At 39.4% G+C, this 144179-nt stretch overlaps 1 long non-coding RNA gene across 1 annotated transcript; it reads right to left on the bottom strand.

Moving 5' to 3' along the window:
• Positions 1 to 73405: 73405 nt before the first annotated feature.
• On the bottom strand, positions 73406 to 125858 carry LOC129204985 (uncharacterized). The gene is made up of 3 exons (XR_008576551.1): positions 125466 to 125858; positions 79212 to 79257; positions 73406 to 75223 (listed from the first exon to the last, which is right to left on the bottom strand). It is a non-coding gene; the product is annotated as an uncharacterized LOC129204985 (long non-coding RNA).
• Positions 125859 to 144179: the final 18321 nt, after the last annotated feature.

Genomic DNA, 144179 nt, shown 5'->3' with positions numbered 1-144179 from the left:
TTAAAACAACATTCATGTGTTCATAAGCAAATCATATATCCTGAAGTTCAGCATATTTGAACTATTTCTTACCAGGGCAATGTATATTATAAGGTAACGTAAATACATACTGTCATGTTTTCCTATAAAAAGTAGTATGTGCATGTGATCTACCTACCTTCACTATCGATTTTCCTTTGAGCATTGTTTCATCGCATGGTTTTACATAAAAAAGTTGTGAAGTTCATTGTTTTGGCATGAGAGTATTATCATTTAACGTACCCTGGTTTTTGTTTTCTAGCCTTCGGGGGCAATAACTTGGCTGTTTAGAGTAAGTCTATGTTGCATTTGATATTGCTTTAGCATAAAGCACATTCTTCATTATTCTTTAAAATGGGTTTCCAAAGTTCCAAGATGAGAATGTACAAACTGAGTAAAAGTGAAAAAAGAAAGTGTACATTTATCACCTTATACTGTTAGCTATATAAACAAAAACTACTGGCATTTGGCAGTTGCCAGCTCCTCAGATTCCTAGTCAAAGGAGAGAATTATAAATTGATAATTTTTTTAAGTAGCTAAGCAAGTTTCACCCCATCCATCACAGATTCTTACTTTATTCAGCAAATATTCAGCTGATTTTCACATTCTGGTTTATCCCGTTTCCTCAAGTATATCTGTGGAGCTTTTCCATCTCACTTCAGAAAAGCTCTCTTGGCAAGCAGAAGCCTTGTACTCTTGACTTAGCTTAATTACATCAAATCACAAGAAAAATATTGGAAATTTTCTATATTTATAGTCTAGATTTTTAATCCTTTGAGCACTTACCAGTATCTTTGTTTTAACTAGTTGATGAACAGCTCTTATAAGCATAGCTTTTTTCCTTTCTTTATTGATGCTTACAATAGCATTTGGACTTTCTGTTTGATTTTGTGGTTTCTCTCTAACATGACAGAAAAAAAAAGACAGCAAAAGCATGCATGTTTCTAATATTAAAAACAAAGTGTTATTAGGCAACATTCAAAATCAACTCAAGGATAGTAAAGATTGAAAATACAAGGAAAGAATCCTGGAATGCATGTAAAAACAGAGCAGATGTTTGTTTTGTTAGCTGTTGGTAGCCATACTGTCAATACATTACCTGTATTAAGAGTCATTAAAATTACAAGATGCTGTTGTCTAGTCTGGGTTAGCACCTTCATGAGCTCCATGCCTTAAAAGAGTCAATTTTTAGTCTATGTCCACCAGTGTGGATAGAAGGTTAATAGTTATATTCACCATTAGAAGGAAAAAAAAAAAAAAATCTGGCCACTATAGGTATCATTCACTATTTCTGAAAATAACCTATGGGAAACTTTGAGGCAATCAAAGAGTATCCCTGAATATTGTTATTGCACTAGAAAAAGGTTTGGGAGCTAATGAAAAAGAAGAAACCACTGGAAATGTAATGAAGACCACCTATTCATAAAAATGTGAAGACACTGTAAATTTTTTCTGTCTGTTATAATGTTTTCAGGATCAGCACACAAACTCACAACTCCTATGTCTGTCAAAGGATGGCCCAAGCTTTATTACTTCGCCCAAAATACATAGCACGGAAGTTTTACTATACAACTTCTTAATGTAATATTTCCCTGTCCAATTTACCTCCTCTACAAGAAGTACACTAAAATTTTTAGGCAGCTTTAAAGAAAATATATAAGCTTCTTAGGAAGAATGTATTGATTTTAATGAAACTTGCCTCAGTTAAGACCTCACTGGCACTGATGGGAACTGTAATATATTTCTTCATATTATCAAGCTTATTCAGAATAATAAAGAATAGCTGACAGGATATATGCATGTATATAGAAATTGTAGGTGAGATCAGATCTTGGATTAAACTTTTTTTTCAGGCAGCTAGATTCCACCTAGTCTTCAAATGATGTTTGACATTTGGATTTACACTGGTCTTTGATCCAAGGTTTGCATTTTGCTTTACTTTACCTTAAAACTCTATTATGAAAATGTAAATAGAGAAGCAGGCTACTAATTGCTAAAACAGCCAAGAAGCAAATTTGCAGAAGCACTGCAAAGACAGAAATACAAGGATCTAATGGAGCCTGTTACACTGACTTTTTCAGGAGTTTTTTAAAAACCCTTTTTACCTGCTCCTTTTGTCCTTCTCCTGTTGAATCTCCCTTATCTGTTGAGAATTCTCCTAGATGGACATTATAGTCACCCTCTCTTTTTTTTTTTTTTTTTTTTTTTCCCCCAAATGTAGTCATATAAAACAAAACCTTTTCTGGTTGTTTAGATTTAGGGTATAATGGTGATACATTCTTTTACTTTGCAAGAGCACCAGAATTCTAACAGAACAGCAAGCACAACAATCTTTAACTACATAAATTTTTATTTCACTAATGATTGTGAAACTACTGTATGAGAATGGCAACACTACAGAAAATGTAATCCCAGGTACTTCTGAACTTTGTTTGTAAAGGCCTTTGAATGAAATCATAAAAACAATAAATGTAATACATATTTTAAATATTAAATAAATGCTTGCAACTGCTTAAGCTCTGTATACTCTACTAATCTGTCTGTTTTAGTGGAAAGGAATGAAAAACAGGGATCAACCAAACCGTGCCTTCTTCAATAGACTTTACTCCTTATAAGCAAAGCTGCAGAGAAAAGGTACTGCCAGATCTTATTATCTCATCACAAGTTTTATATTTTTTCGTTTAAGTTCCAGACTCAGCAGTGCAACATTTAAATCCAATGACTAAACTCAGCTATCATTAAAAGAAAATACACTAAAATTTGAAAGTGGCGGCAAAGTGAGTAGTAAAGGGTTATTAAGAAAGACATAAGTAAAAAAATCTGTGAGTAGTTCAGTATTTTAATTTGGTGTCACCCAGAAATTGTTTAATATGCATATGACATCTAGGTGTCTCTCTGTATGTATTTCTGTCCAACCATCTGTCTGCCCCTCCCTTTCTAATAATTTTGGAACCCTTTAGCCAGTTTTACCTAGATGAAAAAAAAAAATTGAAGTCTCAATAGATAATCCCATAAGTGTCAGGAAAATCAGTTTGGTTTAGAAGAAAGTTCCTGATGCATGCAGAAAAAGGGAAACAAAACTCCACATTTATACACTGAATTTTTGCAGCTTCCTGTTGGCCAAACAGCATGTGCTTGCTGACCTGACAGATCGGCATGCACACAGCTCCAAACTAGGCGTAATGTTTACCCTGGGGCCATTACAGGAAAAGTGGGATTATTGAAATGTGTGGGACTGTAGAGAAGGGAATAAATCTTTAGGAAATCAGACATCATTGATTTCACTGTTCAGAAAAAATTTGCCTTAAATCTCATCATTTCAAGTGATGACAGATGGATATGGCAGTTTAATTGCTTTGTTTTCAGGTCACTGCATATTATACATTCTGCTAAAGAGTCTGGGAGAAGAATGACCATGTGCTGCTTTCTGGCTGCTGTCCTCTGGATCAGCATAACTTCTCATGAGGGAGGGGAAATTCCTCCTTTTTTAACAGAAAAATGAATATCTGCAGCCAGAGGTCTCCAACTACAAGGGGAGACCAATGGAGAGTCATGCATAGAGCAACCAAGGGGTCAAGAGGCACCATAGGACTCCTAGAGAAGGCTTTCCTGGAGACCCCAGAGGGTCTGTGTATGGTTTCTGCAACTTAGGAAACCACTGAAGGTTGCTGGACCAAAAGGAAAGCCAAAAGAAAAGGTCCTGTCCTGCCAGGATGCAAATGAGAAGAAGAAAATTTGTTTTCAAGACTAATTTTTAACCGATCTCACCCAGCAATCCTGAGTTTTCTTTCTGGAAAGAATTGTCATGTTCCAGCTTACTATTTTTGGATTTTATTGAAATATACCTCTAGAGACTGGAAGCCTTCAGTGTCTTTTGGCGTGCTTAGTTTTAGAGAACTGCTCAGTTTTAATGATGGAGCAATTCCAACTCAAGGCACTGGCTTGACTGGGGATCCCATCACATAAGGCTCTTTCATGTCTTGAGGTCATGACTCACCATTTTTAAAGTATAAGGCTGGCAAGGCTGTGGCTGTATGTCAGCTTTCATACCATGGCACATACACCCAAGACCTCAAAGTCAAATCCTCTGTGTGTTGCAACAGCCAGAGCCATGTGGGCATCTAGCAATCCTAACAATCGCTTCCGTAGAGACAGGTTACAAAAAAAATATTGCTTGTAAACGTTTTGGTGTTTGGGTGTATTTCAGTACTCCGCACAGTTTATCCACACAGATTTTAGAAGCAGACGCAATCTCCTTCTGCTCACACTCCATATAAATGTGTCTAGCATCGTCTGAAAGGTATGGGGTTATATTAACACTGGTTTAAACTTAACCTAAAACTTCCTGTCTCTCAAAGGCAGGGATTTTTACTTGGGATAGAGATTTTCAGGGCACAGTACTAGGATGACCACAGAAATGTATTTTCCAATGTGCTCAAGTATGAGAAGTGTGAACTTCTTGTGAAAGACAATGTATGCTGATAATAAAAGGTTACAATGAAATCCTTAAGTTAAGAAAAAACCTGTGAAAAAGCTGTAAAAAGTATTAGGCTGATCTAAAAAATGGTGCTGCCAAAATTATTTCAGTTCCATATTTTTGGGAGTTATAGTTCATCTATCCTATATCCCTTTTCTTTTCTGAAGCTTCTAAGATGCAGCAGTTTCATTACACCAGGAGGAGAGACTGTGATGCATCTTGAGAGATGTACTTCACAGGGAAATTGTACCTACAGGAAAGCCCAGAGAATCACATCTCCCAGAAGGAATCGAGAAGTGGCATTTCAAAATTGAACTTGGTTGTTGCCTTATATATTTCAGACGTCGATCTTTTGTTGTACGTATGGCACTTTTCTTGAAGAAGAATTTGGACAGACTGTGGAAAGTCCAGGGAACAGACTTCAGAAATGATCAATGATCAGCAACCTAGAAAATACAAAAAGACACTGAATTAACTGACGTTGCTTAATGTAATGAAGGAAAACAATCTCTAATCATGTAAGACAGTGGAGACAAAGGTAATGGTGTGTCCCACCCAATGGACAGGACAGAAAACAATCAGCATTACATTATGAAATGTAAAGGTGAGGCAGGGTGAGCTGGCAGGGGGAAGAGACTGAGCAAGGGGAAACCATCGCCCAGGCAGAGCCTGAGAAGGGAGATGATCCGCAGCCAGGCTGCAGGAGTGCTGCAAGGAGACACCTGTCCTAGGGACGCACAGAAGAGTTTGCTGCAATTTAGGAGGCTGGTAACAGTTGCTGGACTGATAACAAACCTGCAAGAACTCAGTGAGGAGCATAAGACCAGGGAGGGAGTTGTTGTTTGTTTTTTTTTTTTTTAAGTTCCCCTCTAATTTCTGCCCTTTCTCATTATGACTTTTCCTTATTTAGAAAATTTCTATGTTCATAATTTGAGGGGGGGGGTTAATTATATTCATGGAAATATCATCTGCTAAGGGCGTTCTGTCCTGAAGTTTTTGACACCTAGTTATCCTAAGAGGTTTTCACACTGTATTTCATAAGTTTCAAACACAAAAAGCACTATTTTAGAATGTTTTGAAGCAGACTTTCCATAGCATTAAAATTTTGATGTTGCAAATCCTAAACTCTCATACGTCTCTTCCCAGCCCTTCTGTAGTATCCCTCACACTTTCCTTCCTCTATAAATGGTAAATTATTCAAAATTTAAGTTAACACTTTTACTCAGAAGAAGACATGGTTTGCATGTCAAACAGAATAATTGATCAGAAACCAAATTTAAAATTACCATTTATAGATCTGCTACAGCTCATTGGTTTGATAAAGGTTATAAGAACTGATCTGGGATCTTTAATTTTATTTTTTTCTGTGTAATAGTTGTCCTGATTATTCTGCTAAATGCTTACTTGTAATACTTTTGATAAGATTTGCTCTGAACTAATGGAGCTATCAGTTTCATGCATAAAATTTGTGATTTTCAAATATGGAAAAGCCATTAAAAATAGAGCTTTATAAAATTAATTATATCAAATGTTAGCTATGTGTATGGCTGTCATAGTTTAACCTCAGCTGGCAAATAAGCACTGCACAGCTGCTTGCTCACTCCCCCTCGGTGGGATGGGGGAGAGAATCGTAAGAGTAAAAGTGAGAAAACTCATGGGTTGAGATAAAGGCAGTTTAGTAGGTAAAGCAAAAGCAAGACAAAGAATTCATTCCCCACTTCCCATGGGCAGGCAGATCTTCAGCCATCTCCAGGAAAGCAGGGCTCCATCACACCTAACGGTTACTTGGGCAGACAAACGCCATCACTCCGAACGTCCTCCCCTCCCTTCTTCTTCCCCCAGCTTTAAATGCTGGGCATGACGTCATATGTTATGGAATATCCCTTTGGTCAGTTGGGGTCAGCTGTCCCGGCTGTGTCCCCTCCCAACTCCTTGTGCACCTCCAGCCTCCTCGCTGGTGGGGTGGGGTGAGAAGCAGCAAAGGCCTTGGCTCTGTGTAAGCACTGCTCAGCAGTAACGAAAACATCCCTGTGTTATCAACACTGTTTTCAGCACAGATCCAAAACACAGCCCCATACCAGCTACTATGAAGAAAATTAACTCTATCCCAGCCAAAACCAGCACAATGGAATATACTTGTGTCCCTTTATTTTTTATTTACTCTTTATGCTGTGTAATTTACTAATTAGGAATTATCACCTCTAATACACTTTACTTGAAAAATTTCAAAGAATTTTGCCATTTTTCAAAGCATAGTCAAACAGTGAAACAGTATAAACAAGCATGGGATTGTGCTCAGACCTGGTTCCTGCCCTATTTAGACAGCAGATGGATTTGGCCATGTGGCCCCAGTGTTGGGCCCTTCCAGCACCCTGTGCTGACTTGAGATGGTTCGTGTGAGACATGGACCTCTTTAGCCTAAGAAAAAAGATGGCAAAACACGTAGCTCCTGCCAGGGCCACAGGGCAAGGAGAAGGTGGAAGTCTGTAGTAGGTTAGTGAAGCCCGAGGTTAGCCCCAGGGCTTGGTAAAGATCTGTAGCAAATCATTCTTCTCCAAGTGCAAGACCAAAGGAGAAATTGTGATCACAAGTCCAGTTCTACCCAGGGTTTCTCTCTAAGGCAGCTGCCTCTTCACCAGAGGGTTTTTAGCATAATTTCAGTGCAACATTCAGATACAACTCACTGTGACTAAAGACTGAGGCACCAGGCCCAGCCAAAAGGATTTTTAAATAACATTCCTCCAAACTGCAATGTCTGTTCATTCTTCTAAAGAACACTTAAGACTTCGTACTTTTAAACAAATGGATTGTCCAGGGCAATTCTGCAAAAGTAATTCAGGCTGAGCTGAAAATATGTACCACAGACATGGCACAAGTGATCCAACCTGAGAGACTGAGCTACAAATTTTCCTCCCTGACAATGTGAAGTCTCTCTCTTTTTTTCTTTCTTTTTTTTTTTTTTTTCACTGTCTGGCCCAATTAGTTTGGACTTTTTTTTGGAAGCTGGCAGTACTGTACTTCTTTGCATTTCATAACCACTCTTGTGTTCAAACCACAAATGTAAATTTGCCAGGGGCTGGTTCCTTGGGGGCGTCAGGACAGAATGGGTTTTGTGGTACCCTTTTGTTGCTCTGACCTGTGTTCCTCTGATATTTCCTTGCTTTTAAGATTGGAACTTCTTTTTTAAAAGTTTACCTCCCTTTAATTTTTGTGAAGATTTCTGCTTGAAGCATTTTTAAAGAACTTAATATGGACATTTAATTATTTCTTGTTTTCATAGCACCACAACATTGGTTCCAGAGAAAAAAAAGTTTCACAAAACGGACTAATTTTCTTTGAAAATTTAATGTGTTTAGTATGTACAGAACTCAAATACCTCAAGAGCTACAAGTGCCTTTTCACAGCTTTGTTACTTAGAAATAATTGTTAATGTTACCAATTGATTTTGGGATAGAATAAGACAGAAAGTGTCTGTTTTTCTGTGTTCTGTATCACATTACAGATAATGTACTGTTAACGCTGAAGTCTTTTTTTCCTATTCTCAAATCTCATTTCTTAGTTTCTTCTCAAAATATTTAAATTGAATTGTGTTTCCTCACAGTGTACTTGCTCCCAGAGTCACATAACTCCATCTCAGGGATATTATATCACAGAAATCTGGCTATTATTAAAAAGTATTTGGTTTCCAGTTCTATTTGTAAATGTCTTCTAAAATTATATGTTGAATCATAGAGCCATCTTGTTATTTATTTTTATACAGGAGGTGCATGCTAAACATGTTTTGGTATCAATTTTAATAATTCTCTTTTTCCTGACTTTTCATTCCTGTTTAATTTTTAAGAATAAAAAACAGACTCAGCAATATTATCCACAGTTTATTTGAAGAAAAACTGGCTTAGCCCCTATTTTTTTTTATTTTTTTTAACAAAGTTATTGTTTTGCCAACTTGTCAATTTGTCAGCAATCCACAAAATAGCAGTGTCCTAAATCTACTATCAGATCATCTGGGCAAACACTACCTTCTTTGTGTGTGATAAATTAAATGCAATGACATACCTGACAGTCTCCATTTAGCATTCAGTTTCTACAAAAAAAACCTCATTTTCTCTGGAGCTGTTAGGTGCAAAGAAGAAAACACATAATCACATTAAATGAAGTCGTCGGCAGCAGTGGAATCCAATATAAAACAGAACAAAAAGAACAAAAATTATAGAAGAAGTCCTCAACACCATCTAGCTTGCTTCCTTTTGCGAGAGAGAAATCTGTTTATGTTTTCTCCTAATTTTAAACCAATTTTTAATATTAATATTAAACTAAGTAAATAACACAGGATTGTATCATTTTAAATATGATTTTAATACATGCAACTAAAAGAATGAAGATTCTTTCACGCTGGTGATTTTACTCAGAACACAATAGTTATACGTATTTTAATCTATTTCATTTTGCTTTTAAAATTGTTAACATCATGAAAATTTCCAGTCTGATACAACAGGCTGTACAAACTCTGGGGAAGACCCTACAGGCACTAATAGGTGCTACTACTGTTGTTTTGACAGTTCTGCACCTGTGACATGTAGTTCCACACAGAGCCACCAGAAGAACTGAGACACATACATTTGGTGGGAGGGGGCACTGAAAAATATTTAGTATCATCTGTAACAAATATTTCAACATTTATTTATTTTTAATGACAAAACCCTTTTTTCCCAAGCTAAACATCCCTGAAGATATCTACTTCTATTTTTAAAAGCATGCCCACACAAGTGGCACATTTCATTGTGTAACAAAAAAACCTCTAAAAAGCATATTCAAAGGAAATTTCAGTAAGGAAGGAAAAAATTACAACAGTTAATAATTAAACACATCATAAATCTGTGCATCAGGGATATTACACTTAAACTTTTAAGGCCAAAAATTAGTCTGTACCATTGAAGTATATATGTTGTCCATGCTTCAGCACAATTTACTCCAGGAGGAAGAAAAGTAACATGAGAGAGCAGAAAATCTGTCACGAGTGGAGAGGAGGTCAGAACAGTATACAAGTCTGTGTCTTCAGCTTCTGAGCAGTAACTGGTTTCAGACCCCGTTATTCAGTTCATCATTACAATGACGCTTGATAACAAACCTCTAGAGATCCTGCCGAGTCAAAGTCCCCATTGTGCCTGGCACAGTACAAACGTAAATGTACCCTCAGCAGATTCTGAGGTAACAGAGGGTGTAAAGGAGACCTAGGACAGTGTGGAAAACTGCCAAAAATTCAGGTTGTTGGCTAAACCAGCTAATCAAGTGCCCTTGACACCCAGAACAACTGGTTTGTTGTTTCAGTGTGTCCCTCTGCAAATGACTTTATGAACTTCAGTGCAATTGATGATGTACTAAGAAATCATCAGCCCCAGTAAATTCTGCAGCAACAGAATTTGTTTCCTGTTCCTCTAGTTTTTTATCTCGGGCTTTGAAGGCCTAAATGGTTATTTTTGTAGGCCAAATACCTCTTTACAGATAGAACTCAAATAAAGCAACAGAGAAGCCCTATTTTTCAAGTGCTTTACCATTATCCACATACAAGGCTGTACAATTCCTGCAGGGGGTCATCTCTGCTCTAGCATCGTCCTCTAACAGGCTTGCAGGAGGGTTCAGGAGCTCCTTCTAATCACCAACAGAGGAGGCTTACTCCTCCCCTCTGTCCTGGTGATCAGCAGTGATTGTAAAGTGGTAACTCTTGCTCCATCCAAGTACCACTTTGTGACTGTGGATTTTACCATCTTCAAGGAGCTGCTGTAAGATTTCTCTTTGGTTTCCACAGTCCTTCCTAAAATAGTCCATGTTTGATTCATCGTCTGTGTGCTACAGATGAGTTATTGTCTAGCCACCACATGAAAAGGCACAAATAGGCTTAGTGAAAGCATTTTCCAGCATTGTTGTTATGATCCTGATTGTCATGCAAGTATCCTGGCAAGTGTATAAATAAGTGCCTGAGAGTCCATAGAACTCTAAAGCAGGATTTATGTGGCTGCTTTTCAAGAAAATATGCTTCTGTGGAAGGTAGTCTTATGATATGGAAGTAGCAATGGGTTAAACCCAGACCTTAACTACCATCTCTTAATAATGAAATAAATAGATTTTTCTGAATTCAGGGATGGAATGTAGTTATATTTAGCCAGACCCCTAACATCAATGAGAAGCAACAGGAGCTGAGCATGCTGGTAAAGTACAGCTTTTGAAAGCTATATTTATACACTTCTTTTGCTACCTTTAAAAATCCCATCATTTTTCCACAAAGCTCTCATTTGTAAAGATGCATACAAACTAACCTGGTAAAATCTGGCTTTTTCACCTACTGAGTCCACAGCTTATCTTGCTCAAGAGTACCATGTCTTTTGTCTTTTCTGGTGCCTCCCTCTGCCCGCACCTCTCTACATTACCTTTCTAGTATGAGTCTGAACAGGACTAGCTTTAGCTAGTCCAATTTAGCTATTGGACACAATGTTAATTATCATCATTAGCATCATCATCGTCATCATCATCACCACAGTTGGGGACACCTGTGCCTCACTGTTATAACACACTCTTTGCTTCCTAAAATATGTAACACAAAGCAACAAGATTAATACTGCTACTGAAGACAGTAGGTTGGGTTTTTTTTCTTCTTTATGTAGCTATATTTGTTCAAGCCAGTTACTTACAAGACATTCCAAGTCTGTTCAGGTGTTTATGTCTAAACCTTACAGATGCTGATGCTGATGTATCAGCGAGTAGACACAGTCTGACTTTGCTTGGGTAACACTGCCCCGTGCTGGTTTGTAGGGAAAAGTCCCTGATGACTCTGTCTTTTACTAAAATCTACAAAAGGGCAGATGCTCTGTAATTTTAACATGTACATTTCTTTCACTTTGTTTCCTTAGGGTGCTGACTGTCTTTTCTTCAACCATTTTCCCCAAATATCACACAAAATACCCCACTTTTCTGTCTCTGAAAACAAAACACAGAGGGGAAAATGTGACTTTCTAAAATGCACCGGAAGAGAAAGCTCATTAATACATACTGACAACAGACAGCGCCCAGGACGTCATCTCACAGAGCTCATGAGAAAAAGGATTTCCACAGACATTAATGGGAGCTCTGTTATGTGGTCAGGCTGGAAAACTATAAAAGAGACCATAAGACCATTGAGATTCCCACTCCCAGGAGTTCAGCACTATGTATATTGCTCTTGTTAATAACCACGGATTTAGAAAGGTCCTCGTTGGTGGCTGACATAGCTCCTGGTACACAGAATAAACCAGGTCCACGTCATTGCCTTCATCAGCCCCTGTTGCCCTTGTTTTACAGCCCAGTATCTGAGCATCTCTGGGATATAAATCAGATGTAGCACACGAACACTTGGTAGTTTTAATACTAGCCCTGTGTACATGGACTGGAGGAAACTTCTCACTTCCTTTCTTACAGGATATTCTATGTTTCAGTGCTTCTCAATTCAAATCTCAGACAATTAAGAATTTATTTTGTTTACAGGGATCAAGTGATTCCTGAGATCAGGTGTGGCTCTTTTGCAGAGATGTGATGTCGGCCTTAAATAGAAATGTTATTCTAGGTAATTCCTATGAGTTTCCCATCCTCTCCCAGGATGGCCACTGGCTGATTCCTAACTGGCCTGAAAACCTGTACTCTAAAAGGGGTTTTCCAAAAGCAGACAGGACAGTTATGCTTTGATATGCTGCAACTCCTGCTTATGGACATTCTGATCTGACCATGGATACTTGCTGTGGTCTAAATTTGTATTTTTTGGATTTATTTTTTTTCTTTCCATGGTTTTGTTTTCCTGTTCCTGGGACTGAACTTCTGTGAGCTGAATTGTGACTGAGAATTCTTGCTGCAGTCTCTGCACACTCATGGACACAGTCAATGTATCTAAACATGACACAGTTAATGTATCTAAATGTTTACAGTCATAAAATGAAGCAGTCATTTATGGTTTTTTCCCTCTAAGGATTGAATAGAAATGTAGTGGCAACCTACAATTATCATTTTGAAATAGGCTATTTAAGGGGCTGCAGGCAAGTTAAAAATTTCACATGTTCATGGCAGGTGTATAATTGGCTTATAAGTACTGCAGACCACAAGAGCTTCACCCTGTAATCCCAGGAGCATCACACTGTATGGGACAAGTGCTAGCTAGACAAGTGCTAGCAAGTAGTAGCATAATTACCACCAAAGACACTGATTTATCACAGATTATCCACTGAAATCTGCAAATTAAGTGATCGTATGTTGGGATAAAAAATTAAGTCTGGGACTCATTGACACAGAGGTGAGACAAGGAAGTAAACAGAAGGAAATATTAAAACCTGGAGGGCAATCCACAGAGAGAGGAAGAGAGGCTGAGGGGCGACCTCATTGCTCTCTACAGCTTCCTGAGGAGGGGAAGGGGAGAGGGAGGTGCTGAGCTCTTCTCCCTGGGATCCAGTGATAAGATGCATGGGAATGGTTCAAAGCTGTGCCAGGGGAGGTTCAGACTTGATATTACAAAGCATTTTTTTACTGAGAGGGTTTTCAAACACTGGACCAGGCTTCCTAGAGAGGTGGTCAATGCCCTAAGCCTGTCAGTGTTTAAGAGACATTTGGACAATGTCCTTAATAACATGCTTTAACTTTTGGTCAGCCCTGAAGTGGTCAGGCAGTTGGACTAGATGATCGTTGTAGGTCCCTTCCATCTGAAATATTTCAGTTAAGTTCTATTCATTCTATTCTACTCTACTCTACTCTACTCTACTTTGCTCTGCTCTGCTCTAATAGTCTTTAACACCAGAGATTCAAAGACACAGTCAGTGACAGAAGAAAACTAAGACGTTCTCGTAACAGATCTGGAACAAGAGAGATATGTGGAAGGAATGACCATCATTTCAGAGTAGCCTGACACCTCTATTAAGAATATGGGTGAAATAAAGCCTTTATAGACAGAGAAATGCTTCTCCCACACTGGAAGCATGAAATGGTGAATTGTGTGTCTGCCTGTCTGTCTGTGTTGCACAGCTCAGCTCAGAAAGATCTTACAAGTGTAGAAAAAAGAATGTAAGAGTTTCCATGCTGGTTTGTCAGTGGGCCATCTAGTTTCATGACTGCTCTCTAGCAGTGGACATGAGCAGATGACGGAAAGGAGTCTAGGAAATAGAGTTAATCTTCATTGACCTTGAGACACTTTCCCAACTTCTTCCCCATGTTAACATTTATAAACATCTATAGGAAAACGTCCTACGTTGGGACAGCTACTTTATTGAGAATAAATTTTGTATTCCTATACCATATAAATAAATATAGATATAAGCAATGAAATACATACTGTTCTGTAAAAGTAATTGTTTCTGGTAATATCTGTCCCTCACAACCTAAATTTGGTGAAATTAGCACTGGGTTTGGAGTGGAAGGAAGGCGAAAACATGCAACTATGAAGCAACTAGCTGTCAGCTAATACAATTCCCATGCTCTGCCTGAACAAAACAAAACAAAACAAAACAAAAATAACAAAAAAAAGCTGAGTCAGTAGGGCAGAAATTAGAAAGAAACACCTAATCAAGCTGGAAACGCTTAGCCACCCAAACACTTGTGGCTGGCCATGAAGTGGAAACAGATGAACCATTGCTGAACATTCCTTATTTTGCCAGCACGCCACTGCAAAACAATGAAATACAGGATTGTAAGGATCAAAGGCAGAGTTGAAGGAAATCAAACCTATATGACAAGAAAGTACATGTTGGTTCAGATATACCACCCTTAATTTTAGATAGCCTTCACCCCATAATTTTATCCCGCAGTTTTCTCAGCCTCTGGGATTTTCAGTAGATGTCTCCGATTCAAATATTAACTCAATATGGCTCCCATTCAGAGCAGAAATATGGCATAGTCAGCTCTCAAGATGATGTGGTCACAGCATGATCCTAGACCACTAACTGCTTCTGAATGTTTAACTGTTAAACACCTCTAATTTGGTAAGATTAAACACACGTGAACACATCGCCTTTAAGAAATGCTCTTAAAGATGACCAGGCATCCTACTAATATTTTTATTAAAATCTCTCTAATTTTCTGCCATTATTTTGGATTGGGTTGGGGAGTTTTGGTTTGTGGGGTTTTTTGTTTGGGGTTTTTTTTTTGGGGGGGGGGGGGATTTTTGCCCTGTCAGCTTCAAATTTTAAGGGCATAATATTGTGAAGTACTATATAGCTATAGGCCAGAAAGAGGATTTCATTTCAGATCCTCTCCTGGGACCCATGTCTTCATGGACCTTCAGCTCATAAGGCAATATATGAAAGCAGTACTGTGACTGCAAAATGGGCTCTTTGTAGGCCTTCATTTGTGGCCCTGTCAGCAAAGGGTCAGGGTATGAAAAGATCTAGTTGCAATATTTGTTTGGAAAGAAGGTTCTTTTCCCCAACCTAAACACTTTTTGTAAAGGCTTTCTCCTCTAATGAAGTGCAGATGTCTACCCCTCCCATCAGGACTGAATGCTTTTGCTTACCACAGTAAATATATCTCCCTTCTTTTTTCTAGGGAAGAATAATAATCTTTTCTTCCCTTCTTGTGACAAGTGTACCAGAAGCCCCACAAGAATCAAGAAATGCTGGGTTTAGTGTATTAGAAATGATTATGTGGATAATGACTACTAATGATTACAACATAAGAAAAAATTTCTTGGGATTCTTGATTTAATTCACCCAAAACAGTAAAAGCCTCAAATATGCATCTTCCACGTACATTTTTTTCTTCACTGACATTTTATGGGCAGTTTTTACCTTGAGATTTCCCTTCCTTCATTTGCAGATACTCCCATACGCTAGAGGCAAATCCAGCAAATACTTTGATAAAATCTAATGAATAAGAGAAAACTGAAGTGCATTACTTTTTCCTATGCCATATATCTACTCTCCCAGTAAATATAAAAATTTACAATGCTGTTATTAAAAAAGTGATACATTCATATTTCATTATAAACCTTGAAAATTATTTTTTTCTTCCATACTATTATTCTGTAAATATGACCTCATCTTTTTTGGATTGACAATGATAACTGCTTTCTGAGACAATTTTTTCAACCAAATCTGTACCCACTTTATGGTCACTATAACTGCATCATATTTCCTTAGGTTAAGAGAATGTCATGCAGAAAAGCATGAAAAACCTTATTAAAGCTTAATAAGCAGAATATATCACATTGTGCAGGTACCTTGCCATTATCCATTTAGTCACTTATCCTGTCAAAGGAGAAAATTAGATTTAGTCATAAAAGAAAATTAGATTTATTTGATATGACCTGTCCTTGATAAAACTATACCAGCTAGTTTTTGCCTTGTCTTCTGGCTGTTTACATTCTGATTGCTTTATCTTTATCTTTTTTGTAGATGGCTTCATAATTTCTTGAGTCATGGTTTCTGAGGCCAAATTAGATTAGCCAACGTGTACTTCCTTAGTGCTCCTTTTTTTGCAAAGTTAGGACTATGTTTGACCTTCTCTTGTACAGTATCCACTTTTTCCATCATCACTGATTCTTTATGGAAACTAATAGCCGTAAGGAAACTGGTAGTCGGGGCAGAAGGCAGTGAGGAGGGGAGTAGAGAGGGAGAAGTTTATCCATTTCTGAAGGAGAATGGGGCAGTCATACTGAATGGTTTGGGACATTTTGGAAGCTGTGCCAATTTAAAAACTGCAGACAAGTGCAATGTGTCAGGAGATTGAATGTAGAGCCCATCTACTTATGGAGGAGAGAGCTGGACAGGAGTTATACCTGTGAAAGGTGAAGAAGGAACTGCAGTGAATGAGGAGCTCAACATAAGCCCTTGGTTAGACATATCAGCAGAAGTTATTTAAGGTGGGTTAGATAAATATGGGAACAGTCAGTATGGAGAAAGTTTATTTTATCTTCTTGCATAGCAGCACAGACAAGTATCTCAATGGTTTGTCCATCTATTTAAAAGGAGGCTGAAAACTGAAGAGGCTATAGGGAACTCCCAGTTAATCATTTCAAGGGCTGACTTAGTGACAGAGACATAAATATTTTAATATATTTATAGATTCACCAAAAAGACTTGTAGTCAGCTTGATTACAATTTAGACATCTGTTGTTGGAAAGGAAATATGTCATATTAAAGAATTCTTTGTTTCAGAGAGAAAGCAATAGCAAGGACCAACTGCTGGAAGATAGTCACAGGCAAAAGAATCTCAGCTTGGGGAATTTTTACTTATTCTTTTGCCAGTTAACACAAACTTCTAATCACTGATTTGTGTATTGAGAAAAAAGGAAATACAAACAGCTAAACAAACACAAGGTAAACACCTTTCCACCGCATTCACAGGCCAGTTTGTCAAACACCTGTCCTTCCCATGCCTATTTTCAGTTCCCCTCATTTTTCTGTGGTTGCACTCAGTCCCAATCCCTTTGGTGGAGCAACAAGCAACACAGTAAGCATGGATCATGTGCGCAAAGGTTTCCTTCTGCTGCTCCATGTTTCTTATTGGGTTTCTTCCACTTCTCCATGCATCCCAGTGTCCCTGCCACAGCATGGGTTCCTCCACAGGCCACACTCCCTCAGGGGTGTCCATGCCCCCGTGTAGGTTAGCCACAGTTCCTCAGGGGTGTTCCCCTTTGGCACAGAGCACCTTCTCCAACAAGCACACCTCTGGCTATGTGTCTCCTTGGCAGCTTCTCTCTCAATGCATCTCCAAAGCATGTCCTCCACGTATCCTCCCAAGAACACCTCCTCGCATGTTTCCAAACATATTTTCTTCATATATTTCCCACCTTGGGGTCTGCTGCTCTTTCTTAAATGTGTCTGAGCCCTGGTTCAGTACACTCCCCAACCTGTTTGCAGTCTTGGGGCATGATGGGGCACCTGCATGAGTTTCAGAGCTGGCTGTGACTGGATGAGGACAGCTCACACCACTTCTCACACAAGGCACCCTGTAGCCCACTGCCACAGAAAGCCTGCCATTTGTACCCAACACAAGCCAAAAACTTCCAATTAAAAATTATATTCACATTCTTAGCAGAAAGGATGACTAATCATGAGAACATCTGAAAGATAGGACTGATGGGTTTTCTACCTCTTGAAAACTTAAAATGAAAACAGAATACTTTTTTAAATATATGCTTTATCCAAGCTGGTATTACTACCTTCAGTACATAGGATAGCACATGAAATAAGTAGGTAGAAGAGTATAGAAGTGAGATGTTATAATCAGATAGTCTGTTCTGTCTTTAAAATCTCTTATGTCTATAAAGATGAGACTATGAAGAGGAAGCTTCAGGAAGCAATATGTGCAGTCAAGAGCATACACACTGTGCACCTCAATTCATGTAAGTGGCAACGGGATATCTGTTAAATAAAGGCAAGTAAAACATATTTTGTAGGCAATAAATGTGAGACAGTAAGGCTGATTTATAGGGTACTACTGCTGATGTAACTATGCTTAATAACATTCTTTCATTAGATCATAATAGAATAATTAAGGTTGGAAGCGATCCCCGGAGGTTGAACCTCCTTTTCAAAGCAGGGATGGTTTCACAGATAAATCAGGCTGAGCAGGGAAATTTCCAGTCAAGATCTGAAAGTCTTCATAGATGGAAACACCACAGCTTCTCTGGGCAGCCGGGTCCAGTCAAAGCAAGTCAAATTTCTCATACATTATGTACTCCAGACTCCTAACCATTTTTAAGAGTCCCTTTCAAACTGGGAAGCCTCAAAATGAAAACAGTACTTCAGATGCATCCTTACAAGTGCTAAATAGAGGAAAAAATTCACTTCTCTCCAATCCCTGGCAATGCTAATTTTTTAGGCATTCTTAATTTGTTTAGATTTTTTTTTCACTTATACCATATGCTTAGGGTACATAGGATTCCAAATCTAGATTTTATATTTTATTTTGAACTACTTAAAAAATCTACTCAAATAAATAATGCAATGTAAAGATAAAAACAAATCTTCCCTTTCAATAACAAGTTGTCATACTTAAAAGAACAAGAGTTCAGCTCAGTTCAGCTTTTTTGTAACTAAGTAGTGTGCCTAAGTGAAATATAATTGCTGTCAGCTGAAGGAATTGGTTAGTTACCCATTAGTTTAAAGAAAACAATTCCAAGCTTCATAATTTCATATTAAATTAAATTAAAAGAACCAGAGTCATCAGCTGTTCCTCAGCAGTGGGAAAACACATGCAATTTCTGCGCCATGTTCATAAACAAAATAACTTCTTTGTATAGGAGCTTAGTTTGTGTGCATAGATGTATACGAAAATAAGATCCATCCATCCTTTGTTATCGTATCAACACCTGCGTGGTTAGCATCAAAGACAAGTGGACTCAGTAGACCCACTCACCACGTGTATTAACAGAGTCAACACCAACGCTAAAAGGCTGTCATTCTGGGCATTGGGGATATTAGATGGGATGAAGCATTTTGCCAGTGCCTTTTAAAGCTATTTACTGGTACCAGAGCACAATGAAACCTCCAGATCGCTTGATCTACAAGGCCATGTTCCCCATGGGGACAAGCATTCTGCCCACCCCCTCTGAAAACAATGGGAATGTATTCTATAGTATTTTTTAGGAAATTTTTACCTGCTTCAGTGTCTTCAGGGACTTCTGCTGGGGTGAGACTGTATAAACAACTGCACTAATTGAAGCATTTCTGCCTGCCACTGTCATCTGCCTCCACGTGGTCCTCCTCACCCACCACCACTACTTTGTGCAGGTACAATTGTTTGTGGAGCTGCACAACAAAAAGATTTAAGTTACAAATGATCTGGCAGTAAAACTGGGAAAAAGTGGTCAGGAGGACAAGGAGTGGACAGCAACTGCTAAGAGACCACAGAATCAGACTTTAAATTCATCCCAACAGCAGCCCAGAGAGAGTGCAATGCTGGGTTTCCATAGATGTCTAGATAGTACGGAATGGCCCAACACGAAGTGAATGGGGAATTTCCCCAGAGAAGGAAGAAACTGAGAAAGAAAATGGAAACATCACAACTGGAGTTTGCTGTGATCAATTGCTACCCAAAGAGATAACACTAAGAGAAAGTCTCTTTTAGAAGAGCAGAAGCGAGTGTGAAAGCAGAGTTGTGACAGAGATCCAGCAATTATTTTGCATCTCTTCACTCAGTAAATCCATTAACTCCTCCTCAGCACCTTACCTTATTTCAGCCTTAGTCCCATTTACATCCCCTTCCTATCCACTCCCTCCCATTTCCATTTTCTCTCTCTCACTCTTTCCATACTGTGTCTCCTTGACTCCACTTCGTTTTATATCCCAAGCACCACCTGATTGCCCTGCCATTCCCACAGCACCTCTTCAAATATTTTTTCCATCTTGCTTCATGGTTCTTGGTGCCCATTTTCTTTCTGAACCAGTCTCAGTGTTCACATCCCTCTGGCCTGTGTCTCTCCCTGCAGCCTTGTTGAATTACATTTTTCCAGTATCTCTCTTCAGGTCTTCCTCATTTTGCCTAAACTGTCTAAGCTTCTTCCAGCCACCAAACCCAGTGTGTTTCCCAGTTTCACCCCCCAATCTCTGTTCCTGTCTCTTCTGGATCACAGTCTCAGCCTCTTTGACAAAGTTAGTTCAAATCTCCAACAGCTCCCGGATGTGCACCTTCTTTTTTTCTTTTCTTTTTCTTTATTATTCAAGCCAAGGCAATTTCAATCCTTTTCAGTTTAGGTTTTCAAGGACAACAGCAAAAAAAAAATATTGAGGGGTCTAATAAAGGGAGTAAGGGATAAGTATTTGGCAGCACTAACAGCATTGCCTGTAGCAGAAACAGACCTGCTAACACAGATGTCAAAAGTAACACTTCCACTGAATTTCAGAGAAATAGGTCTGCAGCTATGTGGCAGGCAAACATGCACATATATCTGCAATAATCATGTTTCAAACAAAAAATGTTACATATAAACCAAAATATGTCATTCTCCTGAAAATTCCATTCTCCTTGTAACTAAGGGATATTTTTTTCTAAAAGGAAATAGTCATCAAAGAAGAATGTATCACTCTTTTATGTATTTGTAAAGTCATCTGTTATCTTGTTCTTGGCAACAGAGAAATACAAATGATAGAAATTTGGCAAATAATAGGAAATTGGAGCAGGTTCCAATAAATAAAAAAAAAAAAAAGAAGTAGTTGAAGATGACTGACATTGGATCTTCATCTCACTATCTGGAAAAAATCTTGTTTTGCTGTAGGATCTGCATCTGAGAAAAAGCAATATGATCTTATTTTTAATGATATAACTAAACACTTCCTATAGTCATTGTTTCCTATGGAAAAAAGATCTTTCACTTACCTCAGACAAGTTCAATTATACGTTATGTCCTACGATGAATAAATATCCCACCACTCTATATTTTACTTGGAAACAAGAGCATATGTCAGTACGCACAGCTGGGATTTTCTCCTATGAATTTGCTTTCTTGCAAGTAAACACATTTTTTCTGCAGGCAATATAAGCAAAAGGGCTAAAATTTCCATGGGTTCTTTTGCAGAACACGGCTGGCCAGGGGAGATTAGGGATAGCTGTTCTGCAACAGGGAAGTGTTTGGGGAGTTAAGAAACAAACTGCTCAAAGGCTATTATTTTCCAGGTAGAAAGCTGTTTGAGCTGAACTATGACCACACACTAGAGAAATTTAGTTTATAATCAGCTTCCCAGTGCGTTGCTCTATTGCACTACTGGGACTGGTTACTGCAGAACAGTCATACAGAAAAAAGTATGTGAGTGACACTGCACCCAGCTTCTTTCTTTTTCCAGCTTACACACTACTTAAGCTCAGCAATTTCTGGTTAAGATCTGCCCAGCATGACATTTTTCCATGTGCCTGGGAGACATTATGACTGTTGATGAAGAATTGTTTCCTTTTTTCGCCAAGCAACTTAGGCTTTGAGGAGCCCAAATTAGTCTTGGTAGAGTGAAAAATAATCCTCTTTGAAGTAATCATGTTTGACAACCTCGCGTCCTAGCAGCAAGCTGGTCCTTTCAAAAAGGATAGGGCAACAATTTAATATAAAGAACGTAAGTGGATCTCAGTAATGGCAAAAACATCTAACCTTTACCTGGAAAACATATGAAAGGTTCTGCAACTCTTAGAATTCATCCCACACTGCTTTGTAATAATTGAAACCAAACGGAGAGAAGCTCTCTTCTAACGGCTATTAGGCGTTTCCTAAGTCTGGATTTTAATATATTCTGAATTTCAATATTTAGTCTTTAAAATGTTTATTTCCTTTAGCAGTGATAAGCAGACAATCCCAGTGAGATTGGCACAGTATTTACAAAACATTGAAGGCCTGTTCTTTAATAGTTCAATTAGCATCTAACAGGCATTTGAGCAGTAAACTGGTCAGCTAATAAAATCTAAAGCATACTCTTTTTATTTATACTGGTTTCAACCAGTAGCAAGTTTCAACCAGTAGCAACTTTCAACAGCTGAAGAGAAGGCCTACAACCTTGCACCACCCTAACTGCTAATAATACTGACTGTACTGCTCCCCATGTGAAGGTTTCCTTCAATGTTGTCACAGCTCTACTTCTTCACCAACAAAACTAAGAATGCTTAAGAATGCCTTGCTGGGTTTTGAGAATGACTTTAAACCAGGACCAAGACAAGTAGATGACAAACCTAGATACATCTCACCTGGCCAAGGGAGGGCAGGTGGATTATTACAGATTGCAAACTGGATAATGACTCACAATGCCAAGCTGTCTTGGAGAAAAATAATCATCATTATCTGGATCTGAAAAGAATGAATGGAGCCTGCAGGACATGTGAAGGGTGACTCTGTTATACCCAACATCTGCAGTGCCCTGGCTGGAGTTCTCTGCAGAGAACAGGAAACCAAGTCTGTGAGCACCACACCACAGTCAAGCAATGACAATGCAGAAGACAGCAGCAGGAATACATAGAGTTACAGTAAATATGACTTATTCAGAAAGATTAAAACATCATATGATCAGTCTTAAGAGACTGAGAGAACTGAGAGGGCCTTTGAAATGAAAAGTTTCTGCCAAAGAAGGGGCATTACCTCTCCTCATGTCAGTCATGGGCACAACAAGGATCTAACGTGCTTAACATTCAAAAGAGATGTTTCAGGTTAGACATTAGGAAAAATTTTCTAGTGTAAGGGAAATTACTAAATGGCAGTTTATCCAATTCTGAAACAACAAAAAGGTAACTTGGCCACATTGCCAGGAGAAATGCAGAGAAAAACAAATGAGAAACCAGACCTGTTAAACACATTTGCTTTCCCCAATTCAGAGAGCAAAAATGATGGCATCCCATTTTTTTAGTTACAATCTACATTTAAAATTGATCACAAAGACTTAATACGAGCTGCAGGTATCATTTTTCCAACTTGGGGAGCTTTCAAGGGGGCTGCCTCAAGACTTCCTGAATTGGGCCTTAGAGTTACATAGCACAAGCCCCAGAATTAACAAGAAGTGAGGTCTGCTGGTGCGACGTAACTTTTATTAGCATGTAGCAACTGCTCAGAAGCAATACAGAGCTAAGTAATTTCTAAATCAAGTGACTTTTTTATATAATTTCAGTGAAGACATCTGATATTTGTCATCAATGATTTTACCTCTTTCTGATGTTGATTGAAAAAAGATTGATTTCATCTTTCAGTATAGCTTAAAGTTTGGTGAGCAGAAAATTACATTTAGCAATTCAGCTGCATGGATGATTGAGAAAATGTTGTCTGCATCACCTTTTTCTGGATCTTTGGAGGAAAAGCTGCAGGACAGCCAGCACAGTATTCTTTGAGGGCTTTCCTAAACAAGTAACTTAAGTTTGCTAGGAAATATTATTGTAAATTACTATAAATGTGAAACATTAAACACATTACATTAAATTAAACACTATTCAACATTTTACCTGTTCACATTTTAATTTGCAAAAAAGTGTAGATGGAGATTCCATTAACACTGTTTTCAATCAGTGCTCAGTGATTCAATCAGTGTAATTTTTAGCACAGTCTGTGATGAGTCATTTAATTATGCTCTCAATTTATTGATCTAGAAAATGAATATGATGTTAATCTCCTTATAAGACTAAATTAGTTAACTCAGTTTCTTTTTTAAAATTGTGTGAAATAACAGATAAAATCAAGAGTACATAGAGTTCTTTATTCCATGTAGAAATATAATTTCAGTGTGGTTTGCTTCCTCCCTCCTCCATAACAGATTTAATATGTAAGGAATATGACACTGGAATAAGTCAATTTTCTGTATGCTTAACAGTCAGGTTTATCTATACCCATAAAGTTTGCCTTTGCATTCACATTTCTAAGGTCAGCATCCTAAACACTGTCAGCATCTTTTTTAAAACAATGTGAACTACAGTTTCACCCAACATGTCTCCCTGTAGGGTCTGGTATTATGTCATCTGTCACAGTATAAGGATATAGTTTTGTGACTGATGCAAGACCCTAAAACATTTTAATTTCGCAAGTATCTTCCAGAAGGAAAAGAGTTCAGTGCAATACTGTTTCTCTTTCAAAATATATATTATATTCTACCAGCATTAAATACTCTAATAATAAATGTACTTCCATGTTGCATGTGAAAATACACTATACTGTGTCAGTAAATGAGCCAGGAGATCTACATGTAGAGAAGAAAAATGTAAGAAGATAAATCCTTTTCTTTCTTTTGAAAAAGGGGAAAACTGTTATTATAGTCTCAATTCACATACTAAGATTCAGAAAACTCAGAAATATTCTCCTTCAATTTCATTTGATCCCTGATATAAGGGTCTGATTCTGTGCAATAGCAGACATATTCAAAAAAAGCAGGCTGCAGTTGTTATACCTAGTTCTAGCTCTCAGGAATTGTTCTGCCTCAAATATAAAAAGTGCAAAATTTTTCCCTAGTTATAAGAGTGCTGATAGTGCTTGTCTAATAATGGCCATGTGCTGAAACATCTTTATGCTGCATCAACTCTGTACCATATTTGACCCATATATTGTGTGGTTAGATCTGACTGATGCAAACACAGCAATGGCTTTGTCTGAGACAAGTACCTGAAACATCAGCATCCAATGCAGCTGTAGGGTTTATTATTCCTCATTTGGGGGTCTCTTGAAATTATTACCTGCCTATACAACCTGTGGATGAAATCCTGATCACAACCAAAGTCCTAATAACCTGAGCAACCCTAGGATTTCGTGATTAGTATTAACCCATCCTCTGCAGCTGCCTACATAGGTATTTTGGCAACACTTAGAGAACATAGTCCAGTAAATTAACTTCCAGCAGGAAAGAGTTCTGTTTCATTTTGCCTAATTGCCTATGCCTAGTTTTTACTATGCTTTGTCCAAGTATTATCTTTTGTCACTGGTAGGATGAAATTTGGTCTATTCCCAAAAACTTATTTCTTAATATTGCATTTCTTATTAAATATAAATTTTGCTTATTAATCGTGTTATATGAAGTTAAATCCTGGAAAATTCTATAATCTGACATAATTCAGCACAGCTCAACTTGACATTTAAAGAAATACCACTTTTAAAAAAAAAAAACAAACCCAAACTGTGAGCGGATGTGGCAATTATCCAGGAAAATAGTATAAATTACCTTGGCTAGAAGCTAACAGTAGTTATTCTATATGCTTGAGCCAGCTAATTCTCTATTTTTCTAATAAACTCATTCATAAGATGTGAAAATATTATAGCCAGTGTTCATTTTTTCACTTTTTTATATTTTCACATTTTAATACAATCTTCATATAACAATTAAGCATCCTTTATGCCCCACTAAATGGGGCATATCCTCAGTCAAACAACCAAGATTTGTTGTAAACTTAATACCTTTTGCCTATTGACCAAGTTATACCATACTGACATTTACGGATGAAAAGCAATCATGAAGTTATTTGGTCTGTCTCTGGCTTCCCTTTCCACATGATAAGACAAATCACCAATTGGTTTATTTCAACATAGCTCCTCTGAAGATAGTTCACAGCAGCTGAACACTGAGCCCAGTGACCTGTGTTTGATTCACAAATACAGGATGCACAGAAACTGGGACAAATGCTCTGAAAAAGTTAATGAGTATGTCACAGGCAATGTGTAGCAATTCAGTTTTTCAATCTCCACGGAGTTATGTTGGAATGAAGGCAATAATCTGGAAGACTGGAAACTGCATGAGCAAGCCAAAATGTAAATCTGAAATTTAGCTAATCATAGAATGAATGATGTTATACGCCTCTCTCTAGGGAAGACAACAAAATGTAGCAACTCCTTTTTTAATGAGGGTTGACCCACAAACCAGTTTCTCACAGCATATAAGAAATGCACAGAAAATTTATCTTTTCTCGGTCTGAGCTTGTTCTGGGAGCGTTTCTTTCTCTAGATTTTAAATTGCTTCCAAATATTAACAATTCATGCAAACTCTGAGGATGAAAGTCAATCTAATTTACTAGGTTGCCGTCACTGAGTGTCTCCTGTATAGCTGATATTTCAAGGTATTTGATGAACACTGACAGACCAGCCATAACCCAACTCTAAATCCACTATTTATTCCTAAGAATTATGCACTCAGAAACTCTGAGCGTACATAATACTAAAAGACTGGTGCTCCCAGATTATCTATCCTGTACAGGCTGAAGTAGGACTGATGGAGCGAGCAAGGGACGAAGAGACAGTCGGGAGGGAGATGCACCAAGGGGATGGAGATCTGTGGGCTGGGTTGTTGGCCTGGCAAATGGGGTTAGGTGCAGGATGAGTTAGGATAGCCTTTGCCTGGCAAAGGCTCATTGGTAGAAGAAGGTAAGTATAATGTAACAAGCAAGTCCACCAGTCCAGAAGCTCTAACACAATTGCTGAATAACTGCAGGAGCCACAGATGCTTTAGGATACCTGAGTCAACATAGAAGATGACCAGACATCCCATAAAATAGAGAATGGGGCTGAATTATGGTATCTGAGTTCAGCCTATCTGCCTGTCTGTCCAGTGATGGATTTCTTAACAGTTGCTTCGAAATACTTGTTCTAAGGAATGTGCTAGAAAACTGTCTTCATAATTTTGATTTCTAAAGTGCTCTTCAAAAGGCAGGGCTCTGAATAAAGCTACACAGTAAATAGTAACACCCTAAAATAGGAAACACCACTTACTGGATTTTTAGGTTGTTCTCTGGCTCAGAATTCCTGGTGGTTTTACAATTCAAGTTGTTTCCCATGAGCAGCTTTCTACATACATTTCTTGAAGTGTTGCCAGATATAAAAGATGAAAATAGTTTGATTCTCCATTGTGATGAGTCAGAAAGAATGGAAAGATAAATCAATGCTCGAGAGAAACACGCTGCTGCCTTCTGTGATGCAAGTTATTGGGAATATCTGTGAAACCTTGAGCTTCTCAAGAGTCTGGGAACAGTGTTACTGGACTGCAGGAAAACTGAAAAGAGAATTTCCCTCAGCAAATCTCCTCACATGCTACCGCACAAGGATACTACTAGCTGCAGCTTTCATTTTGAAAGCACGGTTACTGGAAAAGAAAAATTAAGGAGTAAGAAGTCGTCCAGTTAGTATTGTGGTAGGGACACAATGAGTTACCTGGGTTCCCAGCAGGACGGTCATTGCAAGTGCTATCAGGGCAGACAACAAGATAAAGCATATGAGCACAAAAGTTCACAAACACTAAAAAGGATAAGGACAAATCTCTCACTACAGCTTATCTCCCTTAGAAGTAACCACCTTATAAGACTTTAAGAAAAATCCTACATGAATCATTCCACATGGCATCAGAGTAAAGGAAAACTGGCAGCGTTCATCTACTACTGGTCATAAGGAGCTGGCAAAAGTGGTATTAGAGACCCTGGCAGAAAACAAATCTCGAGGGCAAAGGCATCAAGAGGACAAAAGCATACAAAGCAAAAGAGTAGCACATTTGCCTGCTTACTTCTAATATTATATTACTAATGAAAGATACTAGTTTCCATTTTCAGAAAAAGAATTCTTAGGTTTGTATTCTGAGAAGGATTGTATCTGTACAATTTCCATAAAGGTAGGTAGTTATCACAATGCATGTCACAGTAATGCAGACCAGTCTGTCTACTGGTACATGATGGCATTTTTTTCAACGAAGATGAAATTAATGATACAAAATCATGGCATTGCAAGAATTTGAATTAAGATCCAGACATAAATTGGTATGTGGCCTTGTATCTCATCACTGGGTGGTGCGGGGCAGGGCTGCCATCTGTAGGGACATAGAAAAGATGGAGAAATGAGCCAACGTGATGAAATTCAAGAAGGACACATTCTTGAAGAGGAAGGAATTCCTCTTCAAGGAAGAGCCCCTTGCAGCAGTACAGGCTGGCAGTGCCTTCCCAGGGTGCAGTTCTGTGGGAAAAGCCCTCGGGCTCTGGCAGACAGTGAGCTGAGTATGAGCCAGCAGTGGCCTGGGCAGCAAGAAGCCATCCTAGTCTGTATCGTACAGGATCACAGGCTGTTGATCAAGAAAAGGGATCTTCACCCTTTACTCCTACTTATCACATCTAGGATATTGCAGTCTGTTTTCCGCTCCCCAGTGCAGGAAAAACATTGATAAACAGGAGTGAGTTCCATGGAGGCCATCAACATGGTCATGGCTGGTGTATTTGTCCTTTGAAAAGAGGTTGAGGGAACTGGACTTGTTCAGCCTGGAGAACAGATGGTTTTGGTGGCATCTGCCAGCATATCCCAGGGTCTCCGGGGAGGGTATCAGGAGGCTTTCTTGCCTTGTTCAGGAGATGGTTGCTGAACACTGATGTTAGACTGTATGTGAAAGGGGGAAAAATGTCAGTGAGCTGTGATTCCTGCTTGAGAGAGAGGATATGGAGGTCCAGATCCCCTTTTTCTCCAGCATTTTCACAAGCATTTTATGATTCAGTCAAAATACTTCTAGAGCTGCTTCAATTGTGGCACTGTGTGCAGAGACTTAAATAGATAAATATCTATTTAATTCCTCTATTCACTCAACAGAGGAATTTCTGGATGCCTACATTTTTCTTTACTGGATCAGACCATAAAACCATCTGGTCAACACCCTACATAATTATGACCGTCTGTAAGTGCTCAGAATGAGGCATTAAAGAACTAGCATAGGCATGGGATAATTGATCTCCTGTATTAAACCCTGTTCTAATCTCCAAGACTCAGACCTGATTTTACTTCAGCCATTTATTCATGTATAAGAACACAATGTGAGATAAGAATGTGCCATATTCTTTTGAACTCACTGGTGTAACAGATTAAATGGCAAACCTCATTTTAGGTGTTAAACTGAGTACTTAAACTTTCACATCTTATTGAACTCCAAGAAGAAATGAAAATATTACAGTACAACTCTTCTTAAAAGAGAGGTTTCCAGGATTCCAAAAGTAAGGAATTCCTAAGTAGATTATAGCTTTGATACTGTCATTTGTAATTAAATTCACTGAAATAATTTAATAGAGAAGCCTTGATATTAAGTAAAATTTCACTTTAATAACAGTAAAGAATATTGCATCAAAAACTGACCTGTCTTTGATATAGTTATGTTCAGATATGTTAATATCTGAAAGAAAAAAAGATTAAAAAAAGTTATTTGAAAGCTTTGAAATCACCCTAACTGCGCTTTATAATGAAAAACAACATTGCAAAGTGGCTTTACAATCCCAAGTCACAACCAGCAAGGGGTATCTTACAGTGTTCTCTTCACTGTAAGAGTGTAGACATGAAGAGTTAGGGGGCAGTCACAAACGGTTCAGAAAACACATCCTGTGCTTCAATCCAAAATTATTTTTAGTTCACTTCTCTTCATGTACCTACACTATGATTGCTTTGAGTTTGTATTCTGATTTAACTATGAGAACACTAATATGGGGGCACCAATGTGTAAGCATAGTCATTTGCTTCAGTATCGTTATCTTAGCAGGGCTCTAATTCAACAAGAGAAATGTGTTTATATAAAAACAAGAGGGATAGCCCCATCATCTACAGGAGTACTTCTCCGGAGCATGGAAGTAGACTTTAGGCTTCGAAATGTTCTTTTTTCTCTGAAGTCCCCTCAATTTTCTTACTGAAATCTTTGAAGTTCAAATAAGGTCTTGTGCTTAAGGCACTAGAGTGAGAGCCAGAAGATCTGGGCAGTCTGACCTACATTTAATCTTTGACAAATAACCCTATTACCACACTCCTTATCTCTAAGCTCAGGATAATCTTTGCTTCGCTATACTTCAATTATCTTCTTTTGAAGATGAATTCAGAGAATCGGAGTGAATAAAATATATTCACTGGTAATTTTCTAATATTCTCATCTGCAGAAGTGAGGTCATTCAGTCAGGAAACTGAGAATCATACCATGTCATCAGCTGTGTTAAAATGTGTGCTCACTCTTTAAAAAAAAAAAAAAGGGGGGGGGGGAATTATTTAACTTTTTGTTTCTGAGAGAACAAGCTATTAGCTCATGAGCTCAAGATATCTTCCACATTCATGAAAGGTAGGAACATTTTGTGAGTAGAAGCTGAGTTTTTCCATGTAGTGATGTCTGTCAGCAGTAGAGACTCGCATACAAAGAACAAATATTTCGAGACTTGTGATAAAACAGTCACGACTTGAAATATGACTTATGAATCAACTACTTGCATCCAAATATTTGTTAGGGGCTATTTGCTTATAACCTAGAACCTTAAAAGTGGCCATAAGAACTATAAGATAACTAATAAATTAATTTCTATATGCATTGGGAAGATATTTTTCTTAGCAAACTTGTAATGCTCCAATCCTTTTGACAAGGAAAAATAAGAGAACTCAGGAATAATATTCAAATTTTGAAAGAGCAATGTTAAATCAAAAATACCATTAGCCAGCCAATAAGAGTAGAAGTGTGCAGAATTTAGAAAGCTTTAAATGTCCACATGAAATATAATGGAGAAATGAAGAATCAATTTTGTATTTATTTTAAAGAATAACTATTTGGATTGAAACAAATCAAATCTACTCCCTGAAAACCTGCTTCTCTACACATATAATTATATATGAATATATGAATTTATATTCACACTAGTCTTGGCTTACATAACACATAATACTGATGGCCTCTACTTTGGCACTAATTGTCCTTTTCCACATCTGAATGGAAACAACATTTCTGATTGAAAATATGCAATCTGATCTCTAACCAGAACATCTCCTTACACAGATGCAAATAAAGGTTTTGCTACTGGAACATCATATAATTTCCGTACTGCTCAAGTCTCCATAATCTGTCATTAGAAAAGGTTGCAGTTTTCTTCCATTTGCTTTAGTTCTTGAACCTTTTTTCCTAATAAGACATTTCTTGGACATCTGAACACACCCCAATAGCTGAGGCCCTGTCCCAAAGCTCTTTATTACTCAGAAAGAATATTTCCATTGACTGTACTGGATTTTGAATCAACGCCTGCATTCTCTGTTCAATCAAAGGCTGACGTGTGCCACATGTAATAATCAAGTTGTAGTCCTAGTCCCTTTATGAGTAATCTTTCTACCAATTTGTTATTTTCTTTAGTACTTCTTTTACTGCTTTTTCTTGAGCAGATTTTTTTTAATTATTTAGCTTGTTATTTCTATCCCCTTCAGGTCCCTCAAGCTGGATTTTGTTCAAATTGTTTGTTTTTCTTAGTTTTCTTCAAATTAGTTTTTGATTTGTAGTGCTAAATTCATCTATTACTCTATTGCCCCACTTCTCTCCCTTGGTCTATTCCTTTTTTTCTTGTGTGGTATAATAATTACAGTTCCTATTATCTTGGTATCATCAATATATTTAATGCTATGAAATTTTTTCCAGCTATGAAGTAATTTAGAAAAATTTTTAATAAAGCTCATCCCAACTCCACCCACTTATCACTTAATTCCAGGCTTTTTTTTTTTTTTTTTCATTTACTACTAACATTTACTTCCCTCTGTACTACCAGTTTCTACCTGTGCTATGATTCAGAGAAATAGTCTAAGATACGGATTTGTCAGTTTGGCTACCAATCTGAGTCAAAAGACTATCTAACAGATAGATTAATTCAACTGTCAACCAGCTTTTATTAAATTTCTCCTTGACCCTCTGAAAGACCTCTTCCATGCTAGCACGGATCAGCAGTTTAAGTTATTATTAACTATAGAGGTTTTTACCGTGACTTACCTTGACTAATTTCTCATCACCTTATGACTTCAGAAAATGCTGTCCAAGCTTCCACTTAGCATATAAGCACAAGGACGGTCCTGAAATATACTCAATGCAATAATGATTTTGAGAAAAGATGACTGTTGCCTGAAGACTTGGTTTAATCTTTGGTCATATCAATCTATGACCATGCCAGACATACCAAGCAATGAACCAGGACCAGGGTCTGTCCAGATGGTCCAAAAGGAGCTGGGGCCAGAGGCAGGGTTGAAGACAAGCTGCAGGGTACATTGTGGGGGGAGGAGGTCCATCCAGGAGGCCAGTTACCTACAGAGATGGAAATGGAGATGGAAGCTGGCATTGCTGTGACGTCACTGTGACAGGGACTGACAGCTCTGGGCTGGGATGAAAGAGGGTCCTGGGCCACGGACATGGGTGGACAGTGGCCCCAGTGGAGGTGTTCTGGTGCCCTCAGGGCCCTGACAGACTGTTTCTCTGGCTTCGTTCTACATTTTTGCCATCGATACATGTGGTTGCAAGCAACAAACACTCTAGGTTCCCTATTTTCTATAAGTCCTTAAGAGGGACTCCTTGAATAGATTTCTGAACTATAAATTGAATAAATGATTATTCCTTATTTGAAAGGTCAATAATGAAATTGCTTCAGATTTTGGTGTGACAGCATCTGGCATTTAGTGTAGCTCCCCAAGGCAAGGCGCTTCTATTGGAACATAAATTAAGTTGTTGATGCATTATCTTATTTCCTGTAGCAAAGATTTTGCTCCTGGCTCTGGAAGCAGACAATCCCTCACAGTCAGCTCTTAACTCCTTGCAGAATCTTGGCAGTGGATCGCAGGAACTTTGCTGTGGGTTTCTCTCGTACAGAGCATTTCTAGGACATAAGTAAATGCTTTATGAGGATTTAAGGACTAGGGAGCTGGCTGGATTAACAGAGAGGGTCAAAGAAAGGCACATCCCAATTCTACAGCCTAAAGATGGAGCGAAACTTCAACAGACCAGAGTTGGTAGAATTAGGTTCCTTCTGTCCACATGATGGTGAATGTTGCTTATTTCTGACTTGAACTGTGTAGTTCACCAGGACACAAATTAATAACACAACATTTGTATTAGTCAGTGATAATTCCGGGATGGTGCTTATAAAAGCATTAGTGTTACTTTGGCAAGAATATCATCTTGCTCACCAGAACTTTTTGAAGTAGCAATGTTGGGTTTTCCACTATTCCAAAGAATATTCTCCTTGCTTTTAGAATATTAAGCCTCCAAAAACATCCTTGTGTCTACTCAGGTGAAAGGGACGTATATTTGCAAGTTGCTACACTCAAGATGAATCAGAGTTCATATAGAGCTTGTGTCAGTGTCAAAAAAAAACAAAAAAACAAACAAAAAAACCCCCACATAATTTGGTTTCATTTCCTGACTAGATAAGGCATATTTTGTACAAAGAGTACTGACCAAATATTTTCTGTAATACAGTGGATCCAGGAGCTGTGTAGATATCTTTTCAGGAGATATTAGTGCTCCGTATCATTCTTAAGCGAGTCACCATGTCACTTACAAGATTAGTGAAATGTTCCCTTCTCATCGTCTCACAAAGGTTTATTTAAAACCATGCCCCCAAATCATTATCAGATTTCTGATTTTCTACTGAACGTATTATTCAAGGGGTTTTCTGCTTCAGGCAAATTAGGCAATTCTTACTTTAAATTCACCACATAGCAACAAAATAACTTTCTTCTAACTGGCACCTATTCTACTTACAAGGAAAAACCTTCCAAATCCTTTTATTGTAAAGGAGGTGTCAAACATAAAACTTACTTCATTACAGTATCTTTAACATCCTGTTTAATATTACTCTTTTAAAAGTGAATTAGTTGTTTGGATTTACTCTGCACTTTAGGCTGAGTATTACACTTTTATATTAAGCCACTGTGTAGGTCTTGTCCAATTCAAAGCACTTAGAAAACCAGCATCCCATGAAGACAGACAAGAGAAGTATGAGCAACAACAGAGAGGCAAAAAAAAGCTCAAGAGGATTTGTTCAATGTCACTAGGAAGTCATGTCAAGCCTGAAAAACAAAACTTCTGTGTTCCGAATCTAAACAAGAATATAGTTCCCTCCTTTTTTTCTTTTCCTATCCCTCCCTCTTCCATCCTCTTCTATTGAAAAACAACAATTAAGGCATGCTTAGGCACATCTTTTGTTACTTCTGGTTTGACTTTTTTCAGATTTTGAGCTTACTCAGAGGCCTCTGTCACCTGTTTGGAGCATGAGGGAGAGTGTTGTGGTTCAATATTTGACTTTTGGAAGAATGAAATTCAGGCACTAAGAAGCAACAGAAACTGGATACAAAATCAGTAGCAATCAGAGGACAAATACCAGCAGCACGCCACTTGCAGTCTGGTAAGCTGTAGTTCATCTGTATTTGAACTTTCTTCATACATTATTTGTCCTCTGTTTGACAAAGAAAAATAAAATGTAGTCTAGACTTTCAGATTCCACTAGTGAGAACAAGAGCTGTCAAATTGACTAAGGTAACAAGAGGGAAAATTTAATGTGTGGTACCACTAAAATTTCCCCTACTCAGTGTTTGGCTTTTTAACAATATGATTATTAGCATTTCAGTATCTCTGTAGAAGCTATAAAACTGTAATACTTTCCTAATATGGAAAATAAAATTGTGCATCTGGTTTCTTTAATTCTCATCTTTGTTTATCTTTGATTAACTTAGGAACCACTGACTCATACTCCCTTTGTCATGGCTGTCCTCTTGCTTTTTTTTCATGTCATTGCTATGACTAAGATAGGATTCCTGAAATGCTAGTTTGTTGACCTTGAGGTTTGCTTTTGAATTTATTTTTATACTGTGATTTGAATAATGTGTGTGATGGTTTAATATATGATGCCATCAGTTAAAAAAAAAATCATCATTCTTCAAAATGCGTATGGGATCTTGCAAGAGAACTTAAAGTTTCATACTGTCCTTGCTTAGACACCGTATAAAAAATGGGGGAAACGGGATTAAGAAGGGGAACTTCAGGCAGACTGTACTATTTTCAGATGTTTCCAAGAAATATGGGTGAATGTGGTCATACTGATCACAGGCACAAAAGCTGTGCAGCTAGGCTTGTGGAACATTCTAACAAGAGACATCATGCTGCTGACATCATTACATGACTTTTGTTAAATCATTGCTACTTGTGATTCAGCCCTCCACAGTATCAAAGTAAAAGTGTTTGCATAACTACATTAAAACCTACACCTCAATTTCAAGTAACAGTTCAGTGAATTGCTAGTTAACGTGTGAGCTAGAAATGTTACTCACCACAAGTGGCAGTGCACAGAGACTTTGATATGTATTAATTTACATGTCATTGTGGTTGTGGTTTTGCATGTTCTACATATACTGCACCAGAATTCTTTTTTTTTTTTTATATTTCCCATTGTATAACCCATCCTGAATCAATTATGGAATAATATATAAAGACAATTCAAAATAATTTCTGACCAATCATATGGACTTGCACTCTGTTTTACTATTGTTTAAATGTCCTCCAAGGAGATGATATAATGTTGTGACCATCTAACTTTAAGTATCAGTAGAAGCGGAACAGAACAAACCACTAAAGGAATGATAGTAGCCCTGAAATGTCTCCTGGGAGTCTGGTTCTCAAGACTGAGATCTGAATGTAGATTGTAGGATCATAACAGCATCATTGTCCCTGTGTGAGCAGTTACCATAAACGAGCCTGATATCTAGTGAACTATATTTGCAAAGGAACATTTCAATGCTTAATTGCCCAGTGATTAGGAACTACAGAAAAGTGAAAGAAATTTTAAAAGAAGACAAAAGAATTCTGGAAAAACAGATTAACAGATATTCATGTTAGAGCTTGAGTTTGCTCTAATTAATGACAAAAATACTAAAATGTTCCAGAGTAGAAGATTTCTCAGATTATTTTAAAGATTGTCAGATTATTTTCTCAGATTAATTTGAAGTCCTCATTAAAGGATTCTGAGATTAGAGGACTTCTAGATTTTAAAATCATATGCTCTTCTTGGAATGCAGATGCAATGCACCTGCTCTTTATCATCTCAAGTTCTTCCAGAGAGCATCAGTTTTATCTTTTATTTTACTTTAGGCCCACAGGTCAGTGACTAATTTTGACTGTTTTCTTCGAGACACCACCCCACCCACACAGTAAATCCACTGTCAGAATTCCTTTCTCACATTAAAAGAAAAGTGAAACAGAAAGGTACTATATTAGCTGGCAAAAAGTTTAAGAAGGCAACTGGTAAAGTGACTTAGCTAAATCCAGCTGCAGGACTCCCCAAATGCTCCTGAGCCATGAGCTCTTTCTTCAACAGTGGATGCTTTGAAGGCAAAAGAGTCACTTTGAGGAAAAGTAAGGAGTGAACATTTTGAAGCTAACTAGGGATCTGGGGTGCAAAACTCTGACATAAATTATTAAAATACGTCAGATCAAAACTCTTGCATGCCTGCTTATTTGTGGTGCCCTGGTTTAGACACACAGAGCATCCTTACATGTTGATGTGAGAAGTTTACTATTTTTTCAAAGGGCTGATGTTTTATACTTTCTTATATTTCAGGTTGCAGCTGCTATCTGAACTGAGCTGGAACGTGAGGCAGTTATTCCCTGTGAGGACAAACCACTAGAAAAGGATGAAGGGCACATTATTCAATAGACCTCACAGTGATTTACTAAACAACAAAGGAATGCTGAGGCTTAGGGATCTTGCAGCCATTGCAGTGTTTTGGAGAAAATTCACCCTTGTAGCTAGAAACATGAGCTCAGTATAATTATGTCTTCCAGTGAATCTGTCTACTTAATGCTGTACCTTTGCACGTGCTTAACATAGGCTTTATTTTCCATTCTGTAATGCATTTCTTTCCACTGTAAATGCCAAAGATCGCCCAGTCCTTATTAGCACACCATCCAAAGGTTGACTTTCCCTGAAAATTGTGCAATTTACGTACGTAACTTTGTTCCCACTAAATAGTAATTAAATTTTGACATTGCTAAACATTTCTGAAAGTTCAATACAGTTTACATCTAATAAGACACAGCCAGGAGACAGTTAGATTAAATTAGGTTTTTGTTTGGATATGTACAAAAATTCTTCTGGCATTTATGTATTGTCTCATCCTTTCCATCACTGTCACATATTGAAGAGGTAAGAAGGGAATCACGCCCAGTGTGGATGGGGAATCTGGCCTACCACCTCACACAGGGCAGGACTGCCTCAGCAGCAAGGCACTCAGTCCCTGGCATGCCAGCTCTAGGGGAAGGTTCCTCCCACAACACCAGAAACCACAGATTCCCGTAGCCTTGAAGTCCTCTCCTCCGAGTATGTCTCACCAGCATCGTTAGTGCTTTTTGTAACCCAACCTTTTATGGTAATATCCCTGATTACATTTCCAGGGACGCCAGTGCCATGGTAGCCTAGCAGGAGATGATGGTGACTGGTATCTCTTCAGGGCTCCGTGCACAACAAATCTGTACCTGTACATACACAGATCTATACACCCATGAGCACTAAATGTTTGCATATGCCTCTTTAATAATAATTAGTCAACACATGTAATCATAATTTATCACAATTAATCATAATAATAGAAACACAGGATCAGAGAAGCGTTGAGGTTGGAATGGGCCTTTGGAGATCATCCGGTCCAACTCCTGCTGAAGGCAGGGACAAAGACAGCAGGTTGCTCAGAACATTGTCCAGTCAGGAATAATCATCATAACCAGGTAATATTTTTTTAAAAAACTCACCACAAATCCCAGGTTTCTAGGATCATGGGATATACTGTTCTCACAAAGGAAACAGATTTATTTGGGGCCCACACTTGTGAACAAATTGTTTCATTGTAAATGTTTTGAAAACATTGAGTCGCACGTACCTTCTTCACTCAGTAGTCAAGATTATCATTGCCTAGATGTTGAGTAGATGAAACGATGAGCTACTTTAATCCTATTACAGCATGTGGTGCACGCAGAACAGAGCTGGTAAACAGTGCCAGCAACAGCAAATCTGTTCATACTCGGGTCCACTGTCATCTGAACAAGTATACATTTAGTTTAAAAGTATCAATTTCACTGAGTTTTACTTAGTCAGGAATTGCATCATCTACTGATGGTTAGAAATCTCCCCAATGCCAGATCAATGGATCTTGCTTATGATGTATCCAACATCAGATCAGTGCTCAAGAAGGAATTCTCCCCCAGTCTGCTGTGGCAGAAACCAGGATATTTTTATATTTATATTTTTAGCTTTTCTTTTAGAGTAAACAGGATTCATTATTCACCAGATTCTGAGCTGGTCCACCAAAGTCTTTCCTCTTGCAGGACTGCAGTAGCGCCACTTGAAAGCTATTACTGGCTTAGCAGAGCACGTTGCCAATCTTGTGTTTTCTGGCATTTTGCAAGCACATTCTGTTTTACTGTGTGGAAGGAGGGGCGGACAAAGCCCATGGAAGAGACAGTGGTATCTAGACTAAGCATCATAGCTGCTTGCAGTTGCAAAACAATGAACTTGATCTACAAAGTTCTTCCCTGTCCCATATTCCAACCTAGATCATCATTAGCTATGAACTCCCACATCCTAAAGCCATTTCATTTGACTGAATGGCCAACCCACCTGGAAGTACGGACCTGGCTACATTTGGCAAGTCTTCACAGAAAAATTATTGGGAGGTTACAAACTTTCTGATAGAGGAAGTGTGCCACTGAACAGTAAAACACAGTTACAGCAAAAGAAATGAGTCAAAAATTGCAGTTCAGTATTTTCTATTTTTTTCATCCAGCACTCCTCTGCTACATACCAAAAAGACAATTGAAAAGAACTTCCAAGAAAGCAGCTTATGTGCATTTGTGGTCAGGGTCACAGTAAGATCAAAATCTGCCTCCTTTCTGGATTTTGGATTCAGTTTGGCTGGAAATAGACGTATATAAATGATTTATCTCTCCCATTCCAGTTTTTTTATAAGTGTTCCAGGCATAAACATATTAACTGGCACAACAATCAGATAAAACCACTTAAACTGATTAATGAATGATAACATAATTTTTTTATAACTATTTAATATCTGCTGTGCCCATTTGTTTTCTCTTCTTGGGTTGTTTTTAATGAGGCAGCTTGACCTCTCTTTTTTTCTTTGGAAAATCACCTTATAAACAAAATGATTAATATATGCACATTAAAAAGTAAACTGGTGACATCATGAGCAGGGATAACATGCATCTTTCATCTGACAATTCTTGGCTGCCATTTGTGAGGGAGAAATATACAGCCACTGCTTTTAAAGCCTTAAAAATAAAAATTTATATTATTTTGCATTGAATTCTGATTACTGGTTTGGGTGACTCCTACCTTCATGCTTGTGAAAACTTATCAAGAATGATGTATTCTGCAATGATTGCAATTAGAAACATTTTATAAATGTCTGATTTATATTTTGTTATGCTCCAAAATGACGATAAGCTGTATTCTGTCTTTATTCTACATTTGGAATTTCCATTGACGTCAATAGAACTGTTGAGCAAAATTAGAGAGAATAGTCTAAAGTCTAGGTAAGTAATCAGGCTTTTTTCAGTGGGAAGAGCATCAAGCTGACTTTATCTTTTTCTGTCTTCATTCCCTCCATCTTGCCCCTAACTCTACACATATGCCCACACTGCACTGGCTGCCCAGCATGAAATTACAATAATTGTAACTAGTGGGGGAAAAAAAAAAAAAAAGAAAAAAAATTATGATAAACGGGCCTGCCTCCATGCAGCACCTTATCCTTAAGAAATGAACTCCCCAGTTAGAAACTCAGAGAACTCCTTGCATGACTGATATTTATAAATTAGGATATTATTTACTCAAAATATTTTTTCTCAGAGTTTTTAAATCCACCTGATCAACATATCATAGAATCATAGAATACCAGGTTGGAAGGGACCTCAAACTTTCTTGGCAAAAGGTCTCTCTAGATAAAAGCATCATCTAGACAAGATGGCCCAGAACCCCATCCAGCTCAATCTTAAAAGTGTCCAGTGTTGGGGAATCCACCACTTCCCTGGGGAGATTATTCCAATGTCTGATTGTTCTCAGTGTGAAAAATTTTCCTCTTGTGTCCAGTTGGAATCTCCCCCGGAGTAACTTGCACCCATTACCCCTCATCTTTTCCATGTGACTCCTTGTAAAAAGGGAGCCTCCATCTTCTTTGTAGCCACCCTTTAAGTACTGGAACATGGTGATGAGGTCACCCCTAAGCCTTCTTTTCTCAAGGCTGAACAAACCCGATTCTGTCAGACATTTCAAAAAACATGTATATGGTATGAGATGAAGTTCCAGATGGAGCTAGGCACAATGATTATCCTTGACACCCTTCTTTAAGTTTCAAATTAACAATCTATTTCTAACTTAGAAGCTATCTGGAGGAAAAAAAAAAAAGTTCTTTACTCTTTTTTCCCTATCACACTACAGATTTTTCATGCTTTTAGTATAAAATATCTTAGAAGAATAATGTTTAAAAAATCATGACTTTTTTTTTTTTTATAAACTGGTAGAGGTAAACTGTTTGATCCTCAGAACAGTCTCATTTCTATTGATAATTTTATTATTTTTGGCCCTGTCAAAATTGTAAATTCATTGGGATTTACAATGTCAAAACAATTTACCCCAAAAGTGCATTCAGAATTATGAAATGTATCATGTTATGACAAAGTCTGGTGGTGGGTGTTGCCATGGACCCACAGAGCTACATAAGAAAAATAATATATATTCACCTTTTTGGCCACTATTGTCCTTCAGATGTTTTGTATCTCCATTCAATTGAGCATTGTTCCCCCAACTGTATTTTCTCTGCTGTTCTTTCAATCTTACATTGTTGTTTTTTCACTTGACTGTGCAAGTTTCTGCCTCATGGTTATGTCCTTTTTCTCTTAATGAGCACCCTCACACAGTCCAAGTATTATTGTTACTCCATTGTATCCCTTCTCCACCGTGCTTACTTTCCTTGCTTTTTTCCTTCTCTCTTTCTTGTCTTTGTAGCTGTGAATTGAAATGGCACAACAGTTCTAGAAAGTCTGGGAGTTTCTTTGGGCATTGATACTGGTTGTTGTGTGATTGTATTCTGCAGATACAAGTGGATGTGATACAATAACATCGTTTATCTGTGTTTTTCTATAGAGAAATACGCACAATACATAATTTAATGCAAAGGCCACTATACACAATATAGGTGTATAGTGTGTATGAGACTGGGAGTGCTAATGAACTCTTCAAAAGTGCTCTGATGTCTTTAAATCAAGTCATGTCTACAAGAGCATCTGGAGGTGATGAAATCTCATACTGGCCAGAGGAGTGATACAACTTCCTGTACAGAAAGTTTTGACTTTTGCTTCTTGAAGTTGTACCTTTTGCTTCATGTCCATCCATACTTTTTGTGACATTATGTGAATCAAAAATAGAAAAATACCCCTGATTCACAAAAAACCTTCTGCGTAGTACTTAATCTGGGCACATTTCTCCTGTTTTAGAGAAAGTTTATGGTATCTCCTTTTTAGAGTGTTTTGAATATCTCACATGGAAATGGTTTTTTTTTTAAGCATGAGAGGAATTACATTAACAAATCTGCTCATAACAGAGCTTGCCTGCAAGTCTAGAGGCCAGCTCCTGGAGCCATTGGATGCTGTGCTGAGGGCTGTCAGAACAGATAAAGATAGGTCTTGCCCTTCAGTAAATGGAGAGTATCCAAGGGGAAAAGTATGGAGTTAGCCTTAATAAGGCTGTCCTACAGTTCTTTTCGCCAGCAATGAACTAGTGCACAATCATGATATTATCTGTAGTCATACTATTCGCATCATTTATAGTTAGGAACACAAACAAAGGAAATCACAATAGAAATGAGCTAATGCTGTCATCTGGGATTTAGTACAGTGAGAGCATTTCCAAATATCTTTGTTATTTTAGATGCTCAAGGGTATGAAGCAATAGTTCTTGTCTGTCTTTATGTTTGGAAAATTCCTGTGTAGTTTATGCATCAAGTTATAAATAAAGAACAATGAAGAAAGAAAAAATAGACTGACCACTGGGACCTTAATTTGTTACTGAGTGACAAATAGCTTTTATAGGGAAACAGTGAAAGCATTCTGTGCAAAGACTCTGAAGAGCAAAATGTCAATGCAAATGATGTCTACATGCTAGCATTTATCTTAGTGTGCATTTGTATTAACAACCTCATTTTACATCTGCGGTTATGTATATCTTTTCATTCATCAATGCAAATTATCATCGAGGTACTAACAGCACTTTTTTGCATAGAAGAGGAATATAATGCACTTGTTATGTAACACAATATAACAGAACAAAGCCACTGACCAAATTATCAGTGACCTCCACCAAGTATTGGATGACCCACAGATGGTCTGTCCAGGTTGAGGAACAGAAGTGTAGGTCTGCCACATATGCGACTAAAGAGAACGTAATAAAACTGGTTTTTACTTTTTCTTCTATTTGTTTTTTCTTTGTGCAACTGAAGCTGTTTCAATAGTATACCTTAAACATACCCTGGGATAACTAGGTAAGTTCCTAGCAATTCCAGGAAAGTTCCCAGCAATTACTTGTGATTATTGTGTTAATTTCCTTATTCCTCCGCCTTCTTTCTTTTTGTTGTACCAATTACTTGTATCACTTAAATGTGTACGGCCCTGATTAGTGCACAAACTATTTAACTGCTAAATTGATAGGGTTTGCATAACATATTTAATTTCTACCAATGCACAGGCTTCCAGATAGCAATCTTCAAAGCTTCCACAGGTGACTTATTTTCACTGACAATGTGATTTTCACACTGACATGTGAGAAAGTGATATTTACAGCTGAACTGTGTTCTTTTGACCCATGTGAAACAGTAAAATAGAATTGGTTTGTCAGATAACTGGTTCATCCTCATTAACCATGGCTGGAGTTCCCTGTTGACACACTGACTAGAAAGTCATATGGAAAAAAAAAAAAGGAAATGGGCGGAGGAATCAGAATTATTTTAGTGAACTGCAAGACCTTATTCAAATGTTGACAATAGAAGTGCAGGCAACTGCAGTGCACTTCAGAGCCACAAAATCATTAAGACTCCTTTGAATTGCCTAGAATCAGAACAGTTCAGGCTTTTCACACTGAATTCAATATAGCATTTTTAAAAAATAATTCTTCTGAACCTGAAATATACCTACATATAGATCTACATTCCTGCCTTTTTAGCTGTTGTAATCCTTTAAATTCCTTCCCAGCTGGACCACAAAATGCTTAGGTCTAGGGAAAACAGTATGATGGACAGATTTTTGGTGCTGTCAAGGCATATCCTGCTTTCCTCTTCAGATGTATTCCTCCATAATATCAATAATACTTGCATTTGAAAGCTGGCTTTGATTCCCAGCTGCAGGTGTCTGCTTTCCTAGCTCAGCTGATCTTAGGCACCAGCAAACTAAGAAGGTTCTATAAACCTCATGACAGCTTCCCTCAATAACTGTTCTCATCAGCACATTCTTTAGCTATTTTTTATTGCATTTCTCTCAAACTGAACTGGTACAGTAGGTCAGCTGTGGTACATAGAAGGGATTGCTTTCACTGGATCATGTACAGAAGAATGAAATAAGGGAAACATTATAGAGGAGATTTACAGAGTTCCCTAGGATAAGACATAGTTAGTTATGTGGAGAGATTCCACTTAAATATTTAGAAATTTATTTGTGGAAGTTTTTTCTAGAGACTATATTCAGGAGGCAGAGTTTTGGAAGCTCTACCTGGCAACTTTTTTTTTTATTATTATTATTTTACCTGAAATGGATCTAAGAATTGTACCTCCATATTAGTCATACATAGAGCCATAATCTCTTCTTTATCAGGAGTCCAAGTTATATAAATTGCAACTTCTTCAGTTCTGCTCTGAGGACTAGTTGCTTACTTCAGAGGGACTAGTGAAGCATTCTTAGTTTGTCCAATTCTGTATTTGCGTTAACATATCAGATGTTCTGCTTCCACAACAGAAAATTCTGAAACTTGCTTCCTTCTTGTATTAACATCCAGGCCTGCTTCTCACATGGCCAGAATGAATAGAAAAGTTGTAGACACAAAACACTAAAATACTCACATACTTCACTAAATAGGAATGGACTTAGATGTCTGGGTAAATACCCTGATGAATTAAAGACTTAAAATATTTCTCTGATTTTATCAATTGTTTTTAGTGGTAGTGAACAAAAAGAATTTTTCAGCAAACTCAGAAAATATTTTCCACCACTAAATCTAGCCACTCTGCCTTTTAACAGCCTCTGTTCTAAAGAAAGCCACAACTTTGACTCTGAACTTGCTATTAGTTGTGCGTGATCAGTCTGGTCCACCACCTAGGTCCTCCTGGCTGCAGTCTTCAGTTACTCCCTGACCTCCCGCTTTGCAGTAAGCAACGGGACTGCGCATCTCTGGCATGATTTCTGTTTTCTCATCCTCTCCAGAAGGAACAGTGTTCCAGTAGGGTTTAAGCTTTAGGATTAGAGAAACTATTATGTGTTTACATTAAAGAAGGCAAAGTGGAAGAGGAATTGAGGAAGAGAAATTAATGATCTTTTGGCCCTGCAGGAAGTCTAGGACTCAGTTTGCACCACAAGAAAGCTCTGAGAGATAAGCTTTGCTCCATTTACAATACACTGTCCATGGAAAAAGAGCGGAACTCTTAATCGTAATCTTCATCAGAGAGTTAGAATCTGGTTTTTTTGCTAGTAGAAAAGGAATTTGAACTTGAGCTGAAATTCCATGGGAAATCTCTGTAGGGAGGCTTGGTGTACCCATGGTAGCCAGTGTGCCTGCAGAGATGTGTTCCAGCCTTCTCTATTAGTTGTAGTTTCCTAAGTGCTGTAGGCATCATGCCCAAGTTTATCACAGGACTATACTCTAGCCAAGAGGTGATGAAGGCATGAATAATAGTCGCTGGGTCATCACCCGCCAGAATGGGACATGGTCTCTCAGCCAACTGGAGATGATGTGAAACATTACTCACAAACGCTGTGATGTGAGAGCTTAGTAAAGAATCCAAGAGCATGAAGCAGTAGATCAGCTAGCTTGGGTCAGTCTAACTAATAGGAAGAGTTTCACTGTCCCCTCTTCTGAGATCCCTGTAGATCCAGAGACTCAGCCCCAGTGAGCAACATGAGGAGCATTCACAGAAGAGTTTAAAATAACCCACTTAACGTCAGAGCCCATTGGCATGAAAATTCAAATTCAGTAGTTTCAAAAGTGAATTTCTAAATGTACTTAGATAACTTGCTTGTGGTTTTGATTCACATCCCAGATTTGATGCATTGATTTCTAAAGAAAATGAATATGTCTGTTTATTACAAGAGTCATTTAAACAGTGTCGCTCATTTGCACAACTTAAAGAATTTCGTCAATTCCTACCCCAAATATTTTGGTTTGTTTGTTTATTTGGGTTTTTTTCATGGTGAGGCCTAAGTATTTAAACCTTACTGTCTAATAAGAAAATATGCTCAGCTTTTGTCAAACAAGGTGTAAGATACTATGCCTTTGGGAAAATACTCCTATCCAATTTTCAAAGTTATTACTTCAAGAACAAGTGATTAGAAACCATAGCAAATCCAAAGATAACTTAAATATCTTTGTGATATTTAAGTGGGAGTAGTCCACCCATGCCATGTTTTCCAGCTGCCCACCCATCTAGGGAGCCCTCTGAGTTTACTTCAGCTTACTGGGGGAACCACTATGGCCACAGTTTTGAATTTTTTAAATATCATCTCAAGCACGTTTCTTCTGCCCTTCAAGATTCTATTGTAATCCCTTGGCCATGTTTTGCACCATGTTTCCATCACTTCAGGAATGCAAGGGAAGTAAAAAGCTTAAAAGCTTTGAAAAAACATAGATATGTGGTTGGGTTTTTTCCAAAGGAAAATTTTTAATGAAGTTATTTAAAAAAGTATAATTCACAAATTAGCCTGCCAGTATACAGAAATGTGCATCTCCACAGCTGTTGCAGTTTGTTTTATTTTGGCTCTTTGATATGTCTAATGTTAACAATGAGCCTGATGAAATACTAGGAAAAACAGCACATGTAGTCCACATAACTGCTTTTGGAGACCCACAGAATTTATTACAGACAACAGAGGCCCTTTTTAAACAAATGTGAAATTAACAGAAGTCAGTAAAATTGAAATGCTCCCACCTTGCGGTGAAAGTAAAAGGTTAAAATTTTGCCCAAACCTGGATTTCCCATGGTCTACCACAGTTAAGATAACATTTCTGTGACATTTCTGCTTGCCACCACTTGTATTCTAAAAAATAACCATTTGTAATAACAAATGGACCAAGAACTCATCAATGTGTTCAGGGTCAAGATGAATCTGATTTCCACAGAGCTAAAACAAAGAATTTAAGCCAGCTGGAAAAGCAAGTTAAGAAAATATTTTTAACAGCAATTTGAGACTATCCAGTGATTCCATTGTTGTACTCTGGAATTATTGGACCTACTTCTAACCGTGCCTTCTCTCTGAGAATGTCTCTAGCACATTGATTGGAGACAGAGGCATCCTACATAGTCCGTTTGCATGCAGTGGGAATTAACAGGAAGAACAAGAATCCTGTATTGAAATTACCATGAGACCATAATGAATAAATGCTATGAGGTCACACATAGTATTTATTAAAGGTAGATTCTGGGTTTTTTAGGATTCTTCCTAGAAGTTTTGCAGTAACTGTACCTTCACAGGAACCAGCCCTGGTAAAATAACTAAAAGAGGACGTCTTTGGGGGTTATTTTTGAACTTCATCCTGGAAAGGCTACTAGGAATTCCAAAAGAGAAAGGGAAGACATACGGCAAGATTATTATAGGAATGTATAAAACAAATGCTTTTCAATTTTTTTCATATCATTTTTCTGTACAGGTATTGGAAATGGAAGAAAGAGTTTGGCATTAATTTTTGCCTTTTTATCAGTCCTAGGAATACCTTCTAATGAAATTTACAATACAAAGGATTTATGTATATATACCAATGTATACATTAGCAATTGTTGATATGTTAGTGGGTGTTTTAATATCTGCAGAGAATGAATCTTGATAAATCAGACGGAAATTTTACTATAAAATATATTAGACTGTGAATCTTTTGCTGTGATAGAGAATATTTGTATGATTAGGAAACTCCTTTTCCACTAACCTCATCCATATCAGGGCCTGGTCACTGTCTTTGACATATTTCAGAACTGCATCCAGATGGAAGTTGAAACTCTTGCTCTTCTTGTTCAGGAAATACCACAAAAGGAATAAACTTAGCACATGAAGGATGAGAGTTTCATTCCATTTAGTACTAAGTTTTGAAACACCTTACAAAATAGTTTTTATTCTTCATAGAATTAAAAAAAAAAAAACCCAAACACAAAAATCCAAACCTCAGCTATTTCTCCATACTAGCAAGCATGTCTGGCCTTGAGTCTTCCACACACAAAGCCTGTACTTCATCATTAACCCTCTGGAAGCTTTATGGGAGCTGGAGAAAATGAGTTATTCTGCTACTGCAATCAGTCTATCACTTTGGTCACTTCCTTACTAGTGATATCTTTAAATCAACAGGTTTTTGTGCCAGCACACTCAAAAGGAAGAACATTTCGTCTTCACTGACAAACCATCTTCATTCCCTGCCGTACATCCTGTACTCAGTCATTCCGTAAGACTTCTGTTGGCATTTGTGCTACTGGTAAATTAACTTAGTATTTCTGTAGGTCTAGTTAAGCATCAATAAGTTTGGTTCTTTTAGCTCTCAGGAAAAGTATGTCCAAAATAATGTACATACAGTATTTTTCTATTTATAATACCAGAACTGTGGGCCATGTGCTCCAGCATCTCTGTTCAGGATGATATAAAGAGCTGGTCTCCCGATTATACTCATCTCTGATAGACGGGTACTAGCTTTAGTGGGAGAAAGAAGCTCTTTTTACCCAACCACTCAAAAGTTTTCAGCTTCAGCTGAATTGACTGAAGCGGCATTAGATACAGACACAGATACATGTCGGCGCAACAGAAACTAGATTGAAACCACCAATATATGTAACACAGGTAACGAGCTAATAAGCAAATAGAAATATATTGACAACGTAGAAAGAAGGAAATGCCAAATTTATGACAAGCGATTGCTAACACAATCTGATCTCTCCTGATCATCCTTGTTGAGAAATATATTGATAATTCATATAGTATCTATTGTTGTTCTTTTTTTCACATATACAATGGTAATACTACAAACCTCTGTGGCACTGAATTGTTAAATGTCTGTTTCTCTCTATCAAAAAGAAACACTTGATGGAAAAGGAGCATATCAACACAGCACTATTATTTCAGCTGCTTCTGGAGACCATGAGATATTCTTCATCAGGCTCCCTGTGAAACCTGAAGGGATGTTTTTTTCTTTCCAGGGGACATTTACCATATAGTGATGTCAATGATAAGAGAGTCATAAAATTCTCACTTCATAATGCCTTGCCCTGTTTAGGTGGAAGGATCCCCTGAATGCCTGAATAGTTAGCAGTATTTTAATGAGAAAAAGCTCTGTGGAGACTAAGCTTGGGATTCATCTTACTCAAGTGAGGTGTCTGTTAGTGAAATGACCACTTCTTGTCTCTTTGATGGAATGTTCCTCCTGGAGTCATCTCTCCTATCCTCCTTGCAGCAACCCCAAGGCTTTGCAGATCCCTCCAGAGTCCCTGGTCCCAGCCAGGTGCTCCCAAAGTCTATTTTCCTTACCAATTCCAAAGTCATAAATGTCACCTGGCAGCAGATTCAGCCCTCAGGGTGGGATCCATGCTACCAAACGTGCATCTCAACCTATAAGCTAGTTTCTGAATTCTCTGATTAGTTAATAGAAAAGACTGATTCTTCTTATTCTGAGGCAGCTATCTAACGTACTTCAGAGGACTTACACCTTCAAAGAGCCTTTTTCTGTTCATTGGCTACACAGAATACCTCGAGCGAGTAGTGGACCTCTGATGCTAAGTGAAATGAATTCTATTTTCCAGCACCTTCATTTAGACAACTCAGAAAGTAGCAATTAAGTCATGGGTATATTTCTGCTAAAACTGCAATGCAGTGGACGCCAGGCATCTAACATCTGAAAGCCAAAGACCACTGGCTATAACCTCCCTCATTTGTGAGTGCTGACCATTAGCTTACACTTTGTTAATGTTATAGCCTTCTATCATGCATAGATGTTAATAATTTTCTAAATGATGTTTAGAGATAGTGAGAACACATTCTCCTTTTTTTCACTAAACAGTCGAAATAATTAAAACCACAACGTTACTGTCTTTCAAGGTTGTTGGGGTTTTCATGTATATATAGCTATTGTATTGATGAGTAAGTTCAGGTGAGCCTTTTCTTGTTCACTGAAGGTTTGAATCACTCATTGGAAATAGGTCTTTTTTACTGACTACAGAAAGACTCTAAGTAACTATATTCCTAACTTTGGTACCAAACATACCTGTGCATTCCTCTTATTTTAACTCTCTCTTTCTTTTTACCATCTGCTCCCTCCAGCATCTGTCTCTGTTATAACAGTTTCATTTCACTTTATTTTTACTCATCTTAAGTTAACATCGTTAATGAGGAAAAAAATTCTCCACAATAGAACTTACAGTGTGGCAAGATGCAATTTTTAAAAATCCAATAGAAATGGGAAGTTATTTCCATAGTTACACACTCTATAGCAACATAAACTTGAACTCTCAGGATCTGTAGTTCCATCTCTTCTCTCTTCTTTCTTTCCCTGTGTCTCATTTTTTCCTTCTGATCTTCATTCACAGGATATGTTCACACTGCTTGACAAACCCAGAAAAACAAACAAACAAAAAAACTTTCTTAACATACATTGGCTAAAACAGTAGCTAAGTCAACATCACAGAGGTTTTATAAGTGAAGTTAGCAGGCTGGTTTCAGTTCCTACATGCCTGAACTCTTATTGCCAATAAAATTTAAAAGCTAGCAAACCTAACTAGCCACATTGCACTCTTTGCTAGGATACAACTGTTATAAAAAAAATCACAGTTACAAAAAGGGTTGTTGTACATGCTTTAAATTATACATCCCTTACACAAAAACAGCAGCAATATTGCAATCATGCAGATGAAGAATCCTTCATAATCTTCTTAGATATGGGTACTCCCAGCCAATCTCTTTTATTAAGGCATTTATAGAAAAAGTAATAGTATGGTGTGCAAGACTCATATTCAGGACCCCTTTTATCAGATTCTCTCTTACATGTTGTCCCTGCTATTGTGCCTGAGTTCAAAAGAATAAGCAAATAATCTTGTATCCAGCCAGAGCCTGGCCTCATGCACAGCCAGGGAAAAGTAAGAATTTACAACCCTTTCATCTTAAACACTGTCAGAGGCATAACATCTATGTGTGCACTGCCAGGTTGCCTGCAATCTTTAAAAAACAGACAGGTATCCACCTAAGGCGCATGCACCTTATAGTCCACATCTAAAAGTACCTGAGCGCTCTGAGTACCCTGCCCTCAACGTGCTTAAATCAGAATTTTGGATGATGACAAACAAATTCCAGGATCTGATACTATGAATAGACAAATGTCTCAAGACAATTGAAAATATAAACACGTTCTGGAAAACTATTCCAAGGTCCTTAGTGTGTACTAAAGTCCTCAGTGTGTACCAGACAATGGGAAAAAAAAGCTGTATGTAGCCTGAAATAAAGGGGTTAAGGGAGTCAACTCAGCCATATATATGGTGATGAAAGACCTGGTCCACAGGAATGTAGATGATCTTTGTAGTTCAGTGAAGCGTAGCAAAGAAGCTGTAAACTGGGAGTTATTAGAACAGTAAGATACCAGATGTAGTTCAGAAAAGAGTGAAAATTGTTAAAATTATTAAAAATTATTAGTTTACTACCATCACATGAGTCTAAATATTTTCCTTGTGTAATCAGGGTTGTTTGGACTCTTCTTGTCCTTGGGACAAATACCTTAATTAAATTTTTCTGTTCACGTTTCGGGGAGTGTTGTTTTATGTCTTTTTCAAAAAGCCAGCTATTGTGGTTTTTCTCCATGATTTTCCTATTATTTACCATGACAAACAATTACCTTCATCCATGAAGATCACTTATTTGGAAGCTATGCTTCCAAGAAAAAAAATCACAGTGGTATAAGACAAATCATAGGAAAACTAGACTGCAGATTGAGTTATGACAGACCATGTCATGTTTAAATAAACTATTAATGTGAAAAAGGTTTTCTGGTTTTTTTTTTTTTTAAAAAAGCAAGTCTTTAAGTGGTTTCAAACCATTTCTTCCAAAGTTTTTTGGCACACAGAAAAAGAAGGATCAGATGTGAGGAAACGCTATTCCAAATCACTGGCGTGAACTCATGGTCTATATCACAGCAGGAACTGTACATCTCTCTTATTTAGACTTGCAGCACAGAGTGTTCCATGAAAGGCAATTCAGTTATCCACCACCTTCTTTTAACCAGTTTGCTTTTCCCACTGACTTGGGTTTTAACATAGCTTTTTTTGTTGTTATGTCACCTAGGAAGAATTGCTTTTGCTTACTAGTACATTTAACAGTACACATCCGAAATACATGCTGACAGGCCAAGATGCCACACTCAGTTTACACTGATGTTGATGTTAAGTCACATGTAAAGATTATCAAATCCTTGGTAAGTTCATTAAATTAAAAAAATATCATATCAGAATGCATGGCTAACTGACAATGTTACAGATACATACCAGTGTTGGAACAATAAATCACAAAAGAACGATGAAACAACATTGAATACTACAATTTCAAAATGTGTTTTACATTTCATACACATACACCCACGTCTACATTTTGTAGAAACTGAAAATTACACTACATTTACTAAATTGTTCAAACAATAGTATTATTTTTACACATGATTATTTGGCTAAATAAGATTAAAATTTTGAAAAAAGAGCTTGTCAGTCATACAGTTTATCGACATCTTACCATTTCTAACTGCTATGGATGAATAGCAGTTGGTCAGCCTATACTCCCATACAATGTCCATGCAGCCTAAATTGATAATCAAAACTACAGATCAAAGCAATTTTTTTTGCTGAGGCTGTAGTAGGCCTAGCAATTCATCAGGTGGGGAAGGTCATGGAGCAGATCATCTTGAGCGCCACCACGTGGCACGTACAGGACAACCAGGTGATCAGGCCCAGTCAGCATGGGTTTATGAAAGGCAGGTCCTGCTTGACTAACCTGATCTCCTTCTATGACAAGGTGACTTGTTTAGTGGATGAGGGAATGGCTGTGGATGTTGTCTACCTAGACTTTAATAAAACCTTTGATACCGTTTCCCAAAACATTGTCCTGGAGAAACTGGCTGCTCATGGTTTGGACAGGTGTACTCTCCACTGGCTAAAAAACTGGCTGAATGGCCGGGCCCAAAGAGTTGCGGTGAATGGAGTTACATCCAATTGGCGGCCTGTCACAAGTGGTGTTCCGCAAGGCTCAGTACTGGGGCCAGATCTCTTTAATATCTTTATCAATGATCTGGACAAGGGGATCGAATGCACGCTCAGTAAGTTTGCAGAGGACACCAAGTTGGGTGAGAGTCTTGATCTGCTTGAGGGTAGGAAGGCTCTACAGAGGGATCTGGACAGGCTGGATCCATGGGCTGAGGCCAACTGTATGAGATTCAACAAGGTTCAGTGCTGGGTCCTGCACTTGGGTCACAACAACCCCTTGCAATGCTACTGGCTTGGGGAAGAGTGGCTGGAAAGCTGCCTGGCGGAAAAGGACCTGGGGGTGTATTTGTCAACAGACAGCTGTATGCCCAGGTGGCCAAGGCGGCCAACAGCATCCTGGCTTGCATCGGAAATAGTGTGGCCAGCAGGACTAGGGCAGTGATCATCCCCCTGTACTCGACACTGGTGAGGCCACACCTCGAGTACTGTGTTCAGTTTTGGGCCCCTCAGTACAAGAAAGACATTGAGGTGATGGAGCGTGTCCAAAGAAGAACAATGAAACTGGTGAAGGGTCTAGAGTACAAGTTTTATGAGGAGCAGCTGAGGGACCCGGGGTTGTTTAGCCTGGAGAAAAGGAGGCTGAAGAGAGACCTTATCGCTCTCTACAGCTGCCTGAAAGGAGGTTGTAGCCAGGTGGGTGTTGGTCTCTTCTCCCAAGTAACAAGTGATAGAATAAGAGGAAATGGCCTCAAGTTGCCCCAGGGGATGTTTAGATTGGATATTAGGAAAAATTTCTTCACTGAAAGGGTTATCAATCACTGGAACAGGCTGCCCAGGGAAGCGGTTGAGTCACCATCCCTGGAGGTATTTAAAAGACATGTAGATGTAGCCCTTAGGGACATGGTTTAATGGTGGACTTGGCAGTGCTAGGTTGGACTCGATGATTTTAGAGGTCTTTTCCAATTGAAATGATTCTATAAGTCATCAAATGATGGGGAATATGTATCTGTGCATACCTACTTTTCATGAAGCTATATTTGTTGGATAATATTTACAAATATTCATAAAATTAATACCTGATTGCATCTTCTAATTTGATCTATTGTGCTAGTCTGACATATGTATTTATGAGTCATACACTACTGCCACACCTGAGCAGTAAACTTTTAAAGATTTATGATACAATCTTTAATGATATCAGAATGACATGGAAGCTGACATCCCATTTTCAATATATAATCAAGAAACTTAGGCATGTAACTCTACTGAGTGCCACTTACTTACACATTCAAGTTTCTGTTCATTTCCTAATTAGACATAAAGCACCCTCATTCTCATGGCATCTCAGCAGAAAACTGCAGCTGGTTACAGACCCAGCTTTAGTCACAACTTATACATGCAGGGATTCCATGGTATAGTAAAAAAACCCTGAATACTATGTTTGCTGGGGTATATCTGAATCATACATTTAAACTGTATTTTTCATAAGAAAAACATTGGAAAAGCTGTCCTTTTTTTTATGAACCCATTCTTCTAGGCTTTATTGCTTAATAGATTAATAAGATGGCTAAGAAAATTGCAGAAGATGAGCCTGTGAAAACTCTAGTTTTCAGATCCTAAAAAATAAAAATAAAAATTACTGCAACTTTGTTTCCATTTGTGCTAATGGAAACTGGTGAGTAGCAATTTAAAAAGTCTGAAATTAGAGCAGAAGATTTGGAGACAACTAGTTTCACAAGAATGGAAAAGCATCAGCAAGCATTCAGGAAAAACAGACATGCACAGGGACCCACAGACACACACGTACACATCATATTTGAACTTTTTTTGCACTTTTGGAATCATCTGATGATTATCTGCTACCTCAAGGGAAAGACAAAGCAAATAGTTTAATTTTGTTTTCCTTTCATTTTTCTGATTTTTTTTCCCTAACCTCTACATTTTCATGGGTTTGTCTAGTTTGGAGAGAAGGAGGCTGAGGGGCGACCTCATTGCTCTCTACAGCTTCCTGAGGAGGGGAAGGGGAGAGGGAGGTGCTGAGCTCTTCTCCCTGGGATCCAGTGATAGGATGCACGGGAATGGTTCAAAGCTGCACCAGGGGAGGTTCAGACTGGATGTTAGGAAGCATTTCTTTACTGAGACGGTGATCAAACACTTGACCAGGCTTCCTAGAGAGGTGTTCAATGTCCCAAGCCTGTCAGTGTTTAAGAGGCATTTAGACAATGCCCTTAATAACATGCTCTAACTTTTGGTCAGCCGTGAAGTGGTCAGGCAGTTGGACTAGATGGTCGTTGTAGGTCCCTTCCAACTCACATAGCCTATCCTCTCCTCTCCTTTCCTCTCTTCTCCTCTGCTTTCCTCTCTGTGCATAGAGGTATCTCACAGCCGATGGCCACTAGAGGTATACTAGAACATTGAGATCCAGTTTGGTACAGCAAAATAAAAATTAACTAAATAAAGTGATAAAATTATAAAATCTTAGTGCTTTCCTTTCTTCTCAAAAAAGTGACAGATTAGGTTTTTTTCCATTTATTGCTCCTGTTCTAACCAATCAGATTCTTGTCTCATAATGTCAACTCCACTACATTGCAAGACTGTAACTGTCTGTGACAACTTTATAAAAACTTAAATGGAAAAAAAAAATATTACAGGAGTTGTTCATTCTTTTTCATGCTGCTAATTTTGCAATATGCAAGTAACTAAATCACTGTATGCAACTTGGAAAACACTAGTGGGAGTGGAAGTTTTACTCTCAGTAACCTAGTTTTCTAGAATCAGAAAGCCTTGAAACTGTGTACTAAGATAAAGCACAGAAAAACAGGAATTATGAGGAAAGTTGAAGAGGTGGAACATGGCAGTATATATACTTTAATTCTTCTTCCTTTTGATTTATCTCACCTATTGCAGACATTTGTAGTTGAGATGGTGATCGTAAGTTATAAAGTGCATATTTATAGGTACTTTTAAGTGTAAATCATTTCATCCTAAAGTAAACATGTAAAATTGTTGCACTTTAACAGTGTCAGTTTCTCTTGACTGATAACACAAAAGCCAATGCATAGGCTACTGCAGGTGAAGTTCCGTTTTAATTGTTCCTCATTCTTCATTTGAGACATCTTCTCAAATGTAAGCATTGAATTAACTAGTAAGCATCTCTTAACTAGTCCTAACCTTTTACATACCATTAAATGTCATATACTTACAAACAACTGTGGATTTATTATGCTTGTACAGACACTAAAAAAAATTAATTTTAAAAATGCCAAAATTTCACATCATAAAAAGTTCAGAATTATTTTTACTTTTAGATCAAAAGAATAAACTGTTCCTTCCTGAGGAACAACTTGCTTTCAATGAAATTATATTTCCTGACCAAAAACTTTTCATTTTTAATACTTCTGAGTTGCTGTAATTGAGACATCTCTTACTTCAAGCAACTCAGATGCATATCAACAAAGGATTGTTTGTTTCTCTTCTAATTGAATTAATGTTTTGGGCAGGGAAGTCTGAGGCATTGTTCAGGGAATGAGCTGTTTCAGATCAAGCTTCAAAGATCGTTTTGGAAATAATAGTGAAAGATTAAGTGAGGTGTTTTTCAGCTGGCAGAGTAGGCAGACAACCTAACTGTTTGCATGTGTGCACTAGGTACTTATTGGTAAGAGATGTTGGTTTATCACTGTAATCTTATTTTCTTTAGAATTTCTTCTGACAAAATCATGGCAAGAATTAGGCCTGAGTCATGAATTAAAGCAAATGTATTTACTGAAAGACATTCATCCTTCTTTTATTTTTCACCATGTTTCTCAGCTGTGTTACAGCATTCATGTTTGTACTCTTCCTTATAAATAAATAAATCCCACATTACTACAAACGTGATGAGGTAATTTAATAGCATAGCCTGTTTGTACTTAAGGAAGCGAGCAATACCTAAATGACTGTCTTTTTCAAGACGTGAGGGGTAAAATCCTCGCATTGAGGTAAATGAGAGTTGGGCCAGGATTTCACCCAGTTACTTAAAAAACTCATTAATGAATTTCCTACCCATAAGCAGGCTGGTTAATATAGACTGTTTAGAAACTAGTTAAAGGGCAAGACAAGTGGCCATGGCATGGAAAGCACAAGATATCTATGACAAGAAATAAGTTAGTAATTGCTGCATAGTTCCCCTGCACAGCTTCTGCTCAGCAGTTCTCAGATCTGATGTCTGCACCCTGACTTTCCTTCTTCTTTTAGTTCATAAGACCAAGTCAAGAGGTATTCAAAATAGGACAGCGGCCCATGCAGCCCACAATGTTGTTTGGACGTATTTTTTTCTTTTTACTGCCTCAATCTTTCTGACAGCTCCTGTCTATAAAGATAAGGGCAAACCAGACTGAAGGTGCAGGGGAGCTTGCATTTGGAATTGTAGCAGAATTTAAAAATATTACCCATTTTTAGTAACTAGAAAAATAAGAAGTAAATTAGTATATAGAATTAATTCTGCTATAGTCTAGCCTAGGTATATTCTTTGTCTCAGGATATGTGCACTAACAAGATTTGTCATGTCTTGCTGTTCACCCTGCCAAGTCAAGTCATGTAAACTATCCACATTGGTTTTGTAATTTGTTACTGGTTTCTGGATCTGGATCTGGTGTTCTCTGGTTTCTCTGATGTCCAGGCGAAGCCTTGCTAGGAATCAGCCTGGCATATCTTCTGGTAGGGTATGACCTTCTCCAGTGGTCTCATGAATTTACTGCAGCCTACTGCTGCAAGGGTCTTTGTGCCATCTCCCCTTACCATGCTTGACTTCACATTGTACGGTGGTATCAAGACACAAGCTGGATTGAAAAAAAGGATTGAAAAGAAAAGAATGCCTCTGATGTCCAACCTGTAGGGGAAATGGACTAAATGATCTTCAACCCAAACCATTCTACTACTCTTATGATTCTACATCCCAACCACTATGGCCCAGCAGCCCAAGAACACAAACTAGAATTACTCCAAAGTAAATGCCTCTGAAATGCACATAGTCTGGGCATCAGGACCTCATTGCCTGTGGTTTCATTCTACAAATGCACTCATATTCATCATTAAGGTAGTCTGGTTTGGTACATATGACAGGGCTAACCCCCTGCTGTCCAGGGCCTGGTGGAGCACAGAAACATGTTCATAAGTATCAGTGGAACAACAGGTGAGATGCGTGCTCAGGCCAGATAGTTCATTGGCAGATTGTACAGTACCTTATTGCACGTTGTCCAGTTTACTTTCAGTTCTATATGTCATTGTTTTTCACACCCTAGAATCACTACATGTCTAACATACACAACCAGGAACATTTTGTCCCTAGTTAGCTTTATTGATGGAGGTAGACCAAACGTATCTTTTTTTCTATGAAATTAAGTGTTCAATTAAATATATGTTTCTTCTGTTGCTGACCTAGGGTCATGAGATGCCATTTCACCATTCTTCAGAGTTTATTAATACTCTGTCATATTTTCATAATATCATCCGGCTTGGTTGCAGTTTCCTGTATAAGTTCCTGTATGACTGAACGGAAACAAACACAGAAATCTTCACATTCACAAAGCTCTGTTCTGCTAAGTGAAAGCTAAGACCAAGGGGTTTTTTGAAAATTCTCCTACAAAAGCAAATGAACCAAACCCCAACTCCAAAGTAGAAATGAGAGTGCATTTCTGTAAATTCTTAAATAAATGAAGGGAAATCAGGCAGCAAAAGTGAGAGATCCTTCCTCTCTTGGAATGTTGAGGTTTTTTTCCTACTTCTGTTTTCCCTTGTAGCGTAAGGCTGCTGTTGTCCAAACTGCCCAAGTCACTGGAACTCAAAAGGTTAGACAGAAATGCAGAGGGAAATTGAGGACCTAAGCCTCACTAAATAGTTGGAGAGACATCTTTGTGGAAATACATACATGCTATCCTGCAACCAGCTCATAATCCTGTCCTCTCTCCCCAGCTTTTGCTGCTTCTTTTGAGAAATGGAATTGCAAGAGGCAAAGCTCAAGTTTTGAACCACTGGCAAGGTGTTTGAGACAGTTTTGCACTACCTTGTTTTCTGATTTGCTTTTGTAGCAGCACTTTAATTTGTTTGATGGATAGATTAAGGGCATAGTTAACCAATCTGGCAAATGGCTAGCTGTTCAGCCTCTTCAAAAATGATGTTATATTTATGGATATTCCATTATTTCAGCTGAAATCAGGCAGCGTGTGTACTTCTTTCCAAATATTGACCAGGCTCTGACTGTACTCCGGCCAGCTGGCTGCACATTGGATCACGTGGTTGGACTGGCAGTTTGGAGCAATCCATGAGGAAAATGTGGGGAGCTAAATGCTGGATAGGAAATTAAACAGCACTGCCGTAATCTGGCCTGTACCTTGAAGCAGCTTGGCTTTGGCTGCTCACGCAGAGGAGACAGTGTGCGAGGGGAGTCTGATACCACTGGCAGACAGATATGGGACTGACTTCAACTGGTCATGCATTTTCCTAAAACCCAGATGAGCATCAGTGCACCACATGTCATCTTTCGGGCCACACTTGTCCCAGACAAGATCTGTTTACCAAGAATGAGCAAAAAGTTGACACAGCAGGAGAGCATGCACATGAATTCTTCAGGGTAGGCAGCATTGTTGCTGACCTCCTCACGGAAAATCTGGCTTGGAGCTGTTATGAAAACAAAACAAATATTAGCAGTAATTAGGGGACTTAGAGAAAGAATTATTCACACCAACAAAGCTGTCTCTCAGGGCTCGTATAAGACAGTCATAAACCCTGCTGACTACAGCCAAATCAACAGAACAGCAACTGAAACTGGGAGCACAACAATAGGCAAGAGATCAAGCTGGAAAAACCAGGCACAGCAGGAGCAGAGTTGGAGAACACAGACCCATGCTGCACAGTGGGCAGTGACTGACTTGTGAACACCCATCTTTGACATTCAGCAGTGGGTCTCACACCCCTGTAAGAGTTTGTCCAATGCAGCAACCCTTGCAAACCCCCCTTCTGCTGCCAGAAGGTTGTGGTAGAGACTTCAGCCGCTCAAGGGGTTGTAGCTCACACCACCACAAATTTTACTGTGTTAAATCCTGGGTGACACACTGAGTAACTTTGCTTACTAGTTGCCACTGTCCGAAAGTGGCATGACCTGTCACAAGTGAGTTCAATAGTTGCAAAATCAATGAGGCATTCAGAAAGCTTAAGAAGGGAGGAATTGCTAGATCAAATGCAAGTTGCAGAAAAGATTGAGAAAATTGGTATGTTATGCAAGAGCTATTGGTCTATGTTATATAATAACTCCTATATATTGGTATATTCAATTTAAAATACAAAACTTGCTATGGCATTTCTATATCTATCATCTACCCTATGTACATCTTCAAGAATAAGTTACATGCAGGAACTCATTCAGACCTTCAAGAAATCAGGGGCTTCTCAGATTTATATAGAAATGCAGCTGAAGATTTGAAGTTGTAGCATAGTTCATTTTTGGTATATCATACCTTGACAGCTGTGAAATTTGCCTATTAGTTCTAATGAAAACTATTTAGAAATGTTTGTTTAGTCATATAAGGAAGAAGTGGGAAGATTTTTCCTTTCACTCTGTTAACTGCTCTAAGTTTGGAAACTGAGAATATACTGTGCATATGCTCTGCAAACACAACATTCTGGATCAAACTCAGCACTTGTTATTTTAGGATTGATGGCAGTCATTCCCAAAGGCCCCCTCCAGGTTTGCATCTTGTACAAACTTGGGAAGGAGACAGTTCCTGCTGTGAAGGATTTACGAAGTAAAAATACAAATAAATGAGGTTAAAAGTCCAGTCAGCCTTCTTAGTTACATGTGTCACAAGATTTATTTCTTTTTTTTTTTGTTTTGTCTTGATTCTTTGGAAGACAGAATAGAAGGATGAATAGATGGGGCTTCACATGGACCAGTAAAAAAGAGAAGAAGAAAAGAAGAAGAAGAAAAGCCTCCTACTGGCCTGGTCATGACTGTCAGCCTAAGCTTTGCTGATGTAATGCCAGAACTGTGCCTGAAAGACTTATTTGAAAGAGGACAAAGATACAATCACACAGCTTTTTCCATGCTCCCAGGACATTCAGAGCATTGCATGTCAAACCATTGATTTCAACACCCTGACTGATGTCAGCTGTGCGGTGTGAAAAGATAACAAATTTGGACTTTTGAATTAAGAATGTTTTTCAGCAATGTGTCAGTGTTTGAGATGCCATAGATACTCTACCAGCTTAGAAGTGACATAACTTTTTCTATAGCAATAGATCTATACTCTAAGGTTTATTAATTGCCATGTCTATCACCATATCTAAAGTTAGTTTTCCCTTCTTGGATGTCATTTTCTAAACAAAAGGATTTGATATGATTTGTGGTTTTCTCATTAATATCAGTTTGCCAATAGCATTTTTTACCAGTGGAACCTCTGACAAAGAAATAAGGTATTTATCTTATCCTTACTGTATCCTATTTTATGCTTTCAGACTATGGAGTAAAATCTGGTATCCTATTTTCATGCAAAATCTGTCAGGCTAATAAGACAAAGCTTTAACTGAAGAAGAATTTTGGAGAAAGCCCATTAGTTCATATATGTTAAGAAGTAGCATTTTAAATGCAAATAGAATATATGCCCTTTTTTTCTGATGCTGTGTTCCTCTACCTAACTGGTGAATGATCAGCTAACAACCATGATGATATTAACTGGTAATTGTATTCTGATTCCATTAGTCGTTAACTGAATATAGGCATACTGCAACTTGTATTGCAAGTAGTGCTACTAATTGCCCCACTGGCTGCTACCCCATGCAGTGTTTAATAGCTATACTGATAGAAAAAACATTGACTAAATACATATCTAATAATCAAGAAAATAGTAGAATTACCTCAGCTACAGTCTGAGCACATCGAACAATATTTGGTTTTGAAGGTTATAGAGAAAAACTGAATTAGAGCTTTCCCTTGTAGACCTAAGACACTCTCACCACTGAAGCATCTCAGATTTCTTAGTATGCAGACATACAGCTGTCAATCAGCATAGCAGTGAGAAAACTTCAGCCTTGTGTCATTATTACAGAAGGGTCAAGGAAGGTTAGTAAGAGCTTTGTCAACCCCTAGCAATATTTCTGCCATACCACCAGCAGAACATAATGACCATTGGTAAAAGTTCTTGATGTCCCAAAGAACACTGAGAGCATAAAAACAAGCTATTGATGTCTGCATAATACTTGGATCTACACTATGAATATTTTCCATGAATAGAGCAAATGAAAGACAAAAAAAAAAAAAACCCAGACAATCATGTTGAGATCATTTATGTTTATGTTTTCACTCATGTCACACTTTGATTACCCAGGAAGTTGTATGTATTTTACTGTAACTGTGCAGTGCTGGTGGTTCTGTAGGTATTAAGTATGTCCAACAACACCATGTGGGAAACCCCCACAAATATAAACAGAATCCAGAATAGTAATGGACTTTCATGTAAATAACTCTCAAGAAATGTCATATAAAACAGATGTGCAATCCGTGTGACTGAACATGCTCTTCATTAGAAAGTAGACATCACTAAAATATATCATCTCTAATGACATCAATAAAAGCCCTGTTCATTATGACTGATGAGACATGCTTAGATACTTCTTCTTTTACAACATCAAGACATGGCTCTCTCCCTCAAAAGAAGCCCACGCTAGTGAAGTCAGTCTATTGGTTTATCCCAATTTCTCATACAATGAGAGAATGATGGAAAATGAAGGCTGAAAGAAGTAACAAACAATAAAAAAATTGAAGATCTATTTGTTGGCTTGGAGTAAAATAGGCTAGAATGTATCTGAAAGCATTATCTAGTTATTTTAACTTCATAAGTGGTTTAATTAGATTCATAAAGCCATTCATGTCCCTCAACTATTATGCAAACAGTAAGTGCTTTACTGGACTGGGACATCATTTGGTTTCAACTGTTAAGTATTCAGAAATGAGAGAAAAGCCACAGACATTGTGTTTCATGAACATTCAGCACTAAAACTGTTTGGTTTTTCTTGTATCATCTCTTTAAACTTTAAAGAACGTCACCTCGTTGAGTTTAAGGAATTCTGTGATTAAGATGTTACATTTTAAGTACACTGGCAGCAGTTTCCAGCTAAAGATAGGGATTATCAAAGTGAATAAAGAGCAAAATATGCTGCTTGATGACACTTCTATTGATTCTTTTCTGTCTCTAGGAAAAATCAAAGCACATGAACATGCTTGCCCAATTAAAGCCAGTGGCAGAGCACAGCATAACCCCAAATCATGCTCTATTTAGTCTGTGACTGTAGCTTCTTTTTTTTTTTTTTTTTGAGTTTGAGATATGGGTTAGCTGGGGTTTTGTTTTTTCCAGCTCTCATGATGGGTCTTCCAGTGCAGCCTGAGGCAATTGGGCACTTAAGTGACAATGAGTGTCCATGAGATTGAAAACTCCTTTGAAAATCCTACCACAACTTTCTTTTCCATCTTCCCATTTGTTTTTAATACTCTGTGACTTTCATTTCAATTAGCCAGGTCACAGAGGGATCCAATCCCTCTCCGTGATTACCAAACAATAGGAAAAGCAATACAAATCTAATGGCTTTGATGCCTGTTAGAAACTTTCCCATCTGTGTATCATTTTAAAGCACAGTATCTGTGGATTTATCATGCCAAGAAGGGTGGCTCAGGAAGTTTTTGCACTATAGCAAGTAAACAACTGAAAAGTCATAGCAGGATATGGAATATTATCTGAAAGAAAAAAATAATTAACCTTTGAAGGCTAAAACTGGTTCTAGCTTTATGACTGTGAGACTTTCCATACATATTCTCACAAAAGAAAAGATCTTGTCAAAACAGCACATGAGGTTTATGAAGCTTTACTGTGTACGGAACATTTTCATCTGCAAACCAGTTACTTGTAATGAAACAAGTTTGGGCTAGAAAGAATAATGCTGCAGTTCAATAGCTGATAATGCCAGCATCTACAATGATCTGCATTTCTGCAAAGGCATGACAATAAAAACTATTCCGACTTCTTCAGTTCCTCCAACTCCACATAGCCTTTTTCTGAACAATTACTGCATAAACAATTTTTGTGTGTTATACCCATAAACTTCAATAAATAAAAAATGAAACACAACATTTTCTGAATGTCCTCTCATGAGGCAGGAGAGGCCTGTATAGGAAAGCTGTACAAGCCATGAAAGCATTAGATTGCTACTCCTCTTATAGATCCTCTTTACCAGGTTGCTGAAATGTACTCTTGTGTAAGCTGGATGTTGTTGCACAGTCTTAAATCCTGCATCTGAAAGTTAAGTGTAGAACCAGTATAAGAATACTCCTGTGATCACTTGCACGTCTGTATTAGGATCATATTTTTCACTACCATGAGTAGGGTGAGATACAGAGCCAAGTTCTATTCTCAGTCACTGGTGTAAATCCAAAGTATCCTCATCAAAACCAATGAACTTATTCCAGATTTACACTTCTGGGCCTAAAGCAGAGTTCAAGCTGTCTTACTTTAATATTCTTCAGTTAAGAAGAATGTCTGGCTTTCCAGAACTCAGAAATTGTTAGTCTGTGTACTGCCAGCTTAACAATAAAAAATCAGATTCTTTTGTGCTCTTTTCCTGAACACAGATAGAGTGAAATGACATTGATTCCAGCCCCCACACTCCTGTTGCCAGAAAACAAGGAGCATGTTAACAACTGTCTTTCTGTCCAAATGCATCCATTACTATTATTTTATCAACTCCCCAGGCAATTAATGAAGCTCTTTTTGTACTCTGAGGTTGACTCTCATGGAGAAGTTGAAGGCAGGTTCCTCTAACTCTTCCTCCCCTATTCTACCGAAATAATGAGTTTGATGTGTCTTAAATCCTGTAGCATAATACTGTGCTTCATGGTTCTATGAGTGCAGTATATCCATAGGTAGTCCCAAAAGGCTGTGGCTTTTGCCAGGAGGCATTTCTTTTCCTTTTCTCAATCAGAATATCCAGGGAAAATGCTCGAATTAAGAAGTAATCTTAGAAAGAATGATCATTAAGTGCTTCCTACTAGACAGGAGAACTGGAGAATAGAATTTCCCTCTGCACTTTTTTCTTGTACCAAAATACCTGTACAGAAATGAGAAGTTAGAAAAGCTTGCAGAGATTTAGAAAATCATCTCAGGCATCCAGCCACAAAAAAATCTGAGAGTGTGGGACGTGACAGTACAGGCTAGCCTAGAACAAAACTACCTCATTGCTAATGCAAGCCATAGAGTTATAGGAATACAATAGCGAATCACAAACCTGTAACATTCAGCAAAGCGATCAGACCAGACAGCAAAGGTGCACTGGTCTGCAGGCTAGAAAAGCGTGTGGGATCAGCACAGAAGAAGCTGTATCGAAGAGAACATTGCTTGTGATCAGAAGGGAAATAGCAACACAAAGTATAAATTTATGCAAGCCAATGGAAATAAAGAGCAGAGAATCAGATTTTGCTTGTATGTAAAACAGAGGATGTTCTTTCACATGAAAAGAAAAAGGATTAGGCATTTTAAATGGGATTACCCACTACTGCTGGAAAGACTACTACGGGAATAGGGTTGCAAACCACCTACCAGCAAATTCTAAGCCACCATTGTCCTTGAACTCTTCCTCTATCAAATAGTACCTGTCTATGAGTTAAGACTAAGGGTTGTAGCTTGAGGCCTGGGTTAGTTTTCAAGAACACATTTTTATATTACCTGAACAGCTGGAAAAAATCCTGTCTTCTAGAGGGGGGCTGTAGAAAATGGTGCCCTGCCAAGGTCAGTGAAGAATATTAATGGAAAATGGTATAACTGACAACACTAAATAAGCAAGGGGCTTGAGAAGAGTGGGGCATCAGCATAGGAGTGCTATTTGGAACCGATCTTCTGAGGAAGTTTAAAGGTATTTTTCATACAGGAAGAAAACATGTTTTAACTGGAAAATACTACTATTTTCTAGAACGCAGCCATCGGTTTAAGTAAGATTGTTGTGGTACAGAATGAAGCCATGGGGCAGAGGCTGTTATTCCAGGCCAGGCAGCAAATCATACATGTCTGAAGAGCACTGTGGAGGTGAATGAGGTGAGGAGAAGTGGGAACCAGAAAGTCATGCCTTGGTGATGGCATGCATGTCATTCTCTGGAAAATTCAAATAAGGGAGCAACACCAATCCAAGTTACTAACATAGCAATTGCATCTCATATTCCAAAATAGCTCAGTAAATTAATGGCAATTTTTTCGTTATTCTAGAAGGAAAATTATATTCTCCATCTTAGGTTGTAAGGCAGGCTTGCACTGCAGCCAGCTTGCAGGCCAGGTCTGGCCCACAAGGCAGTCTCTGTTGCCCACCAGGGATGAGGCAACATGTGCCTTTTGACTATGCACTTCCCAGCTGGTGCCAGTCAGACTATTTACGTCTCCTGACTGCTGGCTGGCCTAGGAGAAAGTTCTGCCACATACTGGCCCTGCCAGAGGACTCACATCTCCTGGTTGGCCACTTCCCTCTGCTTCTTCTCCCCTCTTATCCCTCCTGGGCAGCACATCACATAATGTCTCACAGCCCGAGCTAACCAGAGAAAGGGGAGAGAAAAGGCACTGGAGTGAATGAACGAAGCTGAAAGGGCAGCAGGAGGTGTTTGGATGAGTGTTAGGAAGTAGAAGTCATTAGCAGCCTCTGAGCTCATTTGAGTTGTAGCCTTCTGCAATAAAAATTCATTTAAGAGGAAAAGGTGAAAACCATTTCCTGTGTCAGAAGGATTCTTTCACCTCTGTAACACGGCCTGTTTGGTCTGAGGGAGACATTGGTGTTGCAGGGTAGTCAGATAACACCACCTGTACCAACAGGAGCTCTTCAGAACTGCATGCAGGCTGTCAGGGGCACTGTGTGATACCAAACAAGGGCAAGGAAAAGAAAATGTTTTAACCAGTTCTTTTTCAGATATATGAAACACACTGGTTTTGAGTAATTCCGAAGAGAGAGGTCAAATATCTTAAAGGATCAATGCTGCATGGTTCCAGGTGAGACAAGTGGAAACAGGATAATGCAAAAACCTGAAACATGGATCAGTATTTGCTTTTCCTCTTTAGAAGAAAAAAATGAGGCTAACATTCCCACATCAGCGGCAGGGAAAGTTGAGCCAGTTCTTACAGGAGCAGCAAGTGTGTCAAGTGAGGAGTTCAAACTGTATCTGAAGGGTCTTCGAGGGGAGCTGCTCTGGAGCTGGCCTGACCTGCAGTGGAGTGGCAGATCCTGGTGCACAGGAGTATTTCCCAAGGCAGGGAGATGTCAGGGGAGCAGAGAGACCCACCAGCAGCCAGCAGCTCTCACAGGAGGCACTGCCACAGCCTGGGCAGGGCCAGGAGTACCAGCAGCCACCCCACACCTACCCAAGGCAGCCCAGGGAGCACCAGCCACCAGGAACACCGCGACCAGAGCCGGCAAACAGGTCATGGCGCCTCAGCCAGGGCATGGCACAGCAGCTGGTGCGGGAGGGTGCCTGGTCAAAGGAGGGACATTCCACTGGTGGGAGACTTGAAGCACATATCACCCAGTAACTGGGCACTGTTCTTTGACAGGTCAAGGGCACCCATCTTACCTGGCCCTTGAGGCAGAATGGTGGGCACTCATCTGAGAGCAGAGGCTGCAGCTCTGGCTGGGGAGGTCTGCACTATCTACCCCAGCAGTGGCTGATGCCTCCACCCCACCTAGACTGAGATGCTGAGGGAAGAGGCTGTTCTCACCAACAAGGAGGGGCTGGTGGGGAATGTGAAGCTCAAGGGCAGCCTTGGCTGCAGTGACGATGAAATGGTGGAGTTCAAGATCCTCAGGGCAGCAAGAAGGGCGCACAGCAAGCCCCTGGTTATCCGAAATATGGAGAAGGCTGAGGTACTCAATGTATTTTTTGCCTCAGTCCTCACCAGCAATTGCTATAGGTATACTGCCCAAGTCACAGAAGGCAAAGGCAGGGAACGGGAGAATGAAGAACCGCCCACTCTAGGAGAAGATCAGGTTTGAGACCATCTAAGGAATCTGAAGGTGCACAAGTCCATGGGACCTGATGAGATGCATCCATAGGTCCTGAAGGAACTGGCAGATGAAGTGGCTAAGACACTATCCATCATATTTGAGAAGTTGCACCAGTCCAGTGAAGTTCCCACTGACTGGAAAAGGGGAAACATAACACCCATTTTTTAAAACGGAGAAAAGGAAGAGCCAGGGAGCTACAGGCTGGTCGGTCTCACCTCTGTGCCCATCAAGATCATGGGGCAGATCCTCCTGGAAACTACGCTAAAGCACATGGAAAATAAGTGGGTAATTGGTGACAAAGCACATGGAAAATAAGTGGGTGATTGGTGACAGCCAACATGGCTTCACTAAGGGAAAATCATGCCTGACAGATACGGTGGCCTTCTACAACAGGGTTACAGCACTGGAGGATAAGGGAAGAGCAACTGATGTAATCTACCTGGACTAGTGCAAAGCATGTGACACTGTCTCACCTGACATCCTTGTGTCTAAATTGGAAAGACATGAATTTGATGGATGGACCACTCGGTGGATAAGGAATTGGTTGAATGGTCGCAAAGAGTTGTGGTCAATGGCTTGATGTCCAAGTAGAGACCAGTGACAAGTGGTGTTTCTCAGGGGTCAGTATTGGGACCGACTGTTTAACATCTTTGTCAGTGACATAGACAGTGGGATCAAGAGCACCCTCAGCAAGTTTGCCAACGACACCAAGTCATGCGGTCAACATGCTGGAGGGAAGGGATACCATCCAGAGGGACCTTGACAGGCTTGAGACCTGGGCCCATGCAAATCGCATGAAGTTCAACAAGACCAAGTGCAAGGTCCTGCACATGGGTTGGGGCAATTCCAAGCACAAATTGAGGCTGGGTGGTGAATGGTTTGAGAGCAGCCCTAAAGAGAAAGACTTGGGGGGGCTGGCTGATGAGAAGCTCAACATGAGCTGGCAATGTGCACTTGTAGCCCAGAAAGCCAACCGTATCCTGGGCTGCATCAAAAGAGGTGTGACCAGCAGGTCAAGGGAGGTGATTCTGCCCCTCTACTCCGTTCTCGTCAGACCTCACCTGGAGTACTGCATCCAGCTCTGGGATCCCCAGTACAAGACAGTCATGGAGCTGTTGGAGCAGGTCCAGAGGAGGGTCATGGAGATGATGAGAGGGCTGGAACACCTTTGCTGTGAAGACAGGCTGAGAGACTTGGAATTGGTCAGCCTGGAGAAGAGGAGGCTCCAGGGAGACCTTACAGCAGCCTTCCAGTACCTAAAGGGAGCCTACAGGAAAGATGGAGAGGGATTGTTTACAAGGGCATGTAGTCATAGGACAAGGGGTAATGGGTTTAAGCTGAAGGAGGGTAGATTTAGATTAGATGTTAGGAAGAAATTCTTTACTGTGAGGGTGGTGAGGCACTGGAATAGGTTGCCCAGAGAAGTTGTGGATGCCCCATCCCTGGAAGTGTTCAAGGCCAGGTTGGATGGGGCTTTGGGCAGCCTGGTCTAGTGGAGGGTGTCCCTGCCCATGGCAGGGGGGTTGGAACTAGATGATCTTTGCGGTCGCTTCCAACCCAAACCATTCTATGACTTTATGATTTACAAACAGCAAATTCAGAAGGCAGATCCAGCTGCCTAGTTGACAAAGCACTCTTGGGTTTGTCTGTTGGTTTGCAGGTGGGTTTTTGCTTCCTTGTTTTACACCACTTTATTTGTTGCATAAATACAGAAATGCATTTTTTAACAAATAAGGGAGTGACAGCATGGCAGTCTCAGCTGAGGGTGCCAGGCAGGTCCCCTCTAGTGCAGAGATTCCCAAGAAAGCTGCAGTCCTCATGCCAGGACCTAGATAAGTCTCAGTGGTCAGAGGCTGGCACTGACCTACCTGATGGATCCTGGAGACTGCAGTGCATACTCCAGGCCCCAACTCATTTTTTACCTTTACACTAACCCCAAGAAGCTTCAACAGGGTCTGCTCCATGGGCAATGCCAGGACTGGGCAATAGTCCAGGACAGTCACAGCAGCTGGACAAACAAAAGGACCAGGTATCTGGCTTCACATACAGCCTCTGGAGCAGAGGAGAGAGAGAACAGGGAAGCCTTTAGGTCTTGGCAAGCAGTCGGCTTTTATTATGGTCTTCCCATCTATCACATAGCCCTCCAGAAAGAAAACTTTGGGAACCCACCCCCCACCACCACCCCCAATTTTAACATGTTTTGCTCCTTCCAGAGAAAAACATTCACCGATTCAGGAAGGTGTTTCCCGCCAGAGGAGAGCGAAGAGGAGCCAGCAGTGGGCAAGGAGCTGCCTCCGCGCCTCTGCCTGCAGTAAGTACATGTTTCCAAGCTCGTGCTCACACCCCTGTGCCAGGGACGCTGCTGGCTGAGGCTAACGCACCTAGAAGGAGAGGTCACACAGTACAGCCTGACGCCAGCTAGCCAAATGCATTTCACAGCTTTTAAGCCCAGCTATTACTTAATATCTGCTGCCAGGAGCCACCTTGTCTGTGCTGACATCATCTGGTCAGCTTTTTTACACTTTCTAACAGAAACTATGACACACTCCAGCAAGAATAGACACTTAATGCCAAGAAACAGACAGTATAACTCAGGGCCCCAGATGGGTTTGAATAATTTATTTCTAATTCAGCTTCATTTTTACAACTTTTGGAAGAATGTTTTTGAGACTAAAACTTCCATACACAGATTTTCTTTTCACAGAGCACTGAAACTTTTGAAAACATTGTCAACAATTTCAAGTTGAAAAATCAGAGTATGTTTCCCTGATAATATAATCTGCATTCACTTAATCATGACAGAATTTTCTGTGGTAGGTATCCTATTTAAACATGACCCTAAGTCATATTTTTATGACAGTGCCTTTGGTGTACAGTAAGAAATACATCGAAAGGGTTGTTAACAGCTGAAATCAATGCCACTCATATACTGGTAAAGAAGAAGAAAAAATAACTTTGTTTCAGCAATTTACTATGACACTGCTGAGTATTAAATAAAGGAAAACAGCTTGATAGCAGAAGCCAATTGGGAATATAGTTTATTTTGTCTGAAGTTATATATAATTTTACCAATAACTCAAAGCCATCTAGAACCTGTCAAAAATAGCATACCACAATTATGGCTGAGCTGATGATTTTCATTTTCTAAACAGGACAGATAAGGCCCATTGCTGCTTGGTACCATTCCACCTGCTTCCTCAGAATAAATGCAGAGGTGCACATCAGTTAAACACTGCAAAATGCTAGTTACATGCTACACCTGAATTTTATGGAATTCTTCCATTTAAGTTAATGACAGAAGGATTCATCATCAGAGACCATAGACATGGGAGCTTAAGAAAAAGAAAAAGGCATATTTTCATGTTACAGCAGAAAGGCCCAAAGGTTAGAAGACTAGTTTTTTCTGATTGTGTCTAGAACATCTTCCAAAGCCAGAGATGTCCAGGGAAAGATTCACATGGAACATGCTGGAGTTCAGATCCACATCTCAGTAAATTTACCGGGGTGGCAACTTTTTCTGCTTTCAGTAGAAGAGAGACGGACATTGGGGGGTGAAGAGGGAAATCCAGGAACATCATGGGAAATAGTAGGAAAAAAGCTTATGAGCAACCTTCAAGACACCAATGGGAAGTGAAGAGATAGCACTATCTTCAGGGAAGTGTCAGACTACTCTGGTCTGCCACAGCAATGTCAGTAGTGTCTTCTCCTGCCATTTGCCATGTGCCTCATCTCAGGACCTGCTTCCCACATCATTTTCTGAGTCAGCAGCATAACCCCTCTGCTGAATAGCATCAGATGAGAATGTAAAGAAGGGAAAAGTGCCAGCAGCGGTACTGCTCTCCAGGAAGAGGGTAAAGGTCCTTTGAAAATGTGAATTTGTATACAGAACAACAAATAATTGTTGCCAAAAGACTATATTGACTTCAGTGTAGCCAAACACATTACCTGGTACAGTAAGAGTATTTTTTATAAAAGCTTGTACTGTATAATTTTCCTATGCTAACTCTGTTGATCTTTGCTTCAAAATAATGGCATTTTGAAATAATTAAAAGTAAATGAATCAAATAAAAATACCCACAATATATTGCTCTTTCTCTAAACCAGAAGACATTATTTAGTGGTAGTAGAAATAATAATTTGAGGCAAGTATGACCTGTTCCTACCTCTTTTACAATCACCAGCCTCAAGAAAGTTGAATTTTCTTTCATGATGTCTGAAATTGGCCCTGAATGTCTAATAATTCAAAAACAGAATCACTGTTTAAAACCAAGGTCTCATTACTTTCCTTAAATAATTTATTTTAATAATTTTACACATACTAGTTCCCCTAGGCTGGACAAAGACTAAAAAACTTTGTCAAGCATTTTCAGTTAACTATTTTTTTATAATGAAGTCATAATTTTTATGACTGTATAAACTGGGTGCTAGCCGTACTATTTCACTCTTCATATGTGATTGACTGTGTGGGTAAAATAATGCTTTTTCCTGTGTTGTGACTCTATTTTTCATAAATGGAAGGAGTCACATTTTCCTGCCCATAAAATGTCCATGTCTGGGGCAAGATTTTAATGAATTTGTACATTCTCTATAAACGTTTTGCAATATTAATAAAAATAACTTTTCAAAATGGTCAGAAGGCCATTGTTATTACAAAGAGTTATTTTTTGCTAATAGCCAAGACAGTGTGATATCTTAGAAATGTTACTGTAAATAACTCTCATCAGAGGAAAAAAAGGCAGAATTAAGAGGCCCCAAATACGGCAGAAATAGATGTCGGAAATCTAATGACAAGAGTGCTCATGTGTTTATCAGGGATATATGCTCAAAGACCCAATGACCTGGCTTTTTCTTCATGAGATCAGTGTCTAATTCTATGTTTCATTTTACACTACAGTTCCACAAGCAGTCTGTTCTGGCACAAGGTAACATTACTTTTGCTAAAATGGATGGTGTCTCTCTTCCAGTCCTCTAACAACCATTTGCCCCTGTTACTCTGTTATGTAGGCACTAGTGCATACATGAAGTCAATCAAACAGCTCACAAACACACATATTGCTTTGAAATATGTCACTTCGGGCCTCCAGTGGTCAGCCATAATAAATGAGGAAAAAAAAAATGGAAATGGGATAGATCACAACAGATTCAGCTGGACACACTAATCAAAATTAATCTCATTAATTGTCCAGCTCCAAGTCTTTGCTATAAACCCTTTTCTCTGCATTGTAATTGTACTATGCTATACTGCTGCATGTATTTACATCCACTTCATAGCAGAGATAAAAACTAAAGAAAGGTATAGCAGGAGAGCAAAGCACAGCCTGTAAAAGTGGTGATAATCTGTGGAATTCATTGCCTAAAGTTGTTAGAGATTCTGAATCTGTTTCTCGTTTGAAGTTTCATTTGAAGTTTAATGCTTTGGATATGTCTTTTTCTGAATATATGTGTGTTTGTACTTGCTTCCAAGGTTACCTGTATTTTATTTTTAAAAATAGATTAACATTAAATACTTGCAGACTGATCTAAAAGTCACTGAAATTAATGGAAAACCTCCCGATGACTTCATTGGTCTTTGGATCACATCTTTAGGGAACTCTCTTCTTACAAACCAAGATTATCAGGCCTTTGTAGCGTATAAGTCTGTATTGACATTAATGCAGTCAGTGATTTATAATAGCTGAATATCTGATTCTACCTCCAGTGAGCCCAGTTTTCCAAAACCTGAATCATTGTAATTGCTTTGTGAGAATTTCAGCCATACATTATTTTGCAATGGACCACAAGAGTGCTTTGAGCAACAACTACAAAGTTCATTAAGACTTGCCAAAGACTGTATTCCAAACTGTAAGGTAGCCTTGTGGATACCCTGCTGAGCTGCTAAGTCTGATTACTGCAGCTTAACAGTGCTATCTTTTCACTTCTGGAATTGCATAGAGAATAAACTAAGCACTTTGTCCCAGTCACCAATTTAGATAGAGCTCCTGTTGCTGTGTAGCTTTGATTTATCCAGAAACACTACTTTGGAGTGATTCACATTATACATATCTGTCCAGTACAAAGAACAAAGCAAAGGAAAAGCAAAGGATTTGCATTTTATATCTAGTTTTAATATTTTGAAAATCTACATTAAAATTTCATCTGTTTTATAATGTGATGTTATTACTTTTTTTTTAAGACAGAAACTTGGAACATTGCAGTGCAGCTTATCTGTTCATACAACTGAAAAGAAAATGACATAAAGAGGGATGACAAGCATTATTTAATTTCAGAAATAAAAGCATTTCAGATGAACTTGCATTGATTGAGGTCTTTTTTGTGTTTATATATGACAATTCCCAAGAGATTCACTTAAAATAAGAATAAATAAACTGAATTTGTGTGTCAATAACCCTGTCCATTTCTGTGTTTATAAAACACAGCAATAATTTTGAATAATAATTGAAATCATAGTTGTAATGTAAGAAAAAAGATCCATCCATCCAGTGAAATTTTACAGTGTACCCCCCACACATTAGCTCTTCTCTTGCCAAAAGAGTTTTGAGTGTATCTACTGTCCACCTAAATATAAAACAGTAAAAACTGGATCACTGAGCCAGAGAAATAATACTATGTGGTTTACGTGAGATTCTTTAAAACAGTTGTACTTTTTCTCAGCCCCCAAAAAACCAACTTTGAACACTGCTCAAGCTTTGAGTTATGTTGAAATATGGCTAACAATGGGGAACTGCTATAATGGCAAAAATATTTTCTTTCTGCTTTAGGCTAATTAATGCAGAAAATGTTTCATTTTTACAGCCTATATATTAAACCTTTGACAGTTATACAAGTGAAGTCATTTTCCTGAAAAAAAAAAAGAAAAACTGTGGACTATGCAAGACGATAACCTTTTCAAGGGGCAGACCTTCAGTTCCTCAGCAGAACATTTGATTCACAGCTCCATAACAGCTGACAGTTTATCATTATATTGACTACTCTACGTGAGCCCTGCCAAAATCAATCATGCTTAGAAACTGGAACATTCCTCAAGTTAACAAACCACTTCTTTGCTCTAAAGGCCTGATTTAAATTAAGGCCAAAAAACTTCCCCTTGATCAGTATCAGAAGAGGGTGAAGTATTGGTGAAATATTTTGCAGACTTCACTTGCTTATAACTGGAGGACAGCAGACTGAGGGAAACACAAAAAATTATGGTCTTGATTGCAAGACATTTTTTGGGTTTCACATTTAGTGTTATCTCCATGGTCAGTGCTAGCTCAGCAGTAAAGCAGAGTGATTTGCCCCAGATGTCCCCTTTTTTTCCATCCCTCAGGTATATGGCAGGGAACTCAATCATCGTGAAGATGAAGTTGGCAGGAGGGATGTACAGTGTTGGTGGGTACTAGTTGCACCAAAACTTTTAGCTTTTAGCAGTGTAGGGGAATAGGAGTGGAGGCAGACACAAAATCAGGCCCACTAATACTTGATGGTCCAAGCAGTTTGCCAGGTCTGAACACCGTGAACAGCTCACAGAGGATGGTCCTTGAAACATTCACTTTATCTTTGGCAGTATGAAATTCTACCAACATTGGTAAGAAACCTTGAGCCACACATTGTAAAAAGGTGAACTACGGAAAAATTCAATGTCTTTGAGATAGGTGAGGTCTGAAGCCATCATCTGAGTGAATACTGATGGTGTAACGAAAGCGGATGGGATTCTCTGGGATATGCATGCCAAGTCCAGGAAGCAACAGGCGTTGGTGTACAAGGCATTTGGGACTGGGTCAGGAGAACTCCTCAGGATGCTGCACAGCACCAGGCCCTCCCTGCTGACATCATGCAGAGGGGAACTGCCTACCGTGTACCTTCCAGAGTAAGCAAGAAAAATGCACTTAGTCCATGAAATAAAAACTTTTGCCACCGCTCTCCTGTGCTGTACACTGCAGTATTTTGAGAGAAACTGCTCAGAATGGCACTTTTCCCTCCAGCTTCTCTTCTTACACTTGACTGTAGGTAAAGAGCTGAAACAAAGGATAAAACAATATTGAAGGTGTCAGCCCAAAAGTTAATAGACCTCCAAAACATAACTTTTTTCCATAAGGTAAAATGAAATTAACATAATTCACTTTTTGAATTATGCCTATTGCTTGGTTTCCTAGGCAAGTACTTCAAGGTGCTGACTGCTGAGCTTTGCAGCCCAGTTCAGCAAAATGTCATATCACTTGTTATAAATTATCCCATAGACTTCAAGGATTGAGCCTTTAATTTCTTTCTAGTTTCCCAAAATTAATTTAATAGGGCATTTTCTTATAAACAGTATTGTATTCACCTTCACCTTGTGGTTTTTTAAAAAAAGTCAGCAGTTCCCATTTTCCTAGACTATTGAGCTAGTGACTGTACCAAATAATTACTTTTTAAGAACATAGATTATCCATACCTGGACTTTCTTTGACAGAAAGATTCATATTCCACTTAAAAATTAATTTATATATGATACCACGGGTCATTAAACTGGGAGAGAAGATGTAATTGCTGGACAGCCAGAAAAAAGGTGAGCTTAACCGAAACAAAGAACAGAGGCTCTATCAAGAGGAACCACTTAATAGAGCAGAAAATTTTAATTAAATTCCCTAAAGACAAATTTTGGTTCGTTTTTTGAAACATGTATTTAACAGTTAGAAGTTTGACAGTTGGAAGGTAACAGGCCTTTGTCAAAGATTTAATACTTCTGCCATTTCTGAATCCTTCCTGAGCAGCCTTTTATACACTATGTCTCCTAGTTTAGGGTTTTATACAGTATGCTAATCACCCTTTTGCTCCTTTTTAATTCTATGATTCTACGATATTTCATTGTTTTCATGCATTGCATTCATCTTGTCTCTGTTGCCCCTGAGACAGCACGAGGCAGTCCTTTTGCTAGCCTCTTTCCTTCCCGCTTGGTTCTCTGTCAGAGAAGGATGCTTTGCCTAGGCTGGAGACTGATTATTGGTCTTGCTCCCCTATTAGACTCCTTTTTCATTTCAAGGTAAACACCATTAAAGCCTTTCTTGATAAGGTCAGTGCTCATCAGAGACCTTCCTAATTGCATCCTCCACTTGGCAGATATCACTGACCTGAATGCTGCTCATTGCCTAACACAGTTTTGTCTTTTCTACAGCAAAATGACAGAGTTGGTGCAATATACTGTCATAAATTGGAAGGTTTAGTTGCTTCCCCTCACTACAGAGAGCTTTGCAAGACATTTTAGTTTCTGTCTGCCTCCAGCAAAGAGTTAAAAAAAAAAAAAATCAAGACTTCTCAGGAAGTCAAAGATCCCTGAGAGGCAGGCTTTGGCTGAGTGTTTAAACATGTAACCCTGTACTGTTCAAAAGACAGGAGTGGATACAGCCCATAAGTGAAGCAAGACAAGGTTCAGGGAGGCTGCACAATCTTGTGTCTGCCCCCATTTCACAAGAGTCAGGACCATGTGCTGGACTGTCAGTGCTTCCAGACTCCAGTGCAGCTCAGGAGATCCAGAGCAAAGAACAGGAGAATGAGGCATGTGGCTCTCACTGGCTGTGCCTGCTGCTTGCAGGCTGTTTCTTAATTTTTTTCACTAACCTGAAAAGGTGAAATTCTGCCATATTATGCCTAGTTCTGACACTGATTCTTCTGTCTCAGGGAGTTTCCATTTCAGTGCCACTTGCAAGATACCTGCTATCTCAGTCCACACGTGTCAGAACTGCTCTTCATGATGGAAGAACAGTAAGCCCTTAGGGGAGCAAAATAAGGCATCATGCATGCCAGGCTCTGTCTATCAGTGCAGATGTATGCTAGTAACTTGAGGTCAGGAATTAACAGGCACCCTTCACAAGTGTAATTGTGTCAGTCTCACCTTTCTCAGAAGCTGTTGCCTGCAGCTAGAGATGTCACAATCTCCTTAGAAAAGGGAGATGCAAATGGCAAAATCATTAGACCGAAGGTATTTTGAGGCAGGTTTCTCAAGTCTGTACAATATCTCAAATTTCCCAGGAGTCTATCTCTTTGATTTCTTCTTTTTTTTTTTTTAATACTTTCCGCTACAGTTAGATTGTTCTATCTCAGTCTTTGACTCAACAACTTAATGCAATGAAGGAAGCCATTTGAGGATAGTGACTAATTGGTATAGTATTTCTTATATCAGATAGTAAAGCAATGTAAAAGTCATGCAGAAGAGCATGATTTCATGTTCTAACAATATGCAGAATAAACATCATTTAATGGCTGAAAAAGTAAAGGTTAAAACACCCACCATTCATTTCTCATTGAGCAGAAAATATTTAGCAGATGTTTTTTAAATTCCTACAGGAAGATCAGCAAATTTAGTCTTCAGGGAAAGGTGTGGATGTGCACGTACACATGTATGTACACGTGCTCTGGTCTCACCTAAGTCTGATTATTTATATGGGAGACAAATGCATAAACTGAAAAAGGTAAAGTTGTGAATAGCTGTACTTCTTTAAATTGTGTAGGATTGTATTAAAGGCATCTTGAAATTAGTGTGTCCTGGGAAATGTCTGTAAATTATAAGGAATGCCACTGTTATTTTCCAGAAGACTGAGGGAGTCAAGGTCTTCCATTTGGCTTCAGAATTCCCTCATGAATATTTCACATTCCTGTTCTCAGATAGGAAAGAGTGAACAGATCCTTGTATAGATCAAGAGTTACCATAGTTATCAACATCCAAAAAATACTTCTGAAGGCTAAACAAATCTGCAACTACTAGATACTAGAGTGAAACTTTTCTGGTATAATCTTCCACACCTATATATCTATTTTCACTTTGCCATATTTTCTTTCGAAGCAAGCGATATGACTCATCATCAGAAACAGGATATTAGATAGACAGACTATGAGTTGGTTCTCACTCATACTATGTCAGCTCCTTTATTTGAGTGGATTTGCAGAGATTAAGGTAACACTTCCTATTTGGTCATAATATGAGACTATGTCCATGTAATCTTCTCATTGTCTTCTGTTCGTCCTCTTTAGTATGATGACTGTTCCCATCTCTCTTGGTGGAAAGATAAAATTTTTAAGTGATGGTGAGATATCTAGACAATTGTGGAAGATAAATGTTCATACACACACATATCTTGAGGTAGATAAGGTAGATAAAATACCCATTAAATAAAATTTATGAACAAAAAAGGAAGGCAAATGTTGGCTCACCTCATCTGAATGATTCACCCAAAGTAAGTTTCAGTGGTATCATCCTTGCCATGAAGCAGTCATAAAAACGCTAGTAATGATTAGCTATGGGGTTGATACAAACTGAATTATGAGCCCTCTATTCTGATGTTCTTCTACACAAGAGAAAAACTTTATGATGCCTGTTTTAATTAGGTTTTTGTCATAAATAATATCAGTTCATTATGTTATAAAGAAGACTTGGGCATCCAAGAATGAGACCCATAAAAGCCACCATGCTAAGATAGGATCAGCCTGATCTAGCCAGTATGACTGTATAAACAGGGGTGTATCTGGCATCCTGTGTCTCCCCAGAACTAAGTTGTCACAACCTCTCAGGATCCACAGCAGAATGTCCTCTCCTGCATAAGTCAGGTCTCAGGAGGTCTTCGAGTCCAAACTCCTGCTCAGAGGAGAGTCAACACTGAATTCAGAGAAGCTTACCTAGGGGTTCGATTCTTAAGGTTTTGAAAACCTCCAAAGAAGGAAACCCCAAGGAGCTCCACTTGTAACGAGCCCCATGGAGAGAATGAACCTTTAATCATGGTCATCTAAACCTTCTCTTTCTAAAACCAAGGATGGATCCATAGTGTTTTTCAAAAGGTGGCAGCATCTCTAAGCTGTCAACTGGCACATTTGCACCTATGTAGACAAGGCACAGACAACTCTTTGAACCCACAGGGCATTGTCTTGGCATTAATTAGGTAGATGATCACTTGAAGCAATTACCACGGGCCCTGTGGGGCATGCTCACTAGCAGATTTTCCTAGGGAACTGTTGCAATAGAAAAAGAGTACTTACAGATTTTGGAGTTCCCCAAGTACTAACAGAAGTTTGGAAGATCAGTCTGCAAATTAGATATATGTTTGTAATGTCAATAGCAAAACACATCATCTACACAGAAAACAATTAAAGCCACAGTATTTAATAATACAAGGGCATATATCAAGCTCAGAATCACAATTATTTTTCCAGCTTTAATTGCCTGATTTATAGGAAAGTTATAAAGATATGGTTTTTAGCTTTTACAGGTATTCTAGTATTGTTTTCCAAAGGACACCAAAGTGAATATTTACATAATCCATAGCCAAAATTGAGAACCGAGTTACCAGCAACTAAGAAAACTCCAGATACATTTGGAAAACTCTAATTATCATAGAATCATAGAATGGTTTGAGTTGGAAGGGACCTCAAAGACCATCTGGTTCCAATCCCCCTGCCATGGGCAGGGACACCCTCCACTAGACCAGGCTGCCCAAAGCCCCATCCAATCTGGCCTTGAACAATTCCAGGGATGGGGCCTCCACAACTTCTCTGGGCAACCTGTTCCAGTGCCTCACCACCCTCACAGTAAAGAATTTCTTCCTAGCATCTAATCTAAATCTACCCTCCTTCAGCTTAAACCCATTACCTCTTGTCCTGTCACTACAAGCCCTTGTAAACAGTCCCTCTCCATCTTTCCTGTAGGCCTCTTCAGGTACTGGAAGGCCGCAATTAGATCTCCCCGGAGCTTTCTCTTCTCCAGGCTGAACAATCCCAACTCTCTCAGCCTGTCCTCATAAAAGAGGTGCTCCAGCCCTCTGATCAGCTTCGTGGCCCTCCTTTGGCCATATTCATGGCCCTACTTCTGGAAGCAAATCAAAGAAGTAAACGAAAGCAAAGCAGATTTGTTAATGTGCTTTAATATTTTAATTGTTCTTTAATAAAAATCATTATCCACTACTAGTTACTACTAACAGATAGCTTTAATCAAACTTTATTAACATGCTGGAATGTAATTAATGAATCACAGGTATATTCCTTCAAGCAGCTGTAAGCAACTTTATTTCTACTCACAGTTCAGAAAACTTAATGGAATGGATCTTGTTAGTTTTCTTATATTTATTGTTGTACAGCTTTCTTACACAATGTTTACAAGATGATCTTTCTCCAAACAAAGTCTTTCTTCTAGCATTTTAGATGTAACTTAACAGATAAAGAAACTTGGAGTGATTAGTTATATTTTTTTCTTCAACAGCTCTAGCATACGTTGTGGAAAATCAGTTTTGAGCTGCATCAGATGTTTAGTCTGATAGCTACAGTTGATGGTAATATACTTTTTGACTGTATTCAAAGTTGTATATAAACTTGTACATAAGCCTGCAAGGTGGCATTGAGTTTCCTCCCAAAGTCTTTTTCTGTGGCTTCTATGTAAATTGTGAAGAATCTACTGTAACAATCTTTATCTGTGTTTAATATAGCACATATAAATACTTTTAAGACACTTTCAAAGTCGTCCAAGAATTTTGGCCTTCTATGACAATAAAACCATTCATAAAACCCCTGTCATTTCTCCCAATAAATTAACTTTCAGAAGATATTACTTCCTCTGATATTTTTTCTAATTTGGAAAATATTTTTTATAGCATGTCGATGATTATCTCCATTTCTTATGATATCTGTCTTATCTGTTTTAACTTTCTCCTGTCCAGGTGAGTTCTCAGTCTTCACTGGACTACTCAAATGGAAGTCTGGTACAGATTCGTACTATGAACACATTTTGCCCAATCTTACAGCGATGTCAAAAAGCTGCAAGAAAACTACAGGCAGAGCTGTCTGGAAGCCACAGGCTCTCCAGACCTGCAGGTGCTGAGCTGAGCCATGCCCAGACTCCTTTACCATTTCAGTCTCCTGGAGAAGGCTCTGCTGCCTCTGCTCTTTCCCCTCTTGCTCCTTGCAGCAACAGGTGAGAGTAGGACTAATGTCCCTGGTCCATAGCCCACCTGTGCCTTGTCCCTGCAGGATCCCATCCCAGTTGCACAGTCCTGATGGCCAGCCAGCTGTGGGACCATCTCTTTCTTCCAGGACTGCCTTCTGCAGGCCTTCTGCAGAGGTGTTCCCAGCCCTGCAGCAGCACAGCCACAGCAGAGGAAGGCATTGTCTGGAGGTATCAATGCTCCCCTTCTCCCTCTCCATATCACAGACATCAACAACAACAACTTCTCTCTGGCTGAGAGTATATTCATACTGTGCTTTTAAATATCTTATCCCAGTTATACAAAAATGGCAGACACCCTCCCTTCCTTTCACCAGTATAAAGCACAGTGATCTTCTCCTAACAGGTCAATGTACTTTCCTTTTTTACACTTACCAAGATGCCAACATGCTAAGACAGCAATACAAAATGTTGAGAGACTTCATGCTGACATCTCACCAGCAATCTGATGGGAGGCACGACAGAAGGCTTTCTCTTCCTGCCGCCAACTGGAGTTACTCTGCAGCAATCAGTGAGAATGCCATCCCTCTTTAGAGCTCTTACCTCTTCCTAACCCTTACTGAAAAAGGATTTCTACTGAGCACAGATCCCCTACATTCATGGTTTAGTACATTCATGGTCACTGTGCCACTTAGCAGGCAATTTCAAAGACTCCCTCCTACACACAGTCAGTGTGTATCTGTGCACAGCAGAAAAACTGAGATGAGCAAAATGATTCAATGTTTTTGAAGCAAGGTTCAGACAGATTTTTTTCAATGAATATCATAAATTTACTTTATTCAGATTTCAAGTTACTATTAGCACTTTTTATGTTGTATCCAACAATTACTGGCAATGGCTGGATTGCTTCCTTTCCCAAAGAAGTTTTCATTTAATCGCATGGGCTCACTTCATACAATGAGGTATAATTTGCTAGCATTCAACTAAAGCCTTTTCAGAGTTGTGAGGAACACAAGAGTCATCAAATATGCATTACTCATCCAGAGCACTTCTCAGCTTGTATGTTGTTGCTCTTAAGTGTGTGTGTGTGTCAGTCTTTGATAGGAAAAGGTCATTATTAATCACAGTTTGCTATGATCAGATGGCAATCTTAACCATTCACCACAATAAAGGCAGCAACACAGAGACAGGAAAAGAGTTCATCATGTGCATAAGACAAGGACAGTGCTTTCTCATATGAAAATTTTTGGCCTACTAGAAACAAGAGTTTCAGGGTATTTATAATTTTTTATGAATGTTGATGATATGAGGCAGGCTGAGCTACCACTGAACTACCAAAAAAACCAACTTGAAGCAAATTATTATTTAAAGTATACAGTGAATTTCTTCTAACTTCAGCAAACTTATGTTCTCCTGATTTATGAGTCAAAACTTTTTCTCTCTTTTTACAACACAGAGACTTTGGATTTCACATAATGAACAAAAAATGAAGTTAGGATTATTACAGATATAAGTTCAAAATCTTTATCTTTTTATTAATTAGTATTATAAAAGTCGTATCCTTGATTTTTACACAATTAGAAAATTCACAAAGGTATCTTCCATATAACTATACACTACTACGTAAGGCTTACTTACACAGTCAGCTTTCCTTTTCCTTTATTTCTTTCTCGCTCTTTTTTTCCTCTTTCTAGTTACAGATAAAATACTGTAACCACCACCACAAGGGCTGTTGCAACAACTGACAAGCTTACTGCCTTGTGAGATGTGTTTTAGCACAGATGGGTGAAGTTTTTTGGGTTTGTCATCCTAATAATAAAGTAATATGAATAACATGAAAAAAAGTCCAACAACAAAGTAGCTGTAATAATTTTCTGTGTTTTCTGAGGCAAGTGCAGGAGAATGTCAGAACCATTATCAGTTAAGTCTACAGTTTCATCTGTCCCAGTATCCAGTACCAACAGAGGTTAGCAGCACATCCTGAGGGACAGTGTAAGAAACAGAGCCAGTATGAAGTAAGCCTTCATCTAGCAGCAACCCCCGCAATGTCAGACTGTTTAGAAGTAGTCTGGGGTTTATCCCATTTTAACTACATACTTGACAATCAACCCATACTGAATGCTGTTTTCATTATTTTTTTCTAATTTTTAAAACATCTTCCATTGACACTTGAGACATTGTCTAATTCTCAAGTTTTTAAAGACTTCAGGGTGGAAGATCTGAGGAAGGATATTACCAACACAATGAATTTGCTCAACTTTTCTGCCATGGATGACCTTGACACATTTTATACATCAGACTTCTGCCAGCCTTCCTGCACCCAAAGTATTTAAAAATACACAGATATCTTATAATTTGCTTTTATCCTCTAGCAATTTACTCCACTAGGTCTCGATTTTTTTCTCTTGTATTTCTATCATTTGGACAAAGAATGTCTCTTATTGCCTCTTTGATTCTTTTTGGTTTGGTCCTTTAAGAGTCTTTTCCAGTTGGTCATACACTTCTATTCTGACCTAGAAGCTTTAAACAACTGCCCTGCTGCTTGCAAACATTTCATACTTCTTATAAGCATTGTACCATCATGCAGTATTTTATCATTTTGTTTGCATTATCATACCACAATGGTAGGAGTTTTTATGTGAACAAAGGCTTATCTGCATATTTTATTTAATTTCTTGTGAATGTACACCATTTCTGTTAAGTTTCTCAAGTTACTTTCGAGCCTGGAATTGAATGAAACAGAAAACTTCAAAGTAAAATGAAATCTTAAATCTCCTATATAAATTTGCTATTGAATCCTAACCTTTGAATCTCTGTGCTCATTCAGAATGGGACCTGACTTTGCCCACTTTTACTGCTTTTTTAATGTGAGTGATAATGAGGCCTTTTACTGGAGGAGGAATTAGACAATCCCTTTGATGTTTCACTTTGTTAGGTAAAGCATCTACAGGGATAGTGAACATTTGTCATTTTCACACATCTCAGTTTTCAACTTTTACATTATCTCTTGATGAATACCCTTCACAAAGAAAAATATGTATCTCTTTACTGTAGGTGACAATTTTCCTTCTTTTACCTTCCCAAGCCTTGTTTTGCCAATTCCTTCTCTCATTCTCATTACACGCTCTTTATAACCTATTATCACTAACATAAATTTAAACTGAGAACATAGTAAGACATCTGACTAAAACTAGATTACAACACGAAGAGCATTAGGTTCAAAGTGGAACAGGAGTTAAGATACTGATTCAAAAAATCCATAGTGTCTGAAGAACTTTTTAAGAAGTTCTGCAAATTAACAGCAAAGAATGATATTGTCTTTTTAGGTGCCATTTGAAGATATTCAAGTGTTAAAAACCTAAAAGCAAATGTCTATACTGTGACCTTAGGTTCAAGTTTTAAATTTTCTTCTTGAAATTTCTTTTATGTGATACAGCATTGTGGTCATCTTTTACCTCCAGAGGACACACAGTATTATTGATCAAATTGCTTAGTAAGTGGAGATCTGACAATTCTTTATTTATTGAAAATTACATTTTGTTATCTTCAGCTCTCTAGGTCTTTTAAGTATTAACATAAAATTGTATTCTATTAATGGCACAATATACAGGACTGTGCAAAGCTGAGGACATCTCTCTGTGGATATAATCACAGCTATGCATTTATTTGCACATTCAAAAAAAATAATGAGAACTTTGGCGTATGCTGCTTTTTTATGGACAATATAAAACAGGAAAAGAGAAAGCTAAATATCTGAAGATATATATATATATAAAAAAAAAGCCTGAAAACTCACACTAGCAGACTATATTGATAGAACTATAACCTGGAGCCAGGGCATAATGGTCTGCTGGCACCCAAATTCACATTCATTATCTTCCCAGAGGTTCAGAGAGGTTTATCAAGGACTGGAATGATTTTCACTCCCCATGTCTTTGGCTTCCATGATGTGACTTTCTGACTTGAAGGGTGAGATGGCATTGCTTTCCCTCTGTTCTTGTAGCCTGAGACTTGTATTAATTCTGCCTCACAACACCTTCCTTCAAGGTCTGGGGAAAAGTAGCCATCAGGCTTGCCTTGGAGTCATGCAGCTTATCCCAGTCAGAGGTCATTGCATAAAAAGAAATGCTTTGGTTTAATTAGCAACCAAAAAATAGTCTATATTTTATATGAAATAGAAATTAATGTTCATCTTCCAAAAAATATAACAAAACTCCAGATATATAACATCACTTCTGAAAGACTGTGAGTGGAAAAACACCTCAACAATCGGTATAAAAATATGATTGGAAAAAATCTGTACAGCAAGCAGTCACTCAATTTTCATTCACCACTAAAATTAAGAAACATAAACCTATATTCACTCTCAGCACTCCCTCTTCCTTCAAAGAAAATGAGTATTTAAAGAAAACTCTTCTCCTCCGATACTAAAATCTTCTTTGCAACAGGAAGAAGCTGACTTCACAGCTCATCCCAATTAAAACAAGCTGCAAAATAAATTTTAAAGTAAAAGTGGGGGCTGTGTTGCAAAAAAAACCCTATTTCTCTTACAGTCTAGAATAGAACCATCTATTAAAAAAAAAAAAAAAGAGACAGAAACTAGAAACAAACTGTTGGATTCTAGTTTTGAATTTCACATGAGTAATAGCATCACAAAAAGCCACTGCATTTGAGCTCTGCATTTGCTAATGGGTATATATAAAACATTATTTTGTTCATTATACACAACTTATATTACTTTGAGCCTACCTTCCAGTTTTGAAAACCATGTTTTAGGAAACACCATCCTACCTTGCTTGTGCATGGAAGTTATGAGAACAGGGTAAACTGTGCTGTATATAGTGCTAATTTTCCATAGCTCCAAATGATATGCCAAGTCTTTCATATGCACCGTGATGACACAAAATATTATATATGTAGATCAGAGCTGTACTTTTTTTTTCAATTTCCATTCCTTAGGGATGGCAATATCCAACACTTTCTAAAGTGAAGGAGTTGTAAGGGTTTATGGCTTGAAGTCTAATAGTTCCCATTTAGAAAAAGTCCACATTCTTTCCAAAAATGGCACGCTCTGCTCAATTCTCACAGATTCATTTGCAGAAGACTTGCATATGTAAGTTGTTTACAACTCCAAAAATATTTTAAGAATGAATAGCTGATGCCTAGTTGCTTCCCATGCAAAACATTTCATTAAGGAACAAGATAAGCATTTACCTATAGAAAAAGAAGATGAAGAATTGCTTCTTTCCCTTCTGCTATCACTCACACAGATACACAAATAAGGTCTGATCCTTGGCTTCTGCTGAAGTCCCTTTGTGATAAGAATGCTTACATGAGTCATTAGCAGGCATAAAGCCAGAATTGTTTAGTGCATCCCCCAGGCTGTTCGAAGACATGCCAGGAGTAGGTTTGGCTTTCAACTCTGGAAGCAGAACACTAAATTCAAGCCACATTTCTCACCCCCTCCCCTCATCATGTCTGGTAAAGGACTTGTCCTTAACAGCAGCTTCTTGCTCTTCCAGATGGTAACTTCTAAAGTACACAATAGGAAAGTGGGAACATAATTCTCACATCTTCACTGATGTTGTAAGATTAAAAATCTTCACAGAAGAGACAAAAACTGCCAGCTCAAGGAAAAGTAGTATGCTTTGAAATGGGTAATACACTTTCTAAATGTTACATATTTCCTAGGGTTCTAAAATAGAATTATAATACAACTCTAAAGCTGTACAGTGGCTCAGGGCCAGACTCTCAGCCAAAGTCGAACAGCATAGACTATGTCTCAAGTGCATATATAACTTGCTTTAGACTTCTTCTATGCCTTTTCAGAACTTCTTTTCTAGTTGACAGGGAGTATCAGTCAGGATTACGGTACAGAATCAGTCAGAGTGCAGCTGAATGGAGTCCACAAAAAACCCAAGGAATGATTGCTTTTAGCGAAAATGTTCAAAATTATAAAACTATCTAAAAATGAGAGAAATTAAGCAAATATCACGCCACCACCTTGCTTTCAGCTTACAACAGCACAGGAAAATCAAATGTGATAATCCTGTCCAGAGACTCAAAGACTGTGTGAAAATGCCATGAAGCTGGAGATTGCAAACGCAAACAAAACAGCTGCATGCTTTTACTTTAAATCACGGTTTCAATTTATCACTGACCTCTCTGGAGTCCTGAAAGAGCAGATTAAATGTTCATAATATGTGCACCAAGACATCACCGTGCAGGGTATTCATAGCAAGTTTTCCTTATTTGAGAGTTTTAAACCTACATTAGCATAGGATGCCCTAAGTAAGCAATGAAAAGATACACATCAACAGAGGTCTGTATCCAGTCAGTATTTTAATTAATAACTTAAATTTGGAGTAGAAATTGTACTGATAAAATATGTGGATGATACAACACTGGGAAGATTTGCAAGCACATTACAATTGAAAGTAATGCTGAAATGGAGAAATTATCTGTAAAGGCTGATACAACAGAAGTGGGAATGAAAAATTTTCTAAAAAGGAAAAAGTGGTAGATCTGGTGGAGCAAGATCTGGAGGTCTTAGTGGTTCACAAAGGAAATATAAGGCAGCAATAGCAATGAAGTTTTTCTATTAAATAATAAAAAAATTAAAAAAAATAAAAAGAAGAAAAGAAAGCAATTCTTAGATTCTATTAACAAAGCATCCCATGCAGGGCACAGCAGGTCAATATTTGAGTGTACACAGCAGAAGGAAATCTTCTGCTGGGTCCGATCCAAGGATTGTCCTTCAAGGAAAAAGGTCAACAATTTGGGACAATCCAGATGAGAGTAGCAAGAACACTGAGAGATTTAAGAGACATGATTGATGAAGACGTTAGCTTTGATTACTCTAAAAAGACAGAAAGAAAACAGGATAACTTTTTTCCAGTGCATAAAAAAATGCTATAGGATAGTAACCAGCTGTTTTCCATGGCAAATCAGCTGTTCTCATTCAGACTCAACAGCTATGCAGAATAAATTGATATAATTTCCAAAGAGGAAGATCTGGTGTTGAACATGAAGCAAAAACTCCAGCGAGCAGGTTGGTAAAAAAAAAATTTAAAAGGCTGCTAGAACGCTTTAGAAAATCTTTGGAGATTTTTGGCAGGTTTGCTTTACATCTGTTCAGAATCCCTCAGTGCATACTTCTGGACTAAACCATGTTCTGATGTCCCCTGAACTACTTCTGTCATCCTCAAACTTACCAACGATGGTTGTCAATGTCTAGGCAAGGTTATGAAAGTCAACTGAATATTAGTTCTATTTGTGAAAGATGACTGACTCTGGTACTGAAAAATGTAACATATAAAAGAGTAGATATCAATTACCCTTAAAAGCTATTTTTTGTCAATACATCCTGTCTTCATTCAGCACAAGCAGGGCTAAAATATTTCTGGATTCAAATACATTATCCATTCCCTTCGCCTGCAGTGTGTTGCACTTGAATTCATTCTATATAAATGGGAAATATTAATATATAAAAAACTTATTTCTAAAGGATATATGAAATCCATGCGCAATTTTTCATTTGCAGATGATGAAATTAAGAATCCTTCAAGAACTGGAATAATGTTATATTCTTTAAAATATTAGAATTTCTCTGTAACAATTACTGTTTGTTGATGGTAAAGTTAAAATCTTGAAAATAAGTAGAATATATTATGGTACCCTGTGCTAATTAAAGGATGCACAGTAAACCAAATTCCATTACATAGGAAATGAATGTATTTTACTATTGACCTGAGTAATCTAAGTAATTTTGAATTGTATGTGGTCTAGGAATTCAGAAACAATACTTAATTTTTCACATATAATCTATTGAACTACTTAAGGTATTAATGAGCTTACCAATGTACGTGAAATATCTTTATTTTATAACCACATGCTGTATTTTCCTGCCTCTTAGCTGTATTTGAGCCAATTTAAAATAAAACACTAACGATCATTTCAAAATACAATTCCATATATTATTTGGGGGGTTATTATGTTTTCTTTTGATGCATATTCTATATTAAGTCTGCAAACTTTTTGTGTTTTTAAAATTCCTTCTGGGGTTAGTTCATTTTTCTTAGTTGCTTGATCTCAATAATAGAAATGCAAATTTGAAATACAGCAGGAACTTCAGATAAAATTGGCATTGCCATTTCTCCTGAAAATTGAAGTGTTCAGAATTTTCCTTTCCCAGATTTGTTACATGTACGTAATGTCATCATGACAGCATTCCTCATCTTCTGTGTGAAAGCTTATACATGTCCTGCCGTTTGCATAAGTAGAACAATATTTAGATGGTGTATGTGTTTTTGATGAGAGGTTGAAACCTTTGGAAAGATCTTAATGTAATCATAGCGGCTGAGCAATTTACATTAAGTCAAGAAAGGTTACTCAGGAAGTTGTATCTAGGGATGTGCAGGTTTTGGCTGGGTTAGAGATAATTTTCTTCACAGTAGCTTGTTTACTCTAATTCCTAGATCAATGCTAGTAGAGCAGCAATACCTAAAACGCCAGATGGTGATATTTAAAATACCCAAGAAAAGGTTTCAGACTGCTTTGCTTTGGTGGTTTCCCATGAAGAGAGATGTCTTTCTGACTCTAGCTGGAACACAGAGGTATTGAGAAGGGTAAGGAGAAGAGAGAAGAATTGCTACGATACTGCCAGGAGCAGGGCAGTTGGGGACACCAGGGCAGCCCCAGCCCCAGACATTGGGCATCTCCCTGGGGACATGGATGGGCCAAGGCTGGGACAGGAGAGCTGGAGACTGGCCCTGCTGTAGCATCGCTGGGGCAGGGACTGATGGCCCTGGGGGGATTGACGTGGATGAGATCCTGGGCCATGGGCTTTGAAGATAAAGAGAAAATAAGAAGATAAAGTACAGCCATGCCAGCCAATCCACCCCTGTGTCTTGTCCCTCACTGCAGCCATCAACCTCATCAGGGTCCAGGGCAGCGTGTACGTGTGGGCAGGCAGCATGGTGTCACAATTCATTTTGTATGTGAACATTTTGCATGTCAACGTTTTGCATCCTGCGTGTACCGACCACATATGCTGCATTGCTACAGTTCCATATAGACAGCAGTTATAACAATCTATGCCTGTTTCCTTTGTAAATAAATAAACTATCTGTATCAGAATGTTTATAAGTCACCATCATCTATATATATATATATTTTTTTTTTTTTAAATCTAGTTTAGGAAGCATAACTTTTACTGTCCTAATGGCCCTATTTACCAGTGGGTTCAAGTTAGACATCACGGCTACATTTATACAAGTAAAGCCAGCAGTGCCAGGGAATGTTTCCAGACATAAGAACATGATCTTCTACAATGTTCCCAGCATGGTTTTGGCCAGACAGCCAGCAGCTCTCCCAGATGAGTACTGGGCACGGCTGATGAGCTGGCTTGGACCAGGGCTCGTTCTCAGCAAACATCTGGGTGCAGCCACCTGCTTTGTAGCGTAAGACAGATGAAGAGAAGGGGGGTTGCCAGACTGTGCCACATAGCCTTGTGGTAGTGGACTAGCCTTAGCAAGTACTGGGTTACTAGTATAAACTTAGCCAATACTCTTAAATGTCGTGAATAGTTAACCTATACAGCAAGACCAGTTTAATAGAAGTGCTGGCTTTTTGTCAGGAAACAAAGAAATAAGTAGTCTACATCAGACTTTGCAGGCGACTTTCCTAACAAAGAAGTGTCCATATATGATGTGATGAAAAAGGAATTTAGACAGACAAATTATCACAAGAACTTTGGTTTGAAAATGAAGGCAACCAACCTTACTTTACGATATGGTCAAATAAAGTCTTTCTTTCTTTCTTTGTCTCTCACCAGGCATATTATTTTCCATATACATTTCTCTAATATTTATCCTTATATATGCATAAATATGTGCATACATAAACTATGAAAAATTAATATCGGAGGGATTAAGTTTAAGATACTCTTTCCTGTAGATGGAATTTCAGAAACCCTAATGTAGTTATAATAAATCAGAACATATTTAATGCCTCACAGCAGACTTGCAAATATCTACCGTTTCCTCTTAGTGCGGTGACATGCCTTCACTGTCCTTCAGGACTAAGGGAAAAAACACCTTTTCTACAGGACCAGAACACAGCTGCCACTTGCCATACTACTACAATATTCTTGGGAAAGTAACAAGAAAAAGTTTTGCATGATAAAATTGGCCAATAGTGTGTTTTTCATATATGAAGGAATATTCTGTGCTACTTCTACGAGTCATACCACAAACATCCACAATGATTTAATCAGATATTACAGATATTACAAGAATTATTTTCAGAGTGCTGTCTGGTTTATCACCCAGGTTCATTTAATCGTTATCTGTTTTAAAAGCTCAAACTAAATATGTAATTCCATTTCACTTCAGGGCAGCCTAATTTTCTTCAGGAATGTTCATATAAGGTATCTCAAAACACTATGAAAACAAAAATAAGATTGTGTGGCAACCAAGCTTTTGCAACAAATTCTGTATAATTCATGAATGTGAAATAAAGTGTGAACATAAATGTTCAGCTCTTCACATTCATCTGCATGAACTCTGGTTTATTTGCAGAGATATTTTGGCAATCATTATTGTGGAGCATTTATTCCTTTGTTTTCCTAAAATCTCACTGTATTGCACTTCAAATCGATGGAAAGGAAGACTACTGAAGTACAGGAAACCTGCTCTTAAGGACATGTTTTTCCATTGTCTCTGCATGTGCCAAGTACAATACATCTTTGCCTTCCACTGATATAAAAACAAGTCCTTTAAAAATAAGGGCCTGCAGGGGCTAACCCAGTGGTCTAAGTTTTTAGTGATTTCCGTTGTTCTTTTGATGGGACAAAAAGAGAGAGAGATTAATTTTCTAAATAGGTCCCTAAGTCAGACAGATTTGGGAGTGTCACAAAAAAAGGAAATAGAGGACTGACTGTGAGGTCTCCTCTACACAGGGACAGCACTTCCCTTTAGTAAAAAGAACTCATGAAAATACATAGCCAAAAGTAGTAGTCACAGAAAAGTGCTTTCCAGAGACAAAATTCACAGCCATATTTACGTATAAGCTGATGAAGACCACTATAAGAGGACTGAAAAAAGGTCATGTAGAGACCACTTTAAGTAGTATTATTCACTGTCATTTTAGTAGATTATCTTCATACATTACTTGTATGAATAACGTGGCTTTTTTATGTTTCAGATCAACTACAGTATTTCTCTAAGTGACACGGGGGATAGAAGAAAGCATACGTAACATATATCTCAGCTTTTGTAAGAATTTTGACATTGTCTTCCTGAAGTGAAACAGGGGAGTAGTCGTGGAAATGAAATAGTGGAATGTGGCCTAGATTAAACCATTTTAGGGTAGTGCAAAACTTATTTGAAAACAGCATTCAGACAGAAGGTTTAAAACATACAGTATCAAAATGAAAGCAAGTATTCAGTGGGATTATGCTACAGTTCCAGCCCTGGTCAGTATCTTCATCTTAATGATGGGAAAAGATGTAAATAAGCACATCAACAGCTAAGAGAGCACTGAATGACAGGATAAGAATTTAAAATTCTCTCGACATATTGGAGAAGTGGTCTGGAAAAAAAGTAAGATGCAATTTAATAAAAACAAGTGCAAGTTTCAACATTTTTGTAGCAATGAGCAACTGGATGGGGGACAACTAGCTTAGCAGCAGTCTAAACAGGCACAATCTAAACATAACTTAATGTTGTCATGCTGCTACAAAAAGGGCAAACAATATTATGGGATATGTGAGCAGGAGTCAATGGTAGCCGATGTGAAGTAAACGTGTTCTACTCTGAATTGATGTCATCCTCAACTGAATTATTTTGTTCATTTTTTTTCTCTGACTGTAGATCAGTTGGACAGACTTAAGAAAATATATGCTATGAGGACAGCTTGAAAGAACTGGAATTATTTAGCTTAAAGAAAAGAAAGTTGAAGGTAAACTTCCTAAAAGTCTTGAAATCTGCAAAATACTGTTGCAAAGAAACAAGTATCTTGGGATATTAGAATCAGACGAATCACCCTTTAAGAGCTGTCTGTCTCTCTGTCTATTGGCAATAAAAGAAGTCTAATTTAAATTAGGAGCCCAACTTTCCTGTGCATAAATTACATTAAGAAAAGCAAGGATACTTTCAGGTCTCACAGACCAAGATTCATCTAATGCACTTCTCTTCCTCAGTCATAACTGATGTAATTACTCCTTTAGTTCAAGTGGTGGTATTTGTGACATTTTAAGGCACAATGGAATGCATAAAATGAAATGGATGAGCCCTTGGCTTTGGCATTTTGTTAAGTGCACATCACTTACTACTGGAAGCAGATTTAAAAGTCCTGATATCTTATACATAAAATCAATGTGCGAGTCCAGTTTCATTCATTTTCCTAGCTGAGATCTCACAAAGGTGCGTATCTGAAAGCAACCTCTGTACTAGGACAGAGTTCTCCTCCTTACAGGGATCCCTTCTCAAAACAGCTGAGATTAATTTCATCAGCCTCCTCCAGAAAACCTCACCAGAAGCCACCATATATATATATATTTCTTGCCAAGGCCCCTGCCTCTGCCTATCTTAAGGCAGCTCCACTTTAATGGACTAGCCCTCAGCTGACTCTGGAGAAGTTTTAAACAGCTTGTCCAAATAAATTTTTCCATTTGTCTAACAGCAATGGCATTTGTATAATAACCAACCAAAGCTCAGCCTATATACATTCTCCTTATTGGTTTGCTGTCTTATAAATTATAAAATGCCAACTTAACCTTTATCTGTTGGTCCAAATGAATGGCTTAGTTGAATGTTTAATTTCCTCTGAATGAAATATCAGCTGCATTGAAAATTTAACTAAGATATCGACAAGGGCTGTTTGTACCCCCCTGCAAGCCAGGTCAATGGCTGCCACAGCTACTTGGATGAAACAGCTCAGGATCAGTTTTATTTTTCAACCAACAACAACGATTAAAAAACCCCAAATGCCGCCTACTTCTCCATAGCAGGGAGCCTTGTCTGTCCTCTCTGGGAAACAGCTTAGCCTTTCCGCCATCCCTCCTCTTTCCAACCTAGAAGATTTTATATTTTCAAGTTAGGAAGCAAGCCCCTAGGCTGATTCTCACCACCTCTATCTGTCCTTTCATGCACTTAGATCCACAGGGTCAAGACTGATGAAATGCAGATGTGTATAGCTGAAGTGCCAGTTGAATTAACAAGCCTGCTGAGGCCACAATTATCAAGAATTCACGTATAAAACTCAAGTAGAACCCTAAAATGGTTTCGTTTACGTACCAGAATTAAAACTCCCATTCCCCAGGGTGTTCTCCAAGTGTTTTATTTCAATGCACTCAGTACAACATTTAGCCAGGTTGGCCATAAGAACTGCTGTCCTAAGGAGCCCCACATCTTCCTCTGTCTCTCATTTCTCCTACCATAGGATACGCAGAATACACCACCAAGGAGGATAGCTGCACATCCATGGCAGGGCTTCAAATACATTAGATGTCACAGGGGCTTCATGTGTTCTACGTGGAAAGTGTGGAAGCTGATGAGCCCATAAGGTGTGAAAAAATCAGGCCATACTTGGAAGTCTGGAGTTACAAGACTCTTCCAGTAATTCTTTGTTAAGAATATATTGCATGAATATATATGAATCCAATCTTTAAGGCTTTTTATGATTTAACCAGTCTGTAGTATCAGATATAAATCTAATTCACATACTGCACTTGGCCTCTTTTTTTAAAACGTTCACCTCAGGTTAGTCTGTGCTGTCTCCTGGGTTCACGAGTATCATCTAATCTCAGTTAAAAATTGCTGTAGTGCATGGGGAATGTCCAACACATCAGAACACAAGACCTAATTGGTTATTGGCAAATTACCTTTCACTTATCTCATGTAGGTCTCTCTTTCTCAGGTGGTCGAGCAAAATTATCAGATCAGAAAAATACTTTGTCCCTCCAGATATACTCTAGAATACTCTTTAAGCAACATTGCTTATCACCCATGTTCAAAACACTATAAACAGAGGTTTTTACAAAGTACAGTGCTATGCATTTGGATGACTAATCATTTGGGAATGTTGAAAGTTGCTGTTATCACTTCATAATCCATCTTCTTAGTATACTTGACAGATCTCATGAAAGATCCACTCACAGGAGGATAAACTGGATGAAAGCCTATGACAAAAGCCTAAACGTCCTTAAAGAATGTCTTCCAAAAGGCTGTCTTGCCAATGGGAATGGTGAAGGTAGAATTCACAGCCATGACATCAGAGCAGGGACAGAAATCTTGTTTTGAAGTAGAAACTCTTGCAAGGAAGAAAGTATATTCCATTATTTAAAAAAAAAAAAAAAAAGGTGCCCAGCCCTTAAATAAGCAATAACATTACTGAGAAAGTCTTTGCTTGGGAACAAGTTGTTAAAAAACCACACCTATCCTGCAAGGCATAATAATTACAGTGGAAAACACTGGCAATTTAATTACAGTGTTGCAGTTGGAACTGCTGCCAGATATATTCCAAGTGCAGCATTGAGAAGAAACACAGATTTTTGGTCTAATGAAATAACCTGTGTTACTTTCAGCCTGGAGATCTGGGGTGGAAAGGGAAGACGTGGAAGCTTTAAATCCAAGAGAGACTCCATAGACTCTCCATCACTATCATTATGCAAGGGCAGATAGAGAGATGCTAAATACATCAATCAGAGCAAATCAGTCTCCCCCCGCCCCGTCGAAAAGAGGCAGGATATGAGAGGGCAGCTGGAGCTGATCCCTCTGAGTGCCTCCAGCTCTGCAGCCCACCACCTTCCAAACTCCCACACCTTCACAGACACAAGCTTCTCCTAGTCTTAGCAGGAAATTATACACAAGAAAAAGAAACCTGTCAACAGCAGCAAGGCATCAAAATACTGATTCAATATTCAGTGTATGAGCACAGGCTTGTGTTTCAACCATTATCTTGAAAGTGGAGCTCCTGCCACAGTTGTAACACATAGACATATGTGCAAAACCAATTTTGCTTCCATTGGACCAATCAGCTGTGAACCATGACTGAACTTTTAGTTTGTGGAGCTGATACCCTTCCTCTTTCACTGTGATACACCAAGAAGGTCCTTTTGGAAAATAACCAAATAAAGCAATTCCTTTCCTTTCGTAAATAAGACAAAAACCTGTCAGAACTCACCTGAGCAGTGAGTGATCTTATGTCTAACAACCACACTTTCATTTGTCCGCTAATTAAATTTGTCAGCCTTGAGGAACCACAAACATTATATTATAGGTGTGTCCTTACACAGAAGTTTCCAAGGCACTTCTTATCAAAATAAATATTGAAAGATCAAGTACCGTCTTCATTTTCATGAATAACACTGAGTTCTGATGCTTTTTTACAAGACATTCCAAAAATCTACAGGCCGTTTCAAGTGAAACAAACTAGACATACTGGTCTTTCCTGAGCTCCTGTACTATGAATGTATGGGACTTCTTCCTCTGTAACTGCATTCCTGCAAACATGAAAGTGTCTCTTACGTCTTCAATGCCAGTGATCATATCTATTTACCTTCCTAATACCTGGTCTTCTGGAGAAGCTAAGCCAATGAACATTGTGACCTGAAACGAATTATGATCAGCAAAAAGTCTGAATCATAGAACAGCAGCCAGCAGTGAGGAAATAACATAATGGAAGCAACAACTGCTTAAAAAAGACTGTTGTGTGCTGTTAGTCCAAGAAACACATTTGGCCAACACTTATGACTATGATAAATACCTAATGAGGCATTCATGAATGGGCAGCCAGTTCCAAAGTCTTTGAGGGATGTGGGCATTTGGATGATGGTGGAAAGTACAGGGGCGAAGGTGAGAAAAATAATTTTCCTATAGTTAATCTACTTATTTTATACAAAGCCAAAATGAGAATTTTTTTCCTTTAGCAGTGTTTTATACTGTATTGGTAGTATCTTTGGACTGATTTGACCTAGAGTTTTGCGATTGACTTCACTGACTTATGAATTTGGCATTTAATTAAATATCTGTATCTGAAAGTTAGTCATACATGATATTTACTATAATCATTCTTTAACTTGAAAATGCAATAGTATGGGCAGGAGGTTATTTTTCCTCATCATTGCCTTTATAGGGATCACACTTCACCACACATTCCTTTCACCCTCGTATACCTCTTTTCTCCACAGAAGTCCTGGGTGACCTACTGCACTTCTACCTTCCTCTTCCTCATCTTTCCTTTCCATGTCTGCTCATACACACCTCCTGCAGCTACTTTGTTGTTCCCCTTTCTCTCTGACACACTCTAGCCATCTGGATCACTGGACATCCTGAGTAAACCATTTTTCCCCTTTGCTTGGGGACAACGATTCCATCCATCCACTTCCACCTTCCTTCCCAGATCATTCCTACAGTCTCCTCCCAGCCCCAAATTCCTTTTTACCAATCATGTTGACATTGCAACTGTGCCAACTCACCCCAGGATGTGATATGCCCTGGTATTATTCTCAGTTGTCTGCCATGTACCAGACAAAAACTCATGATCTCAGTAGAGGCAAGTGGCCCTAATCAACGCACAGCTCTCAGTCCTTCTCTGGAGAGCACTTAGGGAATCACCACCCCACTTGATGCAATCAGCCATTCCCTGGTGTGTTTCCCTAGACACCATGACTCTATGTCACACTGCACACTGCATATTCATCTTGAGCCTTCCAGCCTGTATGTACTATATATATTTTGCATGGAGAGCATCATCACAGAGCAACCACAGGCAAAGAAAAAAATTTTACGTGTATGGGATGCTTGATGAGATTTGTCACTGATTTGAAAGTTCAATGATGTTGACTTGGGTTTCGGTTTCTTGTTTCTGTATCATTTTCACATCCCACCAAAGTAAATAAAAGGACATAGCATATGCTTCAGAGAGTCTGCCTGCTGTTGCTATCCACACACACTCTGCCTTTAGAGGGTGTTTTAGGAGAAGGGATGCTTGAACTCTCCTGCTTCAGGTGGCTCTTGACAGTGGCCCGGACTCTGTGGCTACACTTGCAATGTCACTTGATTGCAAAGACTAGTTGGACCATTGCAGATGAAAAATCAAATGAGACAAAGATGAATTATCAAATTTGCATGGAAAAAAAGAGACACAGTCACAAAGTAGTCCAATAAGAGTTAGTCTGAAGAGATGTCAGTAGTCTGGGGTGGTTTCTGTGGCTTAGCTGGAGAGTATTTGTATCTTGATCATCTAGTATGTAGCATTAAAGGAAGCTCGAAAGGGCCATCTGATGGTCATGGTTAAAGGACACTCAGAAGGGCTGTCCAAACTGTCCTCCAGAGGCCAGACATGAGAAAGTTCTTCATTGTGTAACTGTGACATCTGCTGACAAATGCAAACATGAATGTGCCCAAGATCTCACCCTGAAGAAAGGGTATGGCAAAACGACAGTTAAATCTACTTTGGTTGCATGGCAGAACCAAGAGGAAATGTAATTAAGTCAGAAGGGGGAGAAGTCATGACCTCAGGAACTGGTCCAACATCCTGTAGACAGTAGCCTGGATAGTTTCAGTGTTCTGATCTATCACCCACTGAAAAGATCTGGATTCCAGGAAGGCCAGATCAGTCCTGACTCACAATCGGCACATGGCTTGTACGTACAGTAGGAGCAAGGTTGAGCTGAGGACACAGCAGACACTTGGCTGTGCCCACAGCTTGTGTCTTCTTCTGCAGATTAGTGCTGAAGAACTACAGCTGGGCTTTACATGGCAACTGTGTGCCCCCAATGCTAAATTTCCCCTTCTCATCTTTAGCATGTTCTATAGAATATAGGGGGTATTGCAAATCCCATTCTGTGCGGATGGTTTCCAGACTCCCTGATTTTGCTCCCTTGCCTGGTATAACCCTTTACTCTGTGGTCCTGCCTAGCCTTCCTTCTCATTCCTAACGAGTGCCCTTTTGACTTCCTTGCCCTATCTGAGGGGTTTCCCTCATGCCCTTAGTTCTTCTATTGTTCCTGAGCTTTTCTCTAAGTATCTTAGTAACCTTTCAGTAATATCTCCTGTTACCCTAGCACCAGCATTACTGAAAGTCTTTTCAGGGTTTACTTTGCCCAGTAATATCAGGAAAGTCATTCGGGTTATTAAATTTTATCCCTGTCTTTTTTCTGGATTCTAGGGATGGTTAGATGGAGGGTAGGTATCTAGCCATTAGGTTAAATGTTGTGAGTTTTCAGTTCTTACCGACATTTAAAAACCTCAAGAATGACAGAACTATTAGTTAAGAAGCAGTCAGACTGCATCATTGAACAAGGCAACAGAAGTCTGCCTATATCTTCTTATTCTTTTTTTTTTTAGAACTGGCTCCTACTCTAATTCTTCGTCACAATATGGGCCATGGTTATCTGGAATCTGATCCAGAAAGATTAGCAATGATATAGTTTTAAAATCATCCTGAAATTGCAATTTGATTTTTAAGTCATCCATTGAATTAATAGGAAAAACATTGTTTCTCTGTAATAGAATTAATTAGTTTAATGTATTAGAAAAGAATGGAGATGAGAAAATACCCAATATTCAGATGCTCCCTACTTAAATTTTGCCATAAGCTTGGATTGACGTATTTTAATATCCTTACACTATAAAGCTATCTTGTACTCAGATTGGCTTTTTTTTTGTTATTATCGTGACAATAAGTCATAAAAACATATCCATAGTCTTGAATTTATATTAAGATTGTAATAAATCTTAGACACCTCCATACTGGAGATGGAAAAAATGTTGAGGTCATCCCATCGAAGTGCCTGCCAATGAAGGAATATTTTCTGCAGTGTAGTCTCCACTGATTTATAGCCAGATTGGACAAATGACTTAAGTGATGGTTTCCCTTTTGAGAGCTACTTCAAGAGAACAGCAGTACAAAATGTATCATGGAAACTAACCAGTGTACTTTTTCCAGAAGCTATTTCATATCAGAAATATCTAGTCAATCATATTTGTAATATATTGAGCAAATATATTGCTCAACATATTGAAAGTAAAACAAGTGGACACTTACAAGGATGAATAAAAAAATGAGTACAACTTTGAACCTGATGTAACTCTTTTCCACTCAGTATATTGTGGAACAGAGCTGTAAATCAGTTATATCTCCCAATCGTCTGGAATCAATCTAATAATTTCTAGTAGTTTTGAAATGCAAGAGGGGAGATGGAAATTACAATACTTACACAAAACATTCCTGGTCTGAAGATGATGTTGCGTCTGCATTACCAGAAAACTGTTCTGTGATGGAATTTTAAAGGCTGGACTCCCTATCTATTTTAAAGTCACACACACCCTTTCCTATGCACTGTAGTCCCCCCCAGAGGATGGTTTCACAGTCGGTTTAAAGACATCTACAATCATGCTTCCACTGGAAGGAGCGGTGCACTCTCCTCCTTCACCCACCCCAGAAGCAGATTTCTGAATGTCACCTTTTGGCAGCCATACCAGCTTAGCCTGATTTAAGCTGATCGCTAAACCACAGCCTCAAAATGAATAGAGGAACTGCAAAGAGCATGGGATATCCCCCACTGCCTATCTCGGTTCCCCATGCACTTACTGGTGCTCAACATAAAAGTTAACATGACCATGCAGAGGCAACTTGAACAACTCTGAATATATATTTTATACTTGAATCCTCCGCTTGAAGCAGCTTGCGAAGACAAATTCTGCAAGTTCAGACAATGCAAAGTGTCTTAGTGTTTATAAGACATCTTTTGGATGTATGCTGTGATGAAACATAGCTGAGTCAAGAAAATACTTTCAAGTAACATTATATTGGTGATTTGTCCTGAAGGTTTTACAAATTTCTCAAATGTGCCTGTTTATTCTTGTCTATGATGCAGTCAGTGTCAGTAAATGAAGGTACGTATCTTAAGAACCTTAGAAAAAAGACACCTTACCAGTATAAGACTTGCATTCGTTGATAGAAAATAATACCTTCTTTGACGTGGTTTTGCCCAGTTCAGATCGATTAATATGACCTGGGTCTTATTGAAGAAGGCACAAAACCAGACAGAATTCTAAGCTGAAAATTATGTGCAAACCTATTGTAACTGGCAAAATATAGCCCCATTTTAAAAAGTCAGCCTATTTCCAAATCCTTCACTGCAGCTAAAGGACAATGGGGCCTGATGGGATGCAACCACAAGTGCAGCTGAGGGAGCTGGCAAGTGTCATTACAAGGCCACTCTGTATCATATTTGAAAGATCATGATCAGGGATAGGTCCCTGAGAATAGGAAGCAAACAAATGTCACTCCTGTCTTCAAGAAGGTCAAGAAGGACGATCCAGGGAACTACAGACCACTCAGCCTCACCTCAATCTCTGGGAAGATAATGGAACAGCTAATTCTGGAAAGCCATTTCCAAACACATGACAGACAAGTAGGTGTTTGGGAGTAGTGAGCATGGATTTATGCAGGGACATCATGCTTGACTAACTTGATAGCTTTCTATGATGACTAGTTCAGTGGATAAGTGGAGAGGAATGGACGTCATTTACCCTGACTTTAATGAGGCTTTCAACACTGTCGGTCACAAAATCCTCAAAGGCAAGCTGATGGAATACAGACCAGATAAGTGGACAATGAGGGGTCTAAACTGCTGGGTTCAAAGACCGGGATCAGCAGCACAAAGTCCAGTTGGAGGCCAGTCACAAGTGATGTATCCCAGGGGTCAATACCAGGACCAATAGTGTTTAACATCTTCATTAATGACCTGGGCAATGTGACAGAATGTGCCTTTAGCAAGGCTGCAAACTATACAAAACTGGGAGGGGTGGTTGATAGACCAGATGGCTGTGCTGCCATTTAGAGAGACCTGGACAAGCTGGAGAAATGTGTGGAAAGGAACCTCATGACCACAAAGAGAAATGGAAAGTCCTGCCCCTGGAGAGGAATAACCCCATGCACTAGTAAATGCTGGAGGCCAACCAGTGGAAGCAGCTTGGCAGAAACAGCCACTTGTGGTGGTTTTACACCTTGTTGGTGGTGGATTCTGTGATCTTTTACTTCAGATGCTGACAAACTCTAAAGCTACCTATCTGCTTCAGCTATTTAAAGGTAAGAAATTAACAGCAAAGTGTGTTATCTCTTCTTATACTGCAGATCTAATCACAGTAATGAACCAGTAATTGAACCAAAACTATGTCAGACCTTGGAGCATTTTTTCTTTAACTTTCCCTGCCTACAAACACATTTCTTCCATCCCACCATGAGTCAGAGAACACAGTCTGTCCATTCGAATGTTTCTACTGCATCTGTATTAGATCTTTATACCTCTTCTGCCTCAGAAAAAATATACTTCCTCTCTTAGTATGACCATTCCTTGTACTTATCTAAGCCTAAGTTACAGCAGTTTAAGAAGAGAAGCAAATACTTCAAGCAACCTGTGATAAAAGTTGACTAATTGAAAACCTCTGCCCTGGAGCTCCTTATAAGATAAGGTTGTATTTCGTTTCAGCTTGTAAATTGTTGGGGTTTTAGGTCATTATATCACTATTTAAATAGTTCATATTTAAAACATTACCCCTTAAGAACTTTCATAATTCTTGGCTAGAGCTGAATTTAAGAACTGAAAGAAACACACAGGAGCACTCAACAACATTAAAAGTGTACACATTGACTTGTAGCTGAAAAAAAAGAGAAAAATATTATTTTATCCCCTTAGACAAATACTAGTGATTCTTCATTGTCAAGCCAAACCTTAAATTTGAAAAACAAACACGCACCTGGCTTGGGAAGGGGCACTGAACTCACTTCATATTTTTATTATTTTAATCTCTTCAATCCTTATTTTTCCAAACCACTGAATGTACGAAATATAGAAAAGGTTAAGTTTTAATAGCTTCCTGAATGTAATAACACAGTTCTGAAGTCCCTTGAGGGTTTGGAGCTATTTGTGGAGAAGGTCTGAAGATACACACTCTTATAGGCTGTGTGTAAAAGAAACCAACAAGGCTCTCTACTTTTCTCCAAGTATTCTTTCGCATTCAACAAAGCAACCGACAAGTTCTTTTTTTTTTTTAAAAAAAGGTATTTTTAATCTATTTTCTTCTGTAAAACATTACAAATTTCCCATCCAATGGCTGATATATAGTGTGTGGAATTCTGGTTCCACAGAGCAAAAATGGAACAAAGAAAAATAAAAATAAATACTCCCTAAAACCTAGTAAATTTGCCAAATGAGTTCTGCCTAATGCAGTCTGATAGTGGAACCCATGCAATTCCAGGATTTTCTTCAGATCTATTATTCATAGTCTTTTTGGCACAACTTTATATACTTCTGCTTACAGTGCTTTGGAAAACTTATATTACAGCTAATTCTAGTGCATTAAAATCAAAACCAATAGATGTTATCATCATCTGTTTTTAAAAAAGAGAAGAGAGGCCAAGTCTATGGTAAATTGCAGGAGTCTAGTTCAGGACCACCAGTTTCATGTTCAGATCTGAGACCAACACTCTGTGGATGCCATTTTTGCCTGAAGCTATAAACAGAAGCCGGGGGGGGGAATGCAGAATAAACCTTCAAACTTAGTCATAATGAATCTTTAAGCACAATTAGCTGGCATACAGAGTCAGCTCCATGAATTGAACTTCGGATATCAGCTGTACATACAGGAAGCTGATTCAGGCGAAAATCAGTCTGCTATTTTCACGAAGATCTTGGGATACACAACCTAACTGCTACGAACAGCATTATTCTCCTCCTCCAGATCATACCCAAATTCCCACAAATCAGGGCCTTCTGGACTTTTTTTAAAACTATAACTAATAAAGGCCTTGCTCAACATGATGGTACTTTTTCCTAATTGTTCAAAAGTTGGCGATAACATGCTCTATTTATTTTTTAGTAGGACTCTGCTGAGCTGCTGTTTATCTTACTGCTCCCAGACCATGAACTTTCAAAACAGGCCCAGCTGCTCAGTGTCAGCCGTGACCTTCCACTGCTCATGAACATGTTCTCGAGCCCAAAAGTATAGAGGTCCTGGAAAGTCATCTTTTTTCAGGCTTAACAAACATCAGCTGCATGCATTAAACTTTCATGTCCCGCTCATTTGTTGGAGGCAAGTGAAAAATTTTGTGAAATCTAATGTAATTCCTGTTATTTTCATGTCTCCAAACAACTCCAAGTCCCTCACGCCCCATAAGAAACACAAAGCCTTATGTGGGGAACCAGTGGAAAAGCACTGCCGAGCATTATCCAAGGATTCATGCCGCTGGAAAAGCATTCGGGCAGCCACCATTCTGCGTGAGCGTGGTTATTTCATCTGAGACCACACCCTATGTTACGACAACTGTTATTATTATTGTTATCAATAATCATATCTTTAACATTCAGAATAGGAAACAGGGAGACATAAAGGTCAAATCTGCAAATGTAGTTTTGCTGAAATTCAATTATTTTTTTTTCTAGAATATCTGCATAAAAGCTTTAAATTCATTCCATTTTATGAGAATTTTCTGCTTATTTTGAATCCCGAAGCTCCTTTTAAACAGAAGTGTTGTGATGCAAGATGACAAGTGGACGTTGAGTACTCACATCATTTCTCTGCTGAAAATTAAAGCAAACATAAGGTTTGCAAAGCCAAAACCAAGTACAGTTTACTGGACACTTTTATTTCATTGTGCGGAGGGTACATTACCCTTGTAGCCTGCATGCTAGCTGTTAACATTTAACATTAGCTGCAGATTGCCTGTAAGTATACTACAGCAGCTGTTGTCCCTGCATTTCTATTGACTTCTCCAGATGCCTGTCCACTCCATTGCTATCCAGTATTTCAAAGAGGATAATTTTTAATTCCATACTAAATGTCAGCTTATGCGATGAAAAGCTGGTCTCCATGGACATGGAAAGGAGCGCAGAGGAACAATGGCAGATGGGGGAATTCAGATAACCATCAGCCCCATCTCCTCTCAGGCCCATCACAGGAGCCCAGCAGCTAAGCCCAGCTGCTGGGGGTACCCACACTCTACATATGTATATACATATTTCCCAATAACAGACCTTCTTCCTGATCAGTCAGAGATGGGAACATGGTGATGACATTGATGCTTTTTGTGTTTGTGCGAGTGCTGAGTGTGTTTGTCTGTGTCGATCTGTGTAGCCAGATGTGTGGACACGTGTACTGCATACATGTACGCATCTGCCTGCATGCCTGTTGGGAATAATACACGCTCAGCCTTACTACAGGTTGGACCCAGGACATGGAGCTGTGTAGCCTCACCTCTGTCAGGCTACCAGATTCAGCATCTCCCTTATGTGCTGTATAAGCATCTGTCTCTTCCCAGTGAAGAGAGGTTCATTCCCATTTAAAAGTCCTCTTTCACAGGCTGCATGGAGTCAAATGTCCCAATGTGGTTGCCATACATACAATTCTATACATTGTTTCTACAAAAGGTGCTGAAGTATCCAAATACAAACCACATGCACTATCACAGGCGTTATGTTCATACCAAGTTCATGCTTTAAAATTGTATGTATAATATGTAGAGGTAGGTTTACAGAGTAGATGACATACAGATGTGCCTCTAGAACCCAAAGCAATGCTTGTACCTGAGCAAACATTCTGTCCAGAAGACAATACTCGAACAGGGCTATTGTATTAAACAGCAGTTCATTGTTTTATTTCACATTTCTAAATTTCGTAGCAGAAGCAGTGTATATAACTTACTAGAAGAGCTTTTCTTCATGGGGAGCATGCCATGGCAGAATGTTTGCTTTTTTCAAGCCGTAGAAGTCTTATTATTGCTAGGAAATAATAAACCTATACAGAATGTGAATTTATGTAGTAAATTTGAAGGGGGTTGTGAGAAAAGAAGGCAGCAAGCACCTGGAGGATACCAAAGACTTAAACTGTTCATTCCAGAGGGTTAGTAAATCAGACAGACAGGCTGGAGGCAGATAATCTGGGAGAAAAGGATGCCATGGGCTTACTCGAGTTGTATAAAAACATTTGGTGGTGAACTCCAAAAATCACAGCAGCTGATTACAAGCTCAGAGATGTTCCCAGTGTTGAACAAGAATAGAGGACAATAGAGAGGACAAAAAAACTAAGGGAAATATTCTCAGAAATGTTTGAATTGAAGTTCAAATCCACTGAAAACCAACGTCTTCTCACAGCGTTTGTTTAGTACATCCTGAGAGCAGCACACTTCTATAAGTAAATATATCCATCTATATGATCATTGACTGAGGAGAGGATGGAAGATCTCTGACCTACCATCTCTATTTGCAGCTTTAAGAGCTCAGCTATGAAAGCCTCAAGTTCAGAGGTACCAGAGCAGGACTTTTCTTCAGTTTTCTCAAAGACAGTGGAGCATTAAGCATGCAAATAGTTTTTAGCAATGTTTTTAGCAATGGTTGTCTTTCAAAGGCTTATTGACCTTAAAGCTATCATTCTTCATAGATCATCCTTGCTGTCTCTCCATAAACTCATTCCAGGCTCAGTATAAAACAAGGAATATTGATTTAGGTTTGGCCTGCCAGTCCCTATCACATCCTTCTGTGAGCTATACCTTCATGTGGATAAAAATTTTTATTTGAGGGATCCTGAGATGAGTAAATAGACAGAGGCAGTCACTAGACTGTCCCTCAAAAGCTACACACACACATGGATACTCTGCAGGGCTTAGAACAGAGCACATCTTTTAAATCAAAGCAACCAAATAATATATCATCTGTCACTCTGCTTCTCTAGCCAACAAGCTATTTATAGAGTAAGGAATACCTTACTTTTAGATGTACCAAAAATATGAGAATAAGAGGTGCTGAACTATCAAACTACACAAAAATGTCTAATCAGTTCATCTTGTTTCCCTAGAGCCCTTTTTAGTCATAGTGCTTTTAAGATCTTTTCTCTAACATATTACTTTGGATGAATTTTTGAAGAAAATGGAATTTTAAAGTGTCTGAAGAGCCAGATCAGGTTGTGATGTTTGTTTGGAAAAGGAAATGATCCCCAGCTGTTGTCTGCTATTTCGAATGCTTTGAGGGAAACTATCTCCGACCCGCAGCACAGGTTTGCACTGGCTGTCCTGCACGTCTTCCGCCCTCTGAATTGCCTCCAACGTCAGTGGGAGATCACAGTGAGGGTGACCGTACAACACGGCTCCTCAGAGCAGTTCATGGGAACCTCCCAGAGAGTGGCTTCAGCCCTGTTTCACAAATGTGCCCTAGGGACCGTGTTTTCCTTAGAAATGGGTACAAAATGCAAAGGTGGGCCTGGATTCAAACACCATCAGGTCTGAGTGTTCTCACATTTGGACAAAGGCTTTTACTTAGATTGTATAAGGGCTCTTGAAAAATATATCAGTCTACAATTTTTTTGTTGTTGTTTTTTTGCTGTTCCAGTACTTGGCCTCTCTGAAGTCTCACACAATAGGGGGACAGAGGGCTATCAGAAGACGTCAGCGCGTCACAAGTTCTGAGTGAACAGGAGGAGGTATTCTTCACACAATATCCACTTAACCTCTTGAATTCATTTCAACAGGATGTCAGAAGTCTAAAGGCAATTACACACATTCGTTCACACAAACTGCCTCAAGTGAAGTCATAGACTTCTGGAGACTACATTACTCTGGGGAATGTCACCATCTGCTTGATATTTTTACTCTCCTCTCCAGCACCTACTGTTTGCCACTGGCAAAGACTGGGTACTGCACCAAATGGAATGTTATTGTGACACAGAATCCATATACTTTGTAATAGAAATTGCCATAGTTATTCATTTGTGTGCTGGCTTCAAAGTACACACAAATAGACATTGACGCATTTTGGAAAATTCAGTACATTTCTATTCATCTTTCATCTCCAAAATACAAATTTACTGATGTAGAATGAGATGATAAAGAAATGGATTTACATTTCATAGTAGCTTCTCAAAGGTTACTTGGATTTGTTCTGTGTTTCTTTTTTTCCCTTGTTTCCCAGAATTTTTTAGAATCCTTGTTACTTGAGCATCCTGAGGTCATGTCTGTCTTGTGAAGCTAAGGTTTGTACCTGCCAAACATCATGATGTCTGAAACTCAGCTGTGTCCTGGCTCCAGCATCAGAAACATCTACCAAATGCATAGGAAGAGTCATGTACAGGACACCTGCTGACAGACTGGACTGCAGTAACCCTGCCTTGCACCTGTAGCATCCAAACCACTGGAGTTAGAGCTTGGGCTGACAATATGTTATCATGCGTGCCTGAATTCTCCTTCTCAAGGTATCAAGTGTTTGAGCTAGGCTTGTTTAGTGTGTGTTCAAATATTTACACTGGGAATGGCAGGTAAAACTGATCTTGAGGCTGTGTTTAGTACTTGGCAGTCCAGTTTTCCGTCACATACTAAGCCCACACTGGGTGCAAACACTTGGCTTTAATTACCCAGTTCCTTCTGCCCAAAGACTTCCCTTCCACTTATCATTATCATGTGTGTGAACTTTTTAAGGACAGTGAAATGAGTGGTTTATCAACATCACCTTTTGTAAGCACAGGCCAGACCTGCCTGTGCTCCGAGTCGACCAGTCTCAAGAGGCAGCTCACATTTGTTAGGACTGTAGCAGAGCTGGAGCGTGCTTGCCTGTTAAAGCTCACACAGGAGCAGCCTGAGAGGGGCTGGGTTGCTGTCAGCAGAGAAAGCCTCTCTGCCATCACCAACACCAGCACAGCCAACAACATCAGGCCAGTTTCCATCTCCATCAAGGTGCCAGACACCAAGCATTTCATTGCTGCCATGTTTTGTTTTGTTTTGTTTTGTTTTGTTTTTTGAAGGATGTCCTTACTGTCCATACAAATCAGTAACACCTGAGTCTCTGCTGGCCCTTGGAGAGCAGGTGCTTCTGCTTGCAAACATCATCCTATCTTGTTCAGTTATTTGTGCAGAAAACAGCATACACATCAGAAAAATAGGGGCCTCTTGAAGAAACAGACTCATAATATGGAGCACATCAAGATGTTTATAACGAGTACATGGATTGTTTTAGTGGAAGGTCTTACACGCATGTGCCAAAGACCACTTTTTCTTACTAGGAATGATATCTGAAATTTAATTTCTGCTATAACTGTTATGTATTGCTGATACAAACCCAAAATATTATTGGACAGATGTTAATCCAAGAATTATGTATCCTTATTAGGAAATGTTTGGGTAACAATTCAAGGGTGATTTATAAACTATAATGTAAAATATACAGGATTATTTTTAAAATGTTATAATATCATACCATAGTGAAAAGAGCAAGGAAAATGAAATATAGCACTAAGAGTCTTCTGCTGCAGAAAGCCATACGTGCATTGTTCTTGTGGGTTTAGCACAGGGGAAAATTATTTTCTTCCAGAAAAAGCCACAGACAAGTAATATGTAGCTATACATATATGCTCATTAGCATTAGCATGGATAAATAAGTTACAGGCCAAATTTGCTGTGGGGTTGAGCTGTAAACAAGACAAACTAAAAACATGCTAACAGCAGCAAATGCAAGTTAGTAAACCTCTTCCCATGAGTCTCAGGTACTGGTGTATGTGTTTCATTTGTTGAGCATTTCTTAAGGTAAACAAAGAAATTCAACAAAAAAAATCTCTACATGCTTGTGCTTCTCATTTTGACCTCTCCAAAATTAAAGTTCTTTCCCATCTGTCTTATATCAGACTACAGAAACTTCACAAAGATGTATCAATCTTACTCTATAATTTACCCAGTGCAGTTAGAAATGCAGTTATTAAAATTCTAAAAACAACATCAGAAACATAAAAAAATAATTAACAGAATAACAGGAAAACCAGAAAACCTTAATTACTAGCAATCCTAATGTAGCAAAATTATTTTCTAGAGTCTGCTCTTCTATTTTTATTTTATCAATAAAATAATTCTACTGGGACATTTTTGTCACTGAATACAATTCTTTCACTATAACCAATTGGCCTCTGTAGTGTTCCATGTAGTGCATAACACAAGCACAGTGAATAACTTCTATCATGAAGACAAATATGTTTCTTCCTCATAGCACCCTTTTCAGGGTTATGATGTTAATGTGTCACAACCCCAAATAGTGCCATGAGACAGAGGGAAAACTTTAGATAAAATGCAATTTCTGCCATCTGCAGAGAACATACTGTGTCAATAATGTGAATGAACAGTGATTTTAACATGCTTGTTCTATTTTAAGAACAAGTCAGATTTGCCTGCCATGAACTCCTACAGCAGACATTCTTTAAAACACAACACTGACAATTGCATTTTTTTTCCCAAATAAGTAATACCAGATTCAAACAAAATATTAAAAAACAATAAAGCGTAGAGAATTTTAAAAACATGGTTCTTGTGAAAACAAGGTCAGCAGGAGCTACAGAGGTGGCAATGGGATAGCACTCAGCTAACCAGGTTACCCAGACTAACAAGGCCCATAATAATGCAACTCCATAGTATGTACATCCCATCCATTTTTTTATTCTCCACGTGTTTTGATTCATGATTAATCCTGGATGCGTACATGCCCCCATCCTCTGTCTCCAACACTGGCTCAACTCTCCGAATGGCCACCAAATTCATCCAAAAGGTTCCACATAAAAACATTTTGAAACTTTCCAGTAACTGCTGTATTTTATTGTACGTTTTCTCTTGCAGGTAATGTTCCCTAATCAGTTCAAATTTGCTGTGTTTATCATTGCAGCAGAATGAGAGTTCAATGAATGAAAAGTCAAATGAGCACAGACACTCCCAGATTCAAACTACATTATTTGACAAATATTCTCCAGCCTAACAGAGGCATCTATGGCCCTATTTAAGCAAACTACCAGCTGCACTAACACTGGTATAAAATTCTGTTTGACTCTTGAAAATGCCATCTCTAAGCATTTATTCTGGAACACATGGTCTTTGCAAACAATGATGACTTGATGTGAGGGAGGCCACTGATTCTCCAGATGACTGGAGTAAAACTTGGTGCTACTCATTGCTGTAACTGGATTTAAGAGTGCAAACCTCCCTTATTGACACAATATGTTTTGCATGCTACAGGGTGACTCTTCTCCCAAATCATAGCAGGCTGGAAAAGTCATTGCATGTGGATGTGACCTTGCAAAAGAGCAGAGCCTGAAGAATTCAACCCTGCATCACTTGCTGCATACAACTTACCAGAAGGCTGTTATGATCGAGACCTGTGCTAAGCCAGGACAAAAAAGGTAATGGCACGGAGAGGTGCAGGGTTGTATCAGAAAGGGTATCCTGGACCTGGGACCATGCTCAATCACACACTAACTCGTCTGGCAATAACAAAAAGTTCTAAAAAACAGATGGAAGCTGTGATTACCAGGTTTATCTTGTGAAAATAAAAAGTGTAGGTTAAAAATTGTGGGTTTACAAGGTCATCAGTTTTGAGCAGCTCTTTTTCCTATGTATAAGTGTGTATCAAGTTGCTAGTGGCTTGCCACAGTGGAACATTCGCTATACATGGGACACACGCCAACCAGTTTAGCTTTCTTCACAGCATTCTCAATGTAAACATGGTAAAGCCTTGGTCAGTTTAGTCACATTGTAAACAACACTATGCAAATAAATTATGAAGTATAATAAAGTGAATAGGAATTAAGTTCATTTGCTGAGTAAACAACCACTAGAGCAGTAATAGCAGTCATTTGTCTGACGTAACGGCAAAATCAAAATAGGATCTTCTATTACCATAATCCCTGATCTCAGCAGAACCCCTTAATGAAGTAATTCTTCTTGTGATTTCTAGCTGATGATGTTTTTAAGAATTACAGCAAACATACTGACTGAAGGATTCACCAAATAAATCACAACAATCAGTATAATCCTATAGCACAGGCAACATTTATAGTAAGTGTGATCATGCTCTGTGCTCCATATCTTCCAAGCCTCCAGGCAGGGCAATAGGTCACAGTCTTCCACAGCTCCTTTTCGGCCCACACAGCCGAGCTCTCTTTCTGTGGAAAACGAGAGTTTAGGGAGGATGCACTGACTTGAGCTTAGACGTGCATGTGGCTAGACCCTGCACTCCCAGGTAGAACCGTTTAGAGAGGCTTTTGTAGCTTTGTCTCACCTTTGGCTTCAACCATCCAATGCTGACAATGCTGGGGGACATTGAGAAGTGGTCTTGTGGTTTGAGGTGTGGGGAACAGATTTTCTGTGAACCCCACCAGGACTGTCCATCTATGATGTGCTGCCTCTGGCAGCAGGTGATCAGTCTCAGAGGAGAAGGGAGAATTCCCTTCCTCTACTGATTCTCATGTTTTCATATGACTGCAAAAATGTCACCTGTCACAAGAGTTCAGCAAATCAGTCCTTAGCAGAGGAGCGTCCACCCCAGCGTAAGAGAAGGTAGAGGGACACGTGGAAGCTCTTTACAATGGTGAGAAATGGGGTCTCTGATCAAGTAGAGGTGATCTCCAGCCAATGAATATGCAGGAGCAGATACCAGATATGGAAGAGTAGAATGGTATCAGGCTGCTCCTCGAGACTATAGAGCACCCTCATTCACCTGGATTTCTGCAAGAGTTCTATCACCCATAAAAGTTAAGGGGAAGCTTATTTGCCCATCTAGAAATGGATAGGTACTCCTCAACAGAGTATTTGGAATACATAAAACTTATTATTATGTGTATTTTTCTCTGGACTCTGTGGAGTTTAATAATTTCCTCAGGAATAAGTAACAATAAAAAGTTAATTACACAACTTAACCTGGATTCTCAGTTATAATTTATATGGCGTAACAGGGAAATTATAATTCTACAGTGGTCATTTGATCAGCTAATGATTTACAAAGACTTTTCTATTATGTTTTCTGGAAAATATTATAAAAAAAGTCTATGTCATAGCTTAGGATTATTCTAGCTAAAAAGTTACCAAAAACTCCATTATAAGGGCTTTCATCTGTGTTTACCCTTACTTGGGTTTCCCCTTTTATCTGTTTGGCCATTTCTCACAATTAAACCAGTCCTTTATCATATTGCCAGATTGCCTTCAGGTTGTTTATTTTAATCTTAACATCATACATTTTATTTTATGATTACTCAACTATAGTCTCCAAAATGTAAACTGATTTTTATTGTCTGGAAGGGAGAATGTAATATGAAACAGAATGACAGGGAGAATTCTGTTAAACCATATTTCAGGGAAACTCTTACTAAAAACACAAAAAAGTGGTTTTTTCCCACTTTTGTTGCTAGCTAAAATTAACTATACCTAAACGTATTTTGTTCTAGGCACAACACAGTGCAATTTAGGGCATTTCATTCAAGCAGATAGAGAGATTCCAGAGGAGATCTGCAAAAGCCTACAAAAAATGAAAACATGATTATTTTCAGAAAACACAACTAGAGAACTTGGAGATACTTGGTCTAGATGGAACTAGACTGGTAACAGTCTTTGTATACATAAGCCTGCTGCAGAGAAGCAAGAAATAAATTGCTCTCTACTGTGAGCAGGACAAGAAGTCATTGGTTTGAAACCGCAGAAAAGGGGAGAGAAATTTTGAAATCAATCCAGGAGTAAAAAAGTGCTGAACTGGAGCACCTCCACGGTCAAAGAATGTCTGCCACTGAAGAGGTAACAACAAGCGAAACACCTGAGTCAAGAATGATCGTGAACTCCATGAGCCTGCAGCTAGCCAAGCAGATGGATTAAATAATGGCGCAAAGACTCTTTCAGAATAATCTAATGCATTCAAAAATCAACGACCTTCTGACTGAGATCTTGCCTGTGGTCTGGCATCTTTTCACGTGCCAGCTGACGAATTCCTTTCTTTCAAACCACCTGTTCTCTGCAGAGCAAGTCTAGGAGACATGGCATAAGCAGAGCACAGCTGACGCGACTTTTCTACAGTCAAAACATATTAGAGAGATTTATTTTCCTGGTTATTCAGCTATAGAAATAACCAATTTTTTTTTCAATAAATTATAATAGTGATTTCTCCAAGGTTTTAACTTCCATTTGTGATGGAGTAAAACATCTCTTTCTTTAAGACCTTATTGGGAACTAACAGTAATTTTGTACCTCACTAAGTTATGGCATTTGTGATGCTTAAATAAAGCAAACAGTAGACGGTTGTGGTTTGTTTGGGGTTTTTTTAATTGTGATAGGGTATGAAAATTAATCGGTTTTCATCTCACCAGTTAAGTCAAGGTAGGATAGGTATGTGCACAGCTACAAAAGTGAGTATCTAGAGCTCTTTATAAAAACTGCAGAAGGTTCGTTTTTTCTGTGGAACAAGTGCACATGTGATTTTCCCTTCTTCCCTATTACTAGCTATGAAAGAAAAAGCATGTGAGTCTTGTTGTAATTATTATTTTTTCCTGCATTTAGAAATATTATTTATGTGAAAGCTGGGTATTTTTTAATTAATACAATTAATTCACAAGACAAAAACAATGTGTCTAGTCTCTACCTTTATACATGCTGAAAATGAAGTTCCTGCTTTTGGATCTACTCTGAATTTACATGTATATAACAGAGTGAAATTCAGTCTTTCAATTACAGACAAATATTTAAGTCTACAGTTGTTGCCCAGCTTAGTTTCTAGTCAGTTTGTAAACTAAAAAATCTATTAGAATGTTGCATATGTTATGGCTTTTCTGTTTTTAGGCTCCTGATGAAAGAGATCAGTAATCCTGAAAATTAGAAAATGCAGATCTGTTTTTCTGTGTAGACTTTATCATATCAAAACACATCCTACAAGAGACAACTAATAGCTACACAGTATAACTACAGTGTAATCAATGTGGTGGCTACATCACATAGTTTAGAAACCTAAATTACATATGAGATAAATTATGTCAGCATACATGGATTTTTTATTTTTTTTTTCTCAAGAGTAATAATTTCTTTACCAACAGAGACAAGGCTGGCATTAAAATACTTTTTGCAGATCTGTAAACTCCCAAAAAAGGGACTCACGGGCCAGGCTTTAGCAAAGCTGAAGTGATGCCCAGAAGTAAGTGAGCCCCCTCCAACACTTGTGTGTAAGGGAGAGTTGAGCATCGTGGGCTGCATCCCAAAAGAGCCAGGACATTTATTTGGTAGCAGCCCTCCCCTGAGGCAGGTGTCCAGGTGTCCCACCAGCCTTTTAACAAGCTGTCAGAGCCCTGTCTTTTGTCACCCAAGTTGTGGCCTCTTTTCTTTCCAATGCAGCCGTCGGTGACCCATTTAACACAGCCTAGCTGGAGCTGTGCTCCTCGTGCTCAAGCTCTCACCAACACATCAAGGCCTCCCTCTCCTCAGCTCCCTTCTTTGCCATTCAGGATTTAGACCTCTACTCACCCTGGAGCTCACTCAGCAGAACTGCTGTGAACCACTTTATTAAAGGCTTCAGATAACCTCTGAAAGAGCTTAGTTCAGTTTGTCAGGTGAGCGAATTAGGTGGTGAAGTGTCTTGTTTTGTATGACCCACCACTTTCCCACCCTTTACTAGTGAGACAGATCAGTCTGACAGTTGCCAAGTTTGCCAGGGGCCAGAATTACAGGGTCGTGAGCAAGCCCTTAGGATCTTTGGTGGAAGAGAGTTCTGGTCTATGTTTACTTGGCATCAGCTCAGTGATTCATAATAAAACCATTCATAGCCTTTCTTTATAGTTGTAGCGGGCTGGGGGAAATGCTGAAAAACAGAAGGTGCCACTTGCACTGCCCCTGGAAGCTGTCAGCTTTACAAGTTGACCAAAACTACTGAAATGGTGCCAATTTGCAGGGTTACACCCAGTAATTCTTCAATGCCTTTGCTCAATAAACAGGATATTGTTTACAAGAGACCAAGTAATCTACTCCATTACACAGTCCAGCCTCTACCAGTTATCATCTATAAATAAATCACGTAGGGAAGTGCTTTTAGCAACCAATCACACATAATAAACCCATTGAGATCTGCTGTGTCACCTTTGCCAGCCTGCGTCCTACACAGCAGGGGCTGGAGGAGAGTCCTGCTTGTCTTCATGGACACACTCCATGGACCTAAACATTGCACTGAAACAAAAAAAAATGACAGGACTGATGGTACGTCCACAAAGCAAAATAAAACACCATGGCTAATGCAGAGGAAAGCAGCAATTATAAGACTTCTGTTCTGCTGAGGAAAGGAAAGGAGAACAGACATACTTTGGTAGCATACGTCATCTGAACCCAACAGAGCCCACAAGAACTGTAATCATCGGTTTCCCATGTGGTCTGTTACACAGCTTGTGTCCTAGCACTACTATGTTTTACAATTTAATGATGCTTTTTAAATTAAACTTCTACATATTTTCATTTGATTATAACTGTGGAATGGAAACAGTGTCCAAGCAAACCCAGGCATGCTTATTGTCCCCCAACTCTCACATGTGCACATTCTGAACTCACACATGTACACACACAGCAATCTGATGCAAACAGTTTTAAAGTACAAGGACAAAGCTTAGTGCATTTTAATCATATTGAAATTACCATTAAATCCATTACATCCCTCTGTTTTTCAAGCACAAATTTAACAACCTTTTAAGACTTAAATAATAATGGTTCTATAAAATTATTTTAAAATAATTTTATACTGGGAATCTTACAGTTCTTCTGTAGAAACACAAAATGAAATGTAAGTTTGAATTTTGTGTTCACCAGAGACAGAACACCAGCTTCCTTCTGCAACTGCAGTTTCAGTCTGTCTGGATAATTATTAACTGCTGATTCTCCCATAAATGCCATCTAGATTCCAATATTTTCTAGCCTGTCATAATGAAAAAAATTGCATTTACTCTTTTTTTTTATATCTAGCCATATATCTGGATGGTAAATTCACCAATTTATCAAAGAAATTGAAAGAGGGAAAAGCTAATAAATACTATGACTCTTTTATGTTTTGCAAAATATGCTATATTGCCTCCTAGCCTAAGCCTTGGCAGTACTGCCTTTCTTCACAGTGATAACGCCATCAGGTCAACAAGGAATACTCTTGAATATCCTGTCTTCATTTAGAATATGTAAACTCCAGTACTGATCAAGTTTTCTCTTCAGATGTTAATAACTTGCTAAGGTACTGCCAGACAACTGTCAGGATGTCAGTTTGACTACGAATATCAGCTAGTAGTCAGCATGAAAAGTCACTTTGTCCCATAAAGGCGTGACCTTAGCCATGTGCATGAAGCCAGTCCAATTGGATTTTATCTGTCAGTGAAGAGAGAAGGACCTTTTTAGGAAGAAATCAAGGTGATCTCAGTCATATTTCACTGACATGGCATGACATGATGGGTCAGGAAGGTTACCCTGAACAAGATTTTGTAAATTCTTCACAGAGAACCACGGATATCAGAGGAATATTTGTGATGAAATGACAGTTTTGCCATTGACTTCAATACAAGAAGAGCTTTGTACAAAAAGAAAAAAAGTCTCACACCACCAGAACAGAACCTTAAAGACTACATTGTGTAACCAGGAGAACTCACAGGTGAATGACTCTGTACCATGGGTAGTCTAGTCTCTCAACAGTGTAGGTTATCTGTGGTACTATAGTAGAAGTACATGAAAATACAAGGTATATAACTGAAACCAAAGATAGCCTGAAAGTGACAGCAGGATGTAACATTGAGGAATATCTGGGACGGGAAAAAGGCTCTGAATGCCATGACATAGAGAAATGTATCACTTACACAGCAAATTTGCAAGAAGCAGAGACGTGGATATCAAGTGGAGAACAGCTCAAGGGACAAGAAAGAAAAATCTGTCATATGAAACTGGGAAGTGCAAATTAATAGAACTCTGAAATGTTTTGTTCCTTACCTACAATATAACCTTGCATTTTCATACTTTTTTTCCTAAGATGCAGGTAGTGTTAACAGCATGGCAAGAATTTCAGATTTCAGTGATCTGCTCAGAGAGTTACTCGCTCAAGAAAATTGTGTGCTTGTTTTCCAAACCCTGATGAGCTCTTGCACAAGATGAGCCACTTCATTTATTATTAAGCTGGTAAAAACATGCTCTTTTCCAGGCAAATATCCTAGCAGGAATTAATTACACTTTGCAGTGGCACTCCACCACTCTTTGGGCAGCCCAGAGAGACAGACACCTCCTGCACGCCATTCCTTCCCTCTCCAGGAAGAATCAAAGCTACTGCCACCAATGCCACCTGAAGGTGCCCAGCACTATTAGAAACATACTCTCCACTTTGCCGTGCAGAGAAGTTTGTTTCAACTATACCCCAGCTTATTCCTAAAACAGCCGTGACTCGCAAACTCATCAATTTAATGGCATGCAAGGTGTTAGAATGAACAAATACTCCTTCTCCATAAATAAAGGAGTAAAAGCTGGTGCTGAAACTGAGCACTAGTGCCATAATACATGTCAGGCAGATGTTTCATCAGAGAAAAACCCTGACTTACATACTGTGCTGCCTTACACGTATTATCTGTTTCACGATGAAAAGCAAAATGCCTGTTAGTAGTTTCTTCTCTTAGCAACACCAGATTTTATTGTGGCTAATGCTATCAAGCATCTCTCTGCTTTTTGAAAGAGCTCCCAACTTCCATTTTACTAAAATGTGACAGATCTTGAAAGCTGTTTAAACCAAGCCTACGTCAGAAAACAAGTCCAGCATTACTGAAAATTTTTTTACTTTCTTCAGTCCAGCTATGTGTCATGACATCAGCTGAAAGCCTCAAACAGGATTACCAGTCTGTAACTACTGCCAAGCTAGATGGGATTTGTAATCAGTTTAGCATACAGATTTATAGCAATGTTGAATCAACAATACAGAAATGTCTAATGTGAGTGCATATCGCAGTGCAAAGAGCCTCTACACTGAACTTTCTTCAGAGGCTTCATTTGACATTGTCCCACCACTAACAAAGGGATTGCCTCAGGTTTCATGGTTTTAGGTCTTTAGCTCATTCCAGCCAAATTCTGCCCAAACATAAAAGCAAGAAGGGAAGTGCCTGTCACCGTTCTGTGATGATGCTTCAGCACAAGTAAGGACAACTACTTTCCATTACTGCGAGTAACAAGGGAGCTGGCACTGGAGATTGGAGGGTGATCTTGTAGTCCTTCTAGCACCTAAGTTCCCCCACATAAGGAGAATTGTTCACCCGTAATGCAGTTAAAAGATATTTTTTGCTGCTTACTCATACAAATTGCCTTGGGTAGATTTGAAAATTATGCCCCAGTCTTTTAAAGTATATGCAACTGGCATGAATGAATGATTATAGTCTTTCCCTTACATGAGGGCTCATTTTCATACCTTTTGCATGATGAGTAAGGGAACAGCATTACTTCCAGATAATTTAGTTATCAGTTTTTAAAAATCTAGGTTGGTTTCCTAATGCACCTGAAAGCATTTATGTGCCCTCCAAAGCTTTTATGCAACTGGACTGGGAAACTCTGAGCCTTCCCTATCGTACAGTTGTTTCATAATTCTGTGCTTAGCTGTGAGGATCTTCTCTGGAGTTTCATGAACAGAGAAAGCTGAGAACATAGAACTGTCAATGATTTTTTGTGGACACCTTTAAAAGGGCTATTTTGGTCATACAAAGGCTAAAGAATATGCCTTTCCATGCAAAGAGGAGGATTAAATCCTTCTCAAGAGAACATCTTAAGTGACTGAAGACTGCATTTTGTGCTTGATTTCACCCATTCATATTAACCACAGGTTTGACTGATATGTGAAGCCCAAATGCTATCTGCAGCAAACCATGAATTACAAAAGTTTCAAAGTGGCTCTGACAGGTAAGAGAGTATGTTTCCAGTCATCGGAGAAAATAAGGATGGTATAGAAGATGTAAGATAAAGAATTTAAAAAATATGTTTCCCTAACAGTATTCCATGAACTTCATGGAAATTATTTTTTCTAAACGTGGAATTGTTTCTCTTTGTTCCATGTACAAGGATTTCATATGCATAATATTCCAAGTTGTTCGCAAGCTCTCAGTTCCTGCACCACAGTGGAACTTGGCTGCAGATTCAAATACCTAAATTCAGATGTATATGTGTAGGCATCCACGTGTGAGCCAGCTGGGTAAGCTTTCCACAGACAGCAGCGTTCTGGTCAACCCAGTCAGTGGAGACTGCAGAGTGGTTCATCATGCCCCAGAATAAATGTCGAGGGCCTGATTCATTTGCCTGAAATGAAACTCTCACTGCTTTTTGTGTAACGTCAGGTAGGACATCCTGCTTCACCTTAATCTTCACTCCAGAAGGACCGCAGTCTTCCATAGTGGTGGTGTTCTGTGGATGTCATACACCCTGAGGCATCTCAAGTAATGGTAGAGACCTTAAGTTCAGGCAATCAAATTAGTGGCTGGTCTCCAAGCACCATTGATTCTGTAATAGGAACTCCCAAGCACCTATATTTATGGATCTAAATTTAGGTGTCTCAGTCTCAAATGAATCCTACCCTAAGAGACTGATCAGTCTCTTATATACTACCGACCAACCTTTTGATAAAATTTTACCTTTTTTACCATATATTAATAACAGAAGTCAGTAAATTGCTGTGGTGGGTTGACCCTGGCTGGAGGCCAGGTGCCCACCAGAGCCGCTCTCTCACTCCCCTCATTCACCAAACAGGGGAGAAAAGGCATAACGAAATGCTTGTAGGTCGAGATAAGGACAGGGAGAGATCACTCACTAATTGTTGTCACGAGCAAAACAGACTGAACGTAGAGAGGAGATTCATCTAATTTATTACTAAGCAAAACAGAGTAGAGGAATGAGAAATAAAATCAACTCTTAAAACACTTCCCCCCACCCCTCCCATCTTCCCGGGCTCAACTTCACTCCCGGCTTCAACCTTCCCCGCCTCAGCGGCACAGGGGGATGGGGAATGGGGGTTACGGTCAGTTCATCTCACGGTGTTTCTGCCGCTTCTTCAGCCTCAGGGGGAGGACTCCTCTCATCGTTCCCCTGCTCCAGCATGGAGTCCCTCTCATGGGAGACAGTCCTTCAGGAGCAAACTGCTCCAGCGTGGGGTCCCCCACAGGGTCACAAGTCCTGCCAGCAAACCTGCCCTGGCATGGGCTCCCCTCTTCACGGGTCCACCGGTCCGGCCAGGAACTTGCTCCAGCGTGGGCTTCCCACGGGCCGCAGCCTCCTTCAGGTGCCTCCACCTGCTCCAGCGTGGGGTCCTCCACGGGCTGCAGGTGGAATCTCTACACCCCCTCATCCTTCCTCCATGGGCTGCAGGGGGACAGCCTGCTTCACCATGGTCTTCACCACGGGCTGCAGGGGGATCTCTGCTCCGGCGCCTGGAGCACCTCCTCCCCCTCCATCTGCACTGACCTGGGTGTCTGCAGAGTTTCTTACATCTTCTCACTCCTCTCTCCGACTGCAAAAGCTCTCTCTCTAAGTGTTTTTCTTCTTCTTAAATATGTTATCACAGAGGCGCTGATTGGCTTGGCCTTGGCCAGCAGCGGGCCCGTCTTGGAGCCGGCTGGCATTGGCTCTGTCAGACACAGGGGAAGCTTCTAGCAGCTTCTCACAGAAGCCACCCCTGCAGCCCCCCTGCTACCAAAACCTTGCCATGCAAACCCAACACAATTGCTAAACACTCTACTGGTAGGGTGGAAGCATCAGTCTCATAGCAATGTATTTCAGGTATTCAATGTCTAAGAGGAGCTGCTGGCTTTTGCTAGAAAATGCGATAGTTATTTTTTAATGATAGTATTCTACTTCTACCCAAAATATGGCACTGCAGAATATCAGGTCAGAAAACTTAGGAAATGTCAGACTATAATTAAATATGTTCTACACATGAGAACAGATGATGAATACATCATGTCTCAGTGGGCAGACTGTGCCTGCAACAGAGAGAAAATTCTGTAGTGATTCTACCAGTAACTATGTTATTAAGAATGCTGCTAACTAGAGTCCATGTGAAAACAAAAGGTTTTGATCGAAATGAAATTGATAGAAGAGCTTAAAGTGGCTTTTCCACTTCCATTAAGACTCAGAAGCACACTCACATTCATACCAGAAATAAACATGACATACATGGAATTTCAAAGTCCATACAAGACTAATTAATAAATCTAATCCAGAATGAAAAAAAAAATTAATTAGTTAAATTATAATTTCTTGGAAGTTAATGCACTTAAGCAAGTTGGTGGGGATCAGCATGTAATACCCGCTGGGACTGATATAATGGAACAGTAATCACTGGATCTCCTGACTATCCAAAACACTGCAGAAAAGGCCTTGAAAGTGCAGCTTTATTACATCAAAGCTCTTGGTCCAAGCACTTAGCCAACATAGTCTCTGCCAATTCCATTACCAAGTTAGTCACTCATATCACTCCCCAAAAAAGAAAGTCTGCATAACACTGTCTCAAGTTGTTCAGCACAGGTTTTGACAAATGATAAAATGATTTTCTATATGCTTTGCCATGTGTGCATGCATAAGCCGTTCTTTCGTATCTAAGCTAAACAGTGTAATGACCACTAAAGGTAAAAGAATCACTGCGGCAAACAAAATAGTCTTTAAGCTTTTGACACATCTCCTTGCCACATTTCCTCAAATGTCTTCACACAAATATATTTAATGACTAAAAAAATACAGGTTTTATTTTGGGATCATAGACCAGTGAATGCCTTACTTTCCTACAACTCAGTAGAATACTCAAATTTATTAAAAATTTTGTCTCATTTCAAGGTAAATATCTGAAGACCTTTCAAAGAATGGTTCCCTTCTGGTGGAAAAAGAAAGCTTACAACAACATTAAAAAGTTTGAAGGAGATAAAGGTATTACTGTGAGTGAGAAGAGAACAAGAATCCAGTCTAGAGCAGGGAAATAGCAGATGAAAGAGTGGTGATAAAAGCTGGTTTGATTAAATTTGCTCTGACATCATTTCAAAGCCATCACCCTGAAGATTTCATGGAGGTTAGTTGAGGCTCCAGAAGGCTGGTAAGGGCAAATCAAAGGTCTTGGGTCTTCCTTTGGAAAATGAGGGAAGCCAGAGGATTAGAGGTCAGTCAGCCTAACCTCAGGTCAGTACTAGAATGAAAATCAATGTTATTTGAAAACATTCAGAAAATAGCAAAGAGATGAGTCACAGTCAATATAGTGCTGACAAATCTGTCTAATTTACTCCTACAAAAGGAGTCTGGGCCTTATAGGTAAGGGAAATGCTGTGTTTCTTAACATCCACACATTCACACACTTTCTGGCGCTGTCCTACATCACATTTTCATAAATAACTTAGAAATAAATAATGTACAAATTGTAAATAAATACTACCACTGCTATGAAAAAACTATATGCAGACAACGCAAATCTACAAGGGAAGTAAACTATGCTTAGACCCATTTTCTGGCACAGAACATCCTATGTCCACATTGTTTAACTTCCCCTCCAGAACATGGTGACAACATCGAAGATGCCTGTGGCTCAGCTTAATCGATCCATGTCCTCTGGTCCATGTCAACCTCACCCATGCTCAAATGTCACTTGAGGAAATGTTAGCTGTCTTGGACCAAAGTCACAACCGTAACTGTTCTAGCAGTTTATAAATAGCACAAATGATGGAGTCATGATCCCAGGATCATTCGCTGGCATGTTCAATTTTTTCATGTAAATGTGCCTGGAGGCTAATTATCAGAGATTCATTTCCAAACTGGAAATCTCAAGAAGCATTCCAGAGGAATCTCTTCTGGATCTACAGCTGTTGCCCTTATGATCTCAATGACAAAGAGAGCACTGCAGGTGATGCTGGAGTGGGAAAGAGCTGGGAAGGCATAAAAATGCTGGAGTCAAGTTTGAGGTAGGTAGAATGGGAATGCTGAGGCACAAAATAAAGAACTGACCTTAAAGAAGACCTCGGTAAGAATAGTGTTACACACTTGCCTAGGCATAATCAGCTGCAGAAAAGTTCGGCTAGGCAGTGATTCTACATAAAATAAACTGAAGGTTAAAATGACTCACTAAATATTGCAAATTTATGGTAAGTGTCATCCAACCAGTAATTGCAAAAGACAGAGTCGGTCCCAAGGAAATATCTCTGAGTCCACATCACTGCAGCCACGCCACTGCATCCTGGTGCAAGGGACCTTGGGGCAAAATGACCCAGTGTGACATGGGGTGACGCTGCCAGGTTGGCTGAGGCACTCACACCAGATCTCCCTCTGCTGGGTAGGAACACGCCATGCCACATTGGTTCTTGACATATAGGTACCTTTCCAAGGCATTTATTTCCCATTTGCCTACCCACTGTTCTTTGATCCCTTTAATACCTTTCAGGCATCTGTGCTTTTGAGCCAGTATCTCATGCCCCTTTCCCAGGCCATCCTCAACATGCAGCATCTTTGTGGTTCCACTAGACCCAGCTGGCTCTAAAACACCACAGCATATGAACAAGAGATGGAAACTGTGCAGACTATACCTGGTCTTCTGCACCAACAGCTGCTGGCAGAGGCACCATTAGCTCCTGGCTTGCCACAAAATTACACATTTTAGTGATTACACAGTATATTCCAAGCTATTTAGCAGATCTGTCATTAACAATTACTAAATAGCAGCTCAAAACTCAAAGAATGCAGTTTTGTTGATTCATTTGAGTAGAGAATTGGGTTGTCTGGGCTCTGATCCTAATATATTTAGCACACCTCAATGCCTTATAATCCTGGCCCCTAGTCATCCATAGCTCCCTACCAAGCCACCAATTCCAATGAAAAGCAAGGTGAAGGAGCGATAACATTCATGCAGATCTTGTCCTAAATGGGGTTGGACCACAAGTGATATCTAGCTGCTGCTGGGACCTATGAAGTACCCTGAGCTCCACAGTTTAGCTGTAGCCCCTGCGACCCTCCGGTTTTACACATGGGGATTATACCTAGACCCACTAAGCAAGTCAGGAATTAAATCCACACAGCTTGGTTCCCAGATTGCTAAAGAACTCTGCAAGTCAGATGTAACCCCCAGTCTACCCATTCCAAACTTGACTCAAACAATTAAGTTTTCTGCAGTAGAAATTTGCAGAACCTTTCATGGTATTCACTGGTTACCAGTCAAGTTTAGGAAAGTCCAACCTAAGAAGTATCACTCAATCATCTTTCCACAAGGTCTATCCTATCTGGATGCACCAGTTAAATTATATTGAGACATCACTCAGATATAGTTTAGAATGCAGGAAAAAGATGCCTGTTCATACCATTTAGCCTAGAAACAACAATCGACAAATAATATTATATTCTGAGGTTACTGAAATCATTGGTTTCAATATGCCATTTGCAGTATAAACTATGTTTAAAATGGAGAATCCTGTGAATAAAGTTAGTAACTATTGCAAGAATAACTACCTAAGTTTTAAAGGCACCCATTCTGCCAGAAATGGCTAATACTGAATATTCAAACATGTTAGTTGAAAAACACCACTTACATTGAGTTATCAATCAAGTCCTGATATAAAATCCCTCTTCTTGCACAGTGTGGTTTTGTATGAAGAAACCAAACAGGTGGAGGAAGGAGTAGAAAACATCTTCAGTGACTGGCATAGGCTGTGGCAATACACTTTAAAACTATTCTGGATTACTATTTCTTCTGTTGCTTGGAATTCACTGTTTTCTGTCTCTTTGTAAGACGACTGTGTTTTACGTCAAATAGGAAACATATGTTCTTCCTTGTTTTATAGAAATAATATTTTTGTATGACTAATAATTCACATAATTTATACAATTTCCAGTAAACATACAACTTTAGACTTCTTTCTGTGGTCATTCAGAAAAAGTAGCAGAATATTTAACAGATATCAGGACAATGACTACTGAGAATGTTTTCTTTCCTTGAAAAATAAATAGAAAGGAAAGAAAAACAGATTGAGACAAAATAGGAATAAGCATTTCTTCAACTCTTCAACACAGATGTCTTATTGAATGTATCAGACTCTTTTATAGTTCTTGAGAAATCTACTGGAGAGGAATTCACTGATTCAGCAGTTAGTTATTTCTTTCCATAGATGGAGCACACAGGCCGAGGACTCTGACCCGTGTGCATTTTATTTTTGAAAGTTTAGGAACAATTCTAGTTGGATTCTTCATTTTCCTTTTTGTTCCTAGAGTGAGGGATAAAACTTCCATGGCCCTTGCATTGCAGTGACAGGACAATCTGTTCTACACGAGCAGAGAGAGGCCCTCCAGGCACTGGGATCAGAAAATACCGCAGTGGCAAATCTGCCAGCAACATCGATCAACCCACTGCAGACTGGAAAAAAAAAAAAAGAAAGTCCAAGTTCAGGTCAGCCTTAGTGACAGCTCAATGGTAGGAGTGGCTCAGCCGTTGACACTCTGAGCCACAGGAGGCTGCGTTCGGCTTGCAAGCTTCCCTTAGAGCAGCTTTTTGCCAAAATTCCTCGGATACATGTGATGGAGTTTCAGCAGTGCTTCAGTAGCTTTTTCCACTTTGTTACTGTACCCTATTTCCATTACATCCCCATACAGCTGACCAGGTTTAAGCGACCCTCAGGATGCGTCAGTGTGAAAATAATGTTTGGGATTAATTGACTTTCCCTGTTGGTATTTCCACTCTTCACAGCAGATAATAAACTTTTCCAATAGCATTTACTTGAGATCTCACAGCAACATAAACACAGAATTCAGTCCAGACAGGGTCTGCTACATCACATTCAGATTGCTGTTGATCAAGAACAAACACTGAAAAGTCATGCCTAGACAAATGACACATCAATATGCCCAGAATTTAAGGAAAACTGGTGCTGATTCAATGTTCACAAATTCTAAGCTGTCTGATTAGTCAGATCATGAGGCCAAAAAAACAAATGATGTCTAACTCTCAGCTTTCAAGCATACGCTTTGCAAAAACAGGACATTGCCAATAAAAAGACCTCTATATTGAGTCTGGTTTAAAAGTTATCCACTTCCCACTGAGTTCCTTTAAATACAAAATCATCAGTTGCGTAACTTGCAGCTATTTTCTTAGAAACACCAGTTATTTAAGGCATATTTTCTGGTATCACAAAGGTAGCTTCCTTTGTTACACAGTTAAAACACAAAACATAAGCATATATGTAAGTATTTATGCTTTATGATATTTTTTTCATCCATTTTCCCCGTCTGAGGGAAAAGGTGCTACAGAGAGATATATAAGCTGAAAAATAAAATGTGACTGGGTTCTCTGGCTTTGTATACAAGTCAGAATTGACTAGATGATCATTTTATTACTCCAAACACTTTTTAAGTGTTTCAGATGAGCAGCAATGTGTCAGAATAGTCCCAGGACACCAGATCTTCAGCAACCGTAGTTTCAGAAGACTTATCTCCCCAGTGCATCCACGGGAGGTTGGCACGAACAGAAGTCTTGGAAAGTCTTGGAAATACCAGGGCAGACCTGAGGCAGCTATTTTTAGCACCGTTTCAAGATATGGTTTAGCTCTTTGGATTCCTGTTACAGTCAAGATACTGCAAAAATCTCTGAACATTTGGTCATATGCCTCATGCTGGTTTCTATAGCATGACATGCTCTCTGCTGTCTCTCTGCTGTACTGTGAATGAACATGGGACTGGATTAGCCCACAGGGCCAAAAAAGAGAAAAGGAACTTAGGGAGGGGCACCCCAGAAAAACAGGAATCTAGTATATAATACTCATGTAGGCTGCTTCAGTGGTCAAAGGAGAGTTGGCTACCTGGTTTATGGTGAGTTGAGATGAAGTACTCTCTGGAAGGGCCTCTGTCTCTTTAGCAACAATGAAGAGAGTCTGAAGAACTAATTTTCAGTGGATATTTTTAGATGGCTGGAAATAGTGAGATGAATCCTACCTCCTGAGCTGGCACAGAAGAACTCACAATGAGTCTAGCCTCAGTCATTGGGTCTATGCAGGAGAGACCTAGGAGGGAGCTCAGGAGCATACAGTGGGACCCTATCCTAAATTCAGGAATCAGCTGAGAGAGAGGAGTGAAAATGGAAGAACAATTAAGTAATATATTCCCTTCTGCCAATTATCTGTTCCAAAGCTGAAATACAACTCAAGAGCATCACCAAGTGACTGCAGATTAAAAGTGTATCTTAACCATAACTGCAGTGTATATTCAAAGATTTCCCTTTGGGTATTTTCAGACATCCACACCCATTCTCACTCTCTTTTTGATGCTTGGTATTCACACCAGTAGCAACCATTATCTAAACTGATTCCACACTGATTTCATTCCTCTAGCAATATTAACAACACAGATTTAAGACAAAAAGATAGAACACCAGAAGAGTTTTTCAGCATCTCACAAAAAACCATTTATCTAGTACTGCAAGACATTACAGTGCTGCATGCAGCACTGAGGCAGGTATCAGTTTATCTTGTGGTTGGCTGGGAAACTGGAAAAAGATCAAGGAGAAATTCCCAAATCTGAAGGAAACTCCCAGAGTATTATTCTCTCACTTCTAACTAATTCTTCTTTTCTGTAACATTAGTCTGGCTGCTTTCAACAAGTAAAGAAAACTTGAGCAAATTGACAGAACATTTAATGGAAAATCCGTGGAAAGCTGTCTTATGCATGTGGGCAGTTCAGTTTCCTCTCCTTTAATGCTACCTGAGGGAATCAGTTAGCTGCTTACTCTGCTTTGACCTCATTGGATTCTCATGCAGTCATGCTGTGAGAACCTCAAATTTTAACATTCCTATTCTTAATGGGAACAGCTTGTACTATATGTTTGTTGATGAATAACTACATGTGGTGGGTTTTGCATGTAGTGTGTTGGGTTTGCAAAACCTAGTGAGATCACAGAGCTATAAAATAACTTTTAGAATGGCAAGAAAAATAAAATTCCATTTTACTAAGTTGTGCATCTCACTATCTAAGATAAAAGCCTAAAGTACTTTTTGTTTCTTGTACAGGAAGATTCCCTAAATAATGTCACTTTGAAAATGTAGGCACCTGGCAAGGAAAAGCTGTTAATAAAACCAAACAAACATAGAGCAAATTTAAGTTTGTAGGGTTCAAATCCTGCTATCATTGCACAAAGCAAACTCATTCTTCCCAGGTTCTGCTAACAGCCTTTGTGAAACACATCCCTTTGCAGGGGTTTCTGGAGGGGTAATCTCCTTGCTACAAAAACCTTTATCACAGTTATTTACCAGCTGCTGTCAGTCCTCACATAATCAAATCTGAAGTCTGATTAAGCAAGGTTATACCCAAGTGTGAGAGAGGAAAACAGCCACAAGTGGAATCGGAAAGGAAGACTGCTTAGAACTAAAAACTGGGCCGAATAGCTCTCTGGGCAAATACAGGTCAAAACATGCTGATGACAAAGCTTGAATTACTATTTAGTCTTGAACAGTAGAAGGCATGTTTCATAACCATTGCACAGCCATATCGTATGCAGAGCCCTGATGCAAAATCCATGTTGTCTTTGTATTGTAACTCTCCCAGCAAAGTAAGTACAGAAGGTAACTCTTTGGATTTGGATGCTGCAGATCTGCAATGGAAGAGGTTAAAGCTGTACTACAGTAACTCAATTTGCCACACGCTTAAAGCACATCCACAGAATTATTGTGGCTCAGGTGACTTGTAATAACTTGTCAAGCTCCTCCAATTTGGTTGCTTGTCTGAACCCTAAGGCTGCTCCGCTGTGATTTATCTAGCCCGGCACAGAGCTTGGGAGGAGCTGCCACACCTCTCCTGACAAAGATGGCACAGGTGGAAGGGCAATACTCAACACACGCACTAAAAATGGAGGGGAAATACAACAAAGTTTTGATTTTTCTTCCATGTTCCAAACAGCGTACTGAGAAAATCCTCTGCATAAAAAACTGACATACTCTATGAAATCACTTGGTATCCTGCTCACTTCTGATTTAATTAAGTCAGCTGGACTTTGCCATCCAAATATGAAAAATGTTGGCGTTAGTATATTGGAAAGTGAGAAATGAATAAGCAATGATGAGAACTCGGCAAAGCGCAAGCAGACATTGTCCAAACCTCCCTACACTGTCCCGGCAATACTGACTTGCAGCAATGTGCCCCGAGGCTGCCAATAATGATGAATTTTGGCATTCCCCTGTTATTTTTATACAGGCAAAACAATCCCATTCATTTCTTTTTGTGACCTTCTTAGAGCTGCTGTCACAATCTCCCATTCTGAAAAATCTCAGAAGGAACAGTTGATTTCCAGGGTATTGTTCATAAAAGATAACCTTGCTAAACATTGCCTTGGCGGTGGAAAACTCATCCTTAAACTCTTTATTGCCCCAGACTACTATTATCAAATGATAATATATTCTTGTGAAATATAATTAATATGGAGAATCGGTAATATGGATACTACACATCTCATATCAGGCCACATCTCAGATCTGAATGCTAACTTAAATTCGCACCTTGAAGAAGACAGATATTTAGTGTGCCAAACATTGCTTAGGGCAAGAACAATGTTTGAAAAATCTCTCAACTTTGTATTACATCTCTTAGGTATCTTTGATGTTCAGACACAAAAGCTTTCCCTCTCAGCCTGACTTCAACAGAAGGTTACTGCTAGTCAACCCCTTTCATGTTTCTTTCCAGCTGTCTAAAGGCAGATTTGTCCTGGCAGAGAAACTTGTTTCATTCTTAAACATCTATCCACATATTTCTACTTCCTTTTCTCAGTAATTGCAGCTTTGGCATAAAATATTCCGCTCCACTCCCCTGCCTCTCCTTTCTGTCTCCACAGCCTGCGGTATCACAGCGTCTGCCTGCAGGTACGTGGCATTTCCCTAACCTCAGGCAGCACCAGTTTGTCGTATTACTCTTTCCAGCACCTCTGGAGAGTGATCTGCCATCACACTCCCCCATCTTCCCTGTTTTCTGCATCTCCTCCTGTTACTATGAACGAGCCGAGCAGTGCAAGCATGGCACTTAGGACCTACTTGAGCTGATCGAGTGTTTTACTATTGTCTCTTTCAGCAGCTGATCCAGCTCTCCAGCGATACCAACCCTGTGTTTCCATCCATCTCTCATTTTTTGCTATGATGTCCTTTGTTTTATGCAAACTTCTTACTGCTTTTCTTTCTGGAGCAGATCTGCTCTCCACAACCACTGCTTGCTGTGGCTGCTTTCCTCTCTTACACACCTATGCATTGCTTTGCTTATTCAGACTCCAGATCCCATCACCTGGGAACTGGCAGCATTTACTGCGGCAATATAACAACATTCATCCAGTCCTTAAGGGTCTGGCCATTTTATTTACTGTCCCCAGATGGCCCATCATGACATTTCAGACAGCCTTGAGGTGGGGTCCTGACACTGTGGCAGGATCTTCTAGTGTGCCAAAACAAGTTTCACAGTTCCTCAAAAATACATAATGCAGCAAAGTGAAGATTATCTGTCCCGGATCAGGATGGGACCCAGTCAACTATGTGTGTTTCAGGGATAGCTCTGACTCAGGCTTTCCTGGCCTCAAAAAGAGGGTCAGATGGCCAGCAGCTTCTCCCTTAGGAGACCTCTTGACTCCTCTTGGTCTCCTTGTTTATCACATCAAGTCAAGATGGAGTATCTCAGGGCACTGGAGTTCCTCCTCATCTTCCCGTATGGAGCAGATACCTTTCTTGGGGCTTTGTAAACCAGAATTTTAACTGCTGATCTAGTCTCTTCATTCACATTGCCTGCTGGTGTGTAACATTTCCTAAGTGTCATTTTCAAGAGTGGTTTCAAGTATGGAGAGAAACAATTAGTTGCTAACTGGCTTCCACTATAGAAGTGGCATTTCTCTTTCAGGAGACATAATTAATGTTCCTCTTCACGGATGCCTCCCTAGATTGAGTGAAACTTCTTCCTTTTTTTAGTCACTATTTATGACCTTCCAACAACCCACTTTTCCCCAGTGCAAGGGCAGTACTATATCTTGGTTTTCATTTCCGGACCACTTTTGTCATTGCAGGCTCTATACTAACATTTTGGAGACGTGCTCCTATCATTTGCAAGAGTTTGCCTCATCTTAGACTTCTCGATCTGCTTCCCGGTGTCTGTCCCAAAGAATCTTTCCACAACAGAGTCATTTTTAAATAAATTGCTACATCCCTGGGCTGAAACACTTCTTGGGTTTCTGTACAACAACACGATGCTGGTTCATCTTTCTATCCACAGTTTGAAGGACCACTGGGTCCTTCAAAGAAGGATCTTCACCTGGCCCTTATTCTTTTGGCTATTCTAAGTGGAGAACACCCTATAGCATGAGGAAAACCCCATATTTTCTAGGACTGTGGGAACATATAAGCCTTCCCATTATTCCAAGGACACTCATCAGGGAAAGTGGTATCAGAATATATCCTAAAGATAGCTTACATAGAGAGATTATTAGCAACACACTTGCTAGCAGATTTTTTCCATGTGAGTGGTGAAAAAAATTAAAAAAAAGCCTTGGATTTTTTTCTGTTGCTGTCATTAAGGAGTGTTTTCAGTATAAATAAACTTTTTTGTATTTCCTAGCCCCAAAGCCAAATCTAAAAGAAAATTATGTAAAAGGAAACAATACATTTTTGGTCAAAGGAAGAGCCCAGGGTACTTGTCTTAACAAAGATGATTGTACGTGCAAAGCCTAACCTTGCCAGCTAGCTAAAAAGGAAACGTGGCTTTGTAGTGTGTTGAACAAACTTTGAAGCCAAAAGCACTATTATTTCCCATCTTCTAGAGGGACCCAGCCTAATATGTGAGCAGATATAAAGCTTTCTGGTGACCCGCTAAGCCAGGGCTCGTGTAACAGTGAAACTGCACAGGGATAGAGCGGGGTTGGGTTATCTCCCTTGTTTTAACTACTTGACTACTGTGTGTTCCCAAAGTCCTGGGAGAAATAATTGTCACCAGCAGACACTCTAATGATCCTGCACCATCGGAAAAACTAAGAAGACCCACCTGAGAGGTTACAGCTCGTATAAATTGTTGCAGTTACAGGGAAAATCCCACTGATGGTTTGAAGGTAAGTGTTAGGCTAGAACAAATTAAACAACAGTTGTGCAGTGAACCTCTTTAAATACATGTTCCAACTTCTGAATAACTACAGAGGACCAAAGGTGTTGTATCATATCTTCCAGTATACACCATGTGTTAAGTCTCAAGAGGCAGAGTTATCCAATTTTGTTTGATCTCTGCTGTCTGGAACACACTACACCTGTGAGACAGACCCCATGTGAAAAGCAAGACTTGTAAATGAAATCCAAATGTGGCTGGAAATAGTGCTTGCACGTCAGAACATTTGTTTAGCTGGTGCTTTCTCCCAAACTTTTGTTGCTGATTTCTTTAGGCTACTTTAAATTAAGCTATATGTGTATGGCTTCTTAGGTCTCATTACTGACAATTTTCTCAGCACTAAACTCCAGTCAACACCAAGAGACTCCATTTATTAAGTACCTATTTACACCTCTCTATTACGTCTGCCACTTCTCTTGGAAAGAAAAAATTAGTTTAATTTGTACAGCTCAGTCACAGCAGCTTCTTGGGGGAAGATAAGGCTTCAATATTTGTAATCAAATGTGTTCCTCTCATTACCAGCATAAGGCTGATGGTCACCCAAACTGTCCCTTGGTCTCTCCCGAGACCATTACTACAAAGCATGGCTTGACACTCACCACCTAGCAGAACAGGAGTGTATTTAATATGAGGTGGTACATTTCTCAATTTTCACTCGTGTTCTGTAAGGAAGGTGAGCCTTTGAAGTTTTATGACTGAGAAGGCTCTTTTTTTCTTTCCTGTTTTTCCAGTCTTGCAAACACAAATCTGATACACACGTTTTTTCTTTTGCCAACTGATTATCTGTCTCCCAATAATCCTGTATTAAAAAGCGTGGGAGCTATGCAAGTCCATGAAATTCAGCTGCAAATATGGGGTGTAAATTAATTGTACCAAAAGAAGTCTTCCTCAGAAACATTTTTATAATTTTTCTTAAGACACAGAGTTTCTTCTGAGCATGAAGGAATCACAACTGATCATCAAGAAAAGGCTTAAACCCAGATGCCCTAGCACACTTCGTACTTAAAGTATTGCCAAGTTGCCTTTGTGTGCTATGCAGAAAAGCTGGCTTGCATATACAAACCCCTGCAAATCTGAACTGCCCGTGTTACTATAGTCGTATGTGTATGTGAAAGGGAGTCTCGATCTTCTGAAAATTCAGGTTCTAATTCAGCAGGGGACGTGTGTGAACAAGCCTCCTAAAATTATAATTTTGCAGCTAGGAAAGAAAGTACCATTCTAATCTGGGGTCTAAATAATTTCTCCTATTACATTCCATGCCAGAGGTAAATCTTAGATATTTTTCTACAAACACAAACAATACTGATGAAGACACAAGCAGTAGAATATACTGCAACAGCCTGCCACCCAGACCACAAATGCGTAGAAACTGATTGCCACATTTTCTTCTGATATAACTGTCACAAATTCCACAGAAGCCAATTTGGGAATGAAAGTCAATGTGAGAAATTTATAGTATCGCAGCATTTGTCACGTGTGGTGGGAAGAATATCCATTTCTGTAGTCATTATCTCAAATGGCTTTCTTGGCCTTTGCTTGGAAACCTGCAACCCAAAAAGAATGACTGCTGAGAGCAGGACAATCTCAGAATTTTTTTTTGAATGCCATGTTTCAGTACAACGCATTTGTCTTAACATGTTGTTTTCAGGGAGAAAGGCGTTTACTTCAGCTATGTAAAATAGTGCAGAAATAAATTTTTTGCTGTGTAGACATACCTCAGCTAAATAAGGCTCTTGTTTCTCTGTCAGAAAATCAGTAATGCCATGAACTGAAGGGGGAGGCGTGAGGTGTGGAGGAGTTAGTGGCAGGATTAAACTCTTCTTATATGCTATTCAGACATTGCTTAGAAATTTTTAAAGATCTGGTGAACCAAAGGTCAGTTGGGGGTTAGATGTGGTAGTGGAAAAATATCTGGCTGGCATAGTTCATGGAATGTGTTGCAATCACTTTGAAAAAATCTGGAAATCCAAAGCTGAGGAATTTTATAGAAATTAAGGAGTTATTGGCAACGTTTATGACAGAAGACAGCTCAGTGGAAATATCCTCATCCTGAAAAACTCCCGATGACATTTCTGGCTCATTTGTTTTTATTGCATGGCAATAGACTGACATCTAGTGGATGCGGTCCTCTCAGGAATGCTGGGCCTAACCAGGACTGGGGAGAAATTGTTTGATCTAATCTTTTTTTATTATTATTTTTTAATAGAAAAGTACGTTTTTGACTAGGCAAAAACTTTCCTGGAAATTTTTCTCTTGCTTCTTCATAGGAAACCACAATTCTTTCATCATTTGCCTTTTTGAAGCACCTCCCCCCAACATTTGACATTTTTGGCTGAAACCTAACCTACAGTTTTTTGGGTTGGGATTTTTTTTTTTTGGATGAAATTTTAATTTTTTTCAGTTTTACATTTAAATCTGCTCTGCACAGAGGAGTGATGGGGTTTTTTTGTCCTTTGCTTAGACCCGCGGGCAATCTTGGTTAGCATCCTTTCAGACTGAGGATGCAACTCCCAGCCTGGGTGCCTGTGAAGAGGGTGAGGATTTATCTCTCAGGGAGAGGTTCATGGGCAGAGCAGGACTATGAAGCTCATTTCTTAGCAGTCAGTATGTGGCAGAGAGGTGCCAGAACACAGCATCCCCTGTGTGATATCTGCTTTGTGGCCCAAGAAAAACACATGAAAATTAAAGCCTCTGTTGCTCTGCCCCTCCCAGCAACGTGTCCCTTCCCCAGGTGCTGGGTTTCTTTCTGAGTGATGACTTTATGAATCTTCTTGTAATCAAAACCATCTTTTCCTTTTGTTCTGCACTTCTGATCTGCCATTCCCACCCCTAGGTTTGCTTAATCTCTTTGTTTACCAAAGGGTTTTCCCTCTCAGATCCTTTTCCTGTGGCATGGCGGGGGGCTTGGCTGACCCTCTGGCCACCCTGCTGTGGCAAGGCTGGACCACCCCCACGGCTGCCCCTGGATAGGAGCCCAACGTGCACCATGGAGGCAAAGCAGGAATGGGTTTGGGTTTCTTGTTTGCTGGTAAGCATTTTGCTGTGCTAAACCATGAGAGAGACTAGGCAAGGGAAAGGGAGAGGAGCCAGCAGAGCTGCAAGGTAAGGGGCTGGGGCATCTGCGACTGACAATGGGAGGGTATTCGGTGTGGGGCAGCAGGAAAGCCTTCCTCATCTCCTTCCTCAGCTCTAAAATGGGGACTCTAACTGGCTGCCAGCTGTCTATCGGCTTGATCTGCAGGGCTGGTGAGATATCTTTGTGCCTGACAGAAGAACAGACTAGTAATGGTCATCCCTGAACAAATGAAAAGGCAGCGAGTCCCTCTCCATACCAGTGAAACGACACCAGCAATGACATCCAGCTGTGACAACCCAGATTCCAACAGTACAGGCCATGAACCAGAAGACCCAAGTGCCTGGGTATAAAATTGGAGGAAGGCTGGTGGGTCTCAGAGAGAGCTGCACTGCTCATGGAGAAACAAACTCGTGGGATGGCTCTTACCAGCTGCTTTACTCTTTTTGCACTGCAAATCCCAAAAATCCAATATGCAATTGCCTTTCCTTCATCAAGATCTCTGCTTGAAAGAAATAATATATTTAATGCCGGGGTTGTAAAATATATACTCTATGGACTCAGCTGTTCACAAAGTCTGAGCAAAAGAGCTTTATTCAGATAGGAAACTGTGAAATATTTGTGAGCAGTTTCACTGAGTTTCTTTCATTCTTCAGATTTATTCAACTAATAATTTTATTCGGTAGACTGATTTGACTATAAGCCTGTGTTGTTTAAGAGCAGCTGGGACAATAAATCACATCGTGTATAAGAGTTACTGTTCCCTGCTTTAGAGGAGAGTACAAACAAGACCTGTCTTAGAAATGGTAGTTCAACTGTTGCAGAAAAATGAGTCTGGAATAAATAATGTATACATTGCCAATCAAATTTGATTTAAGTACATACGCACAGAAATTGCTGTGGTTCACGAGGCTTCTTGTCTCCTGCTTTCTGTACTACAGCAAATATTTTTCCAGGCTTGTTTTGATGCATTTTTTATAGTGTTATTTCATTCCTGGAACTAGAGGAAAAATGAATGAGGAGCAAATTTCCAGCACTGCTGCAGCTGGGAATTTCACCTTGATGGTGAAAAGTGGTTGGATCCAAGCTTGGACAGAGACAGGCAAGAGGTCTAACAGGTGCTCAGCCACAGTATTAGTAAACCTTCTTTTCCTCAGGCCGAAAAAGAAACTGAATCTGTCCTGAATGTATTTTAAACCATAAACAAATGTGATAATACTGGAACATTGCCATTTTCCCATTACTCATTGGTCCTGATAATTCAAGGTAAACCATTATATTCATTAGAACTTTTTGTGATTATTACCATTAGTAGTAGTAGCCATGATCACAGTTTAAATACCAGAAGATCAAAAGTCTCGGCTGACAAACGTTCTTAAAACGTCCTGTGATCCTCTCGGATGGAGGCAAGCGGCGGTGGCCGAGCAGGCCCGCGCAGGCTGGCACGATGGAGGCAGGCAGCAGTGGCCGACCGGCTCAGCGCAGACTGGCACGCTGCCTGGCCCTGGGGCCAGACATCCCACTAGAGCTCAAATTGTCCTCCTGGCATTTCCCCCCCCAGCCTTTGGAGCAGAAACTTGTGTTTGATTGCATTCAAAGGCAGATTGTCTTTGCTGCTTGGCTCCAGTCCCTGCAGCAGCAGAATATCCTAATTATTTTTGCAGACTCAGAGCAGCGCTATTTTGCCATCGCGGCAGGCCTGATGTCAGGCTGTCTGAGGGGCAGCTCACAGGTTAAATAAGGCTACTGTGCATGCCGTTTTCCTTTCTCATCCAGGAGTAACAGTGAATGCTTGTAGTCTCATCTGCCCCGAACGTTCAGTGGCCCTTTCACTGGTGGCAAATTCCTCAACACCAGTCTCATCAGGATCAAACAGAAAGAGAGCTTTCTGGGCTCAGAAAAATATAAAGACCAAACCCCTGCCAAATGCCTGTCTGGTGCAGTTCCTCCCTAAATCCCCATGGGAATAGGATGGGAAATCAAGGGAATGTAATGCCAGTTTATGCCCTGTTATTCCATGCTCCATAACCATAGAATACTACAGATAGGATCCCCGTTTAGAGAGATATGTAAGAAGAAAAAAAAAAAGGGAAAAGCAAATTTACTTTTCTTTGATAAAATGAAAGACAGGATTTATTTCACTTTTTTTTCCTCCAATGCATTTAACTACTGATTTTAAAAAGCATCCTGATCTAAGCTGGGCTTAAATCAGGCACCTATTTCTGGCAACCCAGTCTGACATCTCCTTAGCCTGTGGACACACAGCCCTCCACAGAAAATGATCCCTTCCTGATTAAATATCCAAGCTAAGCAGATGAGTCTCGTCTGCACAGCTCTTCCCTGGGCCATGCTTCCAGCAGGATGCAGCTCTGGAGGGCAGAGCCCCTGGCCAAGCACCAGCCCCTGGTGTGCAGCTCTGGGACAGCCAGCTCCAACCATTCCTCCTCCGAGGGCAGTGACGGCCGCAGGGTCTGACCAGACCCAGCCTCAGGGGGCTTGGCAGGGCTCTGCTATGGTCTTGAGTTGCACCCCGAGTTGCAAAGAAAGCCAAGGAGAGCCAGGAGAGCCAGCCTTGCTCAAAAGGTAGACCTGTCGCTCAGAGGACTTTGGAAAGGGGGCTGGAGCCAGCCTAGCATGGCTTTCTTATTGATGGCGCAGACTGCAAACAGCATTGGCTCTCAGGCAGGCAGGTCTACCCACGCCTCATCAGATATGAACTGGATACGCATTAGGATCAAGTCCAGAGAGAGTTTAGGGTGCTCTGAGCCTCACTAGATCTAAGTTTTAGGTGTCTGGCTTCAGTTCACCACATGATGCATGAGGTGAGGTAGGAATCTCAGGACAGGGGCTCCAAAATAAACCCAACACTGAGTGGGAAACCAACAAATCTCACCAGTGCTTTCAGATCAGGGCCTTCTGCTCTTCTCCTGTTGCTTGATTTTTAGGAATTTTCCCCATTCATTCAGGAGTCCTAACACAGAACTCTGTAGACAAGATCCTAAGTATTTCTTTTTCAAAGAGGACCAACGGGTCATTCGCTCACTCCCTTTACCTCTGCTCCTCATTCCTACCCCTCTGCAGAGGTGGCAGAAATGAAACCCATTTGCTTCCTCTGCTCCCCTTCCACCGCACTGTCCTCTCGCTGAGGATGGGACCCTCATAAAAGAGGGACTGCGATATTGCCTTGACAGTGTTAATCTCAGATATGTGGTACATCTGCAACTCTGAAGACCTCCAGACTGCATTAACGAACAACCATGGGATGTGGCAATACACCATTGACGGTCTGCTTTAAAATCACTGTCTCTGCTGACCGGAGCTGTTGGTTGCATTACGTAGCATTTTGGGACACCACAGGGTTGGCTCCGGGAAGGTGATACTGGCTGCTTGTGCGAGCAGGAGGAAGAGCCGCGCTTTCTGCTCGTTTCCTGACAGGTACGTGCCTGCATTCTGCTGTTTGGTTTTGCAATCGGGGTGTCTGGTCAGCATCTCAGCTGCCAGGCAAAGATTAGCAACCACTATAGCAAAGTTTGCTTTTTTCCACTTACCAGATGGCTAAAGGATTGCACCCTTTCACCCTTTTTTTTTTTTTGTATATGAACTTGCACCTGTGTCAGCTGGCGATGAGATGATGGTGCTGTGCTCTGCACAGGGCAATGGTTCGGCTCCGTTTGGAGGCTGCAGCTAATCAACTCAGTCTCCTGCTTCTGATGAGGCATTTCCCTTCCCAAATGTGGGCTCTCCACAGGCTTGCACTGACAACGGGCTGTCTGCCAGAGTGGGTTTTTAAAACCAGATTTAGGAAACCAGGTCTTTCCTAAGACATGTCCTCTTTTCCATGTGGCAGCGGGTCAGAGCTGCCTTAGCAATGTGCTATTGCTGAGCCCCACTGCTGTAGGAGCAGGAGCACAGCAGGAAATTCTCTATAAGGGCTCAATGTCTTGGAAATGATTTCTCCCCACCCCCGAGCCACATGCAGTCATTAGTCTCTGAGAGAGAATCGTATTCCTTGCCTGCGAGGGGGTGGGTGGGGAACCGAGGGACATGAAACTCTGCAGATGGCAGAGGGGTGAACTCATTTCCTTCCTTCTGATCTAGCTATGTTTTGGGGCTACGCTCAAGGAAATGCAAAGTGATCATTTTAATATGCTTCAAAGTCTGCCAAAGGTACTGGAGCATTGGGAGCGCTTTCTCTTATGAGTGTCCATATAAATAAAAAGTCATACATGAAAAGAAAGGAGAAGCGGGTTCTCAAGACTTTTGAAAAATAGGTTTCTACCCTTGCTGCTACTGCTATTGGCAAAAACAACCTGCTTCTGAATGCCAAGGTGAAAAATTGCAGCTCTAATTTGTGCCAGTGGGCTTTATGGAATGAAACTCTAGGGAGACATTATTTACCCAGGAACAGTAAAACATATCCCCAGTTTGAACTGTCATCTCAACACCAGTTTTATTAGGGACACAGGATGGGAATTTTTGGGAGCAAGAACTCCCACTTTTAGGGAGCAGGAGTGGTAGGGGGAGGTGGTTATTGAAGTGCAACATTGATTTAGCTGTGAGACCAACGCAGCACGATGGCTGACGTGAAACTTTTAAAAACAGGTTAGACAAATATCTGACAGCATGACAAGCAGTCATGGAAGCAACGGAAATAATGACCAGCAAAAGTTCCTAGCAGTCCTGTTTTCTATCATTTCTGGGATGCTCTGTGATTCTTTGGTCAAGCATATAGCACACTTTTTAATTGTGACTGTTGCAAATCTAGACATAACCAATAAAACAGAATTGTAATATTAGAGCTGTTTGTGTAGCACTTGGCTAGAGTAGGGCTGGGAAGATATGTGTCTAAGGGAAATATGTGATATGCCGGGTGGTCTTTGCTCATCCTCCAAAAATGCCTTATGTTCTTAATTTGTTGACTATCTCTGTTAATTATCGTATTTATTTGAAACAGTTTTAAAAGTATAAAGCATTATGTCAATGGAAAAAGCTACTAGAGGTCTGTTGGAATCTTTCCATTTATGCCTCATCTGTAAAAATTACATCAGACTAAGGAAAGGAAAATGAGCCAAACAGAAAGGCATGCACAACAGGTGAAGAACAAACCGGGCGGCACACTTCTGATCCCCTCTGTCAGGTACAGGACACACTGCAGTGTGCCCTGAAGGTCTGTCCTGGCTGATCTTGGACCACAAAGGGGAATAACACTGTCAAAAGGTCCTGATGGAAAATGCCTTTCCTTTTTATTTCCATGGGGCTCCTATCCACCTGCCTTCATTGCTTACATCTCCAACAGCATAGCAATAAATGGGGCAATGGTATTTCAGATGAGATCACTGAATAACTCCAAGCTACCTGAACTATTCTGGAGCTCATTTATTACCCCACTGTTATCTCTAAAGTGTAATTGATGGAGTCTCCATGTTCACAGATTCACATATTGGCAGGAGTTGGAAGGGACCTCTGGAGATCATCTAGTCCAACCCCCCTGCTAGAGCAGGATCACCTAGAGCAGGTTGCACAGGATCGCATCCAGGCAGGTTTTGAATAACTCCAGAGAAGGAGACTCCACAAAGTCTGTTTGCATGCTACAAGCATGTCTCTGCTTCTGAGCCACTTCCTGTAGCAGACACGCTTCCATGTTCCCAAGGCCAGCTGTCCCACAGAAAGTGTGTTACACTGCATTCATCCTGTGATGGCATTGAGCTGATGAGATGGGATAAAGTGGCATCCTAAGAGATGACTCACTTCTGGCTGGAAATCAAAAGAAAAAAAGTGATCACGACAGACAGCATTGTTTAATTTTTTAGAAAAAACTAAGCATCCAAGACGCATGAAAAAGCCAGTAAAACACACCATTGGTGACCACCTCTTCTTGGAGCTGTCACTTCTGGCTGCTTTCTGCAGCCCAGCGCATAAGTATAAATGACAAATTTAGGCCGGATGTTAGGAGAAGGTTTCTAATAAGCAGAAAAATTAGGATGCAAATGAGATTCCCAGCACAAGGACTGGGATGTCCTTGTGAAGTGGGGGAAGGCAAATGAAGTGGGGTCCCAGACTTTTCTTGGAGGAGTCCAGTCAGCTACTGGAAGGGATTATCTAATGCAGCAGGCCTCAAGTCAATGATCTGGAGACCCTCTTCCAGGGCTGTGTCCCCAGCATCCTCCTGGTCTCAGCAGGATCCGAAGGAAGCCTCCTGATGCTGCAAGCCTCCATGTGTCCCTCTCCAAGCAGACATGGATCGGACCTTCACCTCCTCCCACCCCAACCAAAGGCAGCAGGAGCTGCAGCAATTCAGCACTCTTGGAAACCTGGCCTTGAAGTTACCTCTGTGACTTTAACTGCTCTGGAAGCCAGCAGGTGCAATGGCTTTCACTCCTTTCTCCTTCAGAAATTAATAATTCTGATTACGTCGTCCTTGAAAAAAGACTAACACTTATCCTCATGGGTTCTTCAGGCTGATTGGTATTTAAAAAAAAAAAAGACACAGCATAGCTAACAAGTATTAGAATAAATGGTGTGAACAGTTGAACAGTGTGTGCTGGGAAAGAGAAGCATCCAGGAGGATTTTCAAGTTGAGGATTTTCAAGTTGGCAATTATGCAACTTAGCAGAGGATGCTGGTGACAGCACAGTAATCATCTGGTCCTTTTCACAAAAACAAGAAAAAATCCCCACACCATTTCAGCTGGACGAGGGAAAAGGAGCAGAGATTTATACTATCTCTACTTTCCAAAACCTTTAAATCTGAAGAGGATAGTCTGAGCTCAATTGCTGTAGATAAAAGAAGGGAAGTGGAGAATTATTATCGATGTCTACTGAAAAATGCTAAGGCTTGCATTTGTCTTCACCACAGATAGTAAAAAATGAGGAAGATAAAAACTGTATCTAAAAGAATCTAGAGAAAATAAGGACAATGGTCATCAAAGCACTGATTACCCATTGTTATTTGTTCAGAGTCCTTCATATTTCCAGAGTAACAAGATGAGTTACTGAGAGGGAAAAAAAAAAAAGTGCAGTGAAAGAGATAAACAAAGATATGCTTTCCAATTATGTTCTAAAGAGAGTTAGAAAATCCACACAATGGAACTGAAAGGAAAGAGAGAGAAGGAGAGAATATGAACTGCTGAGAGTATGCCAAAGTATTAGTCATCCCTTGAGTCTACCCTGAAAGGTTAGTGTTATTTTTAAGAACACATTCCTTTAAGGAAAAGAATAATTTCCTAACAGAGGTAATTTCTGGATGGTCATAAACTCTCTCAAGGGAAGCAGAAGCCCCAATAATGAAGTCAACAAAAGCTAGGCAGAGGAAGAGCAGGAGGAAATCTGCACAGGAGTCCTCAGGACAACCCCAAGAGTGAGTTGCTACTGGAAGGGCAGAGATAAGGAAAAGCCTGGCAGAGAGCAGCTGCTGAGTAGGTAAAGATCTGGGTGGGAAACCATCTACAAGGAAAGGGAATAGAAAGCAGGTATGTGTTTCCTAGAGAACATCTCAGGTTAGATGGCAGTAGTGTCCTCGTGGTGGCATGAAGAGAAGGCTGACACACTGTTGCTGAGTTTAGGTTTGCTTCATTTGAACTATAGGAGATTTTCATGGGGGTGAAGGCAGGCCAAAACGTTATCACCCACCCTGTGGCTCACCATACAGAATTTGTGAACTTTCAGTTTTGAAAAATTTTCAGGGTATCTCTAGCAACACTTAATGAACTAAAGGTTGTTATGGAGACAAAAGAGTCACCCCGCCCCTGGTTCCATACCAGACTCCCAGGCCAGCATTTTCTCCAGGCAACCTGAAGTTATACTGGAACCTGACTAGTTCAGTGAAGAAAACATCACTGACTTTTTGTAAGTTGAAAACAACATATTTTTTTCATATTTAATTTACTAAAAGACTAAGTGTTTTATTGCTCTGGAATTGTAAGTGGCAGCATGTTGCCCAGGACACAAAGGGAAGCATGTTTCATGAGCTAAATAGCAGGGCATATCCATCCCTGAAAGGAAATGAGCCCATGAACAGAGCTCATCAGTCTAAATAAGTACTATGCCAGCACCTCATCTAGAAGCCTCCGAAGTTA

Source organism: Grus americana, chromosome 3 (genome assembly GCF_028858705.1).
Source record: "Grus americana isolate bGruAme1 chromosome 3, bGruAme1.mat, whole genome shotgun sequence".
NCBI classification, from domain to species: Eukaryota; Metazoa; Chordata; class Aves; order Gruiformes; family Gruidae; genus Grus; species Grus americana.
This window is presented reverse-complemented; position numbering and strand designations above follow the sequence as displayed.